Below are 144,179 nucleotides of genomic sequence, written 5' to 3'. Positions count from 1 at the left end.
GATGATGTAATCCGTGCAAACGTTTATGGTTGAATGAATTATTTATATGAGCTTAATTTTGTTTTTCTCTTTCCTGCAAATGATAAATTTCATCAGTTGTTATATATGAATTACGAACTTAGACAGATGAACCGATGAAAGACTAACTTATATAAGTTGACTATGAACTGAAATCAGTTAAGCATTAAGTAATAAATGACAAACTGATATCAGTTGATAATGAACAACTGATAAATAAGAAGCCTGGGTAAATGAGAAAAACGCTTCGGTTGACTTGAGACTCTTTGGTTTCTTCAACATTTAATGTCATTTGTCTATAAATAATACGAGAGAGATAAAATATGAGACAATAACAGTTCAATATGTCGGATTCAAGTAATTCTGATGCATGCAGCAGTACGCATATTTAAGTTACTGAACAGTTAAGTCCTTATTTAGAAGAGTTGAAGAAAACGATGGAGGAATATGTCTTGACGAAAGTGATGTCAACATGGTTCAAAATTCATGATTTGCAGAGGATAAGTAGTAGTGGTGCTGCTCCTTCTCGTGCTCAAACAGCAACAGCAAGAAAATACATTGATCGTTTTGAAGTCAGGCATGTTACAGACCTGGTTGATGACAATGTTCTATTACAAGCAATGCTATGGAAGGAATGGCATGTGATTGAGAAGATTTCTACAACTGCAATCATTTTCTAAAATCCGAATTTATGAGTTTAATAAATCGATTACAGAATGGCAAGATTCAGTTGGTCCTAAGTTATCTTCTGTAAGATGGAATCGATTTTATTCTTAATAAAGTATCATTTCCAATTTGTTGTTGTGTTCTTATTTTCTGCAAAGAATTTTATTAGTAAAACAACATCAATTAATAATTTTAAGACAAGTCAATTAAACCAAGAATATTGTGAAAGTAAGAAAACTTAGTTTCGGGTAATGGTTTGGTGAAGATGTCAGCTGCTTGTTGCTCAGTTGAAATATACTCCAGTCTAATGTTCTTCTTCAAAGCATGATCTCTAATGAAGTGGTGCCTGACATCTATATGCTTGGTCCTTGAGTGAAGAACTGGATTATAGGTGATGGCAATTGTGCTCGTATTGTCACAAAATATGGGCGATTCATTTGTAATTACTCCATAATCTCTCAGTTGTTGCTGGATCTATATCAGTTGTGCACAACAACTACCAGCAGCAATGTATTCTGCTTCAGTTGTTGAGGTAGCTATGGATGTCTGCTTTTTGCTGAACCAAGAGATCAGTCTGTCTCCTAGAAACTAACAAGATCCACTTGTACTTTTACGTTCAAGCTTACATCCTGCATAATCTGCATCTGAATATCCAACTAAATTGAAAGTAGAGTCTTTAGAATACCATAACCCAACATTTTGTGTACCCTTAAGATATTTCAAAATTCTTTTAGCAGTTGAGAAATGTGATTGCTTAGGATTTGCTTGAAATCAAGCACACATACAGACAGCAGATACAATATCAGGATGACTGGCAGTTAAGTACAACAATGAACCTATTAAACCTCGATATAATGTCGCCTCAACTGATATTCTCCCTTGATCAGTGTCCAATTTTACTGATGAGCTCATGGAGTATTTGCAGCCTGAACATGATTCCATGCCAAATTTCTTCAGCAGCTCCTTTGTATATTTAGTTTGACTTATGAATATACCAGTCTCCAGTTGCTTCACTTGCAGTCCAAGAAAGAATGTCAGCTCACCCATCATGCTCATTTCAAACTTATCCTGCATTAGCTTAACAAACTTTTCGCATAATTTGGGATTAGTTGACCCAAATATGATATACATCAATATAAATTTGAACTAATAAAATGTGATCATTCTTAGCAAATTTGAACAAGGTCTTATCAACTGATCCAACAGAAAAATCATGATCAGTTAGAAATTTTGAAAGAGTTTCGTACCAAGCTCTGGGAGCTTGTTTAAGACCATATAAGGCTTTGTTCAAATGATATACATGATCAGAAAATTTGTGATTTACAAAACCTGGGGGTTGTTCAACATATACTTCCTCTTGTAGTTGACCGTTCAGGAAAGAACTCTTTACATCCATCTGATAGACCTTGAAGTTCTTGTGTGATGCATAAGCAAGAAAAATTTTGATTGCTTCCAGTCTTGCAACTGGAGCATACGTCTCATCATAGTCAATTTCTTCTTCTTGCCAATATCCTTGTGCCACTAATCTTCCTTTGTTGCGTCCAAATGAACCATCATCGTTCAGTTTATTTCTGTATACCCATTTTGTACCTATAATAGTTTTTGAAATTGGTCTTGGAACTAAGTTCCAGACATTGTTATAAGTGAACTGATTATAGCTCTTCTTGCATTGCATTTACCCAGTTAGGATCAGCAAGAGCTTCATCAGTTTTCTTCGGTTCTAGTTGTGAAACAAAAGCTGAATAGATAGATAAATTTAGCATTTGATTGCGAGTTCTTACTGGATCAGATTGATTTCCTATTACCAGTTCAGGTGGATGTGATTTTCTCCATCTGTACTCAGTATTTGTTGTATCAGTAATTTCTTCAGTTGGTAACTGAACACAGTTTTCAATCTCAGTTGGTGCTTCATCAACTGGTATATGAATTTATCATTATGCTCTATCAACTGATCATCAGCAACGACTTCCTGCACATCTGATTGGTCCAGTACTTCTGGTTCAGGGGTTTGAAGTATGTTTTGATTGCCATGACTTTCATTTTTGTCATCATCTTCCAAACTGATATCTGTAAATCAATCAACTAGCTCAACTTGATCAGTTGGCTTATCAGTTAGTTCAGTTTCATCGAAATCAACATGAGCAGATTCTTCAACATTAGGGTTTTCTTGTTGAAGACTCTATAAGCTATACTAACTGATGAGTATCCAAGAAATATTCCTTCTGCAGATTTAGCATCAAACGCTTTTAAATAATTTTTATCATTATCAAGAATAAAACATCTGCAGCTAAATATTTTGAAATAAGTAATTATATTTTTTTTTCCATGACAGATCTCATATGGTGTTTTCATATGATTTTTATTAATCATTGATCTGTTCTGAGTGTAACACGCAGTGTTTACTGCCTCTGCCCAAAATCTTTGAGAAATATCAGAATCAGCAAGCATCGTTCTAGCAGCTTCTTTAAGGGTCCGATTTCTCCTCTCAGCTACACCATTTTGCTGAGGAGTTCTGGCTGCTGATAGCTCATGCTTAATTCCAGCATTTTCTAGGATATTTGAAAGAGTTTGATTGATGAATTCAGTTCCTCGATCAGACCTGATTCGATCATTTCCAACTGATTTTTCATTTAAAAGTCTTTTAAAGAGCTTTATTAATTGCGAAGCAGTATGGTCTTTAGATTTGAGAAAAATAAACCAAGTAAATCTTGAAAAATCATCTACGACTACCAAGGTGTATTTCATTCCTCCTAAGCTCATGACTGGTATAGGACCAAAGAGATCCATGTGCAACAGTTCTAAGCATCGGGATGAAGATTTACATCCCTTGTTTTTAAAAGAGGATCGTACTTGTTTACCATACTGACATGCTGAGCAAAGTTTTTCTTTTGAAAAGTCTATTTTGGGCAAACCAGTTACAAGTTCATGTTTACTCAGAGAGGCAATGGTTTTAAAGTTTAAATGATTTAGTCTCTTATGCCACAACCAGTTTTTAGACGATTTGGAAGCAATAAAACAAATTGGTGCATAAGTTTGATCATTCCAACTGACTTTATATGTGTTTCCACAACGTTTGCCAGTTAGTATGATTTCATTAGTTGAAGTTTTGACTGAACATGAGTTTTTGTCAAATTGTACTGAGAATTCATTGTCGCATAACTTACTGATGCTAATCAAGTTATACTTCAGGTTTTCTACTAATAGAACATCTTTAAAAGTAAAGTTACCATGGATAAGCTTACCCTTACCCATAGTTCTACAATTGAAATTGTGCCCGAAACTGATGTTTGGACCACTGTATTTGATCAGTTGAGATAACGCACTTGCATCTCCTGTCATATGTCGATAACATCTACTGTTCAAATACCATAGTGAGTTCTTGTTTGTATCTAATACCTGCAATCACACACATAATATAACTTGGTACCCATATCTATTTGGGTCCTAAACTGATTACTCCCTTAGGAACCCACACTTGGATTAGTCTAACAGACTTTCCAGTAGCTGTATTCCAAATGGTTTTTCTCGGCTTTTGTGTGCTTGGTGTGTAGTGTTCAGATGATACAATATGTGTTTTAGCTTTATTCAATTGATTGTTCAGTCTATATCTCTTCTGAACTGGCTTGCAGTTATAGTAATTGAAATAGCTATTCGAATAGTTCTTGTGAAACCTCTTTGATGACTGACTTTGTGAATCAGTTGAGAATTTTTTATTATAACCAATCCCATATCTTCTAGCCTTGTTCATATTCTCAGTAGGTTGCTCAATCAGTTTACTGGGCTCAATTTGTTTTTGTACCAATGTTTTTTTGACAAATTGAATGTATTTCCCTTTGTCTGTTTTTAGCTTTGGTTGAGTATCATTTGGATACATTTCTCCTTGAGTGTTGAACCCTAAACCAGTTTTATCAGAAACTGATTTTTGTGAATTCTGCATCTCATTCAGTGCAGTAGATTACTTGTTCCAAGACTGAATGAGCTCAGTCTGTTTTGAGTTTTCAAGAATCAACTTCTGGATTAATGACTGATTTTTGTTTCTCTCTACTTTTAACTCAGCAATTTACCTTTTTAGACTCAACCCATCAACTGATTCATCAGTTTTGGTTTTATTGTCTGTGGGATCAGTTTGCTTTGCTTTGATTTTTTCAAATGATGATGCAAGCTTTTGATACTCATTTACCATGTCATGTAGTGTTAGAATGAGTTCTTCTCGTGTGAAATCAGTTGAGCTGAAATCAAATACCTGTTGGCTAGATGATTCTTCTTCTGCATCTTTAGCCATCAAGCACTTGACTTCCTCATCAGTCACTAGAGCTGCATGAGCTTTCTGGTTCTGACTCCTCACTGTCAGTTTCTGGCCATTTAGATTTGTTTTCTTCAGCTAAGAGTACCTCATGTTTCTTTCTGAAGGACTTCTTATCTTCCTTGGGTCTTCTTTTGTGTTCATATGATTTCTTTTTTCTATCAGTTGAGCCTTGACTGTCCTTCTTGGGTTTAGGACAATCAGCAATAAAGTGACCTGATTTGCCACAGTTGTAGCAGGCATTTGATTCATCTTTGGAGCTGTTCTTTTGGTATAGCTTCTGGAAGTTTCCTTGATTCTTTCTCATGAACCTTCCAAATTTTTTGATGAACAATGACATAGCATCACTGCTCAACTGATCAGCAGATTTCTCGACTGAATTCATTGGTTCTGTTCTGACAGCAGCTAGAGCAATTGTGGCTGCAGGGGTAGATGGTTCTCCTTCTCTGGTCTGCAGCTCAAATTCATAAGCCTTTAAATCAGCAAACAGATCATGAAGTTCAATCTGGTTCAGATCTTTGGACTCCCTCATTGCCATGGTCTTGACATCTCATTCCTTGGGAAGACCCCTCATTACCTTCAGTGCAATCTCTTTGTTGGTATACACTTTTCCAAGTGCATTTAACTCATTGATGATACTACTTACTCTTTCATCATACTCGTGCATTGATTCTTCTGCTTTCATTTTGATGTTAACAAACTTTTGAACAGCAACAGAAAGTTTATTTTCTTTGGTTTGATCATTTCATTCACACAGCTAGATCAGCTTTTCCCAAATTTCTTTGGTTGTCTTACACATCTTTATTTTGCTGAAGGTTACTTTGTCCAGCGTTTTGTACAAAATGTCTTTAGCCACATTATCAAGATTTGCTTTTCTTTTATCTTCAGTTGTCCTTTCATCTCTGGGCTTTTCTATTCTTTGTGGTGCCCCTTCTATTATGGCAACTACTGTATTTGTTTTTAGAATCTTCATGGGTCCATCAGTTATGACATACCACATGTCATCATCTTGTGCAGCTAAATGAGCCTGCATTCTGATTTTCCAATCATCAAATTCTTCTCTAGAGAACATAGGAATTTTGTTGAATGAAGTCATGCTAGCAAGTTTATAGATCAAAAGTATTCAAGAACAAGATTCAACCGCTCTGATACCACTTGATATGATTGATTAACGTATCAAGAGTGTTTAGAAGGGGGGTTGAATAAACACTCACAATTAAAACTGATCTTTTCGAATTTTGAGTTCAGTTTGGTGACAAACTTATTCTCGGAATCTTGCTGGTCAATGACAATCAGTAAAACTAAAGTAGTTGCGGAAAGTAATTGACTGAATGATAGAATACAAAACTGAAATAAAATACACAAGGATTGTTTCTGGATGTTCGGAGATTTCAATTACTCCTACGTCACCCCTTCTATCTCAAGGATAGGATTTCCACTAAAACTTTGATCGAATACAATATTTGTACTGACCCACTTCAGTTTGGAATTATCACTGCCAAAAGCTGAAACTCTTAGTATTACAAAATGTTCTCAGTGCGTAACTGATCTTAGCTCTATCGAATTTAACGATTATTACAAAGTGCTAGTGAGCTCAAATTGTAGCCTTGACTCCTACGAATAAACCAAGTAAGAGTGAGATAAGATTTTGGCAGAGTAACAACAAGCTTTGAATAGAGTGATCTTCTTCCTCCTATAGCTGTTCTTCTATCATATTTATAAGCTTCCCTTCCATCGGTAACTTGAGATATATTTGAATCTTCGTATCCGTTGATTGCCACTTCATTATTTCTTGGGCATTGTTTGCTTCATTTATTGTAATGTGGCGTCTTAACTGCTTTAGCCGAAATGCGTTGTTCTAAGCTATATTGATTGAAGTGCGGCGTTTCCTATTCAGTTGCAGTCTTCTATGTCTCTTTGTCGGTTGAATATTCTTTCCCGAGACATGTTCAGTTGAAGGATGCTTAGCTTAAAAGCATACTCTGAATGTATCAACTGATCGGTTTTCTTTATTACATCATCTGATTTCAGTTGTTAAGTCCAGTTGCTGAATATAATTGCGCGTATCAGTTGGTTCATATTTTAGTCAAAAGCCGGAATTTAGTTTCCAACAGTTTACGTGTTGGGTAAACATAGGAACAGTATGCCTCCTAGACGTAGGATTGTACATGGAGCAGGCGATGAGGGTAGAGAGCCTCAGGATGGGGATAGGGCCACTTCTCCTCGCCCACCCCCAGATATGCAAGCTCAGATGCTTACAGGGATGACTCAGTTCTTCGCACAGTTTGCGGGAAACCAAACTACCATGGATACAGGGGCGAGGCCTAGACCAGAGACAGTTTACAAGAGGTTTAGGAGGATGGATCCAAAGAGTTCTCGGGGATTATTGACCCGATGATAACAGAAGGATGAATTAAGTCCATTGAGGTAATCTTTGCGTTTAAGGAGCTTCAGGATGCAGACAGGGTCAAGTGTGCCACATTCATTCTTATAGGAGACGACAAAATTTGGTGTGAAAGCTCGTTAATGTCAATGAACGTACAAACACTGATGTTAAATGGGTTCAAGGAGGTTTTCTACTCCAAGTACTTCACTGAAGAAGTACGCTCCCGCCTGACTAGGGAGTTCATGACACTGCGACAGGGAGACAACAGTGTTGCAGATTTTGTCAGGAAGTTCAAGAGGGGGTGTTACTTTGTTCCCCTAATTGCTAATGATGCTCGGGAGAAGCTGAGGCATTTCATTGATGGGTTACGGCCGATCTTACCCCGTGATGTGAAAGTTGCTGTTCCTACTACCTATACTGTGGCCGTGTCGAGAGCTTCGGCGGCGAAATAGAACCAGAGAGACATTGATTTGGATAGGCAGGACAAGAGGCCCTATCAAGCACCCCAGTAGCAGCAGCAGCCTCAGTTTAAAAGGCCTTTCCAGGGACAGCAAGGGAAGAGGCCATTTCAAGGACCGCCGAGAGGCAAGAGTCCTATGCCACAAAAGAAGGCTCCTCAGAAGCCTGGTGAGCACCCGGTGTGTCCTAAATTCAACCGCCGCCAGCATGTGGGCCTAGTGTTTGTGGGGTTCTGGAAAATTCTTCAAGTATGGAGCTAGTGATCATATGTTGAAAGACTGCCCACAGTGGAGGCAGCTGGCCCAGGGTAGAGTGTTTGCCATGCAGGTAGAGGAGGCGAATCCAAACACGACCCTGTTGACTGGAAATATTTCATAAAAAGAGTTGCCACGAAGACCTTGATAAATTCAGGGGCCACTCACTCTTTTATCTCGTACACGTTCGCTAGTCATTTGGACATCAAGTCTATTGGACTCGACGTGAGCTATTCTGTGACATTCTCATCAGGGGAAGAATTATCAGCTACTAGCATGGTCAGAGTCATCGATCTGGAACTGCAGGACCACCTGGTGTATCCCGATCTAATTGTGTTGCCAATGCCAAAATTTGATATCATCTTGGGAATGGACTGGATGACGAAGAACAAAGTTCTTATTGATTTTCAGAAAAGGTCAGTGTTAGTAAGACCTTTGGGCATGGATCAGTTTCTCTTTGAGCCAGATAGATTGAAGAGTTTCCCTCTCATGATCTCTTGCATACAGACACGAAGACTTAATCATAAGGGGTGTCATGCTTTTTTGGCAAGCATTATTTCTGCACCTAACGTACCCGTTCCATCGTTATCTGATGTGCCAGAAGTCAGAGATTTTCCTAACGTTTTTCTAGATGACGTCACAGGCTTTTCACCAGAGAGAGAGGTGGAGTTTGCTATTGATCTTATGCCAGGCACCATGCCAATCTCGAAGGCACCGTACCGTTTAGCTCCAATGGAGATGTTAGAGCTCAAGCAGCAGATTCAGGAGCTCCTAGATAAAGAGATCATCCGCCCTAGTTTCTCACCATGGGGCGCACCAGTGCGCTTTGTAAAGAAAAAAGACGGGAGCATGAGGCTGTGTATCGATTACCGACAACTGAACAAGGTAACGATCAAGAATAAATACCCACTTCCAAGGATCGAGGACTTGTTTGATCAGTTGCAGGGAGCTACAATGTTCTCTAAGATAGATCTTCGATCAAGGTATCATCAGCTGAAGGTAAAAGATGCAGATGTTAATAAGACAGCCTTCAAGACCAGATATGGGCATTACGAGTTCTTGGTGATGCCGTTTGGACTGACAAATTCTCCAGATATTTATGGACCTCATGAACCGAGTATTTCAAGCCTACTTAGATTAGTTCGTCATAGGGTTCATTGACGACATTCTCATATACTCGAAGAGCCATGAGGAGCACAGTCAGCACTTGGGTATAGTTTTGCAGGTCTTGCAGAGTCGCAAGTTGTTTGCAAAATTCAGTAAGTGTGAATTCTGGTTGGAGAAGGTAGTGTTTTTGGGTCATATAATATCTAGCAGTGGCATCGAGGTGGATCCAGCTAAGGTAGCAGCAGTTAAAGAATGGGTTGAGCCGAAGAATGCGTTAGAGATCCTTAGTTTCTTAGGCCTAGCAGGCTACTATAAGAAATTTATTCAGGGATTTTCTTTGATAGCCGTGCCACTCACTTCATTGACCAAGAAGAATGCCAAATTTGTATGGAGTGATGAATGTTAGAGGAGCTTTGACACTTTGAAGCAAGCTCTTATTTCAGCGCCAGTGTTAGCCATGCCAGCAGGGCAAAGCAATTTTGTGTTGTACATCGATGCTTCTAAGCTAGGTTTAGGCGCAATTTTGATGCAACATGGTTGGGTTATAGCTTATGCTTCCAGGCAGTTGAAGGTACATGAGAAGAACTACCCGACTCATGATCTTAAGTTAGCCATTGTTGTCTTTGCAGTTGAAGATATGGAGACATCACTTGTATGGCGAGAAATGCCAAATATTCACTGATCACAAGAGTCTCAAGTATTTCTTCACGTGGAAAGAGTTGAATATGAGGCAAAGACGATGGTTGGAGTTAGTGAAAGACTACGATTGTGAAATTAGCTACCATCCAGGGAAAGCTAATGTTGTGGCAGATGCTTTGAGCCGAAAAGTTGCAGTCGTAGCACAGTTGTCAGTGCAAAGGTCTCTTAAATTAGAGATTAAGAGTTTTGGGTTAGAGTTTTATCCTAAGAGCAGAGCTCCTAAGATGTCTAATATGTCAGTCCAATCTTCTTTGTTTGACCGAATCCGTAGAGGTCAGCCTTCAGATAAGCAGTTACAAAAAAGGCGACTGAAGGATGAAGCCAAGGGCAGTGTACTAAACACAGTGTCCGATGGTATTGTGAGGTACAGAGGAAGGATGTGGGTGCCTAGTGTTGATTCGATCAGAGAGGATATTCTGAAAGAGGCACATAAATCTCTGTATTCTATACATCCAGGAGGTACAAAGATATACAAAGATTTGGAGATTTTGTATTGGTGGCTAGGGATGAAGAGAGACATCCGCCAATTTTGTGTCTAAATGTCTCACTTGTTAGCAAGTGAAGGCAGAGCATCAGAGGCCAGCAGGAATGCCTAAGCCACTCCCTATCCTCGAGTGGAGATGGAAGAATATCACCATGGACTTGGTTGTTGGTTTGCCGAGGTCAGTCAGATGATCCAATGCCATTCGGGTTATAGTGGATCGACTTACTAAGTCGGAACAGTTCTTGCCAGTGAAGAAGACTTTCTCCATGACGCAGTATGCAGAGCTTTATATCAAGGAGATAGTCAGATTGCACGGGATTACAGTTACTATTGTGTCTGACAGGGACCCGAGGTTTACATCGTCATTTTGGAAGAGTTTACATGCTGCCATGGGGATGAAGTTGCTATTCAGTACAACTTTTCACCCGCAGACAGATGGCTAGTCCTAGGGTGTGATTTAGATTTTGGAAGAATTGCTGCAAGCCTGTATGATTGATTTCCATGGTAATTGGGAATCGAAGCTACCTCTAGTGGAGTTTACCTACAACAACAGTTTCCAATCGTCTATAGGTATGGCTCCCTACGAGGCATTGTATGGGAGGAAGTGCAGGTCGCCGATTCATTGGGATGAAGTCGGTGAGAGATCAAAACTTGGTCAAGAGATTGTTCAGCAGACTGTGGATGTGGTGGTCAAGATCCGAGATAGGATGAAGACCGCCCAGAGTCGTCAAAAGAGTTATGCTGAAAAGAGGAGAAGGGATCTAGAGTTTGCCGTAGGCAATCACATTTTCGTAAAGGTAGCATCTATGAAGGGTGTTATGAGGTTTGGGAAAAGAGGCAAGCCCAGTCCGAGATTTATTGGACCGTTCGAGGTTCTTGACAGAGTTGGGACACTAGCTTATTGTGTAGCCCTACCGCCAAATCTGGCCGGTGTACAAAATGTGTTCCACTTCTCGATGCTGAGGAAGTATCTAGCAAATCTCTCGCATGTTTTGAGCTATGAGCCGTTACAGCTTGCTCCAGATATGTCGTATGAGGACAGACCTGACTAAATCCTAGACCGACAGGAACGGAGACTTCGGAACAAGGTAACCAAGCTTATCAAAGTCCGGTGGCTGAATCAATCATGTGGAGGAAGCCACTTGGGAGACTGAGGCAGAGATGAGAAATCGCTATCCGGAGTTGTTTGGTAAGACTTAATTTCGAGGACGAAATTTATTTAAGTGGGGGAGGAACTGCAGAGCTCAAATTCAGTACACGTAAAACCCATGCATTTAATTAAATTGTTAAATCATTTATTTAAATTTAAAAGGATTTTAGAGATGCATGATTTATTCAAATGCATTATTTTAAATTAATTATGATTTTGTGATGCACGTTAAAATGTTTTCTTGAGTTTCATGTTTCAGGCGATTATTCGATGCGGGATCGAGGAAAGGAGACCGACGATGATTTTGGTAATTTTAAAATGTGGTATTTTATTTTAAGTCAAGAAAGTGTCATTATAAATTATTTATTTAGTTTCTAGCATTTTTAAAGCCTAATTTGATTATTAAGTGATTTTATAAGTTTTTAAACTTTTAAAGATTGTCACTTGTGCGTTTTATTTTAAATTAGAGGTGTTAGAATAGTTAGTATTAGATTAGTATTATTTTATTATTATTTACTCATGCATGATTATCCCATAATTAGGCAATTAATTATTAATTAAGCACAATTTTGTCCCATTATTAATTATTTACACATGCATGATTATTCCATAATTAGACAATTAATTATTAATTAAACTAAATTAATTCCCTTAATTACCTACAAACACACGCGCACACACATTATCACCCACACACAATTCTCCCTTCCATTTCATTTCATTTTTTTAAGAGAAAAGCTTAGGGTTCTAGTGTACCAGCAGCCGTCCCCTTCTCTTCAAATTTTCAAGCAATTCTCGGTGAGTTTTCTTCAAGAAAAATCGTGTCATGTTCGTCCCGATTCAACCCTCGCATCCTTCCCGCTTCGATGTCATCGTTTCGATAACGTTAAATATCAAAAGGCATGTATATTCTTTTGTTACTGCATCGATCTTGTCATAGTAATTATTTTGATTGTAGTGTATGGAAAACATGTGTATGTTATGCAAAAGTTTAATAAAAAAAAAATTGGTGGATCTCTTTTGAAACGATTTTTGGATCTCAAAACACGAATTTTCTGTCATTTTAAATACTACGACTTTTCGGTCGATTTTCTGGAAAAACTTTCCACAAATAAAACGTATTACTTTTTGACACCTTCGATTTGACAGTAAATTCATAATTTTTCGATAAGAAATGACTGAGTTATGATCATTTTTGTGGGACTGCTCAAACTGCACTTTTCTGAAAATGCGTTTTTTTAATGTGTTCTTGAAGTTTTGGTTGCAGGCTTCGTTGGGATCTCCTGAACCCTTGCTGTTGTTATTAGGGCAGCATGTCCAGAATGTTCCAACAAAGCCTTCGACGTTTTTAAGTATGTTCGACGTGCAAAAGAAAATATTTTATGTTTTTGAGGTATGCTAAATGTTTTGTGACCAAATAATGAACGGATTTGGAAGTCATGGAACGTGGCCTAGGACCTCTCCACCCCGATAAAGCATGAACGAGTTTAGATCAGGATTGGAAAGCGGTAAAGCATGACCAGGGACAAATCCACCCGGAAAAGCATGACCGGGGTTCTCATGTATGTGGCAGTAGATTTTCTCTGTCAGCCCAGTACTGTGGTTTAGTCTGATCATGCACATTTATGTATGGGTCACTTGCTTTGAAACATATCTCTACGCAAAGTGATGAAGTTTATGTACGATCAAGTATGTATGAAGGAAGCATATTTATGAAAAGTTTTATAATGATGGCACGTCTACGTTTATGCTACTACGTTCAAGTTTCAAGTATGTTTATGCTATTACGTTCAAATTTCAAGTATGTACGCTCTATTTTAAAGATTCATGTGGTTTTATTATGTTTTACTTGTTACTTTCAGTTTATACATGTTGAGTCTTTAGACTCACTAGACTTGATCGATGCAGGTGATGATGACTTTGAGGAGACGAGGGGTGGGGACCAATGAGCCGGCTTGGACTGAGCAGGAGGCTAAACCCGAGAACCGCCCATGTTTTTAAGAAATTATGCAATGTTTTAAATACTCTGATTTCACGTTATTGTTTAAAATATTTAAACAAGTGTTTTTAGCAAACTTTGCAAAAATTTTGAATTATCAGTTTATTGTTATCGCAATTTGAAGGTTTCTATTTAATTAAGAAAATTTTTATTTTTCCGCAAATTTTAAAGTAGTTTAGAAGTACGGTACGTTACACCTTCTACCGCCTCGGGTATGATCCACTAGAAAACTTTGATTTATACAACTTTTTGTACAAACCCACTCAGCTAGGACTTAACCACTACCTAAACCGAACTCCTAGACTTAGACTGAAGGCAGCACCTTCCAATCAACACTTCTTTAATGTCTATCTGAGAAAAACTACATACACAAGTTTAATGTCTTTGTGCAAGACTGTATTTGAGTGGTTGAGAGTGTTTTTGTGTGTGAGAACTAAACAAGAATGTTCTCACACAATGAGGGAAATACGCTTCTAATCTAAGCTGATATATCTATAAAGAGTTCCCTCGACTGGGCTGAATGCTTCTCTTAAGCTGATATGACTTTGAAGCGTCGCCCTTTTCTTTTCTCTCTTGACTTGTATGTGTATATGTATTTGAGTCTTCACTGATATTCTCTTTATATACGTGGGAAAACTGATCGTACAGTGAGACTCATTTATTGTATCCATTGCATCTCGAATTCATTTCTTGGACTTTGTGTCTCGACTTTTCGACTGCCCTTCTGAAATGTTTTGTCTTTAATGCACTGATGCAATGTCCATTATATCCTTTGACTGGATAATGGCTTTGTACCTTCACATATAGCTGTATTCCACTTGAAAGAGTTTGTCTTCATGTTAGAGTAGGTGTCCGTCGAGCCAAGTGTTGGCCGAGTGTTCACAATGAAACTCTATGTATAAGCAATCTTTATTTTAATAATATTGAAATTATTGTTTTGGCAAATCTTTATCTGTATACCCATGCTAGTTGCATAGATAAAGCCCTTGAATATACATATAGTAGAAAGAATATGAGATGCTCATATGATGAGTATCATGAAACTCATATTTGGAATACTGTATATTCTAAACAGTTCCTAGTCGATTCAGCCGCCGCTAAGAAGGATATAGACCGCTAGAGTTTGAGACTAGTATCTGCGATGTGAGTACCATGTTTCATTGTAGGAGACATTGTGATGTCCGAGCATTCAGATAGGTGCTCCAGGTAGAGTGCACTCAACAACCCTCCATAAAGGACTTTCCAAGTGGTTCTCACTTATCGAGTGGAAAAGTCCTGGTTTATGGTTGTACATCATTAGTCCTTATGACCCGGGACAACATTGAGACTCTATGTGCTAGAATTACACTTTGACTTGTTTACCGACTTTCATGGGGTCATCAGGTGGCAAGGTTGGGTGTTCTGTCGAAACATATAGGAGTCGATGCATTGTAGTCGGGGATTCACCGCTTACCTTTGGGTATGGATATCCTATGTGTTATCATGTGTATGTAGGTTGAAATCTCTGATCAGAGTATGGTGGTAATTATGAAAGGGGTTTCATAGATTACACCATCGATGCAACTACGACATGACACATAGTATCGATTCATTAACAACTCTCGATAAACCAATGGTTGTTGAATCGGTCCGGATATATGAGTTGAAGGGACCGTACTGTACACTAACCATAATTGAATGGTTCTTGCAGGCACTATCATTTGATACCTAGGGAATCGTGTAAGCGATGCTGCTAGGCGTTTAACATGGTTGGTTGGGTACTATCAGACTTGAGTTCTGACATTCTTGTTATCAAGGAGTTGATAAGTAAGAATGGAGCCATTGGGGTATGCTCATATAAGGACATGTTTAGTCCGAATCACATGAAGATGTGAACCCACGGCTAGTTGTATCAATGAACCATTGAGGGCCACACAAGTACTAGCTTTCTAGATCCCGTTGAGAAGAGAAATAGTTCAATGTGTTGAACGGATTATAAAGGAGTTTATAAGCGTGAGGAAAATTAGAAGTATGACTTCTATAAAGGAGAAATTAGTTCAATGTGTTGAAAGGCTTATAAATGAGTTTATAAGCGTAAAGAAAAATAGAAGTATGACTTCTATGAGAGAAAAGTAAATTTTAATTTATGGAAGTGTTCCTAAATTAAAAGTTGGCCAAGTGAATAATGTATTTGAAAATTGTGATTTTCATAAACATTATTATGGACTAAATTTAATTAATTCAAGTGTTGAATTAATTAAACACTAGAGGACCTAGTAGAGTTCAAATAATTAAATTAATTCAAGTGTTGAATTAATTAAATCATATTGAGTCTTGTAGAGCTCAATTTAAATAAATTATTTAACTAGTGGACTTGAGTAAATTCAAGTAGTGTTTAATTAATCTCAAAACTTTTGGAGATAATTAAATTAAGTCAATGGGTTTTTAATTTGTTAAAAACCATATAATATATGCATGCATGGGAGGTGAAGGGTTGGAGACTACTTTTTGGGTTATCAAGGCATGGCATGCAAAAAAGTGTTTTTGCTTTTTTGGCAAGACCAAGACAAGTCTCCCTTCCCCCTCATTCCATCTACTATGGCCGAAATATTGAAGGGAATTCTCCCAAGTTTTCTCTCATTTTTGTGTTCTTCAATTGTTGGAGAAAACACTCACTTCTCAAAGATAAATCCTCTTAGTTTTCTAGTGCAAATTAAGAGAGGATTTACCTAGTTGGTTGTGGGTTTAATAGTTGAGCAAGGAGTGCTCAAAGGAAGCTTGAAGATAGTTTCTACCATTGAAGAGCTAAGGTGTTTACACATTAGTTGGAGCCATACATCAATCCTTGTGATTGATAGGTATCTCTCAAACACCCTATGTATGACATGTGTTTGTTTTTGTATTTTCTACACAAAATGAGGGGTGGCCGAAAATTTCTTGTAAAAATTCGATTTTTAAACTTCCGTTGCGCTTCCGGTCACCGTAACCGATCCCCTTTCAAGTGGTATCAGAGCTATGGTTACGATTTTGTGTAGCATTTACAAGATATTATATTATGATTAATTTCTAACCGCATGAGAACAAAATTTTGCAACAAAATCAAGGCCACCTTGGGGCACATTTCGGCAGCTTGTTGCTGCCCATTTCGGGCAGCCCAAGCTGCCCGAGGGGTTGCCCGAAACCCCACCTTTTAAAATAAAAAAAAAATTTTGTTGCCGGAATCCTGCGACGGAGCTCCGGCGACGGCGATGACGACTATGATGGGCCTTGATGTTGTTGGGCCATTAGATGGTTAACATATTTGTGAATTTTAAATGGGCCAAAATGTTTTTGGTGAAAAATGAGTTTTTGGGCCCTTAAGTTTAAAATTACAAAAGTAGCATGTAGAACCCGTAAATCAGTAGACGTATAAGCCATGCATAATTCTAGATTTTTAAATTTAATTGACTTCATTGCATGATTATTTTAAATGCGTTTGTTTGAAGTTAATTATTTCATTATTTCAGTTCAGTAGATTGATTTTTAGCATTTCAGTATTTTCAGTGAGGCCGGACCGGAGTTGGAGTTTTGAGATAGAATTTAAGATTCGAGAAATATTTCCAGAAGTTAATTTAGCTAGCAAGTAAGTTCATTTAAGTTAGAAAGGGAGGTTTGAGGATGTAATTTAATTATTTTAGGTGATTAAGAAATGAACTCATTTAAGTTATTAAATTAAGGGGTTAGCTCACTAAAATTATTTAAAGGATTAGTAAGGCTTTCAAGGATTATTAGTTGACTAGATAATCAACATTTCCCTTTATTTTATCATGCATTTTTCGGCCACCCTTAGTGCTAGAAGATTCATTTTCCAACTCATCAACTTTGACCAATTCTTTGCATGTAATTAGTAGGATAATTCTAGGATTTTTGGGAGCACAATTTAATTAATTAATGGACATATCCTAGACTAGAAAATAAGCAAAATTTCGGCCACTACCTCCTAGAAGCATCCACCAACTCATTTGATATCAATTCAAAATTTAAAATTCAAAAATGAGAAGACTTGGTCTTGATTCTTTCCTTATATCTTGCACCCACTTCCCTCACCCTCCTAACCATCATTCCCCCTCCCTTAGTCACAAAATTCAGAGTGTTTTTGAGAGAGGAAAACCGTGGGAATTCAGTAGGAAGCAAGGGAAGAAAAATAGAGAGCAAGAAAGGTAAACAAGAGAAGCGCTCCACCTCCTCCGTGCCGCGTCGTCGTCGTTTCGTTCGTTTTCTTTCGAAACGAAACCAGGCATGTCTATTTTTCTTTCAAACCTCAATCAAGTCATATTATCATTTATTTTTCAGTACATGATCATGTTTATTCAAGCAAAAACCGAGATACATGTCAAAACATTTTGGAACAACACATGCAGAATTTTCGATTTCCTTGGCAAGCTTCACGGTTTCTTTTGTTTTGTGAGTTTCAGGTATTGGATCGACTCCAGGCTCCCAAGGCGGCTTATATACATGTAGTAGGATGCATTAGGACCATGTTGGTCCATTCAAACCAGCCCCATGCTTGCTGGAAATTCAGAATGACAGCAAGTCCCCATAGGTGCAGAAAATGTTGTTCGAAAATTCAGTTTCTTGTCATGGAGGAAGGATCTGATCTTGGCTGCCCTAAGGGCTCTTAGCCATGGTTGGATCACTCCCCTAGCATGTCTAAGACGTGACTAAGTTGCCCTTTTGGTGGCTTGGTCCATGGTTCATCGGTTTTTAATCAAAAGATCAAAACAGCCCCTTTCCCCATTCGTCCCCTTCCATTTTTTCAGCATATGGTTTCGTTTCTTTTGTTGCTTGGTATGGATCTTGGTTGGCCTATGGCCCTTAGCCACGGTTCATATCATGCTCCTAGATGTCTAGATCGTGCCATGGTCAATCAAATGGCCACTGGAATGACGCAAGACATCGATCATAACATAAACACTACACACGCATTCAAGATGCTCTCGGTTGGACCCTTCGGTTGAGTTATGGTGTGATGCGGATTGTGGCTGGCCTAGGGCCCTTAGCCATGGTTCAAATCATTCCTTGGGATGTTGGTAAGAGTCTCTGATTGGTGGTTCACTCCCCTAATGGCCGATAGTCTTGAAACTAACTCAAGTCTTGTAGTTGCGCAGCTGCTGGAAATTACAGCATGTTGCTGTGTCGTTTAGAAGGCTCATTTGAGTTCTTGGTTGGCTTTTAGCCCATGGTCTTGGACTGGACAGTGCCTCATTGAGTTAGGAAGGTCATGTTTTTGACCGTTTGTCATTTGGATCATTTTTGAGGTCGTACGAGAATTTACGGTGCAATGTGCCAAATTGACTCTCGAAAGAGCGTTTCGTGTTTTGGCCTCCATTTCACCTAGATTTCGACCCTATCATTTTAGGAGCATTATTTTATGATTTTTCAGCGTATTTTAATCATGACTATACGTCGGTTCAGTGTCGGTTCAGGTTGGCTCGGAGTCATGATTAAATGCGAAGTCATTAGGCGTCATAGTCGCATCTTTTGAACGTAAATTGCATCGTTGGTCAAGTTTAAGCTATTGCATATTTTTCATAGCACAGTTAGGTTGCAGCGAGCCTGGGAACGATCCAATCCAATCCAGTTGGTAAAATTACAGGAATTTTCATTATGCCAGTTAATTATTTTACGTGCATTAAATAGAAAATGATTATTTTTGAGATTTATGCGATATGGCTTGTGGTTCATTCACTATGTGGGAGTGTTATTTTATACGGTCGCCAGTGACCGATCAGTTCAGTATGGTACCACCCGGTCGCCAGTGACCGGCCAGCTCAGTTCAGTTTCAGCCTCCCCGGTAGCCAGTTACCGATCAGTTCAGCTTAGTGCAGTGGCCACAGGCGTAAAACATAATTCCAACAGAAAATTTTACCAGATATTTCAGTACATGCTCCAAGGAGCAAATATTTTTACAGTGATTTTCAGTTCAGTTATGCACGTATTATAATTGCTTAGTACAGATTATTTTCAGTATGCCTCAGGACAGGATATGTTAACTCATGCATATTTTAAATTCAGATTTTTACTCGTTAGATGCGATTTATGCATGCTAAGTCTTTAGGCTCACTAGACTTGATTGTTGTAGGTACGGATGAGGCCAGGGCCGAGGGCGGGGACCAGTGAGCCAGCTTGGGTCGGCAGTAGTGGCACCCGAGGACCTCAGTACAGCAGTTGTTATTTTTTTTTTTTCGCAAACAATTTTATCAATCGTTGGATATTTTTTTAAATCGTTGTTGTTGGCAAAACTTTAATTTTCTTCCGCTGCAATATTTTGAAATATTGATCTTGATTCACCAGTGATTTTATGAATGAGGCCATTTAAGTTCTCTTAAAAAAGAAAATTTTTAATTTTCCGCAAATTTTCAAGAAAGGAGTTTTAGGCTCTTCACAGTTGGTATCAGAGCGGTGGTTCTGTATAGGGTTTCACTACTACTGACCGCGAGAAGCTCACGAAGCCACGCCTTTGGTCTGTAAGTTTTTCAGTTCAGCATTTTGTTCAGCATTTTAGTTAAAGCATGAATTAGTTTGTCAGCATGCTTCCAGATTTTCAGTATTTCAGAGTTCATTTAAAATAAATTAAGGAATTATGCATGTTAGTTACGTATGGGTTATGTTAGAACAGTATGCCCCCTAGACGCATTTTAGAGCGCAACAGAGGGGTGGAGCCTCGCCGAGAGGACAGAGAGGAGCATAGACCGGAGGGAGACCTACCACCTCCTCCACCGCCCCCACCGGACATGAGTGCCCAGATGTTAGCTGGGATGGCACAGTTCTTCGCACAGTTTGCGGGGGGCAATGCCGCAGCCGTAGCCGCAGCCGCAGCCAGGCCGACAGGGCCCGAGGCTGTGTATGAGCGATTCATGAAGATGCGCCCGAAGGAATTCTCTGGGGCATCTGACCCCATGGTTGCCGAGGGATGGATCAAATCCCTCGAGGTTATCTTCGATTTTATGGAGCTAGGGGACGCAGACCGAGTCCGATGTGCCACCTACTTGTTCACTGGAGACGCCCGCTTATGGTGGGAAGGAGCTTCGGTAGCCCTGACATTGGCTACACTTTCTTGGACCCGCTTTACGGAGGTTTTCTACTCCAAGTATTTTGCTGAGGAGGTTCGCACCAGGCTGACCGCTGAGTTCATGAGTCTGAGACAGGGGGATATGTCGGTTACGGAGTTCATCCGTAAGTTCGAGAGAAGCTGTCACTTTGTGCCCCTGATCGCGAATGATGCCAGAGCCAAGCTGATGCACTTCCTGGTGGGTTTACGGCCGATCTTGCGCCGGGATGTTAGGGTATCTGACCCTGCTACTTATGAGGTTGCCGTCTCCAAGGCCTTAGCCGCAGAGCAGGATCTGCGGGATATCGAGAGGGATCGCCAGGGCAAGCGCCCAGTCCAGGCACCGCACCGCCCTCCTCCTCATCAGCATCAGCAGCAGAATAAGAGGCCTTTTCATGGACCGCCCAGGAACCGAGGCCAGCAGCAGCAGCAGCAGCAGCAGCGGGGACGCCCAGCCCCGAGGACTCAGGAGCACCCAGTTTGTCCCAAGTGCTCACGTCGCCATCCTGGAGCATGTAGGGCTGGCTCAGGAAAGTGTTTTAAGTGTGGCAGTCCAGACCACATGTTGCTGCAGTGTCCTCAGAAGAATCTGCCTACCCAAGGCAGAGTTTTTGCTCTCCATGCCGCGGAAACCAACCCGGAGACTATGTTGTTGACAGGGAGAATTTTTATATCTGGTTCCGCTACCAAGGCCTTGATAGATTCAGGGGCCACTCACTCATTTATTTCAGAGGTCTTTGCAAACTTTCTCAAGATCCAGACCATTGGGCTAGATACAGCCTTTTCAGTAGTGTTGCCGTCAGGCGAAGAGATGGCAGCTACCAATGTTATCCGAGATATAGACCTTGAGCTGCACGGTAATCTTGTTTATGCGGATCTGATTGTGCTATCGATGCCGGAATTTGACATCATCCTAGGGATGGACTGGCTATTGAGGAACAGAGTGTTGATAGACTTCCAGCGGAGATCCGTTCTTGTCCGACCGCCTGGAATGGAGCAGTTCTTATTTGAGCCGGACAGGTACTTTTCTTTACCGCGCATTATTCCTTATGTTCAGGCTAGGAAACTCATGCATAGAGGGTGTCGGGCATTTCTAGCGACCTTTTTATCTGTCCCCGAGGAACCCAGCCAGTCAGCCTCAGATGTTCCGATTGTCAGAGATTTCTTAGACGTTTTTCCCGAAGACGTCTCTGGTATGCCACCCGAGAGAGAGGTGGAGTTTTCCATTGAGCTTATGCCAGGTACGGCTCCGATATCCAAAGCGCCATACCGACTAGCACCGACAGAGAGGCAGAGCTTAAGAAGCAGATCCAGGAACTTCTCGACAAGGAGTTCATTCGCCCGAGCTTTTCTCAATGGGGCGCGCCGGTCTTATTTGTGAAAAAGAAGGATGGCTCGATGAGGCTTTGCATTGACTACCGGGAGTTGAACAGGGTTACAGTGAAGAATAAATACCCACTGCCGAGGATTGAGGATCTGTTTGACCAGTTGCAGGGAGCTTCAGTTTTCTCCAAGATAGATCTGCGTTCCGGTTATCACCAGTTGAGGGTGAGAGATGCTGATGTCTCGAAGACAGCTTTCAGGACTCGTTATGGCCACTACGAGTTCCTAGTGATGCCGTTCGGTCTGACGAATGCGCCAGCAATCTTCATGGATCTAATGAATCGCGTATTTCAGCCGTACCTCGACCAGTTTGTGATAGTGTTCATAGATGACATTCTCGTCTACTCCAAGAGTCGGGAGGAGCACAGCAGGCATCTAACCTTAGTGTTGCAGACATTGCAGAAACATAAACTATTCGCAAAGTTCAGTAAGTGCGAATTTTGGTTAGAGAAGGTGGCGTTCTTGGGCCACATTGTTTCTAGCAGTGGCATTGAGGTAGACCCGGCGAAAGTTGCAGCAGTCAGAGATTGGGTTGTGCCTCAGAATGCATCAGAGATCCGCAGTTTTCTTGGGCTAGCAGGATATTACGGGAAGTTCATTCAGGGATTCTCATCCATCGCCGTTTCACTCACAGCACTGACAAAGAAAAATGTGAAGTTTGTGTGGAGCGAGGAGCGTCAGAAGAGCTTCGATACTTTGAAGCAAGCTCTTATCTCAGCACCCGTTTTGGCTGTACCGTCAGGATCTGGTGAGTTTGTCCTTTATACCGATGCTTCGAAGCTTGGTTTAGGTGCAGTTTTGATGCAGCATGGGAGAGTGATAGCGTATGCTTCTCGAAAGCTGAAAATCCACGAGAAGAATTACCCTACCCATGATCTAGAGTTAGCGGCCGTAGTTTTTGCTTTGAAGATTTGGAGGCACTATCTGTATGGAGAGAAGTGTCAGATCTTTACCGACCACAAAAGCCTCAAGTATTTCTTTACGCAGAAGGAGCTGAACATGCGTCAGAGGCGTTGGTTGGAGCTTGTGAAAGACTACGATTGTGACATTAGCTACCACCCGGGTAAAGCTAATGTAGTTGCGGATGCTTTGAGCAGGAAAGTCGCAGTGATGGCTCACTTGACGATTCAGAAACCTCTTCAGATTGAGATGCAGAGGTTTGATCTTGAGACTTACCCTCGAGGTAGAGTTCCTCGTTTATCTACCTTGACTATCCAGTCCTCTCTTATTGACCGTATTCGCAGCGGTCAGGCAGCAGATGAGCAGTTGGCACAGTGGAAAAACAGAGATGAAGCCAAGGGCAGTGTTTTGTATTAAGTCAGCGACGATATTGTGAGATACCGAGATAGGATATGGGTTCCTAGCAGTGATTCTATCCGAGCAGACATCTTATCAGAGGCCCATACGTCCCCGTACTCCATTCACCCTGGGAGTACGAAGATGTACAAAGATCTGCAGCTATTGTATTGGTGGCCAGGAATGAAGAAGGACATCAGGCGTTTTGTATCCGAGTGCCTGACTTGCCAGTTAGTGAAGGCCGAGCATCAGAGACCAGCAGGTTTTCTCAAGCCTCTTCCTATTCCCGAGTGGAAGTGGGAGAACATTACCATGGACTTTGTGACCGGATTGCCGAGGTCAGCCAGAGGATCGAATGCTATCTGGGTGATTGTAGATCGTCTTACCAAATCAGCGCACTTCTTGCCTATTAAGACGACTTTCACCATGGTTCAGTATGCAGAGCTGTATATCCGAGAGATAGTCCGACTCCATGGTATTCCAGTTTCTATCGTATCCGACAGAGATCCCAGATTCACTTCCTCGTTTTGGAAGAGTTTGCATTTGACTTTGGGTACGAAGTTGCTGTTTAGCACAGCTTTCCATCCGCAGACGGATGGGCAGTCAGAGCGTGTTATTCAGATTTTGGAGGATCTTCTCCGTGCTTGCGTCATTGATTTCTCAGGGAGTTGGGAGTCGAACTTGCCATTGGTTGAGTTCACCTATAACAACAGCTATCAGTCGTCTATATGAATGGCTCCATATGAAGCTTTGTATAGTCGCAAGTGCAGATCTCCTGTTCATTGGGATGAAGTAGGAGAGAGAGCAGAGTTGGGTCCAGAGATTATTCAGCAGACTGCCGATGTAGTAGTCAAGATCCGTGATAGGATGAGGACTGCTCAGAGCCGACAGAAGAGTTATGCCGATCAGCGGAGGAGAGACTTAGAGTTTGCAGTGGGCGATCATGTCTTCATGAAACTGGCACCTATGAAGGGTGTCATGAGATTTGGCAAGAAAGGGAAGCTCAGTCCGAGATTCATTGGACCGTTTGAGATCCTTGACAGAGTTGGGACGCTTGCTTATCGTGTGGCTCTTCCGCCGAATCTGGCCGGAGTACACAATGTCTTTCACGTCTCCATGCTGAGGAAGTATATGGCAAATCCTTCGCATGTGCTGAATTTCGAGCCGTTGCAGCTTACTCCGAACTTATCTTATGAGGAGAGACCCGTGCAGATCCTAGACAGACAGGAGAAGAAACTTCGGAACAAGCTCGTTAAGCGAGTCAAAGTCAAATGGCTCAACCATTCAGAGGAGGAAGCTACGTGGGAGTCTGAGCCGGAGATAAGAAGTCGATACCCTGAGTTATTCGGTGAGTTCTAATTTCGAAGACGAAATTTATTTAAGGGGGGGAGGATTGTAGAACCCGTAAATCAGTAGACGTATAAGCCATGCATAATTCTAGATTTTTAAATTTAATTGACTTCATTGCATGATTATTTTAAATGCGTTTGTTTGAAGTTAATTATTTCATTATTTCAGTTCAGTAGATTGATTTTTAGCATTTCAGTATTTTCAGTGAGGCCGGACCGGAGTTGGAGTTTTGAGATAGAATTTAAGATTCGAGAAATATTTCCAGAAGTTAATTTAGCTAGCAAGTAAGTTCATTTAAGTTAGAAAGGGAGGTTTGAGGATGTAATTTAATTATTTTAGGTGATTAAGAAATGAACTCATTTAAGTTATTAAATTAAGGGGTTAGCTCACTAAAATTATTTAAAGGATTAGTAAGGCTTTCAAGGATTATTAGTTGACTAGATAATCAACATTTCCCTTTATTTTATCATGCATTTTTCGGCCACCCTTAGTGCTAGAAGATTCATTTTCCAACTCATCAACTTTGACCAATTCTTTGCATGTAATTAGTAGGATAATTCTAGGATTTTTGGGAGCACAATTTAATTAATTAATGGACATATCCTAGACTAGAAAATAAGCAAAATTTCGGCCACTACCTCCTAGAAGCATCCACCAACTCATTTGATATCAATTCAAAATTTAAAATTCAAAAATGAGAAGACTTGGTCTTGATTCTTTCCTTATATCTTGCACCCACTTCCCTCACCCTCCTAACCATCATTCCCCCTCCCTTAGTCACAAAATTCAGAGTGTTTTTGAGAGAGGAAAACCGTGGGAATTCAGTAGGAAGCAAGGGAAGAAAAATAGAGAGCAAGAAAGGTAAACAAGAGAAGCGCTCCACCTCCTCCGTGCCGCGTCGTCGTCGTTTCGTTCGTTTTCTTTCGAAACGAAACCAGGCATGTCTAGATTTCTTTCAAACCTCAATCAAGTCATATTATCATTTATTTTTCAGTACATGATCATGTTTATTCAAGCAAAAACCGAGATACATGTCAAAACATTTTGGAACAACACATGCAGAATTTTCGATTTCCTTGGCAAGCTTCACGGTTTCTTTTGTTTTGTGAGTTTCAGGTATTGGATCGACTCCAGGCTCCCAAGGCGGCTTATATACATGTAGTAGGATGCATTAGGACCATGTTGGTCCATTCAAACCAGCCCCATGCTTGCTGGAAATTCAGAATGACAGCAAGTCCCCATAGGTGCAGAAAATGTTGTTCGAAAATTCAGTTTCTTGTCATGGAGGAAGGATCTGATCTTGGCTACCCTAAGGGCTCTTAGCCATGGTTGGATCACTCCCCTAGCATGTCTAAGACGTGACTAAGTTGCCCTTTTGGTGGCTTGGTCCATGGTTCATCGGTTTTTAATCAAAAGATCAAAACAGCCCCTTTCCCCATTCGTCCCCTTCCATTTTTTCAGCATATGGTTTCGTTTCTTTTGTTGCTTGGTATGGATCTTGGTTGGCCTATGGCCCTTAGCCATGGTTCATATCATGCTCCTAGATGTCTAGATCGTGCCATGGTCAATCAAATGGCCACTGGAATGACGCAAGACATCGATCATAACATAAACACTACACACGCATTCAAGATTCTCTCGGTTGGACCCTTCGGTTGAGTTATGGTGTGATGCGGATTGTGGCTGGCCTAGGGCCCTTAGCCATGGTTCAAATCATTCCTTGGGATGTTGGTAAGAGTCTCTGATGGGTGGTTCACTCCCCTAATGGCCGATAGTCTTGAAACTAACTCAAGTCTTGTAGTTGCGCAGCTGCTGGAAATTACAGCATGTTGCTGTGTCGTTTAGAAGGCTCATTTGAGTTCTTGGTTGGCTTTTAGCCCATGGCCTTGGACTGGACAGTGCCTCATTGAGTTAGGAAGGTCATGTTTTTGACCGTTTGTCATTTGGATCATTTTTGAGGTCGTACGAGAATTTACGGTGCAATGTGCCAAATTGACTCTCGAAAGAGCGTTTCGTGTTTTGGCCTCCATTTCACCTAGATTTCGACCCTATCATTTTAGGAGCATTATTTTATGATTTTTCAGCGTATTTTAATCATGACTATACGTCGGTTCAGTGTCGGTTCAGGTTGGCTCGGAGTCATGATTAAATGCGAAGTCATTAGGCGTCATAGTCGCATCTTTTGAACGTAAATTGCATCGTTGGTCAAGTTTAAGCTATTGCATATTTTTCATAGCACAGTTAGGTTGCAGCGAGCCTGGGAACGATCCAATCCAATCCAGTTGGTAAAATTACAGGAATTTTCATTATGCCAGTTAATTATTTTACGTGCATTAAATAGAAAATGATTATTTTTGAGATTTATGCGATATGGCTTGTGGTTCATTCACTATGTGGGAGTGTTATTTTATACGGTCGCCAGTGACCGATCAGTTCAGTATGGTACCACCCGGTCGCCAGTGACCGGCCAGCTCAGTTCAGTTTCAGCCTCCCTGGTAGCCAGTTACCGATCAGTTCAGCTTAGTGCAGTGGCCACAGGCGTAAAACATAATTCCAACAGAAAATTTTACCAGATATTTCAGTACATGCTCCAAGGAGCAAATATTTTTACAGTGATTTTCAGTTCAGTTATGCACGTATTATAATTGCTTAGTACAGATTATTTTCAGTATGCCTCAGGACAGGATATGTTAACTCATGCATATTTTAAATTCAGATTTTTACTCGTTAGATGCGATTTATGCATGCTAAGTCTTTAGGCTCACTAGACTTGATTGTTGTAGGTACTGATGAGGCCAGGGCCGAGGGCGGGGACCAGTGAGCCAGCTTGGGTCGGCAGTAGTGGCACCCGAGGACCTCAGTACAGCAGTTGTTATTTTTTTTTTTTTCGCAAACAATTTTATCAATCGTTGGATATTTTTTTAAATCGTTGTTGTTGGCAAAACTTTAATTTTCTTCCGCTGCAATATTTTGAAATATTGATCTTGATTCACCAGTGATTTTATGAATGAGGCCATTTAAGTTCTCTTAAAAAAGAAAATTTTTAATTTTCCGCAAATTTTCAAGAAAGGAGTTTTAGGCTCTTCACATTGCAAATATTTTCTCATGAAATAAATATTTTAAGTATGACTTAAAATATTTATAGTAAATGGTGATTTACAAGAAATTCGGTTATAAATAAATTAATTGGAAAGTAGACAAAGGTGTTTGTATACTTTGTTAATTTAGTTTATAATCGTAGCGGTTAGTGATTGGATCAAGATATATAATATTGGATCAATTAATTATTGTGATATTTAATTGATGGTGTATGATATGTGATATTGTGCATGAAGGATGATCAAAAGCCCAAGCCCAATTTGCTAGGTGTATGCTAGGATATTTTGTGTTGAATGATTGTAATAATTATCAATTTATAAAGTGAGCTTGGTTTATGGCCCGTTCCCACCCCATGAGATGTATCCCTATTTGCCATGGATATTTATTTGTAAATATTAGTATAGTGGATGATCAAGATTGGAAGATGTTGGCCATGATGATTATGAAGATCGAACACATGTAAATATTGGAAGCTTATGTAATAATTGCATTTGCATCCCGTGCATTTCCCTAGGATTGGACCTAAGCCCGTGTTTTGCTCACACGGTCCATTAGTATTGGGGCGATTGATCATCCTTGTTTGTTTACTGTTTATAATATATGCATGATATGTTATAAATAATGAGTATGTGCATTATTATTATGATAATAACAAAGTTGCATGAATCCGGCAAACATACGATCAAACATGGCGAGCTTTTAAAATAAAATTAATGATGAGACCTTTCGAAATTAAAAACCCTCATTCTGAATAAGATTCAAAATTAATATAAAGCCCGAAAAGGGGAATTATAAATTTTTTTATAATATTTTGTCTTCCATCGACAATGGGTGCATGATGAACGCTACCCGTACTCGGGGCTCGGCTCATATTATTGGGGGGGGCCCATGGTGCCGGAAAGCTGTGACATCCATTGACATGGTGATGTGAACTACGTGGAACTCCAATGATTTCGGCTCATATTATTGGGGGAACTCATGGCGACCGTCCATTAAGGTTCAACATCGATGGGTAAGGCTTGACACGTGAAGATGACGACGTCATATTATTGGGTCCTAATCAAACGTGAGACAAAAGTTTACGTAGAGGGTTGCATTGTGATGCAATTGGAAACTACCTTTTAGGAATTGTGATTGGCTGATATTATTCGGGAGCAAAATTCGCTAATTGGACCTTACGTACCTACTGAGGAAAGGAGTTTCCCGTTTTCACTAGATGGTAGTGAAAATGTCAAAACAGTGGCAGCAAATATTTATGAAGTAAATGTCCAAACTTCATATCTTACTAAATATTTTAAAATAGTCATCAACATTTATCTGTTTTTACTTTTCAGTACAAATTGACAATGTTTTCGATTCGCAATCCGATATCCGTAATACTCGACAAACACATATTAACTGAACCTAATTACCTCACTTGGCTAAGAAACCTAAAAATCGTCTTGAATTCGGAAAGGGTAGCATATACACTGACTGAGTCGCCCCCTGGTGAGGCTCCGACTAACTGCACTCCTGAGGAATTGCAGGCTTACAAGGAATGGTGTGACTATGACTTGATAGCCAGGTGTTATATGATGACTTCTATGAATGATGAGCTGCAGAGGCGTTTTGAGGATGCAAAGAGTGCTGCTGACATTCATTTGCATCTCAAGGAGCTCTTTGGTGAGCAAACACGGCCTCTTAGGCATGCTACCGTCAAGGAGCTGATCACTTTGCGCATGCGAGATGGGGCCTCGGTCCATGAGCATGGCCTGAAGTTGATTGGGCTCGTGAACAAGCTCGTTGGCATGGATCTGATCTTGGGGAGTTGGTGAATATGCTTGTTACGTTTGAATCAACCGATGTGTTGCTGTTATCGCTGCCTAGCTCATTTGATCCTTTTGTGGTGAACTTCAACATGAACAAGATGGAGCCGACCCTTGGGGAGTTGGTGAATATGCTTGTTACGTTTGAATCAACCATCAAGAAATAGAAGTTAGTTCTTTATGTGGGTTCCTCATCTGGTACGAAGATTGATCCACATGGGAAGGGAAAGAAACGTTCTTTCCAACGTCCCAAGAAGAACGAGCCCTTGATGAGGCAATCTCCGAATCCCGTTGAGGCAGCCACACCAGTTAAGGCTGACAAGACTGCTGATGTATGTCATCACTGCAAGAAGCCTGAACATTGGAGGCGTAACTGCAGGGAATATCTTGCCCAGAAGAGTTCTGGAAACAGTATGTTCTAAATTGAAATAAACATTTCAATTAACTCTACTTCTTGGGTATTAGATACCGACTATGGTTCACATCTCTGTAATGATTTACAGGTGATGGGAAGAAGTAGGAAGCTTAAGTAAGGTGTGACCTTCTTGAGGATGGGCTGTAATGCCCTAGATTGTATGTGGATAAAATGAAAAGATGAAGTGTTGCTTGAAGAAAGGGACCGCACCCGCGCCTAGAGAAGCACCGCACCCGCGGTGCATGGACAAAAAGTTAGTCATTTTTACAGTAGGGTCACTGCACCCGCGGTCCAAGAACAAGTGCACCCGATGTTGATGGACAGAGAGTTGGAAATTAATTACAGAAATGACACCGCACCCGCGGTTCAAATGTAACCGCACCCGCGTTAATGCCACCGCACCCGCGGTCTTATATGTAGCGCACCTGCGGTCGTCGATTTTGGAAAATGAATGGATTGCCGAAGCTTGAGCGCAGCCGCGGTTCATGAACTACCGCACCCGCGGTCATACGTGTTACTTGGAAAATATAACACTTGCCCTTAACCATGCAATATAATGAGTTGTCCTTGTTCCTTTCCTTCTTCAGCAGATAGAACCGAGAGATTCAGGGGAGAAAGCTTCAACTTCTCTTGTGCTCTTGAGCTTGTGATTTTGAAAGATTCACACATCCAAACTTTAATCCGATTTCGGGTTTGAGCTCCTCTCTTCAAGGGCTAGCAAAGGATGTAAGTTTGGTTATGTTTCAGCATGTTTTGAAGTTACGTGTTGGGGGAAATTCTGTTATGCTTATAATCATATGTTCTTGAGATCATGGACATCGTAGAAACGTAAACGAATCGAGAAAATGAGGGCATATGCAATTGTTATGAATTTCCAGCATATATATGTATGAGTTTATGCAGATTTTGATATATGATACATAGATTGTGCTGATTATGAGTTGAGGATTATGATTTGTTGAGATATGTTGAGATTTGAATGGACCGGTATCGAGAAACTATGCCGTTATACCGTCGAATTGTATCAAGATTTGATGATGAACCATACTAGTAATAGTTTGAGTTGTGATTTGATATTGTGCATCTCAACATTGTCATTTCAGATTTGGATTGACAGATTTGATATCTCTACTGCGAGACTTCGATTTATTCGACGACAAGAAGGTATAATGCATGTTTTGTTAGGGGAAGACACGACTCAAATGAGATTCAATTTGAGTTTCTCAACAAAACCACATACTAGATTAGTTGCTTGTCTTTTGACATGATTATGATTTGTTTATGGATTGTATTTAAATCTTTTGATATGATTATGCATTTATAGATTTATATTCATGTATTTGAGATAGGAGAGTTATTGGCAGATTTTCCAAACTTCTAGACGTTCGGTGTATCGACGCATAGGAGCAGACATCCTCCGATTGTAGACATTCGATACAGATATGACCGAAGTCTAGGAATAAGACGTACAGTTACCCCGATTGGAAGGGTAGGTGACAGACAGTGACGTCTTATTCACACCGGGATCCCTAGAGTAGAGTCGATTCGAGTCAAGACATGATTTGATTTGAGTTGCATGTTTAGATAGATCGGTTTCATAGACTATGGAGCCATTGTTATTGCTTTCATGCATGATTTATGATTTCGTATCAGCATGTATACATGTATTATAGTGGGATTTGTTCTCACCGGAGTTTCCGGCTGTTGTTATGTCTGTATGTGTGCATAACAACAGGTGGGGCAGGATCAGGGTCGCGACAGAGATCAGAGATCAAGATAGCGTGGTGACTACGGGCGCAGAAGATCACTAGTGATGTTGTACTAGATTTGTACTACTCGTAGTTTATGATTTGTATTAAACCCTAGTGATGTGTTGGTAGTAAGACATGACATGTATATTATATGTGTTGTAATTAAATAAAGAAAGATATTATGTTTAGTGTCTACATTTGAATTAATGTTAAAAAGAGAAAATTTGACCCACATTTTGAATAAAGATCCAATTAATCCCAAAAAGAATTGAGTTAGAGCCCGGGTCCCCACAACAGGTGGTATCAGAGCAGTAGGTTCTGTAGACTGAGATAGAATAGAATGAGCGGGGTAGATCGAGTCTTCTTCCTTGCTTTTGATGTGCTAGCATGATTTAATGCTTTCCCTATTATATGTTGTATTGTATCTGAGTTGATTTACAGCATATACTTGTAAAGACTGAATCAGAACCGATTCTGGATCAGAGGTATATGATCAGAGGAGGGCTGAGACAGATTGTATAGATTGTATCTTAATCTGTTTGATAATCAGATATGCCGCCTAGAAGAATACCACAACCAGCTGCAGGTCAAGTGCCGGAACAGGGTAGTACGTCAGGTACTCAGATGGACGTTACTGCGACACCGATGGAGACTTTGTTGAAGAGATTTCAATCATTCCATCCACCTACCTTGAAGGGCACAGAAAATGCAGTGGATTTCGAAAGCTGGTTGGATGATATAGAGATGTTATTTGAATCACTTTCCTATACAGATGAACGTAGAGTGAAGCTGGTGGGACATCAATTGCAAGAAGTGGCCAAGAGTTGGTGGCTAACAGTGAAACGAGCCTTAGAACATCGAGGTATTGATATTACTTGGAAAGTCTTTAAAGATGAATTTTATCAACGTTTCTTTCCAGTGTCGTATCGAAAAGACAAAGGGGCCGAATTCGCCAACTTGAGACAGGGCCAGTGGAACATAGAGGAGTATGTTGCCAAATTCTCGTCCTTACTTCGATTTGCACCTCACGTAGCAGGGAATGATGAGGCAGCGGCCGATCAGTTCATAAATGGTTTGAATCCGGATATCTTTACCCTAGTGAACACGGGGCGACCCAACACTTTTTCTTAGGCGCTGAATCGAGCGAAGGGAGCAGAGGCTGGCTTGATTAGATAGCGAGGAGCTTCCTATAGTGTTCAGGGTCAGAGACCGCCACAGCCTGCCGCACAGTTTCCACCACCTCCTCCTCGATTTGATAGTGGAAGCAGTAGTAGTGGCAAGAAGGATTTTCTGAAAGCAAAGGGCAGACAGTTTAAGAAGTCAGGGAGCAGTTCGTCGAGCTCCAGTTGGTCAAGACAGAGAGGTCCTGGCCAGAGTGCAGAGTATACTGGTGTTTATTGCAGTTCTTGTGGTGGTAGGCATGCCACTGAGCAGTGTCAGGGAGTGATGGGCAGATGCAACCTATGTAGGCAACAGGGACACTTTGCCAGAGTCTGTCCCCAGAGAGTTGCACAGAGATTTCAGGGTGCAGGGTCATCAGCATCAGTGACTCAGCCTGAGAGGCAAGCTTCGTCTGTCCATTCTTTCCAGCCCACGCCTACACATTCCCAACCTAGAGCCAGAGGTGGCCAGACAGTGAGCCAACCTCCCAGACAACAAGCTCAGGTGTTTGCATTAACGGAAGAGCAAGCCCAAGGTGCACCAGACGATGTGATTGCAGGTAACTGTTTTCTTTGCGGTTATCCTGCATATGTATTGATAGATACAGGTGCATCACATACATTCATATCAGAACGTTTTGCATTGACACATGCATTGCCTGTAGAGTCATTGTCTACTGTAGTGTCTATTTCTTCTCCGTTGGGAAGTAGTCTGATATCTGTGACTTCAGTTAGACATTGCTTATTGCAGTTTGAAGGGCATGAGATCGATTTAGAATGTGTTGTACTTGGTTTATCTTATTTTGATTGTATTGTCGGGATTGACATGTTGACTAAGTACAGAGCCACCGTAGACTGTTTTCACAAGATTGTCAGATTCATACCTGAAATGACAGAGGAGTAGAAATTCTATGGTAAGGGTTCAAGATCTCGGATTTCCTTAGTATCTGCTCTGACTATGAGTAGATTGTTGCAGCAAGGAGCAGAAGGATTCCTTATTTATTCAGTAGATTTACTGAAATCGAGCCCGGCATTGGCAGATTTGCCAGTAGTAAGGGAGTTTGCAGATGTATTTCCTGACGAGATTCCAGGGTTACCTCCAGCCCGAGAGGTAGATTTTAGTATTGATCTTATTCCAGGTACCGCTCCTATATCTCGAGCTCCGTATAGGATGGCGCCTATAGAGTTGAACGAATTGAAAGCACAACTAGAAGATCTTCTAGCCAAGGGATATATCAGACCCAGTGTATCTCCTTGGGGTGCACTAGTGCTATTTGTCCGCAAGAAAGACGGTTCTATGAGATTGTGTATAGATTAAAGGCAGCTGAACAAGGCAACGATAAAGAACAAATATCCTTTGCCTCGTATCGACGACTTATTTGATCAGTTGCAGGGATCATCTATCTATTCCAAGATCGATCTGAGATCTGGATATCACCAGCTGCGAGTACGAGATATTGATATACCGAAGACAACATTCCGAACCAGGTATGGACATTACGAATTTATTGTCATGCCTTTTGGGTTAACGAATGCTCCAGCGGTGTTTATGGGACTAATGAACCGTGTCTTTCAGAGGTATTTAGATGAGTTTGTGATTGTTTTTATTGATGATATTTTGGTGTATTCAAAGAATTTGAATGAGCATGCCAATCATTTGAGAATTGTGTTGCAAACACTAAGAAATGAAAGATTATATGCGAAACTGTCAAAGTGTGAGTTTTGGTAGAGACAGGTTGTCTTCTTGGGTCATATCATATCTGAAGACGGTATTTCTTTAGATCCGAGTAAAGTGGAAGCTGTGATCAGTTGGCCGAGACCGACTTCTGTGCCAGAGATACGCAGTTTCATGGGTCTAGCAGGGTACTATAGACGATTCATTAAGGATTTCTCCACTATTGCGAAGCCGATTACCAAGTTGACACAGAAGAATGCACCATTGGTGTTGTCTACGGATTGTGAATCTAGCTTCCTAGAGTTGAAGAAGAGGCTGACCAGTGCACCTGTCTTAATGATTCCTTCGGGTACTGGTGATTTCGTTGTATATTGTGATGCATCTCACAGAGGGCTGGGATGTGTTCTTATGCAGCGTGGTCATGTGATCGCATATGCCTCTAGACAGCTGAAGCCACACGAGATTCGATACCCCATTCATGATCTTGAATTGGCGGCTATTGTTTTTGCCTTGAAGATCTGGCGTCACTATCTTTATGGTGAGAAATTTGAAATTTACTCTGACCATAAAAGCCTGAAGTATCTGTTTTCTCAGTCAGAGTTGAACATGAGACAGCGTAGATGGCTTGATCTACTGAAAGATTTTGATTGCGAGATCAAGTACTATCCAGGGAAGTTAAATGCAGCAGCAGATGCCTTGAGTCGAAAGGTTTGTGCTCTATCCTTATCGACCATAGGTGTGACTAATATGATTGAAGACTGTTGTTTGTCTGGATTAGCATTTGATACAAGTAGTAGACCATTGCTACTTGCTTCGATTCAAGTTGAACCAGATTTGATTTTGCGAATCAAAGAAGCGCAGAGAACTGATCAGAATATTCAGAAGTCGATTCAGATGGTTAGATCAGGACATCAGTCAGAATACCAGGTACATGATTTTGTTCTGTATGTGAATAACCGTCTTGTAGTGCCAGATGTTGCAGAGTTGAAGCAACAGATATTGTCAGCAGCACACTGTAGTCGGTTCAGCGTTCACCCTGGTGGCATAAAGATGTACAACGACTTGAAGACACAGTTCTGGTGGAAACAGATGAAATCAGATATTGCCGAATATGTGTCTAAGTGCTTAAATTTCCAACAGGTGAAGGCCGAAAGAAAGAAGCCCGGAGGTTTAATTCAGAGTTTGTCTATTCCTGAATGGAAATGGGATCACATTTCCATGGATTTCGTGACGAAGTTACCTCGATCATCCCGGGGTTGTGATGCGATTTGGGTTGTGATAGACAGATTAACCAAATCAGCGTGTTTTATTCCGTACCGAATGACGTACAGACATGATCAGATGGCTGAGATATATGTCAGAGAGGTAGTTAGATTACATGGTGTGCCGAAGTCTATCGTATCAGATCGTGATCCACGATTCACTTCTCACTTTTGGCACAGTCTGCAGCAGGCTTTAGGTACGACATTGCACCTAAGTACTGCTTATCATCCCCAGACAGATGGACAGTCAAAGCGGACTATCCAGACTTTAGAGGATATGTTGAGAGCTGTAGTGCTAGACTTTGGCACTAGTTGGCAAGATTCACTACCGTTGTGTGAATTCTCGTACAACAACAGCTATCAAACGAGCATAGAGATGGCACCGTTTGAGGCGTTATATGGCAAGAAGTGTAGATCTCCTTTATATTGGGATGATATATCTGAAGTACCAGAACTTGGGCCTGATATGATTCGGGAAATGACTGAGAAGGTGAAGATCATTCAGAAAAGAATGAAGACGGCACAGGATAGACAGGCCAAGTATGCCAATATCAGACGTAGACCGTTAGTATTTGAACAGGGAGACAGTGTTTTTTGAAGATTTCTCCTTTCAGAGGCGTTGTCAGATTTGGCAAACGCGGGAAACTGTCTCCTAGATACATCGGTCCATACGAGATTCTTGAAAAGATTGGCGATCGAGCATATCGACTGGCTCTTCCTCCTTCTCTATCCGGGATACATGACGTTTTTCATGTATCGATGCTGCGTAGATACATGCCAGATTGTTCTCGTGTCATTCGGCCGGACGAAGCTGAGCTGGATCAGACATTGAGTTATGTTGAACAACCGATACAGATTCTTGATCGGAAAGAGAAACAGTACAGAACGAAGACTATTCCCCTAGTGAAAGTCCAGTGGAGTCGTCATGGCACCGAGGAAGCGACTTGGGAGACAGAAGCAGATATGAGACAGAAATATCCCGAGTTATTCTCATGATGTGAGTATTTATTCAGCTTTTGATTTTACTGCTGTTTTTACATACTTTGATTAATTGATTTCACGTTCGAGGACGAACTAATATCTAAGAGGGGGGGAAATGTAATGCCCTAGATTGTATGTGGATAAAATGAAAAGATGAAGTGTTGCTTGAAGAAAGGGACCGCACCCGCGCCTAGAGAAGCACCGCACCCCCGGTGCATGGACAAAAAGTTAGTCATTTTTACAGTATGGTCACCGCACCCGCGGTCCAAGAACGAGTGCACCCGCGGTTGATGGACAGAGAGTTGGAAATTAATTACAGAAATGACACCGCACCCGCGGTTCAAATGTAACCGCACCCGCGTTGATGTCACCGCACCCGCGGTCTTATATGTAGCGCACCCGCGGTCGTCGATTTTGGAAAATGAATGGATTGCCGAAGCCTGAGCACAGCCGCGGTTCATGAACTACCGCACCCGCGGTCATACGTGTTACTTGGAAAATATAACACTTGCCCTTAACCATGAAATATAATGAGTTGTCCTTGTTCCTTTCCTTCTTCAGCAGATAGAACCGAGAGATTCAGGGGAGAAAGCTTCAACTTCTCTTGTGCTCTTGAGCTTGTGAATTTGAAAGATTCACACATCCAAACTTTAATCCGATTTCGGGTTTGAGCTCCTCTCTTCAAGGGCTAGCAAAGGATGTAAGTTTGGTTATGTTTCAGCATGTTTTGAAGTTACGTGTTGGGGGAAATTCTGTTATGCTTATAATCATATGTTCTTGAGATCATGGACATCGTAGAAACGTAAACGAATCGAGAAAATGAGGGCATATGCAATTGTTATGAATATCCAGCATATATATGCATGAGTTTATGCAGATTTTGAGATATGATACATAGATTGTGCTGATTATGAGTTGAGGATTATGATTTGTTGAGATATGTTGAGATTTGAATGGACCGGTATCGAGAAACTATGCCGTTATACCGTCGAATTGTATCAAGATTTGATTTTGAACCATACTAGTAATAGTTTGAGTTGTGATTTGATATTATGCATCTCAACATTGTCATTTCAGATTTGGATTGACATATTCGATATCCCTACTGCGAGACTTCGATTTATTTGACGACAAGAAGGTATAATGCATGTTTTGTTAGGGGAATACACGACTCAAATGAGATTCAATTTGAGTTTCCCAACAAAACCACATATTAGATTAGTTGCTTGTCTTTTGACATGATTATGATTTGTTTATGGATTGTATTCAAATCTTTTGATATGATTATGCATTTTTAGATTTATATTCATGCATTTGAGATAGGAGAGTCATTGGCAGATTTGCCAAACTTCTAGACGTTCGGTGTATCGACGCATAGGAGCAGACATCCTCCGATTGTAGACATTCGATACAGATATGACCGAAGTCTAGGAATAAGACGTAGAGTTACCCCGATTGGGAGGGTAGGTGACAGACAGTGACGTCTTATTCACACCGGGATCCCTAGAGTAGAGTCGATTCGAGTCAAGACATGATTTGATTTGAGTTGCATGTTTAGATAGATCGGTTTCATAGACTATGGAGCCATTGTTATTGCTTTCATGCATGATTTATGATTTCGTATCAGCATGTATACATGTTTTATACTGGGATTTGTTCTCACCGGAGTTTCCGGCTGTTGTTATGTCTGTATGTGTGCATAACAACAGGTGGGGCAGGATCAGGGTCGCGACAGAGATGAGAGATCAAGATAGCGTGGTGACTACGGGCGCAGAAGATCACTAGTGATGTTGTACTAGATTTGTACTACTCGTAGTTTATGGTTTGTATTAAACCCTAGTGATGTGTTGGTAGTAAGACATGACATGTATATTATATGTGTTGTAATTAAATAAAGAAAGATATTATGTTTAGTGTTTACATTTGAATTAATGTTAAAAAGCTAAAATTTGACCCACATTTTGTATAAAGATCCAATTAATCCCAAAAAGAATTGAGTTAGAGCCCGAGTCCCCACATGGGCAATGGAGCAAGAGTTGCTGCCAAGGCTATTGAAGATGTTTACTTATTGTTGAACAATAGTTTTAAGTTAATTTTATGAGATGTTTTGTTTGTACCCAATTTTGTGAAAAACACTGTTTCCATTTCTATGCTGATAAAAATGGATATTCTTGTTTATTTTGCAAAGGTTTTTGCAACATTTACATGAATGAATGTTTGATTGGTACTGGTGAACTTGAAAACGATCTCTATAACTTAAAATTGAAAGATATTCTATTAAATGTCCATTCAAAGGCAAACACCATATGAGATATGGATGGGTAAGCCTCCCAAATATTCTTATCTTAGAATATGGGGATCCCTGCTTATGTAAAGCAGGTAGTGGGAGATAAATTGGATAGTCGATCCATTTTATGTTACTTTGTGGGATATCCAAGCAATTCTGTTGGATTTTATTTCTATCATCCCCAAGAAACAAAGGTGTTTGTTTCTAGGAATGCAACCTTTTTGGAAAGGGAATTTCTATTAGATAGAAAAGGCGAGATGATAGAACTCGAAGAGGTTCGAGAGACACCCACAGTTGTAGAACCCACACCCGAGGAGCCAAGAGAGGAGATACAAGCTCCTAGAAGATCCGAGAGAGTCTCGAGACCAGATATGATGTATGGTCTGCTTCTTGAAGAGGGCCATGATGAGCATATCCATGGATGTGATCTAAGGACCTTCAAGGAAGCGTTATATAATGCCGATTCATCCAAATGTCTTGAAGCTATGGAATCTGAGATGAATTCCATGCATTCGAACCAAGTGTGGAAACTCGTGGATCCACCTGAGGGAATTGTTCCCATAGGGTGTAAATGGATTTACAAGAGGAAACTTGGGGCGGATGGAAAGGTATTGACATTCAAGGCGCGATTGGTGGCAAAAGGATATACTCAAAGACAAGGAGTTGACTTTGAGGAAACCTTTTCTCCAGTTGCAATGTTCAAGTCCATAAGTATTTTGCTAGCCATAGCTGCATGGTATGACTATGAGATATGGCAGATGGATGTTAAGACAGCCTTTCTTAATGGGGATATTAAAGAAGAGATTTACATGTCTCAACCCGAAGGGTTTACATCTATCGGAAATGAGCATATGGTATGCAAACTTCAAAGATCTATTAATGGTCTAAAGCAGGCATCTAGGAGTTGGAACCTCAGATTCGACAGTACAATCAAAGAGTTTGGTTTTGCTAAGAATCCTGAGGAACCCTGTGTGTATAAGAAGGTCAGTGGGAGTATAGTGACATTCCTGGTGTTTTATGTTGATGAAATTCTAATCATTTGGAATGATGTAGGAATGTTGCAATCAACTAAAATATGGTTAGCAAGTAAGTTCTCGATACAAGACTTGGGTGAAGCATCTTTTGTACTGGGAATACAGATCTATAGAGATAGATCAAAAAGGATTGCTTGGTCTCACCCAGTCCACATACATTGATACCATCGTGAAGCGGTTCTCGATGGATGAGTCCAAGAGAGGACATCTACCAATGTGTCATGGCGTGTCCCTATCCAAGTCTTTCTCCCAAGACTGATGCAGAGATAGCGGCGATGACCAGCATTCCTTATGCATCTGCGATTGGTAGCATCATGTATGGGATGATATCTACACGTCCTGACGTGGCTTTCGCACTAAGTGTAGTGAGTAGATATCAATCGAACCCTGGTCTTCCACACTGGAAAGCTGTGAAAGACATCCTCAAGTAGTTGAGAAGGGCCAATAAATTGTTCTTGGTCTATGGGGTGGAGAACTGAAATTGGAAGGCTATACCGACTCTAGCTTCCAAAGCGATATCGATGACTCGAAGTCAACCTCTGGATTCATATTCATGCTCAATGGTGCTGCTGTTTCTTGGAAGAGTTCCAAGCAAGACAGTACAGCGGATTCCACCACTGAGGCCGAATACATTGCTGCATCAGATGCAGCAAGGGAGGCTGTTTGGTTAAGGAATTTCGTCTAAGAATTGGACGTCATTCCAAATGGAGTTGCTCCTCACCTGGTTTTGTGTGACAACACGGGAGCTTTAGCTCAAGCAAAGGAGCCAAGGTCTCATCAGAAGTCCAAACATGTATTGAGAAAGTACCACATCCTCGGAGAGATTGTGGAAAGAGGAAGAAGTGTCCTTTTGACATAGTCGGCTCCGCAGATAATGTTGCTGATCCACTAGCTAAGCCTTTACCTAGACCATTATTCGAGGTGCATCGCGAATCAATGGGTTTGAAGCATATGGGTAGTTGGCTCTAGTGCAAGTGGGAGATTGTTAGGGTAGGTGCCCGACGAGCCAAGTGTTGGCCGAGTGTTCACAATGAAACTCTATGTATAAGCAATCTTTATTTTAATAATATTTGAAATTATTGTTTTGGCAAATCTTTATCTGTATACCCATGCTAGTTGCATAGATAAAGCCCTTGAATATACATATAGAAGAAAGAATATGAGATGCTCATATGATGAGTATCATGAAACTCATATTTGGAATACTGTATATTCTAAACAGTTCCTAGTCAATTCAGCCGCCGCTAAGAAGGATATAGGCCGCTAGAGTTCGAGACTAGTATCTGCGATGTGAGTACCATGTTTCATTGGTAGGGGACATTGTGATGTCCGAGCATGCAGATAGGTGCTCCTGGTAGAGTGCACTGAACAACCCTCCATAAAGGACTTTCCAAGTGGTTCTCACTTATCGAGTGGAAAAGTCCCGGTTTATGGTTGTACACCATTAGTCCTTATGACCTGGGACAACATTGAGACTCTATGTGCTAGAATTACACTTTGACTTGTTTACCGACTCTCATGGGGTCATCAGGTGGCAAGGTTGGGTGTTCTGTCGAAACATTTAGGAGTCGATGCATTGTAGTCGGGGATTCACCGCTTACCTTCGGGTATGAATATCCTATGTGTTATCATGTGTATGTAGGTTGAAATCTCTGATCAGAGTATGGTGGTAATTATGAAAGGGGTTTTATAGATTACACCATCGATGCAACTACGACATGACACATAGTATCGATTCATTGACAACTCTCGATAAACCAATGGTTGTTGAATCGGTCGGGATATATTAGTTGAAGGGACCGTACTGTACGCTAACCATAATTGAATGGTTCTTGCAGGCACTATCATTTGATACCTAGGGAATCATGTAAGCGATGCTGCTATGCGTTTAACATGGTTGGTTGGGTACTATCAGACTTGAGTTCTGACATTCTTGTTATCAAGGAGTTGATAAGTAAGAATGGAGCAATTGGGGTATGCTCATATGAAGACATGTTTAGTCCGAATCACATGGAGATGTGAACCCACGGCTAGTTGTATCAATGAACCATTGAGGGCCACACAAGTACTAGCTTTCTAGATCCCGTTGAGAAGAGAAATAGTTCAATGTGTTGAACGGCTTATAAAGGATTTTATAAGCGTGAGGAAAATTAGAAGTATGACTTCTATAAAGGAGAAATTAGTTCAATGTGTTGAACGGTTTATAAATGAGTTTATAAGCGTAAAGAAAAATAGAAGAGTGACTTCTATGAGAGAATTGTAAATTTTAATTTATGGAAGTGTTCCTAAATTAAAAGTTGGCCAAGTGAATAATGTATTTGAAAATTGTAATTTTCATAAACATTATTATGGACTAAATTAAATTAATTCAAGTGTTGAATTAATTAAACACTAGAGGACCTAGTATAGTTCAAATAATTAAATTAATTCAAATGTTGAATTAATTAAATCATATTGAGTCTTGTAGAGCTCAATTTAAATAAATTATTTAACTAGTGGACTTGAGTAAATTCAAGTAATATTTAATTAATCTCAAAAATGTTTGAGATAATTAAATTAAGTCCATGGGTTTTTAATTTGTTAAAAACCATATAATATATGCATGAATGGGAGTTGAAGGATTGGAGACTACTTTTTGGGTTATAAAGGCATGGCATGCAAAAAGGCGTTTTTGGTTTTTGCTTTTTGGCAAGACCAAGACAAGTCTCCCTTCCCCCTCATTCCATCTACTATGGCCGAAATATTGAAGGGAATTCTCTCAAGTTTTCTCTCATTTTTGTGTTCTTCAATTGTTGGAGAAAACACTCACTTCTCAAAGATAAATCCCCTTAGTTTTCTAGTGCAAATTAAGAGAGGATCTACCTAGTTGGTGGTGGGCTTAATAGTTGAGCAAAGAGTGCTCAAAGGAAGCTTGAAGATAGTTTCTACCATTGAAGAGATAAGGTGTTTACACCTTAGTTGGAGCCATACATCAATCTTTGTGATTGATAGGTATCTCTCAAACACCCTATGTATGACATGTGTTTGTTTTTGTATTTGCTACAGAAAATGAGGGGTGGCCGAAAATTTCTTGTAAAAATTCGATTTTTAAACTTCCGTTGCGCTTACGGTCACCGTAACCGATCCCCTTTCACTTCATCCATAACTGAAAGATTCTAACTGATGCTTCGAACTGGTCAGTTGAACTGATCTTTCAGTTGGGCTGGTGAAATAAGTTGACTCGTCAGTTGAACTGATTTCACACTAGTTCAGTTGGACTGATTAGCTGGGTTTCTTCATTAGTTGAACACTTCTTTGGCTGGCCAGGCTTCTGAGATTTTCCTGCTGAATCACCTATCAACTGGACAATCAGCTGGACTGCTCAATTGACGTAACCAGTTAGACTGATTCATTTTGTGCTATCAGTTAGGTCTTTAGTTTTGCGATGTAAAACATATCATGAGTGATCCTAGATGCTGAACACTTAGGTAGATCATTAGTAACATAATTAACAAGTTTTGTTGTCATCAAAATCAAGATTGCGAACTTGATAAGTTCCAACATGGTATGCCAAACTACAGAGATCTATTTATGGTCTAAAGCAGGCATCTAGGAGCTGGAATCTTATATTCGACAGTACAATCAAAGAGTTTAGTTTCACTAAGAATCCTGAGGAATCATGTGCGTATAAGAAGTTCAGTGGGAGTACTGTGACATTCCTAGTGCTTTATGTTGATGACATGCTACTCATTGGGAATGATGTAGGGATGTTGCAATCAACTAAAATATTGTTAGCGAGTAAGTTCTCGATGCAGGACTTGGGTAAAACATCTTTTGTATTGTTAATACAAATCTATAGAGATAGATCAAGAAGCTTGCTTGGTCTTACCCAGTCCATAAACATTGATACCATCGTTAAGCAGTTCTCGATGGATGAGTCCAAGAGAGGACATCTATCAATGTGTCATGGCGTGTCCCTATCCAAGTCTATGTCTCCCAAGACTGATGCAAAGATAGCGGCGATGACACGTGTTGGAACTTTTCAAGTTCGCAATCTTGATTTTGATGATAACAAAACTTGTTAATTATTTTACAAATAATCTGCCTTAGTGTGCAGCATCTAGGATCACTCAAGAGCTGTTTACATCGCAAACTGAAGACCCAACTGATCGTACAAACTGAATCAGTCTAACTATTACGTCAATTGAGCAGTCCAGCTGATTGTCCAGTTGATAGGTAGTTCAGCACGAGACCCTCAGAAGCCTGGCCAGCCAAAGGAATGTTCAACTGATGATGAAACCCATCTGATCAGTCCAACTGAACAAGAGTGAAATCAGTTCAACTAACGAGTCACCTGATTTCAACATCCCAACTGAAGATTAGTTCAACTGACCAGTTCGAAGCATCAGTCAGAATCTTTCAGTTTTGGATGAAGATAAAATCTTTCAGTGGAGTCCAGCTGTACGTGAAGGTACAAAGCCATTGTCTAATTTAAGGACAATAGTGGACGTTACATCAGAGCATTAAAGACAAAACTTTTCAAAAGAGCAGTCGAAAAGTCGAGACATAAAGTCCAAGAAACAAATTCAAAATGCAACGGATACAATAAATGAGTCTCACTGTACGTTCAGTTTTCTCGCCTATATAAAGAGAAGATCAATGAAGACTCAAACAATAAGAAATATACACCACAAGAAGAAGCTGAAGAAAAAGAACGAGATTCAATACAAAAAGCTTCTTCAAGAGAGACAAGAAAGGGCACGCACATTGCACATATGATTTCAGAAGCATTCATCCCAGAGAGACACCATAACGTGTTATCTGCTTAGTTTAGAAGCCATTTTCCCTCATTGTGTGAGAACATCCTTCTTGAGTTCTTACACACAAATTCTCTCAACCACTCAAATACAGTCTTGCACAAAGACGTTAAACTTGTGTATGTAGTCTTTGACACATAGACGTTAAAGAAGTGTTGGCTGGAAGGTGCTGCCTTCAGTCGTAGTTAGGAGTTCAGTTTAGGCAGTAGTGTAAGTCCTAGCTGAGTGGGTTTGTACAAAGAGTTGTATAAATCAAAGTCTTCTAGTGGATCCTACTCGAGGCAGTAGAAAGGGTGACATAGGAGCAGTTGAAGTCTCCGAACATCCATAAACATATCTTGTGTATTTAACTGATTAACTATTGTTTTCAAACTGTTTGGATCAGTTAGAGTATCTGTCAGTTCAGCTGTCACCATACCTAAACTAATGAAGGCAAAAACTAATCTACCCTTTTTCGGTTATTCAGTTTACATAAGTTAAAACGTTTTCTAATATAACAGTTTTCTTCACGAAGGATTACTTCGAGTTTCTTCCGCTTGGTTTTTAACCAAACTTGATTTAATTCATTGATGTCAATATTCTTAGAACACGAGCTATTGCTGTTCATTGGAGAATATTTTGTTTGAAGCATCCGAAAGATGCTCAGCAAACGATCCTTCAACACGCATTACGTATGCATTCTGCAATTGGTAGTATCACGTATGAGATGATATCTACACGTCCTGACGTGGCTTATGCACTAAGTGTAGTGAGTAGATATCAATTGAACTCTGGTCTTCCACACTGGAAAACTGTGAAAGACATCCTCAAGTATTTGAGAAGGACCAATAAGTTGTTCTTGGTCTATGGGGGTAGAGAACTGAAATTGGAAGGCTATACCGACTCTAGCTTCCAAAACGATATCTAGGACTCAAAGTCAACCTCTGGGTTTGTATTCATGCCTAATGGTGCTGCTGTCTGTTAAAAGAGTTCCAAGCAAGACAGTACTGTGGATTCCACCACTGCGGCCGATTACATTGCTGCAGCAAAGGAGGCTGTTTGGTTAAGGAATTTCGTCCAAGAGTTGGGCGTTATTCCTAATGGAGTTGCTCCTGTCCCGGTGTTTTCTGAAAACATGGGAGCCATTGTTCAAGCGAAAGAGCCAAGGTCTCATCAGAAATCCAAACATGTATTGATAAAGTACCACATCCTCCGAGAGATTGTGGAAAGAAGAGAAGTGTCGATTGACAAAGTCGGCGCCACAGATAATGTTGTTGATCCGCTAACAAAGCCTTTACCTGGACCATTATTCGAGAAGCATCGCGAATCAATGGGTTTGAAGCATATAGGTAGTTGGCTCTAGTGCAAGTAAGAGATTGTTAGAGTAGGTGCCCGTCGAGCTAAGTGTTGACCGAGGGTTCACGTTGAAACTCTATGTATAAACAATCTTTATTTTAATAATATTTGATTATTGTTTTGGTACATCTTTATCTGTATACCCATGTTAGTTGTATAGATAAAGTCCTTGAATATACAAATAGTAGAAAGAATATGAGTTGCTCATATGATGAGTATCATGAAACGCATATTTGAAATACTGTATATTCTAAACAGTTCCTAGTCGATTCAGCCGCCGCTAAGAAGGATAAAGACCGCTCGAGTTTGAGACTAGTATCTACGATGTGAGTACCATGTTTCATTAGTAGGAGACATTGTGATGTCCGAGCATGCAGATAGGTGCTCCTTGTAGAGTGCACTGAACAACCCTCCATAAAGGACTTTCCAAGTGGTTCTCATTTATCGAGTGGAAACGACCTAGTTTATGGTTGTACACCATTAGTCCTTATGACCCGGGACAACATTGAGACTCTATATGCTAGCATTGCACTTTGACTTGTTTACCGACTCTCAATGAGTCATCAGGTAGCAAGGTTGGGTCTTCTGTCGAAACATATCGGAGTCGATGAATTGTAGTTGGGGATTCACCTATTACCTTCGGGTTTAGATATCATATGTGTATGTAGTTTGAAATCTCTGATCATAGTGTTGGTGGTAATTATGAAAGGGGTTTAATAGATTACACTATCGATTCAACTACGACATGACACATAGTATCGATTCTTTAACAACTCTCGATATACCAATAGTTGTCGAATCGGTCAGGATATATGAGATGAAGAAAACCGTACTGTACGCTAACTATAATAGATTGGTTCTTTCAGACACTATCATTTGATACACAGGGAATCATGTAAGCGATGCTGCAAGACATTTAACATGATTGGTTAGGTATTATCAGATCTGAGTTATGACGTTCTTATTGTAATACTCGAAAAACCAATATGCGTATATATGTTCATAATTTCTATTATTTAATTTTAAATGGTTATTTTTTTAAGAAATGATTGATTTAATTGCATTTAAATCATTTACGTTATTTTTAAGGATTTTAAATCGCGTATTTCAAATTTTAGCTTTTTAGATTTTAAGCGAGACCGGACCGGAGATAGAAAATCGGAGATGAATTTTATGATCCAAAAATATTCCTAAATTTATTCCGAGCTAAGAAATAATTTATTTTGTTGAAATCAAGTGGATTTAAGTCTAATTTAATTAATTAATCACCAATTTAATTATAGGCTTCTTAATTCATATAGATTGTGCTTAATTAACTTTTAATCAAGCTTATCTAACATAGGATTCTACTTAGCAAAACTTAAATAAAATCTTACACTAATTGAGAAGACAAGTCTCGGTCATCTCCAGTCCACACAATTCCAATGAATACCATTTAACTCTCAACATCAAGAAAACAAAGGCCAACCAATCAACATGCATGTTTTTCCCCCCAACTTGGCATCATTTACTCCCCCATGCACACCATATTTGACCACAAGCCTTCACCATCTTCTTCACATCCCCTAGAACGAAATATTAGAGAATTAGAAGCTCCCATTCTTGGCCAAGACAACAACAATAGCAAGGTGTCTTCATTTTCGTTGCCGTGTCTCCCGATCCGACGTATTGTGTTGTTTATTGTAAAAACAACTTAAGGCATGTCTATATTATTTCTTTGCTCTTCAATCAAGTTATATATCTATTTTTAAACCATTACATGTGCTTGATCCGTGACAAAACCGAAATCATGTCAAGAACATTAGAAAAAAATCTGTGCAGAATGTTTTCTCGGCCACCTTCATGCTTCACGGTTGTTGTTGGTTTTGTGATTTCAGGGGTTGGCTCGGTTCTAGGCACTCAAGTCTGCATCTAGACATGTACTAGGGCATGTTAGGGTCATGTTAGTTCATTGGTTCCAGCCCCTACACACTGGAGGAATAGATTTGACAGCAACTTCCCATAGCTGCCATTTCGAGTCTCAATTTCTGATTCTTGTTTGTCTAAGGCAAGGGTTCGGTTCTTGGTTGGCCTAGGGCCTATAACCATGGTTTGAAAACTTCCTTAGCATGTCTAGGACATGACCAAGATAACCTTTCATGGCTTGGTTCATGGTCCCATCGGTTTTAAAAATAAAACAAGAACAGCGCCCCATCGGTATTCATTTTTCATGTTTTGGTTGTGTGTGTTTAGTTTCGAATTTATGGTGTCAAGTGGGTTGTGGTTGGCTTCTAGCCCTTAGCCATGACTCATACAACACCTTAGCATGTCTAGCATGGACCATGGTTAACCTCATAACCTTTGGATCCTTCATTTGACAGCAAAACAAGCAAGACACCCCACGCGTGTGAGGTGTGTTCTCGGTTTGAGCTTAGTATTGTCCTAGGTGTTTGGGTGGATCTTGGTTGGCTTCTAGCCCTTAGCCATGGTTCACACAATACCTCATGATGTTTAGATCATGCCATGGTCGATCATATGGCCACTGGAATGATACATGACAGCAAGAACAAGCAACACTCCCCATGGTACTACATATGTGTTCTCGGGTGAAGCTTTGGATTGTTTTGGGTTGTTGCTTGGATTGTGGTTGGCCTAGGGCACTTAGCCATGGTTCAAGCCACACATTAGGATGATGGTAAGATGCTCTGGTCAGTGGTTCAAGCCCCAATGGCCATTAGCCTTGTAAACGAAGCAACACAAGCAAAGCTGCTGCCGCTGGAATTTTTTAGCAGCTTGGGCTTCGGTTCAGAGGTCATGTACCAGTTCTTGGTTTGATTTTAGCCTATGGACTTGGACTTGACAGTACCTTATTTAGTTAGGAAGGTCATGTTTTTGGCCGTTTGTGATTTGGTTAAGTTTAGAGGTTGTACGAGAATTTACGGTGCAATGTGCCAAAGTGACTCTCGAAAGAGCGTTTCATGATTTCGTCCTCCATGAACAATTTTCTTGTATTACAGCCCTTGGTATATATTTTCCAGTATTTTAGGTGTATTTTAATCATGACTAAATGATGGTTCGATGTTGGTTCGGGTTGGTACGGAGTCATTGTTAAATACTAAGTTTGTTGGGCGTAATTGTCTCGTTTTTAGTTTGAATATGAAGTGTTGGTCAAGTTGAGATTATTTGCATGTGTCTCATGTTAGAATTAGGTCGCAGCGAGCCTGGGAACGATCCAACTCAATTGGTAAATTCAACCAGGATAATAATTATATTAAGTGCATAAAAATAGAAAATGTTTATTTTTGAGATATATGCGATATGTCTTGTGGCCACCTTACGCTTATGGGATTGCTTCACCCGATGACTTACGACCGGTTTACGATTATGTATGGGTACGGATATCCAGTCCAAGGGCTGTGATGATCTCTACCGCGCAGTATACTGTGGTTTAGTCTGATCAGACGTGCATGTTATGTTATGGGCCACTTCAGATATGCACGTATTTATAATTTCTCACGATACAATTTTCACGTTACGCTTTACGATACGATATTTTTACGTTGCAGGAGATTTTATGATATATTTAGTTTTTATACATGATATATGCATGCTGGGTCTTTAGACTCACTAGACTTGATTGATGTAGGTACTGACGATGCAGAGGCTGAGGGCGGGGACCAGTGAGTTAGCTCGGATCGGCGGTAGTACGAACCCGAGGACCTCACGTTTAGTTATTCAGTTTTATGTTCAAACTCTTGTTATAACTTTTATATATTTTAAGTTATTGTTTAAAACATTATTTAGTTTCCGCTGCTATGTTTATGCTAAACCGTTGGGTTATTTTATGAAAGTTTTTATACGTTGCAAGTTGATTTATTTTAAGAGAAAATTTTTAATTATTCCGCAAAATTATGAATACGAAATACGGGTCCTCACAGTTGGTATCAGAGCGATGTTTCTTGTAAAGGGTTGTACTTACTACTGATCTCGAGAAGCTCACGAAGTCACGTCTTCAGTCTGTAAGTCCTACTTTCACGTATTACAATTTTTTTACCATGAAATAGTTTACCAGCATGTTCTCCTAAAATATTTTATCAGTACATTCTCATAAAAAAATTATTTTATGTCAAGATTATGTTTTAGCAAATATATATTTAAATTTCAAGAAAAATAGTAGAATTATGCATGATTGGTTACGTAAGGATTTTACATGGTACAGTATGCCTCCTAGACGAGCTATTGACCGCCCGAGGGGTGCTGAGAGCGAGGCTGATGAGACTCAGAACCGTTATGTGGATAGAGGTCCACCGCCACCTTCTCCACCACCTGATATGCATACCCAGATGATGGCGGGTATGACTCCGTTCTTCGCACAGTTTGCGGGGAACAATGCTGCAGCGGTAGCAAGGCCGCCTAGACCCGAGGCTATATGTGAGCGGTTCATGAGGATGAACCCAAAGGAGTTCACTGGGAGGTCTGATCCCATGGTTGCTGAGGGATGGATTAAGTCCCTAGAGGTTACTTTCAGATTTATGGAGCTAGAAGATGTTGACAGGGTCCGCTGTGCGACCTATCTTTTTGGAGGACACGCCCGTCTATGGTGGGAGGGCGCATCTGTAGCTCTGGATCTAGCTACTCTAAGTTGGACGCGCTTTAGAGAGGTATTCTTCTCTAAGTATTTTACTAATGACGTGCGTTCGAGGTTGACCAGGGAGTTTATGACCCTGAGACAGGGTGACATGACTGTTCCGGAGTTTATCCGTAAGTTCGAGAGGGGTTGTCACTTTGTACCCATGATCGCGAATGACGAGGGTGCCAGACTTAGGCATTTCATGGATGGATTGCGGTTGATCTTGCGCCGTGATGTTAGGGTTGCTGGCCCTACGACATATGAGGTCGCTGTCTCTAGAGCTCTTGCTGCAGAGCAGGATCAGAGAGATATCGAGAATGACCGCCAGGGTAAGCGGCCATTTCAGGCGCCCCACCGCCCTCCTCAGCAGCAGCAGCAGCAGTATAAGAGGCCTTTCCATGGCCCATCAAGGAGCAGAGATCAGCAGCAGCAGCAGAGACGTGTGGTCCCGAGGAGGCAGGAGTACCCGGTCTGTGCCAGATGCACACGCCGCCATACCGGAACTTGAATGTATGGCTCTGGGAAGTGTTTCAAGTGTGGCGGTACTGTCCATTTGCTAAAGGATTGTCCTCAGGGGACATTGCCTACTCAGGGCAGAGTGTTTGAACTCCATGCAGCGGAGGCGAACCCAGGGACTATGCTCTTGACAAGTATCTTAAATCTTTAAGTTTATATTTGGAAAAATTTTAGCATATTTTATTCGGCGTTTTGGGATTAATTGCTTTGAATTATGGGGTTATAAGATTTGAACTTAGAAATTGTGATAAGATTGCATGTTCTATTCGGGTCGTTTTGGGGAATATAAGTTAGAAGAACTTTGACCTTTGCATGTCTATAGGATTATTTCTGGTAAATTATTGGGTTTAGATAGTTGTTCCAACCTTTCATGAAGAATATTTATAGGCGGAGCTTCTACGAACGCCTTGATTGATTCAGGGGCCACTCATTCATTCATATCGGAGACCTTTGCGTATTCCATCGAGGTCAAGACGATTGGATTGGATGTAGCGTATTCTGTGGTTATTCCATCTGGCGAGGAGATGGCAGCGACTAGCGTAGTACGAGACATAGACCTCGAGCTTCATGGAAATCTTGTCTATGCAGATTTGATCATGCTGCCAATGCCAGAGTTCGATATTATCCTTGGGATGGATTGGCCGCACAAGAACAGAGTACTTATTGATTTTCAGCGGAGATCTGTTCTAGTGCGACCGCTTGGAAGGGAGCAATTCCTATTTGAGCCTGACAGGTACTTTAATTCGCCTATCATGATATCTTGTATTCAGGCTAGGAAGCTCATGCATAGGGGTTGTCGAGCATTCATTGCGACCATTATATCTGTTCTCAAGGTCCCCTAGCCAGTTAGTTGCAGATGTTCCAGTTGTCAGGGACTTTTCAGACGTTTTTCCAGATGATGTCTCTGGTAGACCACCGGTACGAGAGGTTGAGTTTTCGATCGATCTTATGCCAGGTACCGCGCCTATCTCTAAGGCGCCATACAGATTAGCACCGTCAGAGATGGTTGAGCTCAAGAAACAGATTCAGGAGCTTCTTGACAAGGAGTTTATTCGCCCGAGTTTCTCTCCATGGGGCGCGCCTGTCTTATTCGTGAAGAAGAAAGACGGATCTATGAGGCTTTGCATTGACTATCGAGAGTTGAACAGGGTTACAGTGAAGAATAAATACCACTTCCGAGGATCGAGGATTTGTTTGATCAGTTGCAGGGAGCCTCAGTATTCTCCAAGATAGATTTGCGTTACGGATATCACCAGTTGAGGGTGAAAGACGCCGATACTTTTAAGACTGCTTTTAGGACTCGTTATGGACAATTCGAGTTCCTTGTGATGCCGTTCGGTCTGACGAATGCGCCGGCGATCTTCATGGATCTCATGAATCGTGTATTTCAACCGTATCTTGATCAGTTCGTTATTGTATTCATAGACGACATTCTCGTCTACTCAAAGAGTCAAGAAGATCACAACAGGCATCTGACCGCAGTATTGTAGACGTTGCAGAGGCACAAGCTGTTCGCTAAGTTCAGCAAGTGCGAGTTCTGGTTAGAGAAAGTGGCGTTCCTAGGCCACATCATATCTAGCAGTGGCATTGAGGTAGACCCAGCGAAGTTTGCGACAGTCAGAGATTGGGAGGTGCCGCAGAGTGCATCAGAGATCCGTAGTTTCCTTGGTCTAGCAGGATACTATCGGAAGTTTATTCATGGTTTCTCCTCTATCGCTAGTTCCACTCACGTCATTGACTAAGAAGAATGCTAAGTACGTGTGGAGCGACTGAGTGCCAGAAGAGCTTCGATTCTTTGAAACAAGCTCTTATTTCAGCGCCGATCTTGGCCATGCCTTCAGGGCCCGGAGATTTTGTATTGTATAACGATGCTTCGAAGCTCGGTCTAGGCGCAGTGTTGATGTAGCATGGGAAAGTAATAGCGTATGATTTTCGTCAATTGAAGATCCACGAGAAGAACTACCCTACTCATGATCTTGAGTTAGCTGATGTAGTATTTGCCTTGAAGATTTGGAGGCATTATCTATACGGAGAGAAGTGTTAGATCTTTATCGACCACAAAAGCCTCAAGTAATTCTTTACGCAGAAAGAGTTGAATATGCGTCAGAGGCGTTGGTTGGAGTTAGTCAAGGATTATGATTGTGACATTAGCTACCATCCTTGTAAAGCTAATGTAGTAGCGGATGCTTTGAGCCGGAAAGTCGAAGTGATGGCTCATTTGACAGTTCAGAGGCCTCTTCAGAGTGAGATTCAGAGGTTTGATCTAGAGATTTATACTCGAGGTAGAGTTCCCCATCTATCTACCTTGACGATTAAGTCTTCTTTATTAGACCGTATTCGCAGCGGTCAGTCATCTGATGAGGAGTTGGCGAAGTGGAGGCAGAGAGATGAGGTGAAGGGCAGTGTTTTGTACACAGTGAGTGATGGCATTGTTCGTTATCGAGATAGGATATGGGTTCCTAGCAGCGATTCTATTCAAGCAGACATATTAGCCGAGGCCCACATGTCCCCATACTCTATTCATCCTGGGAGTACGAAGATGTACATGGATATGCAGATGTTATATTGGTGGCCCGGTATGAAGAGAGAGATCCGGAGATTTGTATCCGAGTGTTTGACTTGTCAACTTGTGAAAGCTGAACATCAGAGACCAGCTGGCTTACTCAAGCCACTTCCCATTCCCGAGTGGAAGTGGGAGAACATTAACATGGATTTCGTGGTTGGTTTACCGAAGTCGGCTAGAGGTTCGAATGCTATATGGGTGATTGTTGATCGTCTTACCAAGTCAGCGCATTTCTTGCCTATTAAGACGACTTTCTCCATGATTCAGTATGCCGAGTTATACATCCGTGAGATAGTCCGATTGCACGGTATCTCAGTCTATATTGTTTCTGACAGAGATCCGAGATTCACTTCCTCATTTTGGAAGAGTCTGCATTCAGCGTTGGGTACGAAGTTGTTGTTTAGCACAGCTTTTCACCCTCAGACAGATGGTCAATCAGAGAGAGTTATTCAGATCTTGGAAGATCTTCTCCGTGCTTGTGTTATCGATTTCTCAGGGATCTGGGAATCGAAGTTGCCATTAGTGGAGTTTACCTATAACAACAGATTTCAGTCGTCTATAGGTATGGCTCCTTATGAAGCACTGTACGGAAGGAAATGTAGATCGCCTATTCATTGGGATGAAGTAGGCGAGAGATCAGAGTTAGGACCAGAGATCGTTCAGCAGACTGCCGATCTCGTAGTCGTAATCCGTGATAGGATGAGGACTGCTTAGAGTCGACAGAAGAGTTGTGCCGACCGGAGGAGGAGAGATCTAGAGTTTGTCGTTGTTGACCATGTTTTCGTGAAGATAGCACCGATGAAGGGTGTCATGAGATTCGGAAAGAAGGGGAAGCTTAGTCCGAGGTTCATCGGACCATTTGAGATCCTCGACAGAGTTGGTACATTAGCATATCATGTTGCTCTTCCGCCGAATCTGGCCGGAGTACACAATGTGTTCCATGTGTCGATGTTGAGGAAGTATTTAGCGAACCCTTCTCATGTGTTGAACTTTGAGCCGTTGCAGTTTTCTCCGAACTTGTCTTATGAAGAGAGACCAGTGCAGATCTTAGACCGTAAAAAGAAGAACCTTCGGAACAAGGTGATCAAATCAGTGAAGGTCAAGTGGCTTAATCATTCCGATGAGGAAGCTACTAGGGAGTTAGAGTCAGAGATGTGTAGCCGCTTTCCAGTGAGTTCTAATTTCGAGGACGAAATTTTATTTAAGGGGGGAGTGTTGTAATACCCGAAAAACCAATATGCGTATATATGTGCATAATTTCTAATATTTAATTTTAAATGGTTATTTTTTTAAGAAATGATTGATTTAATTGCATTTAAATCATTTACGTTATTTTTAAGGATTTTAAATCGCGTATTTCAAATTTTAGCTTTTTAGATTTTAAGCGAGACCGGACCTGGAGATAGAAAATCGGAGATGAATTTTATGATCCAAAAATATTCCTAAATTTATTCCGAGCTAAGAAATAATTTATTTTGTTGAAATCAAGTGTATTTAAGTCTACTTTAATTAATTAATAACCAATTTATTTATAGGCTTCTTAATTCATCTAGATTGTGCTTAATTAACTTTTAATCAAGCTTATCTAACATAGGATTCTACTTAGCAAAACTTAAATAAAATCTTACACTAATTGAGAAGACAAGTCTCTGTCATCTCCACTCCACACAATTCCAATGAATACCATTTAACTCTCAACAACAAGAAAACAAAGGCCAACCAATAAACATGCATGTTTTTCCCCCCAACTTGGCATCATTTACTCCCCCATGCACATCATATTTGACCACAAGCCTTCACCATCTTCTTCACTTCCCCTAGAACAAAATTTTAGAGAATTAGAAGCTCCCATTCTTGGCCAAGACAACAACAATAGCAAGGTGTCTTCATTTTCGTTGCCGTGTCTCCCGATCCGACGTATTGTGTTGTTTATTGTAAAAACAACTTAAGGCATGTCTATATTATTTCTTTGCTCTTCAATCAAGTTATATATCTATTTTTAAACCATTACATGTGCTTGATCCATGACAAAACTGAAATCATGTCAAGAACATTAGAAAAAAATCTGTGCAGAATGTTTTCTCGGCCACCTTCATGCTTCACGGTTGTTGTTGGTTTTGTGATTTCAGGGATTGGACTCGGTTCCAGGCACTCAATGCTGCATCTAGATATGTACTAGGGCATGTAAGGGTCATGTTAGTCCATTGGTTCCAGCTCATACACACAGGAGGAAGAGATTTGACAGCAAATTCCCATAGTTGCCATTTCGAGTCTCAATTTCTGATTCTTGTTTGTCTAAGGCAAGGGATTCGGTTCTTGGTTGGCCTAGGGCCTATAACCATGGTTTGAACACTTACTTAGCATGTCTAGGATGTGACCAAGATGACCTTTCCCGGCTTGGTTCATGGTTCCATCGGTTTTAAAATTAAAACAAGAACAGCGCCCCATCGGTATTCATTTTTCTGGTTTTTGTTGTGTGTGTTGAGTTTCGAATTTATGGTGTCAAGTGGGTTGTGGTTGGCTTCTAGCCCTTAGCCATGACTCATACAACACCTTAGCATGTCTAGCATGGACCATGGTTAACATCATAACCTTTGGATCCTTCATTTGACTAGCAAAACAAGCAAGACACCCCACGCGTGTGAGGTGTGTTCTCGGTTTGAGCTTAGTATTGTCCTAGGTGTTTGGGTGGATCTTGGTTGGCTTCTAGCCCTTAGCCATGGTTCACACAATACCTCATGATGTTTAGATCATGCCATGGTCGATCATATGGCCACTGGAATGATACATGACAGCAAGAACAAGCAACACTCCCCACTGGTACAAGCATATGTGTTCTCGGGTGAAGCTTTGGATTGTTTTGGGTTGTTGCTTGGATTGTGGTTGGCCTAGGGCACTTAGCCATGGTTCAAGCCACACATTAGGATGATGGTAAGATGCTCTGGTCAGTGGTTTCGAGCCCCAATGGCCATTAGCCTTGTAAAAGAAGCAACACAAGCAAAGCTGCTGCCGCTGGAATTTTACAGCAGCTTGGGCTTCGGTTCAGAGGTCATGTACCAGTTCTTGGTTTGCTTTTAGCCTATGGACTTGGACTTGAAAGTACCTTATTGAGTTAGGAAGGTCATGTTTTTGGCCGTTTGTGATTTGGTTAAGTTTAGAGGTCGTACGAGAATTTACGGTGCAATGTGCCAAAATGACTCTCGAAAGAGCGTTTCATGATTTTGTCCTCCATGCACAATTTTCATGTATTACAGCCCTTGGTATATATTTTCCAGTATTTTAGGTTTATTTTAATCATGACTAAATGATGGTTCGATTTTGGTTCGGGTTGGTACGGAGTCATTGTTAAATACTAAGTTTGTTGGGCGTAATTGTCTCGTTTTTAGTTTCAATATGAAGTGTTGGTCAAGTTGAGATTATTTGCATGTGTCTCATGTTAGAATTAGGTCGCAGCGAGCCTGGGAACGATCCAGCTCAATTGGTAAATTCAACCAGGATAATAATTATATTACGTGCATAAAAATAGAAAATGTTTATTTTTGAGATATATGCGATATGTCTTGTGGCCACCTTACGCTTATGGGATTGCTTCACCCGGTGACTTACGACCGGTTTACGATTATGTATGGGTACGGATATCCAGTCCAAGGGCTGTGATGATCTCTACCGCGCAGTATACTGTGGTTTAGTCTGATCAGACGTGCATGTTATGTTATGGGCCACTTGCGTAGAACATTATCCCTACAGAAAAATTACGATATGATATGTTATGACAGAGCTCTATCGAGCAAAAAACTTTTACGTATGATTTTCAGATATGCACGTATTTATAATTTCTCACGATACTATTTTCACGTTACGCTTTACGATACGATATTTTTACGTTGCAGGCGATTTTATGATATATTTACTTTTTATTCATGATATATGCATGCTGGGTCTTTAGACTCACTAGACTTGATTGATGTAGGTACTGACGATGCAGAGGCTGAGGGCGGGGACCAGTGAGTTAGCTCGGATCGGCGGTAGTACGAACCCGAGGACCTCACGTTTAGTTATTCAGTTTTATGTTCAAACTCTTGTTATAACTTTTATATATTTTAAGTTATTGTTTAAAACATTATTCAGTTTCCGCTGCTATGTTTATGTTAAACCGTTGGGTTATTTTATGAAAGTTTTTATACGTTGCAAGTTTATTTATTTAAAGAGAAAATTTTTAATAATTCCGCAAAATTATGAATACGAAATACGGGCCCTCACACTTATATTCAAGGAGTTGATAAGTAAAGATGGAGCAACTGGGGTATGCTCACATAAGGACATTTTTAGTCTCGAATCACATTTAGATGTGAACACACGGCTAGTTGTATCATTAAACCATTGAGGGTCACACAAGTGCTAACTGTTTAGATCCCGTTGAGACGTAAAATTAGTTCAATGTGTTGAATTAATTAAGTACTAGTGGGCCTAGTAGAGTCCAAATAATTAAATTAATTTAAGTGTTGAATTAATTAAATAACATTGGGTCTTGTAGAGTCCAATAAAAATAATTATTCAACTAGTGAGCTTGAATAAAATCAAGTAAAATTTAAATGGTCTCAAATGTGTTTGAGATAGATTTAAATAAAAGTCAATGGGCCTTGTAATTGTTACAAGCCAAAACAAATTGCATACTTGGAAGGTGAAGGGTTGGAGGCTACTTTTTCAATATCCAAGGCATGACATGCACATGCTCACTTTATCTTTTTAAACAACCAAGAAAAAGCTTCCTCCTCTCTTTACTCCAAGGTGGCCGAAATTTTGATGCCCATATTCTCCCAATTTTCTTCTTCGTTTTTGTTGAGGAAAGCCTACACTTCTAAAAAAAATGCTCTAATTTTTCTAGTGCAAAATTAGAGTGGATCTACCTTGTTAGTGGTAGACTTAATTTGAAGGAAAGAAGGAATTTGAGCAAGGAGTGCTCAAGGGAAGCTTGTAGATTGTCTAGCCATTGAAGAGCTAAGTTGTTTAACAAGTTAGTTGGAGCCATCATCAATCCTTTGTGATTGATAGGTAAAAAATTCTTAAACATCCTATGTATGACATTTTGTGTTTTGTGTTATTTGCTACACATCATAGTGAGGAGCTCGATTTTTTGCTCGTAAAATTTTATTTTTGAAACTTTCGTTGCGCATTCGGGCACCGTAACCGATCCACTTTCACCTAGGACCATGACCAAACCCTTAGGACTCCCCCTGGACCAACCCATCGAACCATGCACTAGGGTATCCACGGAAACACCCAACGCGAGCGTGGCATGGCTAGATCGAGCTCTATCCATGCGCAAACCCTCCTGCACTCGACCACACCGTGAGTGGACCACTAGGGCTCACGACTCAAGCCTCTCAAAACCTAGCCCCTCATCTGGACAATCCCAACGTAACATCCCCTCTCAGCCAAAGCTTGACCGAGACCGACAATTCAAAACCCACAATAGATTGCGGCTAATCCCTCACAAACCCTTTTCCAGCCTCTTCCAGACCCGATCACAAGATCTATACGCCACCATTATGATGTGTTTGAGTCCGCTACTACTCAATCCAGGCAGCCCTTACAACACAAGAACAAAACGTGAGTAACATATAAGAAAATCCAATGTTCCATGCATAAACCACTCCGAAAATGAATTAAAACTTTCGATCGAGCCATTATCATGCAAAATAATTAAAAATTACATAGTATGGCATGAAGGATACGAAAACAAAGGTAACGGGATTGCCTTTGCGTATATATGCTCGAAAACTTGGAGGTATTCGCGTAGAACGAGTACTGGAGAGGTGGGGGAAGGACTTCTTTGAAAAACCTTGAAGAATTTCGATGGCTTGCTACTGGAGTTTTTGAAAAGGTGCTGCTTCTATGGGAGTGGGGTGGTCGAATGTATCATTAGGTTTAGGGTTTGCTAAAGTAGGGTTTAAGTCGTAATATAAGGTGCTAATGGGCCTTAATTAAAAAAATTATGGGATTAAAAGGGTTTTGGGCCCATTAAGCAATAAAATAAATTCATCAAGCCCAATACCGCTCCCGAAAAATATATCATTTAGGTGCAATTTTAAAAATATTGCCCGAACCCTCAAAAAATCCCCCAACTCGCAAAAATTTTGTGTACCAGTTTAAAATATGACCCGGCGAGTAAAAATACTCCACCAAGGCCCAACTTCGAAAATCTCCCTTATGTACACCATATATTAAATAATTAAAAATAATCATTTAATAAAAATATTCTTCCTTAATTATCTCTGGACTCCATTCTTCATTCGAGCGCGAAAAACTATTGAAAGGCCTTATGCATGAAAATTTAGTAAACCATTCAATAAAACAAATATTCATGCAATAATCATGCAATAAAATAATAAAGCACATATTTTTTAAAACCCTACATTGGATGCAGTCAGGTTACATAGCTCGAATTTCATAGACCATACATGTATGCCAAAGCTCAACAGAACAATTAGCCTTGGAGGCTATGAAAGAACTTGTAGATGAAGTTCAGTCAGTTGTTATTACTTAACAAAAACAACAAATTGAAGTTGCCTAGTTGCAATCTGAATCAATAGCTGATTTGCAAGTGCCAACTGATGTGCCATCCAACTCAATTGTTGCTCAGCTTACTGTTGGATCTGGGTTTTCTACACGCCCAAACGCAGCGGATGTTTAAAATTTTTTTATTTATTTTGACAATCAAAATATGTTTTGATTTGGGCGCTCGTATGACTTTAACAAAAACATTCATAGGATGTTAGAAAATTATACCTTTGTGAATTAATCACATGGCTCCAACTAATCCGGTATAACGGATCTAGCTCTTGATGAATCCCTACGAACTTTCTTCAAGAGATCTTCCTATCAAGTCTACGACTAGATTGTATGTTCCTCTTCCAAATTGCACTAGTAAATATGGAAGATATTTTGCGTAGAAGAGGAAAAATTGAGAGACGGCTCAATATTTCTATTCAAAACAAGTGGCCGAAATTTTTTTTTCTTTTTGGAAGTGGAATTCTCGTGAGTTGTGGGTTGTGGTGGGCTAGGGTTTGACTTTGCATGTATTATTTATAAGTAAATAATAGCCTAATTACATAATTAACATTAATGGGATTTGATTTAATTAATTGGGCTAGTCCAACTAGTTTAATTAATTTAATCAAAAGCCAATTAAAACTTTATTATTTATTATTTTGGACTTGTACTCCTACAGGCCCATTAAACATACTACCCACCATATTTAATTTATTAATTAATAAACTCAAATTTTGAGCTTAATAAATTAAATACATTATAAATTCAACATTTGAATTTATTATTTAAATTATAAATTCAACTCCTTCAATTTTCATCACCTCAAAAATTTAATATTTAACAAACCCAACATTTGAGTTTAATAAATTAAATTCTCAAATTTTATAAATTTAACTCCTTGAATTTATTCTCTCAAAATTTAATTATCATAAATTCAACTCCTTGAATTTACTATATAATATAAATTAAACTTCTTGAATTTATTCTCTCAACGGGAACAAACCATCCAGTACTTGTGTAACCCTCAATGGTTCAAGGATACAGCTAGCCGTGGGTTACAACTCTTTGTGATTCAGGACATAATCCTTTATTTGGGCTTACCCTAGTTAGCCCCATTCTTTTCATTAATACCTTGATCAAGAATGTCAGAACTCATTTCTGATTGCACCCATCAGATCATGGTAAGAGCGTCTAGTAGCATCGCCCCATGATCCCCTAGGTATCACTGATAGTGCCTGCAAGAACCAGTCGATTATGATTAACGTACAGTACGGTCCCTTCATCTCATATATCCCGATCGAATCTGCAACCATTGGTTCATCGAGGATTGCATATTAATTCGATAACTATGTGATAACTATAATAGTGGCATCGCGTGTACTATTGGAGAACTCTTTCTCCAACGTACATCTCATACTCTGGCCAGAGATTCCATGCACTATTATTACATCAGATCACATAGGATATCCACACCCGTAGGTGAGCGGTGAATCCCCGACTACAATGCACTGGCTCCTATATGTGTCGCAACTGTACCCAACCTCGCCACCTGATGGCTCTCCTGGAGCCGGTAAAAGAGTCAAAGCACAACCCTAGCATATAGAGCCTCAGTGTTGTCTCGGGTCGTAAGGACTAATGGTGTACAATCATAACCACGGACTTATCCTCTCGATGAATGATAACCACTTGGAAAGTCCGAGGGAGGGTTGTTCGGTATAATCATCATATGACTAGCCATCTGCATGTTTGGATATCTCTATGACCTTACCAAGAAACGCAGTACACAACATCACAGATGCTAGTCTCGAGCTCAAGCGGCCTTTATCCCTGTTTTAGGCGGCTGAATCGACTAGGAACGAATTTAGAATATGCAGTGTTTACAAATGAGTTTCAACATCCAATTACGATTCATTTGTATTAAAGCATAATCAAGGAACTTTATCTGTTTGCATGGGTATACAGATAAAGTATAACAAGACCATCAAAAGTTAAATTATATTAAAATAAATATTGTTTATTTCACTTGAGTCAATAAATTCCATAGCCAACCGTTGGTTTGCAGGGCATCTACTCTAACAATCTCCCACTTGCCTTAGAGCCAACTACCCATAATCCCATTGCTTCGCGATGCTTTTCAAACAATGGTCCTGGCAAGGGCGTTGTAAGTGGATCAGCAACATTATCTGCAGAGGGGTCTCTTTCGACAGATATGTCTCCTCTTCCCACAATCTCTCGTATGATGTGGAACTTCCTCAGTACATGTTTGGATCGCTGATGAGACCTTGGTTCCTTTGCTTGCGCAACGACACTAGTGTTGTCCCAGTATAACGGGACTGGATCAACTCCATTAGGAATAACGGCCGACTCTTGGACAAAATTCCTCATCCAAACTATCTCTTTTGCTGCATCAGATGCAAAAATGTATTCAGCTTCAGTAGTGTAATCCGCAACGGTGTCTTGCTTGGAACTTTTTCAAGAGAAAGCCGCACCATTAAGCATGAATATAAAGCCAGAGGTCGATTTTGAATCATCTACGTCACATTGGAAGCTAGAATCAGTGCAGCCTTCCAATTTCAATTCTCCACCCCCATAGACCATGAACAAGTTCTTAGTCCTTCTCAAGTACTTAAGAATATCTTTCACGGCCTTCCAATACATTGGACCAGGGTTCGTCTGATATCTTCTTGTAACACTTAGAGCATAAGCAATATCAGGACGTGTCTATATCATACCATACATGATACTACCAATGGCTGACGCATATGGAATACGTGTCATCATCTCTATCTCTTCATCAGTTTTGGGACACAAAGATTTAGATAGAGTAACACCATGACATATTGGTAAGTATTCTCTCTTGGACTCTTCCATAGAGAATCGTCTTATAATGGCATTGATATAGGTGGCTTGGGTGAGTCCGAGCATCCTCTTTGATCTATCTCTATAGATTTGTATTCCCAATATGTAGGATGCTTCACCCATGTCTTTCATTGAGAATTTACTGGTTAACCATAGTTTAGTTGATTGCAGTAATAATACATCATTCCCAATGAGCAGGATATCATCAACATAAAGTACTAGGACTGTCACTGCACTCCCACTAACTTTCTTGTACACACACGGTTCCTCAAGATTCTTAGCAAAAACCAGACTCCTTGATCGTGCTATCAAATCTGAGGTTCCAACTCCTTGACTCCTGCTTGAGACCATATATTGATCTCTGAAGTTTCCATACCTTATGCTCACTTCCTACTGATGTGTATCCATCAGGTTGAGACATATAAATTTCTTCTTTGATATCTCCATTGAGGAATGCAGTCTTTACATCCATTTGTCATATCTCATAGTCATACCATGATGCTATGGCTAGTAGTATTCTAATGAACTTAAACATCGCAACTGGTGAAAAAATTTCCTCATAGTCAACTCCTTGCCTTTGAGTATAATCTTTTGCAACCAGCCTTTTAAAGGTCACTACCTTCCCATTCGCCCCAAGATTTCTTTTGTAGATCCATTTGCACACTATGGGAACGATTCCCTCAGGTTGATCCACCAATGTCCAGACTTGGTTTGAATACATAGTCCATTTCTGACTGCATGACTTCAAGCCATTTGGTTGAATCAGTATCAGATATTGATTCTTTGAAATTAATTGGATCACATCCAACACAATTCTCATCAGTGGCTTTGTTCATGAAGAAGCGTATATCTTGCAGGCGGTCTAATAACCCTATCAGACCTTCTAGGATCTTGTACTTCAACTACTGTTTGTTGGGGATTAGGTTCAACTATATAGTTGAGGGAGTATCTTGAATTTCTTCAAGTTCTATCATCTTGCCTTTTCTATCTAATAGAAATTTCCTTTCCAAAAAGGTGGCATTTCTTGAAACAAACACTTTTGCTTCATTGGGATGATAGAAATAATATCCAACAAAATTCTTTGGATATCCTACAAAGTAGCACAAAGTGGATCTACTATCCAATTTGTCTCCCACTGTCTGCTTCACGTAAGCAGGACATCCCCATATTCTCATGTAAGAATATTTGGGAGTTTTTCTCATCCATATCCAATATGGTGTTTTATCCACTGCTTTAGTATGGACATTATTCAACAACAGTGCCACAGTTTCAAGCGCAAAGCCCCAAAACGATGTAGGCAATTCAGTAAATCCCATCACAGATCGAACCATGTCCAACAAGGTTTGATTACGACGTTCAAAAACACCATTCAATTGTGGTGTTGATGGTGGTGTCCACTGTGATAGAATCTCATTCTCTTTCAGATAACCCAAAAATTCAGCACTTAAGTATTCATCATCTCGATCAGATCGAAGTGTCTTAATACTCATTTCCAGCTGTTTTCCTACTTCAGATCTGAATTTTTTGAACCTTTCAAATGCTTCAATTTGTGTTTCATAAACATACCCATACCTCGAATGGTCATCAGTATAGGTAACGAAGTAGGATTGCCCATATTTTGTGCTAACACTTAGCGGGCCACAAATGTCTGTGTGGATCAAATCCAATAGACCATGCGTACGTTCCACATTTCCATCGAATGGAGTCTTGGTCATTTTTTCTTTTAGACAGAACTCACAAGTAAGTAGAGAATTTATGTTTGACAAGTCAAACATGCCTTCTCTTACTAGTTTGTGCATCCTTCTTTGGGAAATGTGACATAGTCTAACGTGCCATATTTGTGTGGGATTTGGATCATCTAATTTTCTTTTGTTGAAATCATGTTTACTTGGACATTCATTTATCATTTCCAGAACATTTCTGGCACATATAATTTCTTATGTCCGGACTTCTTGCAGTGAAATAAATATATTCTAACTTATCGGGCTTTGTAGGCCTTTTAAGTGTCTTTCTGAGTTTGCCTTCTTATTGGGATTGTTTTTCTTGTGAGGGGCAGAACATTTCTTTCCCTTACCTTTTGGGTCATTTTTCGTCCGACGAAAGGCCCATTATAAAAACAACAATTTTTCTTATTTTATGGTTATCTCATAAGTCATAAACATATTGACTAGCTCTTCAAGGCTATCAAATATCTTATTAAACTTGAAGTTCACCATAACCCAGTCAAATGAGGAAGAGAAAAAACAACAAATTGATGTTATCAATTAACTCGTTAGGAATCACATATTTCAGGCCCACCACATTCTCAATAAGCACAGTCATATATATACCATGCTCATGGGCTAGAGCCCCATCTTGCATGTGTGCAGTCATGAGCTCCTCGAAAGTAGTGTGCATCATCGTATGAGTTTCATGCACCATGCAACTCTTGCACGTGCATTCGAATGTCAGCAGCATTCAAAATTTCCTCAAACTGTCGCTACAGTTAATTTTGACATAGAAACGAGCACATTACACTTTAGCTTGCACACTATGGTCCCACCATCTTGCATGCATTGTCAGTTCAGCAGGACTGACATTAGTGTGTATATCATTTTCTCTGAATTTAGAACAATTTGCCCAACCAGTCTTGAAAATTAGATTCAATTAGCTTGTTAATAATAAAAATGGATTACGTGAAGAAATCGAAAATATAATGATATGGAAAGAGAATAATGGTTGCTGATTATTTTGAAATATTTTAAGATATAAAATATGGATTTTATTTTATAAATCTCCCTCCCACTATTTTGACATTTTCACCATCCTCTGATGAAAAAGGGAAACCGTATTTCCTTAGTGGCACGTAGAGTCCAATTAGCCAATTATAATCCGAATAATATCAGCCAATTATAATTTCTAAAAGGTAGAATCCAATTGCTTTCCTATGCAACCTCCGCGTGTTTTGCCTCACGTTTAATAAGGACCCAATAATATGACGCCGTTTATTTTCGCGTGTCAAACCGACCCATCAATGTTGAATTGTAGTAGACGGTCGCCATGAGTTCCCCCAATAATATGAGCCGAAGTCATGGGAGTTCCACTCAATTCACATCATATGTCCGGTGGAAGTCACAGCTTTTCGGCGTACAGGCCTCCCCAATAATATGAGCCATACACTATCCGCGGGTAGCGATCAACATGTAACTACGGTTGATGGAAGGCAAGGAAAAATTAAACTCTTTTAATTTTTACTTTTTCGGTTTGATATAAATTTTGAATCTTATTCAAAATGAGGGATTTAAATTTCAAAAATTGTCTCATCATTTTAATTTTAAAATCAAGTGCCACGAGTTTGTATGTTTGCCGGATCCATGCAACTATATTATCTAATAATATACATACATGCATACTACTATATATCACATATATCATAATATGACATTCAACAATAAATCAGGATGATCGATCGCCAACACTATTAGATCCATGTGAGCCAAACATGGATCCAGGTCCAAAACCTAGGTGAATGCAGGGATGCAAATGCAACTATTACAAGTGCTTCCAATATTTTATATTTCTTCATCTCGTCCATCATGCCCACCATCTTCCAGTCTTGATCTCCCACTATTTCTAATATTACATTTAAATAGCCATGGCACATAAGGGATACATCTCATGGGGTGGGAACGGGCCATAAACCAGGCCCACTTTAATAATATCAAATATTAACAAAATGAATGAAAAACAGTAAAATATCCTAACATACACCTAACACATTGGTCAAGGCTCTTGATCATCCTTCAAGAATTTAATATCAAATATTAACATCATTTTAATTAAACAATTTAATTAATTGATAAATCATATATCTAATAATTTTATCACTAACCACCACAATTATTAAAGAATTTAATAAATTAAATAAACTCCTTTATTTAATTTCAATTAAATCAATAATAATTGATTTCTTATAAAACTCATTTTTACCATAAAAAATTAAAATCATATTCTAATTATTTATTTTACAATAAAATTTTTAATTTTCCAAAATAAAAATTAAACCAATTTTCAAAAATATCAATTTTACCCAAAAATTTGAAAAATCGGAAAATTGCACCCTGGACCCAAACAATTCAAGCCCGCCATTCAGCACGTTTCCCGAGACGATCCCGGGCAGTCTCCCTCGCTGCCCGAATGTTGCGCGCACAGGAGCGCGCGGCACTGCGTGCTGGCGTGCAGGAGACGCCGCACGCGCTGCGCGCTACCGTGTGCGCGCGGGCATCCTACGCTGCGCGCTGCCGTGCGCGTCCCTGCGCACACGACTGCCCGGAACAGTTCCGGGCAAATTAAATTTTTTTTTTCATTTTCTGAAAAAAAAAAAATTTAATGGTGCATCAATTTTCTGAAAAATTTTCTTGTATGGTTAGAAATAAATTATTCAATATCAAAACCATATGATCTAGATAAATCTTGGCTCTAATACCACTGTTGGATCTGGGCTTTCTACACGCCCAAACGCAGCGGAAGTTTAAATTTTTTTATTTATTTTGACAATCAAAATATGTTTTGCTTTGGGCGCTCGTATGACTTTAACAAAAACATTCATAGGATGTTAGAAAATTATACCTTTGTGAATTAATCACATGGCTCCAACTAATCCGGTATAACGGATCTAGCTCTTGATAAATCCCTACGAACTTTCTTCAAGAGATCCTCCTATCAAGTCCACGACTAGATTGTATGTTCCTCTTCCAAATAGCACTAGTAAATATGGAAGATATTTTGCGTAGAAGAGCAAAAATTGAGAGACGGCTCAATATTTCTTTTCAAAACAAGTGGCCGAATTTTTTTTTTCTTTTTGGAAGTGGAATTCTCGTGAGTTGTGGGTTGTGGTGGGCTAGGGTTTGACTTTGCATGTATTATTTATAAGTAAATAATAGCCTAATTACATAATTAACATTAATGGGCTTGATTTAATTAATTGGGCTAGTCCAACTAGTTTAATTAATTTAATCAAAGCCCATTAAAACTTTAATTATTTATTATTTTTGACTTGTACTCCTACATGCCCATTTGTGGGGACCAGGACGCTGATCATCTTTTAAATCGTCATTAGGACTAATCTGATCAATTATAATAAACAGGGTCTAAATTTTTTTTTTAAAACGCGGAAGGTAATGGAATCAAACTCCTATACATATTAGTATAAAAGTATAAATCTGTTAAAACATACAAACATACACACTCCGGTTCAACAACTACTATCAAGTGTTTAAACCCTATCTCTAGTCCAAGTCCGTAGTCTCCACTCTAATCTCGATCCTGTCTTCACCTCTGTGACCCTGTACCTGCCCCACCTGTTGTCAAGTACACATACAAACAAGACAACAGCCGGATAACTCCGGTGAGATATAAATATCCCAGTATAAACAATGTATTAAATGCATTCATATAAAACATATATAAAAGCATAACAAATATCAAAACATGTATCTAATCTGACTACATGAATCAATGACTAGTGATGTCATCTTATCTTATCTCAAATCTAGGGATCCCAATCTAATTTAGACTTTGGTATTCTGTATCGAGTGTCTACGATAGACGTCGATCTACATCTAAAGCTTTTCGATACACCGTAAGTCTAGAGTCTTATCGGTTCTGAGAAAGACTTCTGCGGTTCTGCCCTAGCTAGGCTGATCTGCCCTAGACTCGGACTCTGACTTTGTTCTAAGTCAATACATTAACATATCAATCTGATAATCTGCAAATATCAATGCAATAAATAAAGTATGTGATTTAGGGAAACTCAAGTCGAACCTAACTCGAGTTGTGCAATCCCGAATCAACATTTATTTATACCTTTCTTGCTGTCGATCTGATACAATCAAAGTCTGTCATGGTTCAATCTGGCAATGACAATATCAATATTCTGTATCAATATTCTAATCAAATCACAACATCTCTGTTTTATCAAATTCTGACAGTACAACAGTACAATCTTGCGATACTGATAATACTATATCAGTCTATATCAATTCCAAGCATTTACAATCAACCACCGTACAATCTGATATCAATTCTAGTCAATCTCATTCTGAAAATCTTAATAATTCCATATGATATCTGTTTCTCAGTCTGACTTCGATTCTACGCTGTCTAACATGTCAAGAATAGCATATATGACGTGTATTCAATTCTAACATCATCATAATTTCAAAACATGTCAAAACGTAGTAAAACTTACGTCCAGTTGTAGCCTACGTCGATAGGAACACAGTACCGAAGTCAGATTCAAAATCAGACGGACGGATTTCTCGCAAAAGGCGTAAGGATTTTCTGTAGCTTTCTCTCGTCCCTTTTCTTAATTTTCAATTGCTGAAGCTTGTATATATATATATATATATATTGCATGCAACCATAAGATACGTGGCATGATTTTTCATAAACCACGTCTCGCGCTCGGGGGGACATAAAGTTCCGCCCGGGCGCGCAACTCTCGGCCCTCCTGCGTAATTCAGTCGCGCTCGGGCGGACAAGGACTTCCGCCCGGGCGCGAAGTGTTCGACTTTCTTGCTCAATCATTGGCGCTCGGGCGAACAAAGACTTCCGCCCGGGCGCAACACTTCCGGCCTACATCTTAGCTTTTCATATTTCTTTGTCCAATCTGGTCTCGGAATGGCCCGGCTATAATTACATTAAAACATAATTAATAATCTCATATTAATATAATTGAAATCTCGGGCATTACACCATTAAACATACTACCCATCATATTTAATTTATTAATTAATAAACTCAAATTTTGAGCTTAATAAATTAAATACATTATAAATTCAATATTTGAATTTATTATTTAAATTATAAATTCAACTCCTTGAATTTTCATCACCTCCAAAATTTAATATTTAAAAAAACCCAACATTTGAGTTTAATAAATTAAATTCTCAAATTTTATAAATTCAACTCCTTAAATTTATTCTCTCAAAATTTAATTATCATAAATTCAACTCCCTGAATTTACTATATAATATAAATTCAACTTCTTGAATTTATTCTCTCAACAGGGAACAAACCATCCAATACTTGTGTGACCCTCAATGGTTCAGGAAGATAGCTAGCCGTGGGTTCACAACTCTTTGTGATTCAGGACATAATCCTTTATTTGGGCTTACCCTAGTTAGCCCCATTCTTTTCATTAATACCTTGATCAAGAATGTCAGAACTCATTTCTGATTGCACCCATCAGATCATGGTAAGAGCGTCTAGTAGCATCGCCCCATGATCCCCTAGGTATCACTGATAGTGCCTGCAAGAACCACTCGATTAAGATTAACGTACAGTACGGTCCCTTCAATCTCATATATCTCGATCAAATCTGCAACCATTGGTTCATCGAGGGTTACATATTAATTCGATAACTATGTGATAACTATAATAGTGGCATCGCGTGTACTACTGGAGAACTCTTTCTCCAACGTACATCTCATACTCTGGCCAGAGATTCCATGCACTATTATTACATCAGATCACATAGGATATCCACACCCGTAGGTGAGCGGTGAATCCCCGACTACAATGCACTGGCTCCTATATGTGTCGCAACTGTACCCAACCTCGCCACCTGATGACTCTCCTGGAGCCGGTAAAAGAGTCAAAGCACAACCCTAGCATATAGAGCCTCAGTGTTGTCCCGGGTCGTAAGGACTAATGGTGTACAATCATAACCACGGACTTATCCTCTCGATGAATGATAACCACTTGGAAAGTCCGAGGGAGGGTTGTTCGGTATAATCATCATATGACTACCCATCTGCATGTTTGGACATCTCTATGCCTTTACCAAGAAACGCAGTACACAACATCACAGATGCTAGTCTCGAACTCAAGCGGCCTTTATCCCTGTTTTAGGCGGCTGAATCGACTAGGAACGAATTTAGAATATGCAGTGTTTACAAATGAGTTTCAACATCGAATTACGATTCATTTGTATTAAAGCATAATCAAGGACTTTATCTATGCTGTTTGCATGAGTATACAGAGAAAGTATAACAAGACCATAAAAAGTTAAATTATATTAAAATAAAGATTGTTTATTTCACTTGAGTCAATAAATTCCCTAGCCAACCGTTGGCTTGCAGGGCATCTACTCTAACACCTACTACCTCAATTCCAGACACTCAGCAGAAAGCAGTTGAAGAAGTTGTTACAGATTTAGGACAACAAACTGAGACTGAATCACAACATCTAGTCATGGTGATTTTCAGTTGAAAGGACAAGGGCAAAGCACCTGCCACAACTGAAATCTTGTCTCTTGAAATGCTTATAGCTACTGATATCATGATTGAAGAAATTCAGTCCAGTTTGCATAACCTAATTTCAACTGTCTCCGTCATGAAGTCAACTCAGCTGATGCAAAAGCTTAAAATTAATTATATGAAGGAGAATACAATGAAGAACCTCCAGCAGGTTACCAAGGATATCACCTCATTATTTCTCCTTGTAGATCAGCTGAAGAAGGATCGAGTAACAGTTCTAGCTTTCTTCTAGACTCAAGACATGCTTATCAACCGAATTGATTTCGTGCACACAAGTATATCAAAGCGGATGGATTTTGTAACGCCCTTGACTGATTTCAAATAATAGCGGAATTTTTAAAATTTGCTTAGAGGAAAGAAGGATTTACAATTTCTTGACATGAATATAATTTCAGTATATATATACAATCAAAAGTAATACGGGATCCATAGAGTGTTGTATCAAAATACAAAATATCATTTTAATCAAGTCAAAATGCTAACAAAATATCTTTCTTCCTTCCATCTCTTTGTACATATGACCTCGGCTCCAATCAACGTCCCGTCTCGTCACTCTTATCTGCATCACATGAAATAACTGAAATGAGTATAAAAACTCAGCAATTGGAAATCTTACATAACAATCTATACATATCATACTCTGTAAAACATGACTTTGAAATCATTAAATACCATCTAACTCTTAAAACATGAATAACATAGTATAACATGACTATAACGATGGTATTTCTCTTTTCTCTGGTGGATTGATATCTAAATAGTATCTCTGTCTCTGTACCTATATCACATCGATATAAATCAATTACTCTGTTGGGATATAAGCCTATGGTCGTTGATTTGTGGAAGTGTTCCTAGATTAAAAGTTGGCCAAATAAATAATGTATTTGAAAATTGTGATTTTCATAAACTTTATTATGGACTAAATTAAATTAATTCAACTGTTGAATTAATTAAACACTAGTGGACCTAGTAGAGTCCAAATAATTAAATTAATTCAAATGTTGGATTAGTTAAACAATATTGGGCCTTGTAGAGCCCAATTAGAAATAATTATTCAACTAGTGACTTGAGTGAATTCAAGTAATGTTTAATTAGTCTCAAATATGTTTGAGATAATTAAAATAAGTCCATGGATTTTTAATTGTTAAAAATCAAATAAGACTTGCATGCATGGGAGGTGAAAAGTTGGGAGACAAGTTGGGAGACAACTTTTGCATGCATTTGGAATTCACACATTTTCCCACAACCAAGACTAGTCTTCTCTCCTCCTATTTTTGAAGGGCATGGCCGAAACTTGATAGAGGATTCTCCAATTTTTCTCTCATTTTTCTTCTTCAATAGTTGAGGAAAGAAAACACTTCTCAAAGAAAAATGCTCTAATTTTTCTAGTGCAAAATTAGAGTGGTTCTAGCTTGTTGGTGGTGGGCTTAATATTTGAGCAAGGTGGGCTCAAAGGGAAGCTTGAAGATTGTCTTGCCATTCAAGAGCTAAGGTGTTTACACCTTAGTTGGAGCCATCATCAATCTTTTAAGATTGATAGGTAACTATTTCTGAACATTCTATGTATGACATTTTGGTGTTTTATTGTATTTGCTACACACAATGCAAGGTGGCCGAAATTTTCTTGTAAAATTTAAAATTTTTAACTTCCGTTGCGCATACGGTCACCGTAACCGATCCCCTTTCAAAGAGAGATCAGCTGAAAGCCAGAGGGAAACAGTTTGAGAGATCTGGAAGCAGTTCATCTAGTTCTAGCGGCTCACGACAGACTGCCCAGAGCCAGAGTTATTCAGGAGTTTATTGCAGGACTTGTGGAGGGAGACATCCCACAGAGCAATGCCAGGGAGTGTTTGGTGTTTGCAATATTTGTAAATAGCCAGGACATTTTGCCAGAGTCTGTCCACAAAGAGATTCTCAGAGATCCCAGGATGCAGAATCATCTGGATCAGTAGCTCAGACTGGTAGACGACCATCTGTTGTTCACTCTTTCCAGCCAGCACCATCTAACCAGTCACAGCCGAGGCCTGGAGGAAGCCAGACTGTTAGGCAGCATCCTAGACAGCAGGCCAGAGTTTTTGCTTTGCCTGAAGAACAGGCCCAGGACGCACCTGATGATGTTGTTGCAGGTAATTGTTCTCTTTATGGTTATCCTGCTTATGTATTGATAGATACTGGTGCATCTCATACATTCATATCTGAGCGATTTGCATTGATTCATTCATTGCCTGTTGAGTCATTATCTACTGTAGTATCTGTCTCTTCGCCTTTAGGGACAGGTCTTATATCAGTGACATCTGTTAGATCTTGTATACTGCGGTATGATGAGCATGAGATTGAGTTAGATTGTATTGTACTTGGGTTGTCTGGTTTTGATTGCATTATCGGTATTGATATGCTAACCAAGTACAGAGCTATCGTTGATTGTTTCCATAAGATTGTGAGATTCAGACCTGACATGGCTGATGAGTGTAAATTCTACGGTAAGGGTTCTAGAGCTAGAATTCCTTTGATATCTACGTTATCTATGACTCGATTGTTACAGAAAGGAGCAGAGGGATTCCTTGTGTATTCAGTAGACGTACTGAAATCAAGCCCAGCATTGGCAGATTTGCCAGTGGTATGTGAGTTTGCTGACGTCTTCCCAGATGAGATTCCGGGCTTGCCTCCAGTCAGAGAGATAGACTTCAGCATAGAATTGGTACCAGGTACCGTTCTGATTTCTAGAGCTCCATACATAATGGCACCGATAGAATTGAAAGAGTTGAAAGATCAGTTGGAAGATTTATTGGCCAAGGGTTACATCAGACCGAGTATTTCTCCTCGGGATGCTCCAGTACTGTTTGTGAGAAAGAAAGACGGTTCAATGAGACTTTGCATTGACAACCGGCAACTGAACAAGGCTACGGTAAAGAACAAATATCCCTTGCCTGGCATTGATGATTTGTTTGATCAGTTACAGGGTTCTTCTGTATATTCCAAGATCGATCTGAGATCTGGATATTATCAGCTGAGAGTCAGAGACTCTGATATCTCGAAGACAGTTTTCAGAACCAGGTATGGACACTATGAGTTTATTGTCATGCCATTTGGTCTTACAAATGCTCCAGCTATATTTATGGGATTGATGAACCGTGTGTTTCAGAAATATCTTGATGAGTTTGTGATTATTTTCATTGATGATATTCTGATATATTCGAAGAATATGATTGACCATGCTGAACATTTGAGAATTGTTTTGAGAACATTGAGGGCTGAGAAATTATATGCCATACTGTCCAAACGTGAGTTTTGGTTGAGACAGGTTGTATTTCTGGGTCACATCATATCTGGTGATGGGATTTTTGTTGATCCTAGCAAAGTCGAGGCCGTGATCAGTTGGCTGAGACCGACATCTGTGCCAGAGATACGCAGCTTTATGGGTTTAGCAGGATATTATCGACAATTCATTAAAGATTTCTCCAGCATTGCTAAACCTATTACGCAGCTGACTCAAAAGAATGCTCTGTTTGTTTGGTCAGAGGCTTGTGAATCTAGTTTTCTAGAGCTGAAGAAGAGATTGACCAGTGCTCCGGTGTTGACTATTCCTTCAGGTACTGATGATTTCCTTGTTTATTGTGATGCTTCTCATAGAGGATTGGGTTGTGTTTTGATGCAGCGAGGGCATGTTATTGCATATGCTTCGAGACAGTTGAAGCAACATGAGACTCGATACCCGATTCATGATCTTGAATTGGCTGCTATCGTGTTTGCATTGAAGATATGGCGACACTATCTATACGGTGAGAAGTTTGAGATATATTCTGATCATAAGAGTTTGAAATATCTGTTTTCACAGTTTGAATTGAATATGAGACAAAGAAGATGGCTTGATTTATTGAAAGACTTTGATTGTGAAATCGAATATTATCCTGCAAAGTCGAATGCAGCAGCTGATGCACTGAGTCGAAAGGTATGTTCTTTATCCTTATCAACTATTGGTGTTTCAAATTTGATTGATGATTGTTGTCTTTCTGGATTATTATTTGAGATAGATTGTCAATCTTGAGATTGTATGGTATTCAAGCTGAGCCAGAACTGATTGTTAGAATCAAAGAAGCACAGAAAGTGGATCAGAATGTTCAGAACTCGATGTTGATGGTCAGATCAGGTCATCAATCAGAATATCAGGTTCGTGATGATGTACTGTATGTGAATAATCGTATTGTTGTGTCGGATGTTTCAGAGTTGAGACAGCAGATATTGACAGAAGCGCACAACAATCGATTTAGCATTCATCCTGGTGGTAGAAAAATGTATAATGATTTGAAAAGACAGTTTGGTGGAAACAGATGAAATCAGATGTCACAGATTTTGTATCTAAATGTTTGAATTGCCAACAGGTGAAAGCAGAGAGAAAGAAACCAGGAGGTCTACTACATAGCTTATCGATTCCAGAATGGAAATGGGATCACATTTTCAAGGATTTTGTGACGCAGTTACCGCGATCCTTCCGAGGTTGTGATGCGATTTGGGTCGTTATTGACAGATTGACCAAATCAGCATGTTTTATTCCGTACAGAATGACGTACAGATATGACTAGATGACAGAGATTTATGTCAGAGAAGTGGTCAGATTGCATGGTGTGCCGAAGTCGATTGTATCAGATCATGATCCTCGATTCACTTCCCACTTTTGACACAGTTTGTAGTAGGCTCTGGGTACTACATTGCATTTGAGTACTGCATATCTTCCACAGACAGACGGTCAGTCAGAGAGCACTATCCAGACATTGGAGGATATGCTTAGAGCTGTAGTGCTAGATTTTGGCACTAGTTGGCAAGATTCTTTGCCACTATGTGAGTTTTCTTATAACAACAGCTATCTGATGAGTATAGAGATGGCACCGTTTGAAGCATTGTATGGCAAGAAGTGCAGATCCCCTCTCTATTGGGATGATATCTCTGAGGTACCTGAGTTTGGACCCGATATGATTGGAGATATGACTGAAAAAGTGATGCTGATTCAGAAGAGAATGAAGACAACTCAGGACAGACAGGCCAAATATGCGATTATTTGACGCCGACCTCTAGAGTTTGAGCAAGGAGATAGAGTATTTTTGAATATTTTCCTTTCAGAGGCGTTATCAGATTTGGCAAACGAGGGAAGTTGTCTCCTCGTTACATTGGTCCTTATGAGATTCTGGAGAAGATTGGTACTCGTGCTTATCGACTTGCTCTTCCGCCTTCTCTATCTGTAATACATGATGTCTTACATGTATCTATGCTACGGAAATATATCCCTGATGATTCTCATATTATTCAGCCAGACGAGGCCTAACTTGATGAAAGTCTGAGTTATGTTGAGAAACCTTTCAGATTCTTGATCGTAAAGAAAAGCAGCTTAGAACGAAGACTATTCCGCTTGTGAAAGTCCAGTGGAGTCGTCATGGCAATGAGGAAGCTTCCTGGGAGACTGAATCAGATATGAGACAAGAATTCCCCGAGTTATTTCGCTGATGTGAGTCTTTTATTTTAGCTTCTGTTATATCTTTTTATCTTATGTGAGTTGATTGCCTATGATTTCAAGGACGAAATCATGTCTCAGAGGGGGAGAATTGTAAGGCCCGAGATTTTATCATTTTAATCCGAGATTATTTAATTTATGAATTTTGGAATGTTGAGTTATATTCCATGGTTTTACAATTCCATAGGATTGAAAATGAATTAAAAAGAGTTGTGAGGACCAAATTACAAATAGTGAAGATTTCAGGGGCTAAAGTGCAATTAGGGATTTGAGTGGGACACTTGTCACACCTTGCATGAGATATATATATATTGTAATTCCTCAACGTTTTCAGATGGAGGAAATTGAAAACATTCTCTGAAGAAATCCCTCAAACTTCATTTTGGTTTTGAATTATGATTTCACAAGATCCGTCTATCAGAATTTGAATCCGGACACAGTACCGTGCTCCTCTCAATGACAGCTACAACAGCACGTAAGTTTTATTATGTTTTATTATGATTTGAAAATATGATATTTGAGGAATCGGATATGATTGATATATGGTGTTGTTGAGATATTAGACATCGTAGAATCGAAACCGGATTGAAGAACAGATTGTCTATGGAATTGTTATGATTTTTCAGATATTGGATTGAGATTATTCAAATTTTTGAGATTATGGATTGTATTGGCTATTAGTTATGATTTGTAATTGATATCTATTGTTGTCTGAGTTGACGGGGATATCGAGATTGTACCGTTATTCCGTCGATATTAAATTAGATTGAGTATTGATCATATCAGACTTGAGTCGAGTTGAATATTGATATTGTACCTGTTGAATATGTCATTTCAGATTGTATTGACAACTTTGAATTCAGACTTCCACTTCGTCAGACCGAGACTACAAAAGAAGGGTATAAATCAATGTTGAACCGGGAGAATGACTCGAGTGAGATAGAACTTGAGTTTCCCAAAACCACATACTTATTTGCTATTGTTTTCAGATATTTGAATTCATTGCATTTATATATGCTTGTTCTATTGATTTATAGAAAACATGGATTAGACGATTGATTTGAGATAGAGAGTCTTTGGCAGATGTGCCAAGTCGTGACAGAGTTATTGGCAGAGGTTCCAGGGCACTGGACGTTTGGTCTATATCGATGTTGCTTAGAATGCAGATCAGCTTCTATTGCAGATATTCGATATAGTGTACCAAAGTCTGGGAATAAGAACGTACCACCATCTAACTGGGAAAGTAGGTGAGTTGTTGCGTTCTTATTCAACCGGGATCCCTAGACTAGGCCAGATCGAGTCGAGTCAAAGAATAAGAGTCAGAGCTTGATTTACATGTTTACATCGATTTATGTTTCAGATTATGATTCATGCTTTTAATAAATGTGTATGATTTTATACATTGCATGTATACATTGTTTATACTGAGAATTCTATTCTCACCGGAGTTATCCGGCTGTTGTGTTTGTATGTGTACATGACAACAGATGGGACAGGATCAGGGTCAAGAAGAGAATGAGAGATGGTGATTAAAGTGGTGATTCCGGACTTAGATGTAGAACTAGTAGTTTATCACTGGTTATGTGATTGAGATGACACTAGTTTGTTTATGATTGTACTTTGAACAGATTTTGTACTTTAGATCATGATGCAGATATTGCACGGATCGTGTACTTAAATAAAATGGAATATAACTTGTTGTATAGACTTGTACACTTGTTTATACATGGCCCTAATAAAAAAAAATTATACCCAGTTTAATTAAATGATCCAATTATTCCCAAAGAACGATTAAAAAAATGATTAGCGTTCGGGTCCCCACAAATACACAACAAAGTGTATCCATACATAACATGAATCAAGTGGAAGGGAATAGCATGTTAAAACCATTAAAATACCATACATATACTTCATGTGAGCACAAGAAATGAATTCCACTTACTACCAATGGAAAGCTTGATTCTAATCTCTTGGTACAAATCCTACAACAATAAACCATGTATTGAACCATCAACAACTTAATAATCAAATAACCATACCATAAAACCCATAAAACCAACACAATCATAAATCCCATAATTTCCCCCAACACCATAATCCAAAAATAACTAAAACCACAAGATTACCTTAGCTCCTTAAATCCAAAATGATCTTGCTCTCACTTCAATAACCCAACTAGAAGCTTGAATTAAAGGAACAAAAGAAATAAATGAGAACCCTAGCTCTCCCTTGAGCTGAAGAACCGAGAAGAGTGGAGTAGAATGAGGGAAAAATGAGCAAACACTTGTATTTAATCACTTAAAACTTCAAAACACGACTTCACTGTTCACGCACAGCAGGTGCGCTAGTCCTTTCACCACGGGTGCGCTACGTAGATTGAACCACATCCAAAAATTCGAAAGAAACGACCGCGGGTGCGATAGCCATTCTGTCCAAACACTGCGGGTGCGGTAGCTTTCCTGGCGCGGGTGCAGTGTCCCCTAAAGCCAACAATATACTTTGCAACTAGAATCAAATCGCAACGTCGCTTCTCCTCATATTTTGGCAACACTCTCAACACGAAAGTTGCACCTCTACATCTTATCTAACAACTCCGATTGGCCTCATACCAATTGGCTCAACATACAAATTATCATGAATTTAATCGTAACGTCAGCTACAATATAATTACACCTCATCTAAAATCAACAATACTATAAATCATAAATCGAAATTCTTAACATCTAAACTATACTTAAACTTGATCTAATAGTCCATAAACATAAGAAATCTTAAACCGTACCGTTCACCAAGCTTGGATATTACAGATTTGATACAGGAACATATGTTGAATGCTATATCTCAAGTCGGATAAGAAGTTCGTATTCTGTGCGAACCCAGATTTTTCGAAGCAAAGCACCTCAAAAAGCTCGGAAAGTAGCTCAAAAAGAAGCCGAGGCAATGCAAAACCTTGAGAATTAAGGGTACGTCGCTCGGAAGAGGAAACCCTCAGCTCACAAGCTAAAACCCTCAGCTCAAGGAAGCTCCAAGATTCTTGGAAAAAAAACTCTCAGCTCAAAAGCTAAAACCCTCAGCTCAAGGAAGTTCATTCATTCTTGAGAAAAAAAACCCCTAGCTCATGAGCTCGATCTTTCAGCTCAAAGAAGCTCAACCATGCTTGTCCTAAAAAGGCAAAAAAGAGAGCTAAAGGAGGAGTTAAAGGTTTGGACAAACTTAGTATGCAAGAAATGACCAATTAGATAACCAATGAAGGAGCTAAGGGAGGAGCTTAGAGGCTAGGACAAATTTATGGTGCAAGGAATGACTCATGGTGCTTGGCATATCTTTGACCACCATTATGATCATCATTACTCCATTCTTGGAGGCCAAGAAATCAGCCAAATGGCTAGGTGGAAAGCCTTTCTTTCTCCTATAAATACTACCTCAAGGTTGGAAGAAAAACACACCAAAAAGCACTCTCAAATTTCGGCCAAAGGAGAGCAAGAAAGAGAAGGAAAGTTCGTGCAGTCCAGTACAATAACCCCGTACCTGATGTTTTCCCCGATCGAAGACAAAATTTGTGAAGTTGCGCCGAAATGCTGCCAAAATTTCAAGAAAGAGCTTTGTATAAAAATTTATGTAAGTGGGTTTTTGATATGTATATTCGTTTGTATTTTTAAATCTTGAATATATAAGTTATGACATGCATGAATGTGTGTCCTCATTTTCGAAAACAGCATGATGTCCGTCTTTTAAAATTTCGATCGATTATGTGTTTTCTTCTATGTTTCGGAATTCTTTGATTCCGCTGAATCCGTTGAAACTCTGATATCTGAAACTTCTGATAAGTTCTGTCTGATAAGTTCTGTCTGTTAATTCTGAGATCTTTGTTACACTGTTACGATCAACTTGAAATGGGACGAGAATTGTGATTCTGTCTGGCCCCCAATGGTGGGTATAAAACCATTTCCGTTTGGCCCCCAATGGTGGGTATAAAACCATTTCTGTCTGGCCCCCAACGGTGGGTATAAAACCGAGTTCTGACCTCACACCTTAGAGGACTAACATATTGGGGACAATTTGACCATGGAAATGAGATGAGTAACAGTGTTCTGTCTGTTCCGATCTGTTCTGTTCTGAATTGTTCTGATCTGTTTTTGAACTGCTCTGAATCGTCTGATAACCTCTGTCTCATATTTGTTTCGTTTCTGTTATGATGAGTTAAAAGTAATAAGATTTGAAAGTTTGTTAAAGAAATTTTTTAAAGATTAAGTTTTATATGTATCTTGGAATTGATCGACCCCCACTTGCAGAATGTTTTCCAAAACACTCACCCCTTACAATTTCAGATAAAAATGAAGAGCAAATGAATGAGGAGGAACAAGAAGCCTTCTGGGGATGGTAGCCGATGAGCAAGATACAAGAAATCAAGACTTTATTTTCCTTTTGTCTAGTTTCCGCATTTACAACTCTGATGTAATTTTCATTTCATTGTCGTTGTAAAGACAATATTGTTTTATGAAAAAGACTGGTTTTTGGCATTTCGATACGAGGCTTAATTGTTTTCAAGTAATTGTTAAACAATGCCAGATGTCACATACTCTTCGGACAAGGGGCGTGACATTTAAGTGGTATCAGAGCCGCCAGGTTCATAATCCCGCTGGGATTTTGACAAACAAAATTTGAAGAAGTCAAATTTTGGCAAAAGCCTAGTATATTCTGAAACAAACTCACATTCTTTCCAAAATTCTTTGAGAAATTCAAAAACTATTTCCTTCAATCGTTCTGCAAACTCTTAGTATCGAAAATCTCACGGCAACATTGTTTGCGCCTTTCTATTCTTTATTCGATTATGAAATTTTACCTCAACGGATGCCTTCGTGCTCGTGCTCAGTCTGTCCTTCGCAAGCATCAACATACCATTGAAAACCAAACACGAGAGATTGCAATCCCTAAAGGATCAACTCGCTATAGAAAAACAAGAGAACAAGAACTCGTAAAGATTAAGAACCTACTTCAAACTGATATACGTCTCACCTATCGCCTTGATAGATCAAAGAGTCAGCTCGCCCTAACACTACGTAACCCATCTCATGTGATACGACCCCTAATCGAAAGTTGATAGTAAAGATTGAAACTGAGAAGGATCTTGCTCACCGCTCTCTTTATCAACATGAAAACCTTTCTAGCAAGAAAGAACGTTACATCTCCAAGCTTCGTGGTGATATGGATAGAATGCAAGAATAATATAACTATATGCACCTTGTCATGGAAAACATGGAAGAAGAAGAAGAAGAAGAAGAAAAGAAGAAGAAGCACCTATGGAAGTAGTGGAAAAAGAACAGAGATGATGAAGAGATGATAAGGTAGGCTGGACTGGTATTATGGTTAAATGATATGAAAGAAAGAAGTGTAACATTTCATTGAGAATGTACAGAGATAAGTTGAATTATATTTTTGGGAACATACCTATCAGATATAATTTGACTTATAGTTTTGGGAATACAAATACTCTGATATAAGTTGACTTACATTTAGGAATTTACTTATCGAAGATAAGCTTCGGACTTAAGATGAAATGTTTGATTCGGGAATAATAAATTATTTATGAAAATATGAGATAAGAATTATATAAGTTTTGATATTCAGATATAAAAGTTGATTTTTATGTCAATAATTAAAGGTATGGACATTTAAATTTGGAATATTAAGCGATAAATTTAAATATGTAAGATTTTGGAATATTTAATAGAGGTAAGAAACAATAACTTAAGTTAAGAAATTAAGGTCATTACCTTAGGTAAATAAAGAGAGTTATGAGATATTAGTGGACATCGAGGGAAATGTAGCATGCATAATAGGTTCTGACTCTTCTTATAAAAAAAATAGGGGAAAGATTTGTGGAGAAAGACATCCAACGAAACTGTTTGTATTAAAGCATGTTAGGCTCATAGTTTTGATTAAAGACAGATTTAGTAAAAGAAGAATTGTTTGAGGAATTAGTTTCTTCCGTACAAGGTTGAAAGAAATTTTAACTAGGTTATTGGGACTTAAGTCAATAGGCTGATAAGGAGTTACGTTTTAAAATTCTATATTGGTTTTAAGTTTTGAGATATTAATCGTGATAATTTTAAGATAGAATAAAATAAGTATATTCAGTGCCAATTTTATTTAGTATACAATGGTAAATTTCAACGTCATTCTGAGAATTGGTTGGTGGGACAAGAATCATACAATGGTAGATGGTCGGGGTAAGAATGCCAAACTCCAATCCAAGAATAAATCATATTTTATGACAAGGATAAGGAACAGAAATCCTTCCTTTCTGCTTCTCAGATCTAGAAAGGCACGGAGTATGGCAAAGAAGTCTAACTAACAATAATGAGAGAAGCAAAAGAAGGAATTAAGTTTAAGATATAAAATATTCCTGTGGTAGAGAGCTTCGGAAAGGTTACTTTGAATTATCTCAGACTGTGAAATAGAATCCGAAAGTAACTTGATAGCTCGTGCTACACTAAAATCTAAGGAACCCTAGCAAATGGTTTCCGTTGAACTCAAGAAGCTAAAAGATCAATTCCAAGATTTGTTGGTCAAAAACAAATCAGACTAAGTGCCTCTCCTTGGGGAGCTTCCGTCTTATTGACACAAAAGAATGGTGAAAGCACAAGATAGTGTGTCGATCTACAAAGAACTCAATAAGATCAAGAACAAATGTCATTTTTCAAGAATAGTTGACCTTTTCTATCAATTAAAAGGAGCTAAGATCTTTTCAAAGCTCTATCTAAGGTCAGACTACCACAATTGAAGGCCAAGGCAGAGAATATTCCTAAAACAGCCTTAAAAAGAAAAGGGTATGGACACTATGAGTTCACGATAATGCCTTTTGGCCTGACCAATGCTCCAGCAACATTCATAGAACTCATGAACAGAGTGTTAAAGAAAATTCCTCGACAAGTTTGTGGTAGCATTTATTGATGACATTCTTGCATATTCAACAAGTGAGTAAGACCGCAAGGAAGATCTACGTCTTGCTCTACTGATGCTCAGAGAAAAATAACTAAATACTAAATTTAAGAAATGTGAATTTTGAAAAAAAAATGTCACATTCTTCGGTCATATAATCTCTGAAATGGGCATATCAGTGGATCACCAATAAGGTGGAGGCAATCATAGACTGGCCTTGATCGAATACTGGAATAGAAATTTAAAGTTTTTGGGATTAGTTGGCTATTAAGAAAATGTGTTGAAGGATTTTCTTCCGCTCACCAAGCTCACTCAGAAGAACTCTAAATTCAATTAGAGTGAAGAATGTGAGAAGAGTTTTTAGATCTTGAAAAAGAAACTCGTTTCTACGCTAGTATTAGTACTTCCCGAAGAAGGCAAGAAATTCACAATTCATAATGATGCATCAAAAGAGGATTGTGATGTGTTCTCATTCAAGAGGGCAAGTAATTGCCTATGCAACGATGAAATTAAAATCATGTGAGCAAAATTATCCAACACATGATAGTGAATTAGCCACAATTATATTGAGCCAAAGATCCAGAGAATCAATTTCTTTGGTGGCAAATGTGTGAAATTTAACGATCATCAAAGCCTCAAATACTGTTCACACAAAAGGAATTAAACATGAGGCAAATATGGTAGATCGAACTATTGAAGATATTTTAGGGCGTGTGCCATGGACCTCGGAGGAATAAATAAACACCCCCCTTGATTGAATTTGCCGATAACAATAATTATCATGGAAGTATTGAAATCAAATATAAAGCTATCATGGTACTTGAATTGTTGATAAAGTAGCTATTATCAAGGAAAAACGCAAGGCAGCTCATGATCGACAAGAGAGCTGGGCTGATTTAAAGTGAAAATCGTTGGAGTTTGAAAACAGTGAGAAAGCTTACGATAAAGTTTCCCCTATGAAAAGAGTGGTTCGATTCAGCAAGTCTAGAAAGCTAACTCCAAGGTATGTCAACCCTTCAAAATACTGGGAAAAGTGGGAAACCTAGCTTATCGGCTGGCTTTACCACCAGGCATGTCAAGGATTGACAACGTCTTCCACGTCTCACAGCTAAGGAAGTATGTCTCAGATCCAAGTCAAAATTTTAAAGTTGCATCGCTACTAAACGAAGGAAAGAAGTCTATATTCGAATATTGGACACCAAAGACCAAGTGCTGAGACGCTAAACAATTCCATATGTCAAGATACAATGGTCAAATCATATGGAATGACAAGCAACTTGGGAATTTGAAGAAAGTATGTGCAATCGGCACCCTCATCACTTTATTGATCTAGCTAACTAAAGTTTCGAGGGCGAAACTTCCAATAAGGAGGGTGGGATGTGAGAACCCGGATTTTTCAAAGCAAATCACCTCAAAAAGCTCGGAAAATAGCTCAAAAAGAAGCCGAGACAATGCAAAACCTTGAGAATTAAGGGTACGTCGCTCGGAAGAGGAAACCCTCAGCTCACAAGCTAAAACCCTCCGCTCAAGGAAGCTCCAAGATTCTTGGAAAAGAAACTCTCAGCTCAAAAGCTAAAACCCTCAGCTCAAGGATGTTCATTCATTCTTGGGACAAAAAACCCCTAGCTCATGAGCTCGATCTTTCAGCTCAAAAAAGCTCAACCATGCTTGTCCTAAAAAGGACAAAAAGAGAGCTAAAGGAGGAGTTAAAGGTTTGGACAAACTTAGTATGCAAGAAATGACCATTGAGATAACCAATGAAGGAGCTAAGGGAGGAGCTAAGAGGCTAGGACAAATTTATGGTGCAAGGAATGACTCATGGTGCTTGGCATATCTTTGACCACCATTATGATCATCATTACTCCATTCTTGGAGGCCAAGAAATCAGCCAAATGGCTAGGTGGAAAGCCTTTCTTTCTCCTATAAATACCACCTCAAGGTTGGAAGAAAAGCGCAGCAAAAAGCACTCTCAAATTTCGGCCAAAGGAGAGCAAGGAAGAGAAGGAAAGTTCGTGCAGTACAGTACAATAACCCCGTACCAAAGTGTTCCCCGATCGAAGACAGTATTTGTGAAGTTGCGCCGAAGTGCTGCCAAAATTTCAAGAAAGAGCTTTGTACAAAAATTCATGTAAGTGGGTTTTTGATATGTATATTCGTTTGTATTTTTAAATCTTGAATATATAAGTTATGACATGCATGAATGTGTGTCCTCATTTTCGAAAACAGTATGATGTCCGTCTTTTAAAATTTCGATCGATTATGAGTTTACTTCTATGTTTCGAAATTTTTTGATTCCGCTGAATCCGTTGAAACTCTGATATCTAAAACTTCTGATAAGTTCTGTCTGATAAGTTCTGTCTGTTAATTCTGAAATCTTTGTTACACTGTTACGATTCAATTTGAAATAGGACGAGAATTGTGATTCTGTCTGGCCCCCAATGGTGGGTATAAAACAATTTCCGTTTGGCCCCCATTGGTGGGTATAAAACTATTTCTGTCTGGCCCCCACCGGTGGGTATAAAACCAAGTTCTGGCCTCACCCCTTAGAGGACTAACATATTGGGGACAATTTGACCATGGAAATGAGATGAGTAACAGTGTTCTGTCTGTTCTGATCTGTTCTGTTCTGAATTGTTCTGATCTGTTTTTGAACTGCTCTGAATCGTCTGATAACCTTTGTCTCATATTTGTTTGTTTCTGTTATGATGAGTTAAAAGTAATAAGATTTGAAAGTTTGTTAAAGAAATTTTTTAAAGATTAAGTTCTATATGTATCTTGGAATCGATCGACCCCCACTTGCTGAGTGTATCCCAAAACACTCACCCCTTACAAATTTCAGATAAAAATGAAGAGCAAATGAATGAGGAGGAACAAGAAGCCTTCTGGGGATGGTAGCCGATGAGCAAGATACAAGAAATCAAGACTTTATTTTCTTTTTGTCTAGTTTCCGCATTTACAACTCTGATGTAATTTTCATTTCATTGTCGTTGTAAAGACAATATTGTTTTATGAAAAAGACTGGTTTTTGGCATTTCGATACGAGGCTTAATTGTTTTCGAGTAATTGTTAAACAATGCCGGATGTCACATACGCTTCGGACACGGGGCGTGACATATTCTCTCTAACCTTGCTGGTGTTGAAAACAAAAGGGAAGAAAAGCAGCAAGAGTCAAAGAAAAGATCTAGTCAACCAACTGATGAAGAACCTGCTGACAAAAGAGCAAAGAAGTGAAGAGCAGTAAGTTCAGTTAGATGACAGTCTTTCATTCTTAGTATGTACGAATCTGTACATTGGGAGATTATTTTATCTACAACAGTTCAGTTTATTTTATCTACGATAGAGTTTATCAGCTCTTAAATTCTATGTTTTGTCAAATACCAAAAAGGGGAAATTGTTAGAATCAAAATTTCGGAGTTTGACAAATAAAGCTTTTGAGGATTGTTGAACTGATCGGCTCAACTGAATTAATTCGATCTTAAACTGAAGTTGCCTGAACTGATAATTAATAAGTTAAATAATCGAAGGCAATCTAAATGCTCGAAGCTAACTAAATCTGCAAAGATATAACTGAACTATCAGTTGAACAGATCAATTATACAGTCAGCTCAACTGATCGGCTATATAGTCAACTAATAATCAGTTTGACACGTCATTAGTTAAATCATAGCTATCGACCGACAAATGGTACAAAGCAGACTACCGAAAAATTGTACAAAGCAGACTGTAACTCATAGTGGGAGCGCCGCATATCATACTGCCACAACGTACTATTGTCAGAAGAATGTTGGCACATTCATAAAAGACAAATCAACGGTTATGAGTCATTTAATGCATTCAATGTTACCGTTTGAAGCAAATCCTATAAATAGTCGTGAAGTTCAGTTGAGACAATATCTATCTTTGAATCGTTACTGTGATTGATTTTTGAATATACAAAGTTTAGCTACGATATTCTACAGAAAATGTGGGGACCCGGACGCTAATTCATTCCTTAATCGTCTTTAGGAACAATTCAAACAATTATAATAAACAGGGTCTAAAATTTTTTTTAAAATATAAAGCGGAAACGTAATGTAATTTAATTCATATTACATATTAAATATAACATACAATCCTTGTATTATCTACAAGAATTCAACTAGGTTCAACTATATATCAGTGTTGAATCATAAGTTGCTTCGAAGCCCGGATCTCCACGCTATCTAGTCCAGCCTCTTCCTTTTCTTGACCCTGATCCTATCCCACCTGTTGCCATGCACACATACAAACAAGACAACAGTCGGATAACTCCGGTGAGAATTATATTCTCGGTATAAATCATGTATACATGCAATCATAAAAACAATATAAAAATATATAACAGATATGTCTAACATGTATTCAAATCAGAATATAAATCCATATCAAGAATAAATCCTATACTAAACATGTACCATCATCAGGAACATAAATCGATATGTACCATATTCAGGAACATAATCAACGTAACTCAAAATAAACTGTCAATTAGACTCATGGCTCCACATTTAAGACTAGACTCAATCCTAGTCTAGGGATCCCGGTTTCCAGAAGTCGGCATTAACATATCGACCAACAGTAATAGAAAAGACTCCAGTTCTATCCACGTCGATAGGGTATCGATCACCAGTAATAGAAGAAATACCAATTCTATCCACATCGATATGGTATCGATCACCAGTAATAGAAGAAGCTCGTATTCTATCCACATCGGTATAGTATCGATCACCAGTAATAGAAAGAACTCCGATTCTATCCACATCGATATGATATCGACCATCAGTAATAGAAGAAGTTATGATTCTATCCACATCGATACGATACCGATCACCAGTAATAGAAGAAGCTCCGATTCTATCCACAACGATATAATATCGATCATAAGTAATAGAAAAAGTTATAATTCTATCCACATCGATAGCCAAAAATCCGGTGACAGACTTTGGCACTATCGCCAATACACTATCTTGTGACATCGTGCAATGTGCCCGTGGCAATCCCACCACTATCAGGCGCTTCTTTCACAAGATTACTGGTCTAATACCTGCTGTCTATAAATCAAGAGAACAAGTACATCAATCAAATCAATACAATAAGGTAAAGTATGTGATTTAGGAAAACTCGAGCCAACCTCACTCGAGTTGTGCAATCCCAACTCAACATTAATTTATACATTTATCTTCTCGGTCCGACGAAGACGAAGTATTGAAGTCAACTCTGTCCATACCAAATCTGATAATGACAATCGAATAGATACAATATCAGTACATGACTCAGTTCAAAACCTGTTCTGATTAATACTTAAATCAAAACATAATCTGATCAATGCCAATCGACATATGATACCACATACAATCTCAACCAATACCGATTCTGATCAATATCAATTTACGGATGTTTCGACGGTATAACAATACAGTCTCGATAACCCCGTCAAGTCCAACACCACAGATATAATACCAGAACTCATAATCAATATTGGTGCAACTCATAATTTCAATAACAATACAAATCTGATTTCGAATCTCAATTAATCAATTCCAAAAATCATAACAATTACATAACCAGTCTGTTCTTTAATCTGATTTCGATTATACGATGTCCACTGTATCCGAAACACCATATATGATTCCTATTCAATTCTGATGACATCATAATTTCAAACGACATCAAAACGTAACAAAACTTACGCCCAGTTGTAGCTGTCGTCGCTAGGAACACGTTACTGTCCTTGGATTCAAAATCAGACGAACGGATTTCTCGTAAATCGAATTCTAAAATCAAGAAGTAAAACTTCCCCTCAATTCTCGATTTTTCCTTATTAACGTTTGTATGTGTATATATATACATAACTCGTGCATGATAGAAACGTGTCATGTTCTTGTTCTGCATGACTCGCGCATATGCGCCGGAAGCCTTATCCAGCTACTGGACTACTCGCGCATATGCGCGCACATTAGTCGCGCATATGCGCGAGACCTACTGTCTCGTGCCTCCCCTAACTCGCGCATATGCGCGCCTTCTGCCGCGCATGTGCGCCAACCTTTGTGTCCTGCTCGCGCATATGCGCCGTTCACGTCGCGCATATGCGCCAGGGTCTTCTGTCCACTCCGCGCATGGCTCGCGCATCACGTCGCGCATGTGCGCGAGCACACCTTCTTACACATATATTTCGCGTCTTTTCTCACCTTTTCCGGTCTAATACTTTTCGTCTATAATTACCTTGATTAATCAAGAAATCATCCCAGATTAATCTCAGATTACGGTAATCAAATCCTTGGGCCTTACATTTCTCCCCCTCTAAGATATGATTTCGTCCTCGAAATCACAGGCAATCAACTCAGATAAAGAAAGAAATGTATAACGAAATCAATCAGAACTTATCTCAGTGACATTAATTCTGAACATCGCTACTTCATCAGACTCTGTCTTCCAAATAATCTTTTTGATGCTTTGTCAGCTCTATTGTAGTTCCAATAGCAGTATAGCCTCCATTCGAGACTATCTTTCTTTCCCGGATCGTGACTTCAAACAGGAATAATCGTTCAAGAAGTATAATATCATAATACAACTTTATTCTGATAGAATCAATCACAAACTATTGGCTATACAACATCCGTATATACCAATCAACAGCTCATACCCAATCAATATCATCAGCTATTATCAAATTCAATCTCAGATATCACCGTAATATCATTCCTATTTAGCGGAAATCTGCAGTACTCACTGTACAATACCTCGAATAAAACTATTTTGATATTCATCTAATAGCTATTATTGTACAATAATTCATAAAGTGACAAGACATCAGGTCACTAGTGCTAAAATCCAGCACTACAGTTCCTGGATATCCTCCAGTATCGAGATAGTTCGCTCCGACTATCCGTCAATCTATAAACCATAGATATAACATCATGTTATACATTCTGTCAAAAGTTTAAAATCAACCAAAAATCACGGTATGATATAATTAACTTTGGCATTCAATACCATCTGACCCCCTTTTCTGACTTACCTCTCAGTCATCTTGTCATATCTGTATGTCATCCTGTACAATATACATATGCCGATTTGAACAATCGTTCAATCATAACCACATCCTGGTACATTCTTGGCACGATTTCGGTAAGTCTATCACCAGATCCATAGAATTGTACTCCTATTTCTATTCAGAAATCGATAATCTGTATAACCAATCTTCTGGTTTCTATCTTTCTGTCCTCATCTGTCAGCGATTTAGACATTTCAATACAAATTCTGACATAACTGATTTCGTTTGTTTACATCAAAACTGTCCGTTTGAATTATCACACATTTCTTGTTACCAGAATAATACTGAATCTACTACTGTGTGCCTCTGACAATACCTGTCATTTCAAATTCGAAATATCTGGCACAAACAAATCAGCTAATTATATAAAATAAAGCATTACCTACCTGGTATTCTGATTAACATACTGTTCTGACTATCGAAATCAAGTTCTGAACAATCTGATAACTGTCTCAACTGTGCTACAATCAATCAGTATACTATCTTAAGATATCACAGACTCTGAATGCAATCTGTTGCAATCTGGATTCAAAGCCGAACAATTCTGTATACAATAATCTCAGTTCCCAGAATATTCAATACAAATTTCAATTGTTCGATTCAATCAATCATACGCTGCGAATATATCAAAATATCATAGATAAAACGAGCATAAGGTCATCAGAACACTTCGGAACACAGGATTTATCAACCCATACACAGAACTGAAGTATTCCCCAGAGAAACACATAATCAAATGTAACTCTAACTCTCAGGCAGTAAATCTTCTAGCTGACATTTCAGTTCTTTCAATTCAATCAATATCATTCTGTATAGAAGTCTAAAATGAAATTCATAGCTGATATCCAATCAAGGCTGAAGTCGCTCTCACTGATATAAGACAAATCCGGAATTTCATCTGGAACGACTATAACAACTCTCCTGCTACTGACAAATCATTCCCAGACAGGCTCAACTTCAGTAATCAACTGAATACATAAGGAATTACTCCACTCTTTTCGATAATCATCGAATCATACATAATACGGATATCAAGGAATTCAAAATCGAGAATTCTTACCGTATATCATTCGTTCATCGGCCATTTCAGGTCCGAATCTTACCATCTCTTGGCAAGAATCTATAATAGTTCTGTACTTGTTAGCATATTGATATCAATAATGTAGTCAGAATCAGATAACACAAGTACAACATAGTCTAACTCGATTTCATTCTCATCTTACTGCAGTACACAATATATTACAGAATTCACTGATATCAATTCCTCTCCCCAAAAGGTACAAAGATCAATACTACTGTAATACAGACCCAACAGGTACAACATATATCAATACAACTCAGTCAAAGATAATCGTAGGGAATGCATTAGTATATATCAATACGTATGCAACATAATCATAAAAGATTATTACCTGCCACTATATCATCACGTGTGTCCTGGGTCTGTTCCTCGATCACTACCACCAGATGATTCTGCTCCCCTGAAATCTTCGGGAACCTCCCTGTGGACAGACTCTAGCAAAGTGTCCTTGTTGTTTACAGATATTGCACCTACCAGTCACTCCCTGGCACTGCTCCATGGGATGTCTCCCTCCGCAAGTCCTGCAATAAAATCCAGTATAACTCGGGCAAGAACCACTGGAGCTAGATGAACCGCTCCCTAACTTCTTGAACTGTTTCTTTCGAGCTTTCTGCAAATCTTGCTTCCCACTCGTACTGCCACTATCCAATCGGAGAGGGAATTGTTGTGTCTGGGGTTGCATTGCACACAACCTTTCTTGTTGTCTAATCAGACTCGCCTCAGCTCTTTTTGCTTTATTCAAAGTATCAGCAAGATGGTAAGGTCGCTGCATATTTATCAATGCAACTATCTTTGAATTCAATCCTTTGATGAACTGCTCGGCTACAGCTTCATCATTCCCAGCTATCTGAGGAACAAAATGCAGTAGAGTAGAGAATTTAGCAACATATTCTTCAATATTCAGTTGGCCTTGTCTCAAATTCTCAAACTCTGCTCTATTGTCCTCTCGGTACGATCCTGAGGAGAATCTTCGATAAAATTCAGCTTTAAAGACTTCCCACGTAATCACCGTACCCTGCTGTTCTAATACTCTTTTGGTTGTAATCCACCAACTCCTAGCGACCTCGTGTAACTGGTTGAGCACCAATTTAATTCTCTGTTCGATTGGAAAATCAAGTGAATCAAACAGTATCTCTATATCATCTAACCAATTCTCACACTCCACTGGTGTCTCATTACCCTGCAAAATCGGCGGTTGAAACGATTGAAACCTCTTCATCTGTGTTTCCATCAAAGTTTCTGTCTCATCCATCTGATCAGTCGAAGTACTACCCAATTCTCTAATTCTTCTGGGAGGTATATCTGATTACCACAAGGGTTAGTACCACATGAGATAAATCAATCTCAGTCCCTTCCTGAATCAGCTTACCTTCTGATCAAGAATTGGTTCTGATTCATTTTCAAATCAGACATATTACCAAATCAACGCAGGTATTCAGGTAACATGTATTTAAAAGCAGTAAACATAATATCATGCTAGCATACATAATGTAAGTCAACATTATAAGTAAATCACATGCTAGCAATCACATGCAGGAAGGATAATTCAATCTACCCCTGCTCACTCTCTTCTATCTCAATCTCAAAGACCTACAGTTCTAGAACCTACGGTTCTGGAACCTAATGCTCTGATACCACCTGTTGTGGGGACCCGGACTGCTAATTCATTCCTTAATCGTCTTTAGGAACAATTCAAACAATTATAATAAACAGGGTCTAAAATTTTTTTTTAAAATATAAAGCGGAAACGTAATGTAATTCAATTCAAATTACATATTAAATATAACATATAATCCTTGTATTATCTACAAGAATTCAACTAGGTTCAACTATATATCAGTGCTGAATCCTAAGTTGCTTCGAAGCCCAGATCTCCACGCTATCTAGTCCAACCTCTTCCTTTTGTTGACCCTGATCATATCCCACCTGTTGCCATGCACACATACAAACAAGACAACAGCAGGATAACTCCGGTGAGAATTATATTCTCAGTATAAATCATGTATACATGCAATCATAAAAACAATATAAAAACATATAACAGATATGTCTAACATGTATTCAAATCAGAATATAAATCCATATCAAGAATAAATCCTATTCTAAACATGTATCATCATCAGGAACATAAATCGATATGTACCATATTCAGAAACATAATCAACGTAACTCAAAATAAACTGTCAATTAGACTCATGACTCCACATTTAAGACTAGACTCAATCCTAGTCTAGGGATCCCGGTTTTCAGAAGTCGGCATTCCCATATCGACCAACAGTAATAGAAAAGACTCAAGTTCTACCCACGTCGATAGGGTATCGATCACCAGTAATAGTAAGAAATACCAATTCTATCCACATCGATATGGTATCGATCACCAGTAATAGAAGAAGCTCGTATTCTATCCACATCGGTATAGTATCGATCACCAGTAATAGAAAGAACTCCGATTCTATCCACGATTCTATCCACATCGATATGATATCGACCATTCAGTAATAGAAGAAGTTATGATTCTATCCACATCGATACGGTACCGATCACCAGTAATAGAAGAAGCTCCGATTCTATCCACATCGATATAATATCGATCATCAGTAATAGAAGAAGTTATAATTCTATCCACATCGATAGCCGAACATCCGGTGACAGACTTTGGCACTATCGCCAATACACTATCTTGTGACATCGTGCAATGTGCCCGTGGCGATCCCACCACTATCAGACGCTTCTGTCACAAGATATCTAGTCTAATACCTGCTGTCTATAAATCAAGAGAACAAGTACATCAATCAAATCAATACAATAAGGTAAAGTATGTGATTTAGGGAAACTCGAGCCAACCTCACTCGAGTTGTGCAATCCCAACTCAACATTAATTTATACCTTTATCTTCTCTGTCCGACGAAGACGAAGTATTGAAGTCAACTCTGTCCATACCCAATCTGATAATGACAATCGAATAGATACAATATCAGTACATGACTCAGTTCAAAACCTGTTCTGATTAATACTCAAATCAAAACATAATCTGATCAATGCCAATCGACATATGATACCACATACAATCTCAACCAATACCGAGTCTGATCAATATCAATTTACGGATGTTTCGACGGTTTAATAATACAGTCTCGATAACCCCGTCAAGTCCAACACCACAGATATAATACCAGAACTCATAATCAATATCGGTGCAACTCATAATTTCAATAACAATACAAATCTGATATCGAATCTCAATTAATCAATTCAAAAATCAGTAACAATTACATAACCAGTCTGTTCTTTAATCTGATTTCGATTATACGATGTCCACTGTATCCGAAACACCATATATGATTCCTATTCAATTCTGATAACATCATAATTTCAAACGACATCAAAACTGTAACAAAACTTACGCCCAGTTGTAGCTGTCGTCGCTAGGAACACGTTACTGTCCTTGGATTCAAAATCAGACGAACGGATTTCTCGTAAATCGAATTCTAAAATCAAGAAGTAAAACTTCCCCTCAATTCTCGATTTTTCCTTATTAACGTTTGTATGTATATATATACATAACTCGTGCATGATAGAAATGTGGCATGTTCTTGTTCTGCATGACTCGAGCATATGCGCGCTCAAAGTTCGCGCATAAGCGCCGGAAGCCTTATCCAGCTACTGGACTAGTCGCGCATATGCGCGCACATAAGTCGCGCATATGCGCGAGACCTACTGTCTCGTGCCTCCCCTTACTAGCGCATATGCGCGCCTTCTGCCGTGCATGTGCGCCAACCTTTCTGCCCTGCTCGCGCATATGCGCCATTCACGTCGCGCATATGCGTCGGGGTCTTCTGTCCACTCCGCGCATGGCTCGCGCATCACGTTGCGCATGTGCGCGAGCACACCTTCTTACACATATATTTCGCATCTTTTCTCACCTTTTCCAGTTTAATACTTTTCGTCTATAATTACCTTGATTAATCAAGAAATCATCCCAAATTAATCTCAGATTACGGTAATCAAATCCTTGGGCCTTACAGAAAAACTCACACATAACAGAAATATTTATAGCTTTCAGGCTATTATTTGAGAAAAAGTACTAGCACATTTGTAGGACCGAGTGCTTACCGCTTTACGAAAAACTATGGCTAGTGGTAATGGTACAACTCAAATCTTTTTAAACCGCACAGCAGCTCAAGCACCACGGTTCGATCGCTCTACCAAGCAAGGACAATTATTGCACCCAACAATCTCCCTCCCAATAATTGCACTCCTTGCAATCAATGAGAATCGAACCCGTGACCTTGGCTCTGATACCAATTGTAGGATCGAGTCCTTACCGCTTTACCAAAAGCTATAGCTAATGGTTATGGTGCAACTCAAATCTTTTTAAACAGCACAGCATCTCAAGCACCACGGTTCGATCGCTCTACCAAGCAAGGACAATTATTGCACCCAACAACATTATACTGCTATATTCGATCTCTTAAGATTAGTTGTGCTAAGAAAGAAAATCAATTGTATACTGACAAAGTGAAGGAACTAAGAGTTTCAGTTTTGGCAGTGTCTAAGTCCAAACTGAAATGAGTTATTACAGCTTCTATATGTAATCAAAGTCTTTTAGTGAAAATCATATCTTTGTGATAGAAGGGATGACATATGAGCATTTGAAGTCTCCAAACATCCATAAAATCTTTGTGTTCTTTGCTTCAGTTATTCGTTGAAGTATTCAATCTATCAGTTAGTTTATTTCTACACTTAAACTAGTTAAATGACTGATATCGACAACATGATTCCTGAATTCAGTTTATCACTAAACTGATTCATCTTTATAAAAAAAGAGTCAAATATCTTATAGTGTTTATTCAACCATTCTCTTCTAAACACTTCGACCCTTCAAACCGATCCTAACACTTGAAGAAATTATTCAAAGTATTTTTGCTAGAGTTGTTGATGGATGAACTGTGTGTCAATTGTCTTCTAATGATTATGTCTCATTTTGTATGCATTTCTCCAAGTAGTTTGGCTCATATTCTACGATCATTGGTCGCAGATCAGGTCTCAACTGTCATCTTCCACGATCACTTCTTCTTAGCTTAAATTCCTCGACATGCAATGGAGGCCAGTTTGTCCAATTTCCCAACCACGGTTGCTTCTATTTTCTCCTTGATGTTGTATGTGGCATTGTGAGCAGTTATGGATCTATGAATCATGCTATCCTTTTCCTACCTACAATTCAACCGATGAAGTTAATGGGCCATAATTCACTTTTTTATTTTTGGGATTTCCCTTCATTTACTTTATAGGCTGAAATTATATTTTAGGGCTAACAAATGCCCCCAAGACAATTGGCCAACATGCCATTTTGCCTATATATTGATACATCAATCCACACCTTTATTCGGAATCTGATAGACCTATTAATTTTCCGATTTTAGAGAGAATGAGTTGCTAATTGTAACGTACCGTACTTTTTACTACTTAAAATTTGCGGAAAAATTAAAAAAATTTCTTAAATAAGAAGTAAACTTTCAAAATTTTGATAAAGTAAACCGTTCATCCCACAACCATTGTAACCAAATATCACAAAATAAAGTTCACCAAAATATTTTCTTAAAATCTCATAACCAGTAATGTAACTCAAAATATTTTAAACATTCATAAAACTTAAAACATGGCGGTCCTCGGGTTTAGCCTCCCGCTCAGTCCAAGCCAGCTCCTTGGTCCCCACCCCTAGTCTCCTCGAAATCATCCTCACCTACATCGATCAAGTCTAGTGAGTCTAAAGACTCAACACGTATAAACTGGGAAGTAACGAATAGTACGTAATAAAATCACATGCAACTCCAAAACAGAGAGTACATACTTGAGACTTGAACTTGCAACTAAACCTGAACATGCATACATAGCATAGACGTAACATAACATGAAAACTTTCATAAACATGCTTGCATACTTGTACATACATAACTTCATCATTTTGCGTAGAGGCATGTTTCAAAGCAAGTGACCCATAACATAAATCGCCTAATCAGACTAAACCACAATAATGGGCTGACAGGGACGAATCCACTGCCACATACATGAGATCCTCCTTCATGATTTAACGGGTGGATTGGTCCCCGTTCATACTTTAACACTTTCCAATCCTCATCTGAACCCATTCATGATTTAACGGGGTGGATTGGTCACTATTCATGCTTTACCACTTTCCAATCACATACATAATTTGCTCACAAGACATTTAGCATACCTCAAAAACTTAAAATATTTTCTTTGCACGTCGAACATACTTACTTGGCATTGAGGGATTCGTTGGATCTCGCTTGGGGCCGCTGCTGCAACATACTAACCTGAATTCACACTCTTAATTTGCATAACTTAGACGTAGGTATTCGTACTCGCCCCGAATCAAGTAAATAGCTTAAGACATTCTAAAATACTCGGGACTTGACCTCATTCAATCAATGTACTAAACCATGACATGAAACCCCAAAGCAAACATTAAAATTTTCCCAAAAAACTGAAGTACACGGACCCCGTGCCCAGGTCCGGCTCCGGGTCCGTGCAGGTACTGTAAAGTGTATCGTATAGAAAAAAGAAGGCATGGACCCCGTGCCTAGGTCCGTGTAGGGTCCGTGTAGACTCTGTTTGTTGACACTTCGGAGGAAACAAAGGCACGGACCCCGTGTAAGGGTTCGTGTGGGGGTCCGTGTAGCCGCAGTAGGAGAAAACCCATGAAACTTCTGTACATGTGCTGCTAACGCTCTAAACTCGATTGTACGGACTATGAACCGACACCTCGAGACCCATCCTAGGTTACTAATACATTGACACCACTTGTACAAACACGCCGAAACGACGCTATCCAACCTAGGAAAAAATTACAACTCAAAACATGGAATTTGACACCAAATTGTTTCCTACGACTTCTAATGATTTCAATTGCCTATCGACACTAACCGGAATACCAAATATCAACCCAACATCATACTAAACATACCTATATGCAGCAACGCTCACCCGTCGATTCCTAACGAAGCTTGCAACAATAAAACTTCAAGAACACATCAATAACATAATTTTTCAGAAACGCAGTTTGAGCAGTCTCACGAAAAACGTCATAACTCACTCAATTGTTATCCAAATATTTTGAATTTTATATCAAATCGAAGGTATCAAAAAGTTCTACGATTCATATGTTGAAAGTTTTCTCAAAATCACGAACGAAAAATCGCAGTTTTTAAAGTACAATGAAAAATGAAATTTCAGATCTAAAAGTTATTTCAAAACTTATCTAAACACTTTTCTGCTCAAACAATGAACGTCATACATGAATTTTTACGCATAATAAACAACACAACGCATAATATGACGAGGTCAATGCATAAACGAAAGAATATACGTGTCTTTAAATCCTTAACGTTACCGAACGACGACACTGAAGCGGGAAGGATGCGAGAGACGATCCGAGACGAATGTGGCACTATTTTCCTTGAAGAAAAGGGACGAAAATCCCTGAAATTCTTGAAGAGGGAGGGGCGGCTGCTACTAAGGCTAAGAACCCTAACTTTTCTCTCCTCTCAAATAATAAAAATCTGAAAGTATGTGTGTGTGTGTGTGTGTTTGTGTCGTGTGCTTGTGTGTGTGAGTGTGTGTGTGCATGTGTTTGGGTAGTGGGGAGGGGATTAGGGATGTTAATTAAGAAAATAAATTGCTTAATTAGTAATTAACAACTAATAAAAATGCTAATCCACCTCTAACTTTAACAAAATCCCTTAATTTAAAATAAGGTGCACAAGAAATAAATCTTTAAAAATTTTAAAACTCCAAAATTCCTAAATAAATAATTTAGGCTTTAAAGATGCTGAAACTTAACAAATTATTTAGAATGTCCCAACCTCAACTTAAAATAAAATACCGCATAAAAAAAATTGCCAAACTCGTCACCGGTCTCTTTTCTTCGATCCCGCCTCGAATAATCGCCTGAAACATGAAACTCGAAACACATTTTAACGTGCATCACATAAACGTAAATAATTTAAAATAATGCATTTAAATAAATCATGCACCACTAAGACTCATTTTAAAATTAAATAAATTCTTTAATAATTAAATAAATGCATGGGTTATACGTGTACTGAATTTGGGCTCTACAGTTCCTCCCCCACCTTTATAAATTTCATCCTCGAAATTAAACCTTACCGAACAACTCCGGGTAGCGAATCCTCATGTCCGCCTCTGACTCCCAAGTGGCTTCCTCCACTGATTGATTTAGCCACCGGACTTTGACCAACTTGGTCACTTTGTTCCGAAGCCTACTGTTGCAACTTTGATTGTTGCACTCCCAAAAGCAGGTTGTCAACAAGTAGTATAATTCGGTGAAGTCCGAATATCGTATCCACAGGGAAGTTAAGGTAATTACAAGTCCACTACAATGTCTTTTTGTTTTTGTTTTTGTTTTTTTTTTTCTTTAATGGTTTAAATCTTTAATTGGTAATTTTTAATTGTTCAGATTTTAATTTAAGTAGTTGAGATTAAATGATCCACTTTTGGTATTTTAATAAAGTTAACATTAATGAACATTATTGAAATCCACTTAATAAAATTGTTCCAATATATATTAAATAATCATATTTTTATTATGTTATATATTATTATCTTATAAGTATGTAATATATACCAAAACTTGTAAATGTTGTCAAGTATTTATTGTGCTATATATATTTGTAAACACTAAATCAAGGTTCTCACTTTAAATGGTTGGTAAAACCAAACAAACATTTAAATGGTACCAAGAAATTAATATTATGATATTAATAAATAATAAATCAAGGCATCCACCTTAAATGGTTGGTAAAACCAAACAAACATTTAAATGGTGCCAAGAAATTAATATTATGATATAATCATATAATAAATCAAGACATCCACTTTAAATGGTTGGTAATATCAAACTAACATTTAAATGGTTCCAAGAATTTAGTGTAACATATAGCAACAATAAATCAAAACTCCCACTTATAAGTAGGGTATAATAATACTTAAAGAAATAAATATAACATAAACAATAAATAATGATTAAATAATATAAAACATAGATTCTTACCTTTTAATAACCTTATTATCATGCCAAGAGTTCCACCTTTTCATCTCAACTTTGGGAAGTTAGCTACTCATTATTCATTGTGTAAAACTTTGAATATGAATTTAACGTGCTAATTATATTTAAATAAAGAAATAAAGGAAAAACAAAGAGAGAAATATTATGAACTCAAAGGTTTGTTCATAAAATGAGGGATATCTCAATACATTACAATGCACCCCTATTTATAGCCAAATTTGGGGAGACAACCACAAATAAAATATTATTTTTTACACATAAGTCTTCATTGGTGTTCCAAGAAATTAATATTTTAATACACATCACTTTTGAAAATCTTCTCATCTGAATTTTCTTCTCCACATAAAATAAAACATGTAGATATCTGAGTTGTTTGAATTGTGGTATTTTTTTAACCATTTAACCAAGTAATTTGAGAGATATGGTCAAAATACTAGAGCACGGTAAAATTGCCACTTCTTTGCTAACTTTAATTGTTGCTTAATTTGATCCCACTTGTGAGATGATTTTTATCTCATGCTTGCCACCAATATTGTAGATATTAATATTAGCTTTCTACAGGTCCAAGAATCATCTTAATCCCATTTGCAACGCCAAGTTTATTCTTGTTTTATCGAACCTGTAAAAAATAGTAAAAACTTATAATTACACAACAACTTATATTTTATACAATTTATTATAAAACATATAATATTTAAACATTTAATAAAACAAAAACTATATATTTATATTATAAAACATTTAATTAATATACAATTTTTTATCTTTATCACACTCCCCAACAAGTTTATTGCTACTCCCTAGCAATTTAAGCGTTAATAGCAACAAAAAACATATTGATTAATTTAAATAGAAATGTAATCAGAACTATCCAAGTATTTAAATTAAATTTGAAAACTGTCAAACTAATATCAAGATCATCATAATTATAATTTATGAAATAATATGAACTGATCAATTCAAAGCTTATTTTCAGGTAGTTAAATGTACATGGCTTTCAGAAATTCCTACTAAGAGTCTCAACTCCATATCCTCACAGGTTAATAAGTGTTTCAATTTATGGGAATGATTTCTCTCATGGAGTTGGAATATAGATAAATGCTCAGGAAAATGGTTTACAGAATGCAGACAGACAAACGAGCCAAACTAATCAAAAGATAGGAAATCCATAGATTCAAAATCCAGTTGTTCTTATTATATATTTTTTCCTGATTTTTTTTTTACATCATGGAATCAGACTAAGTTTATGCTTCTTGACCACATATTTATTTAATTTGTACAATGTATTTCTCTCTTTCTTTCTTTTTTTTCCTTTTTTATTTGTATTTTTATGAGAGATAAATAGGTCGCAGCATATACTTAGAAATTACATAAATCTTCAACATTTTTTTTTTTATTTTTTTTCAGGAAATATCAATTTTTTTTCAAAATAAAAACACAAGATCTAAACAATAGATAGCCTCTTTGATGATCAATAAAGGCTAGCAAGCTATTTTCTCAATACTCTCCACTCACTCACAAAATATGTGTGAGTTTAAAAAAATTTAGGCACTCTTATCAGGTATATCTTGGGCCATATACTTTAATAACTGATTTTATCACAATGGTTAATATTCAAAAAGATTTCATAAATCATATTTTTATAGTGATCAAAATATTAAAATTGACTTTTTTTTTCAAATAAAAATTTAAACATCCTTAGATAGATTATTACAATTTCTAATCTAAACCTTTCAAACATGTAATGTATGATATTTTTGCAAAAATTACTAAGATACAAACAATAAACATGTTTTTATTTTAAAATAATTTTACATGTTTTTATTTTAAAATAATTTTTTTTAATTTTTAAGTTTGTTCTCCCCCCAATCAGAATATGACATTGTCCCTATTGTCAAAATAATTATTAATAAAGAGTACATAATGAAAGAGATATCACCTGGAATTTTATTGAAGATAACAAACTGAAACAAACGCAGACCAATCCACGATTTTTGAATCAATGATCCAACTTTCTTTTCTTACTGCTTGATTGCGACCAATTGATATTTGTTATCATCGGATCAGGCTTATGAACAAAAGCTTCCAAATCATAAATTAATTGGTCGGCAGTCGAAGCACAGATGAGCATCCGTCGTGAATTTTCTGAAATGAAATTCTGTTCCACAGCTTTATCAAGAAATGTCAACAAACTATCATAATAATTATTGATATTCAACAAGCCCACATGTTTATTATAGATATTAAGTTGTGCCCAAGAAACAATGTGAAAAATTTCTTCTAATGTACCAAAACCACCTGGTAGTGCGATAAAAGCATCAGAATTTTCAATCATTTTGGTGATTCTTTCATACATAGAAGAAACTTTTAATTCCTCCCCAATAGTAACACCTGTAATATTTCCTTCAGCTAAAGCTGTAGGAATAATACCTAAAACCTGACTACCTCCAAGATGAGCAGATGTTGAAACAGATCCCATTAACCCAATATTACCTCCCCCATATACCAAGTGAATTTTTCTCTCAGCCAATATCTTTCCAAGATTAATCGCTGCTTTTACTAATACTTCATTTTTTCCAGAACTCGACCCACAAAATACACAAATATTTTTCAATGTTTGTGCAGAGGACCCACGATGTTTTTACTTTCTTTTTGGTCTGCAAAAATAGAGAAAAAGTTGAGATATTTTATAGGGGTAATATATTATCATGACAAAACTATGGGTCATAGATGTAAGCAGAATAATCAGAATAAACAGTAAAAATAATAATGACACACATGCATATAAACAGTAGTGTGATTGTGGCTCACAATTTTCCTCTAGTTTTACGTCCAGAAACGGCTTCAACGCCTTCTATGAGTCGAGGATATGCTTCCCATCCAATTTTCTTATAAATTGGCAAACAGGGTCTTTTTTAGTCGGATTCCCAAGACTATGACGCTCATCTTGAAATAGTTTCCATAAACGGAGAAGTTCAATTTGCACATGTCTACTAGAATGCGTCTCAAGAATCAATAAGATGTTATCTAAAGACTCCTTACTCAGCTCATTCTTAATGAAACCAATTTTATCTTCTCTGTTATAGGAAACACATCCCAAAGATCTGCATCGTTTGTCACAAGTCCATCTTGCACACTTATGACAAACCCCTAACCTTTTGGCCCTTCGTTTTTTCGCATAAGTGCTTTTTCCTAATCCAGACAAATACCGAATGAGCAATGATTGTGGAACTTCTCCTCCTAATCGGACCTTAGCTTCTATTACAAGACGAATATCTTTTGGAATTACTTTTTGCATTAACAATCTCAATCTTTCACACCTACCTGCATAAATTTTCTCAGAACATTTTCAGGAAAATATATACAAATTTTTGAGAGATTTTCATCCATTTTGAAAAGAAAATAAATGATTTTTTTTATTTTTGTATCAGCAATTGTGGGAAACTGATTTAACCGACTATGAGAGTCACGGAGTACCGTTATCCGCCATTTAACCAGGAAAATAAAAAGATTAAGGAAACCTGAAATAAAAACAAACAAAATTAAATGCAACATAAAAATTTAAGGATCATGTTAGATCTAAATTTATTGTGGCGATGAAAATCAAAACCAGTAGATCACTCGTTAAAACAGTAGATAACTAAAAAGCAGAATCAGTAGCGTAGAAAAGTAGAAGAAGTACCTAAACGGATATAGAATCAGAAGCAGAAGAAAGGACTTTATTAGACTCGACATCTTAACGTTATCAGCTTTAAATGTTAGCGGTACCTTTTTCTAGTACAAGTATTAATTGCAGCTTAATCACTGTACAAAGTCATTTAATTCACTTTGCCGATTTTAGTATAAAACAGGACTGATTGTTTTATAGCTTTTCTGCAGGAACCTATTTCGGTAATAAAGCTGATTCTATCAGAAGTCAGAAGACGGTTTCTGATTAAAGACGTTGAACTCAGTCACCTATATATATGGAACAAACCCTATATAGAAGACAGTGTGAAATATCTCTAAAAATCAATCTGTATTTCACGAAACGAGAAAAATCACGAATCCTTGATATCTTCGAGTTCAACATAAAGAAAAGTAGCACACGCTTCATAGCAGATATCTGATCTATTGAGATCATTTTGTGCTACTATTTCTTACACTCTTCACAATTATTCACTGCACTCATATTTTATCAAGAAGAGTTTGTAATCTGAAAAGAGTCTTTTCAGAACTTTGTTGTATCGTATTTTCACTGTGTTGAGCAACTAAGAGTTTCAGTAGGCAAAGGGTAAGCCCTGCTAAAGTGGGTGTGTACAAGAGTTGTACTGTAAAATCCAAAGTCTTTTAGTGATACCTTCTGGAAACAGAAGAAGGGAAGACGTAGAAGACTTTATATTCGAACTTCCATAAACAACTGTTATCTACTGATATTACTATTTTCATTCACTCCATCAGATTGTTTCCGCACTTAATATTGTAATATGTTGGAAGTATTCACGACAAGATAAGCTACTATCTCTAACAGGATTTTAGCACCTTCTTTATCAGAGAAAGAAAAGAAGAAATTGGAGAAGAGTCTTTTCCCTGAAAATACATACAGATGGCACACTTCAGCAAGGTTCCCATGTTCTCGAAAGAAGATTTTTGTAACACCCTCGACCGGTTTTAATAAAATAGCAGCGGAATATAAAATTTTCTAAAAAGAAAGAAGGATTTAAAATACATGTCAATGTATAATCAAAAGTATATACATGATCAATCAAATGATACAACAAAATACAAAATATCATTTTTGTGATCATGTCAAAAATGCTATCAAAATAGTTTTCTTCCTTCCTTCTCTATATGCATATGACTCCGGCCCACAATCAACGTCTCGGCCCGTCGCTCTTATCTGTATCACATGAAATAACTGAAATGAGTATAAAACTCAGCAAGTGGAACTCTTACATAGCAATGGATACATATATCATACTCTGTAAAACATGGCTTTGAAATCATTAAATACCATCAACTCTTGAAACATGAATAACATAGCATAATATAACAATAAGATGGTATTTCTATTTTCTCTATTGGATTGATATCTATAAAGTATCTCTGTCTCTGTACCTATATCCCATCGATATACATCGATAACTCTGAGGGATATAAGCCTATGGTCGTTGATCAACTAATTGCATGCAATCTATGACTATCTATCTATCAATCCAATAAATCATTTAAACTCTCTCTTTGGCATTAAATCAAACATTTTGAAGACTCTTTTCTCTTGTATTCCATTTTTCACAATTGAGACATTCAATTGCCCCTATTATACAATCAAGTATATCAATACATAATATGAATCAAATGGAAGGGAATAACACATTAAAACCATTGAAACACCATACATATATTATCATGTGAGCACAAGGAATGAAATTCCACTTACAACCACTTGGAACCTTGGTTCTAAACCTTTGGTTGAATTCCTACAACAATAAACCATAAATTACACCATCAACATCTCAATAATCATAAACCCATAACAATTAATCCATAAAACCAACACAATCACCAAACCCATGATTTCTCCCAACACCAAAACCAAGAATAAACTAAACTAAAAGCTTACCTTAGCTTCCTTGAACCCAAGTAAACCTTGCTCTCAACACAAAATTCCAACAAGATGCAAGAATCAAGGAGATGAAGTGAAAGAAAATGGAACCCTAGCCTTCACTTGAGGAGAAGAATCGAGAATGAGGGGAAAAGAATGAGGAAAAGTGAACAAATCTATGCCTTATATCATTAAAATCTCGAAAACATGCTTCCACTATTCATCGACCGTAGGTGGGCTCCAACATGCACCGCGGGTGCGGTGTACCTACGGCAATACAACCAAAATTCTGAAACTGACGACCGCGGGTGCGGTACAAAACTTACCGCGGGTGCGGTGCCTCCACCGTGGGTGCGGTAACTATCACACCGCGGGTGCGGTGTCTGTTCGGCAATCCACCAAAAATGCTGCAATAAAGACCGCGGGGGCGCTGCTCAAATTATCGCGGGTGCGGTCTGGTCTCGGCCAAAACAAACTCTTATGCAACTAAAATCGAATCGCAACGCTGATACAATACAACTACCATCGACTAATATCAACAATGCCACAAAACAATAATAACCAACAATACTATGACCCATAATCACAACTCTTAACATCTAAACCAAATAATCCATAAACATACGAAAACTTAAACCATACCGTTCACCAGGCTTGGCTATTACAATTTTGATGATTGGAAGATCCGTATGCAAGCTCACCTTGCAGTGCAGGATGATGACATGTGGTATGTCATCACAGACGGATCATTAAAGATCTTAAAGCCAAATACAGCTATTGCTGTTACTGAAGGTGCACCTCAAATGGTTGATAAACCACGAAACGAATGGACTGGCGAAGATAAGAAGAAAGCCAATCTTGATAATGTCGCTAAGGACATTCTTTACAAAACTCTTGATAAGAACACATTCAGCAAAATCAAAATGTGTTCTACTGCTAAAGAGATCTGGGAAATGATCATTCAGATATGTGAAGGAGATGAGCAAACAAAAGAAAATAAACTGTCTGTAGCAATGCAGAAGTTTGACAATTTAAAGATGAAGGCTGGTGAAACTCTAAATGAGTTTGATGAACGTTTTAGTAGCCTAGTCAATGAGCTAGCAGCTCTGGGCAAAGAGCACGGCAATCGAGAAATAGCGCTCAAAGTAATGAGAGCATTACCCAGAGAATGGGACGTAAAAACAATGGTTATGAGAGTCTCTAAAGATCTAAACAATTTGGAATTACATGACTTGTTTGCTGACTTAAAAGCCTACGAGTTCGAACTAGAAGTAAGAGGTGGAGAAGAGTCCTCAACAAATCTGCCAACCAAGGCCCTTGCTGCTACTACTGCTATTACTTCTACTGCTGCTGCTGCAGTCATTCCACAAGCAGTACCTGTTACCCTTATTGAAAGTACTTCTGAAAAGACTGCTGAAAAAATCAGCAATGAAGCTATATCCTTATTTGTGAAAAAGGTCTCTAGATTCATGAGAAAGAATCACCGAGCCTACCAAAACCCTAATCGCAACATCAAGAAAGATCCATCATCTGGTGATATGGCATGCTTCAGCTGTGGAAAGATTGGTCACTTTATTGCTGACTGTCCAAAGCCCAAGAAAGATGACCAGAAGAAGAAAGAGTACAAAAGAATGACAAAAAGTTCAGAAAAGACTGCAAAGCAATGATTGCTGAAGAAAGCAAATCTAAATGGGCGGATTCCAGCTCTGAGTCATCTGACTCAGAAAGTCATTCTAGTGAATGTGATCCAGAAGAGATTAAATGTCTTATGGTAGATGTTGAATCAAACTCAACATCTGAAGAGGTATCGACTTCGACTCTGACGAATTTACACAAACTGATTTAATTAAGGCATTACATGACATGGTAAGTGAGTACTCAAGACTTTCTCAATCATTCGAGGAAGTTAAGATTGAAAATCTAAACTTAAGAAATCAAGTCAGTAAGTTCACTTGCTTGCAAGTGAATAGCTGCGATGATTTGAAAGTGGAGATGATTAAGTTGAACACCGAGAATGAGAAAGTAAAAGCATATTTACCAGACAATGAAATCTGAAAATCAGAAGCTGTCTGTTCTTGGAAATGCTTGGAATAAGTCTTCTATTTCATTGGAAAAATGCAAGAATTGCATAAGCAATCTGGAGATAGAAGTGGTCTCGGATTCAGCAATTATGAAAGCACTTCTGAAATCAGTACTCAGCCAGAACTGGATACAAGCAAAACAAAATACATTTGATTTGTTAAATCCAGTGTGGCATATGAACCGGAAGTACCGACTGTTCAAACTGAAAGAAATATAAATCAGATGAACAGAAGAAAGAATTATGGTCTTGGTTATATTGAACCTAAGGGAAGAATTGACCAAAGTTCTGGATCCAGTAGAGGATTCAACTCAGGAAGACAACCCCCCATGAAGGTTAAAAACTACCAGTACTATAATTCTAGACTTGTTCAGAAGAGATACAGGCTAGACAATAGGAACAGAAGGGAAGAACAACATTCTGAGATGCATAGAAATAATAGACCCTGTACTGCACACACCTCCTTGGATACCCGAAGTACAAAATCACCAAAAATTGTGCAAATGTGGGTTCCTAAGGGACTAATAAGGTTGGACCTAAGTAGATTGGGTACCAGACACTAAAATTTGTGTTTGCAGAAACAGGAAAAGAAAGCTAAAGTAAGCAGCTCCACGTGGTATCTGGACAGTGGATGTTCCAGACACATGACTGGACAGAAAAATCTACTTTCAGAAGTAATGAGTTGTACTGGACCAAAAATGACATTCGGGGATAACTCAAAAGGTAAAACCGTGGGTAAGGATAAGATTATCCATGGTAACATAACTATCAATGACGTACTACTGGTTGAGAATCTCTGTTATAATAATCAGCATTAGTCAACTATGTGATAATGATTATTCTGTAATTTTTCAGAAGCACACATGCATAGTTAAAGATTCTGTTGAATCTATTGTATTAACTGGAAAGAGAGAGGGCAACACCTACAGAGTTTCTTGGAAATTAGATCATGTTAATGCTCCTACATGTTTAGTTGCCTCTCTTAGTGAGAAACATTGGCTCTGGCACAAGAGATTGAATCATCTGAATTTCAAATCTATCAATAATCTCAAAAAGCATAACATAATCGACGGCTTACCTGATATTAATTTTGTTAAGAATCATGTTTGTTCTGCTTGTCAGCTTGGGAAACAGATAAGATCCAGCTTCAAGAACAAAGGCAGCAAATCGACTTCAAGATGTTTGGAATTGCTGCACATGGGCTTATTTGGTCCAATCCCTATCATGAGTTTAGGGGGAATGAAATATACCCTTGTTGTTATTGATGATTTTTCTAGATTTACTTGGGTAATATTTCTTGCTGGAAAAGATCAAACCAGTAGCCTCCTGATCAAGCTTCTGAAAAAGATTCAAAATGAAAAATCCTCTTCCATAATTAAAATCAGAAGTGATCGGGGTACTAAGTTCACTAACAGAATTCTTGAGTTGTACTTAGATGAACAGGGGATTCATCATGAATATTCAGCTGCCAGAACACCTCAACAAAACGGAGTAGCTGAGAGGAGAAACAGAACCCTCAAGGAAGCTGCTAGAGCAATGCTAGCAGATGCAGACATTTCTCAGCGCTTCTGGGCAGAAGCAATCAACACTGCATGCTATACGCAAAACAGAACAATGATCAACAAAAGGCATAACCAGACTTCTTATGAGATATGGAAATGGAGTAAGCCTAATATATCTTATTTTCATGTTTTCGGCTGCAAATGCTTTGTGCTCAATAATGGCAAAAACTATTTAACTGCATTTGATTCAAAATCAGATGCTGAACTTTTCCTTGGTTACTCTGCTGTGAGCAAATCCTTCAGAATCTTCAATAACAGAACTCTTACTGGTGAAGAATTGATTCATGTTGTCTTTGACGAGGACAGCAGTGCTCCTAAAATATCTAATATGTCAAATTTGAGTAACAGGTTAGACAAAATTCACTTGGAACTGGATAGTTAATATGATACAGAAGCTAGTATAAAGATGTTCAAAATCCAGAACCAGACATTCCATTAGCAGAACCAGAAGTACAAATATTAGACATACCAGTACCAGCAGCTGATAATCCAGAACCTGCTACTGGTTCAGATGAGATCAATCCAAATATATCAAATCAGGAAGAAATTCCTTTAAACCCTTTTATTTGGAGAAAATCTCATCCTCCCTCTTTGGTTATTGGAAATCCAGCAGCGCCTTTGAGAACCAGAAGGCAAATGATTAATGAATATATGCACGCTGCTTTCATTTCTCAGGATGAACCAAAGAAAATTGAAGAAGCCCTTCTGGATCCTAGTTGGATTGAAGCTATGCAAGAAGAGCTGAATCAATTCAAAAGAAACGAAGTTTGGTTTCTAGTACCTAGACCATCTCACCAAGCTGTCATTGGAACCCGGTGGGTATTCAGAAACAAACTAAATGAAGAAAGCACAATGATCAGAAATAAAGCAAGACTGGTGGCTCAAGGCTTTAGACAAGAAGAAGGAATAGACTATGATGAAACCTACGCACCAGTAGCAAGGCTTGAAGCTATTAGAATATTTTTGGCCTTTGCTGCTTTCAAAAATTTCAAAGTCTATCAAATGGACGTGAAGAGTGTTTTTCTAAATGGTGTATTACAAGAAGAGGTCTACGTCGAACAACCTCCAGGTTTTATTGATCATTTCTTACCTCATCATGTATTCAAATTACACAAAGCCTTGTATGGTCTAAAACAGGCACCTAGAGCATGGTATGATACTCTATCACAATTTCTTGTCAATCATGATTTTACAATTGGGACAATAGACAAAACTCTGTTCACTCTAATCAAGAATAAACATATCCTATTAGTACAGATTTACGTTGACGATATTATTTTTGGGTCAAATAACCCCAAACTATGTGCAAAGTTTGCTAAGTTGATGCAGGATCAATTCGAAATGAGCATGATGGGAGAATTAACATTCCTCCTAGGATAACAGATCAAACAACTTTATACTGGAATTTTCATAAATCAAGCCAAGTATACTAAGGAACTTCTGAAAAAGTTTGGTATGGAAGCATGCTCTGCTGCTTCCACTCCAATGAGCTCATCTATCAAACTTGATAAAGATAAAAGTGGAATTCCAGTAGAGGTAACTCAGTATCGTGGTCTTATTGGCTCATTGTTATATCTTACTGCCAGTATACCAGATATTATGTTTGCTGTTTGTATTAGTGCGAGATTTCAATCTAACCCTAAACAATCTCATTATATTGCTGCTAAACGTATTTTGAAGTACTTGAAAGGAACTCAAAATGTCGATTTATGGTATCCTAATGATTCATAGTTCAATCTTATTGGATATTTAGATGCTGATTATGCAGGTTGCAAATTAGACAGGAAAAGCACAAGTGGTTTCTGTCAATTCCTTGGCGATAGGATGATCTCCTGGTTTAGTAAAAAGCAGACTTCTATAGCCACATCTACTGCAGAAGCAGAATATCTGGTTACTGGAAGCTGCTGTTCTCAAATACTATGGATACAACAACAATTAAAAGACTACGGAATTCAGGCCTCCGAATCACCTATCTTCTGTGACAATACCAGTGCTATTGCAATTACACAAAATCCAGTACTTCATTCCAGAACAAAGCACATAGATATCAGACATCATTTCATCAGAGATCACGTGCAGAAGAAGGACATTCGTCTTGAATATGTCCCTACTGATCAACAAACAGCAGACATCTTTACGAAACATTTGCCTGAGAATAAGTTTTCTTATTTTCGAAATACACTTGGATTGATAGACTTAAATTAATTGTTTGTTATCTTCATTCCATTGATATATTGTGACTTATTCTTCTCTCGTGATTGTTCAGTTTGCAGAAAATAAAAGCTGAGCGAAAGAGACAATCAGTAAACAAAATATAAAAACTTCATTAATGATAGAAGTGGGGGCATAAAATCTTTATTTCTTTTTTAACGTACTCTCTCAAGATTGCCAACTAGGTGGTCAGCTCTCCGGTGGAGGTACGCAGAAACTCCTCTGAAAAAGCAATCTTTTTCAGAGTCCTCTGCTCCTTTAAGAGCATGAGGAGGTAGACACCATCTTCAGAGAAGACGTCTGCGCTATCAGCACTATGGAGACGTCGATAATACTTCTCCATTGCTGACAGCTCCTTGGAAGAAGATACCAGCCCACCTTCAAAGGCGGACTGAAGCTCCTGGACCTTAGTCCAGGTAGCAAGTGCCTTCTCCAGCACCTTGTCTTCTATTGCCTCCTTCCTTGCAGCTATCACTTCCTTCATGAACTCCTCAGCCAAATCAGGACTATTCTTTCCTTCCATATTCTTTTTGTTTAAAATTGACTATATGGCTAACCTCTATGCCTGTATTTATAGATGAAAAACCAGGTACCAAAGATCGAGGTAATCATGAATGCAGTAAAGAATGTGAAGCGTTATGTGTCAAGCTATCGACGGTTCATTTACCAAGAATTATCATTTAATAATTGCATTAATTTAGGGGGAACTTTATTCTGATTATACTTGATTTTATGTCAGATGCAGAAGGCGATTTGTCTTTTTGATAAAACAAGGCATTCTTTATCTTCCAGTAGAAGCTATCATAAGACGACAAACTCCCTTCTGAATCTCTTTTATCATTTATCAGTTATTTATATTATTCAGTTGACATTGAGTTATTTGCAGAAAAATAAAGAAACACCAAGTACTTCAACTGAAATTTTATTAAGGAACCATTTCAGTACATTAAACGATGAAGAAGTGGAAAAGTCTCAAGTCAACCGAAACGTCTTCTGATTTACCAGACTAAGCTTTTCTTACTCAAACTATTTTATTATTCAATAAAAGCAGTAGATAAACAATGTCAAAATATTCTTTAACCAGAAGCTTTACATTGAGTTTGTCTACTATATTTGTTGATATCAGCAGCTTGAAGTACTTTCCTTGTTGCAAAGTACTTCAGCAAGAAAAGGATGGTCTTCTCCGAAAAGATTCCAGCAAGCTTGGGTCTTGTAAGACTCTGGCAAGCTTGGGTCTTGTCAGCACTAATGTATTAGAAAAAGATGTCTTCAAACATCTGCTTACGAGAGACTGAAAATTGTCTTTGGAATTCCTCTGCTGATTCTGACTCTGGAGAAGACTCCGAGATATCATTTGCACTTATCATGTGTATTGGTTTGATAAAAGAACTCTTGAATGAATTAGTTTGTAAACTTACATGCACTTATATAGAGTCTCAGGAAGCTGAAGAGACGGCAATTTGGTTACACGAATACCAAGATTCATCCCTCTTGTCCTCAGATATCACATCTCTGCATTTATCGAGGAGGAACAGTCTTTTAGTCAGACTAAGATTTTCGTATCTTTTTCCGAAAACAGACAGAATGTCTGTCCTTTTGATAAAACAACAAGTCTACTGGTTTTATCAAAGTGCTCAATTTTTCAGTACTTTAAAACTTCCAGTAGACGTTATCATAAAACGACAACTTCTCTTCTGATTATTTCAAAAGTAACCGCTTGGACAGCCCGCTCTTATCACTAAATTTCAACTTTTAAAATCATTGGTCTATCTGACACGTTCTGAATTTTTTTAACTCAACCGTAAACATATTGACACGTGTCCTTGTGTTTACAATGACGGCTGTAAATTTTCTTTTGAATATTAACTGCCTTTGTTTCTTCTATTCATTTTTTACGTTTCCAGAATCTTATTCTCTAACTACTGTTTTCTTTTGAAATCGTGCTTACTCAATCTCTTTGAAGTTACTTTCTTTACAGGAAACAAATGGCCGGAGCTTACACCCTGAATGCTTACCAGGTTAACTTTTCCTCTGTCCTCACCATCAAGGATGAGAATCTTCTGAAGATGTTTCAAGCCCTAGAAAAATCAGGACTCCGAAAATTCTTGGAAGCACCTGCTACGATATACAAAACTGCTCTTCTGGATTTCTATGCTAGGGCAACTATTCAAGAAGGAAAGATCATTCACTCTCAAGGAGACGCATCCATCTCCATTGATGCAGCACTATTGGGATCAACCTTCTTCCTCCCCTGTTCAGGTATTTCTGAACTCTCCGATATTTCTAAGCAAGAGATGTCTACTGCTCTCAGCACCTTCTCAGCTTCTGGAGAAGAATTGTCTCCATCTTGCTTCAAGAAGCTTCTCAAAATAGAGTATCAAGTCCTTGCTGACATTGTGGCAAAGGCCTTATTGGTCAAAGTTGGCACGTTTGATAAACTAACTAAGGAGAAAGTCCAAGTGATGGTTGCCATCACTTCAGTAATTAAAATGGATTGGAGTCATTTCTTATTTCGAATAATGAAAGATATGGTTACAAGGAAAAGTTCTGGATTTGCTGTTCAGATCAGCACAATGCTAAAAGATGCTGGTTTTGCCCTCAATTCTTAATTGGACGCATCATATGTCACTATGACAGACGCTACCAACGTGCTTGCTCTTCGACCTAAGCCAACTGTGGCTGAGTTTATTTCTATGAAAAAGGAAGAAGACGATGCTTAAACTAAGGCTGTGGCACTTCAGAAGAAAGATAAAAGAATGAGAGTGGTCATCTCTACTGATTCTGACAAAATAGTATCCGAGGAGTCTGCTGCTCCTACCAATCCCTCTCAGCCACCCACTCCCCTCAAAAAAAAGCTCGAACAGTTCTTCGTATCAAGAAGACAACAGCCCTCTCTGATCTGGAAACTGTTCCTTTGAGGCAAGTGTTCCCAAAAGCTGTTCCCTCTGCTCGACCAACTGTCTCTGCCTTTACACCAACCACTACTGTTGTTATTCCAACAACATCTACTGCGTCAACTTTTAGACCCGTGTCTGGAATTGTCTTTCGAGAATCTACTGCAGGGTCTTCTGCGTTTCGACCGGTGCCGACTGTATCTATTTCAGAAAAGGGAAAAGAGAAACTTGTGGAACAACCAAATTTTCAAACTAACCAATCATCTGTCTCGACTGGTGTTGCTCTTCATCTCGAAGAAATCGAAAATTTTGCAAATGGGGAAATGGAGTTCTTTGATGAATGGCACAAGGTCAGGGTATTTCATCCCCTCACCTTTTTCAAAACTAAGGGTTCGTTTGGACGACTAGTAAGGCATGAGTTAAAGGTCTTTGATCTTGCAAAGAAAGAGAATATGATTGAAGCGATGCGCCGTCGGAGCTTCATTGTTGAGCAGATTAAACGAAACAAACTGGACTCAATCTTAAAGACTCTTAAATCCAATTTTGATGCATTAATCCCAACTGCTGCTCACGATCAAGAAGTGATCCTTGTACTGACAGAACGTCTGAGAATAATGGATGAGCAACTCAGTGCTCAAGAACAAAAGTTTGGAGAGACTGAACCGTATTCAATAGGCCTTATTCTGGATCTTGCTCAGATTCAGTCAGTTGAGGAACAATCTATAGCTATTCTAGAAGCTATAATTTTCAGTACTCTTGCATTTTCCAAGATGCCTATTCCGTCCTCTTCACTTGTATCTGTTCGTGAATTGGCTTCAGTAGAGGAAGTCATTCAATCTATCACTCGGGACTCCCCTGCGATATCGGATACCGTTCCAGCTGATGATTCCGGCCACCCAACAGTCCAACCAACAGAACCAACTCAGGAAAAATCGCATGCTGACCAGTCTCCTTCCTTGCCGAATTTGGCGATTTTCTCTACTGAACATCAAGAGGAGATGGTCCTGATTTTGAATTATTCGATTCAACCCGATCAACAATTGAACGCCATGGCAGTAGTTCAACCAGCAGAAAGCACACTTCCTACACCTTCTACTGTTTTTGAACCTGCTGCTGTTGAACTCGTGGCTGCTGAACAATCTGCTGGTCAGAAAGGCCTCACTACTGCATTATCTACTGCTCTCGTTCCCACTTTTTCTGCTCAAGCAGAAGCTCAACCCTCTACTGCTTTGGCTTTATCCACAATTACCCAAACTGCTCGTGATGATCGAATTGAAGAAATGAGGCGTCGTATGCGTGAAAGAACTCCGTCACCAGAACCATTCGATATCGAACATGAGATAGATATTTTACAGAAAAATCTCAACAATCTCTCCGATATAGTTCGGAAGCTATCTCATGAACATGCTGCAGAAGTCAGTGGTTCTAAGTTCTTTCAAGACCGCATTACAAGGGAAATCTTCAACACGGCAGAATCTATGAGCAGGATGCATGCTGAAACCATTGTCTTCAGACAAACAATTTCCAAAGGATACGGTACCTTAGTGCTTGGTCAGAATTATATTTTGCAACGTCTCACTGATCATGATGCACTTATCCGTTCGTTCGCTAACACCATGGAATCTTTGGATACCAAGATTGATTCCCAATCTCAATCTCTCACTATTCTTCATGACCGAGTTTCTACTCAGGCTCCTTATCTGGAAATGGTTACAAATTGGCTTCAAAACTTGTCTGGACGCATGGATGACTTAATTGCTCGGGTCATTGCCAATGATGGAAAAAAGGGGGAAGAAGAACAAAGAGAAAGAGTTCTAACAGAAGAAGAACAAAGGAGAAACAGAGATAACGCAGAATCCTCAGTCAGACAAAGAGACCAAGATGACCAGAATGAAGAAATCATTTACAGGGATATTGAAACAAATTCGTGTTAAAACTCTTACTGCTTTCTTATATTTATGTTTTGCATTTATCTTATCTTTATTGTCGTTCTAACATTATCTAGGTTTTGGCATCACCACAAAGGGGGAAATTGTTAGATCTAAATTTATTGTGCGGATGAAAATCAAGACCAGTAGATCACTCGTTAAAACAGTAGATAACTAAAAAGCAGAATCAGTAGCGTACAAAAGCAGAAGAATTACCTAAATAGAAGAAAGGACTTTATTAGACATGACATCTTAATGTTATCAGCTTTAAATGTTACCGTTACCTTTTTCTAGTACAAGTATTAATTGCAGCATTAATCACTGTACGAAGTCATTTAATTCACTTTGCCGATTTTAGTATAAAACAGGACTGATTGTTTTATAGCTTTTCTACAGGAACCTATTTCGGTAATAAAGCTGATTCTATCAGAAGTTAGAAGACAGTTTCTGATTAAAGACGTTGAACTCAGTCACCTATATATATGGAAAAAACCCATATTGAAGACAGTGTGAAATATCTCTAAAAATCAATATGTATTTCACGAAACGAGAAAAATCACGAATCCTTGATATCTTTGAGTTCAACATAAAGAAAAGTAGCACACGCTTCATAGTAGATATCTAATATATTGAGATCATTTTGTGCTACTGTTTCTTACACTCTTCACAATTATTCACTGCACTCATATTTTATCAAGAAGAGTTTGTAATCTGAAAAGATTCTTTTCAGAACTTTGTTGTATCGTATTTTCACTGTGTTGAGCAACTAAGAGTTTCAGTAGGCAAAGGGTAAGCCCTGCTGAAGTGGGTGTATACAAGAGTTGTACTGTAAAATCCAAAGTCTTTTAGTGATACCTTCTGAAAACAGAAGAAAGGGAGACGTAGAAGACTTTATCTTCGAACTTCCATAAACAACTGTTGTCTACTGATATTACTATTTTCATTCACTCCATCAGATTGTTTCCGCACTTAATATTGTAATCTGTTGGAAGTATTCACGACAAAATAAGCTACTATCCCTAACAGGATTTTAGCACCTTCTTTATCCAAGAAAGAAAAGAAGAAATTGGAGAAGAGTTCATTTTGTGCTACTGTTTCTTACACTCTTCACAATTATTCACTGCACTCATATTTTATCAAGAAGAGTTTGTAATCTGAAAAGATTCTTTTCAGAACTTTGTTGTATCGTATTTTCACTGTGTTGAGCAACTAAGAGTTTCAGTAGGCAAAGGGTAAGCCCTGCTGAAGTGGGTGTATACAAGAGTTGTACTGTAAAATCCAAAGTCTTTTAGTGATACCTTCTGAAAACAGAAGAAAGGGAGACGTAGAAGACTTTATCTTCGAACTTCCATAAACAACTGTTGTCTACTGATATTACTATTTTCATTCACTCCATCAGATTGTTTCCGCACTTAATATTGTAATCTGTTGGAAGTATTCACGACAAAATAAGCTACTATCCCTAACAGGATTTTAGCACCTTCTTTATCCAAGAAAGAAAAGAAGAAATTGGAGAAGAGTTCATTTACCCCCCCCCCCCCCCCCCCCCCCTCAAAACTCTTCCTCGATCCCCAACAGATCAAAAAGGGAAATAAACTCTTCCTGAAAGATTTCATTTTCCAAAAATGGTTTAAGCCTTTGTCCATTCACTTTAAAAATATCACCATTTTTAAGATTTTCAATATCCATAGCTCCATAAGGATACACATGCTTTACAACATATGGGCCTGTCCATCTTGATCGTAATTTTCCTGGGAATATGTGAAGTCGAGAATTATAAAGCAAAACTTTTTTACCAATCTCAAAAGATTTTCTAAGAATTGTTTTATCATGAAATTATTTAATTTTTGCTTTATAAATCCTTGAATTCTCATACGCATCATTTCTGAGTTCATCAAGTTCATTAAGTTGCAATTTGAGCAATTTGTTGCAATCATCCATGCTTGAATTAAAAGTTTTGATCCCCCAATAAGCTTTATGTTCCAATTCCACAGGCAAATGACAATGTTTTCCGTAAACCAACTTATAGAGAGACATATTCAATGATGTTTTAAAAGCTGTTCGATATGCCCAAAGTGCATCATTAAGTCGCAGAGACCAATCTTTTCTATTTGAGTTAACAGTTTTTTCCAAAATTTTCTTTATCTCCCTATTAGCTAATTCAACTTGTCGATTTGTTTGAGTATGATAAGGAGTAGTTACTTTGTGAGTAATACCATATTTTTTCATTAATGAAGCAAATGGTTTATTAACAAAGTGAGTTCCCCCATCACTTATCATAGCTCGAGGAATTCCAAATCTACTAAAAATATTTTCTTTCAAAAATTTTATGACGATTTTATGATCATTTGTTCGACATGGAATTGCCTCTATCCATTTGGAAACATAATCAACTGCAACTAAAATATACAAGTATCCAAACGACGGTGAAAAAGGTCCTATAAAATCAATTCCCCAACAGTCAAAGATTTCAATTTCAATGATAGGATTCAAAGGCATCATATTTCTTTTTGAAATCGCACCCAATTTTTGACAATTTTCACAGATCTTGCAGATTTCGTGGGTGTCTTTAAACAAAGTGGGCCAATAAATCCACACTGCAAGATTTTTGCAGCCGTTTTCTTTGAAGAAAAATGTCCTCCGCATGCTTCTGAATGACAAAATTTAATGACACTACTTACCTCATTGTCGGGTATGCAACGTCGAAAAATTTGATCTGGACAATACTTGAACAGATACGGATCATCCCAATAAATCCTTTTACCTCATTCAAAAATTTTCTTTTATCTTGGGAATTCCATTGCGGTGGCATTTTTCCTGTCACAAGAAAATTTACTATGTTAGCAAACCAAGGTGTAGTAGTATTTGAAAATAGATGTTCATCAGGAAAATTATCGTTAATTGGTGTCATTTCACAAGATGATCCTGTTACTAGTCTCGATAAATGATCGGCTACGACATTCTCGGTTCCTTTTTTATCTTTGATCACAATGTCAAATTTTTGGAGCAACAAAATCCATCGTATCAGTCTTGGCTTTGCATCCTGTTTGGTCAACAAATATCTAATAGCAGAATGATCAGTAAACACAATAGTCGTTGACCCAATCAAATAAGAACGAAATTTATCTAATGCAAATATTATAGCAAGTAGTTCTTTTTCAGTTGTGGAGTAATTCATTTGAGTATTGTGTAAAGTTCTACTTTCATAATATATCACGTAAGGCTTACCGTTTCATCTTTGACCCAGTACTGCACCTACTGCATAATCACTCGCATCACACATGATTTCAAATGGTAAAGACCAATCAGGAGATTGCATGATAGGAGCTGATGTTAAATGTCGAATGATTTTATCAAAAGCATTTTGATAGTCTTGAGTCCACTCAAATGCAGTGTCTTTTGTTAAGAGGTTACAAATGGGTTTAGAGATTGAACTAAAGTCCTTTATAAACCTCCTATAAAATTCAGCATGTCCCAAAAATGAGCGAATTTCTTTAATGGTTTTTGGAGGGGGTAAATTGGCAATGACATCAACTTTGGCTTTATCAACTTCAATTCCATGAGATGACACGACATGTCCCAAAACAATCCCAGAAGTAATAATGTAATGACATTTTTCCCAATTTAAAATAAGACCTTTTTCCTCGCATCTTTTTAAAACTTTTCCAAATTTTCAAGACATTTATCAAATGTATTCCCAAAAACAGTTAAATCATCCATGAAAATCTCCAAACAATTTTCAACCTTGTCGCTAAAAATGCTTAGCATACATCTTTGAAATGTTGTTGAAGCATTGCATAATCCAAATGGCATCCTTCTAAATGCAAATGTTCCAAAAGGACATGTGAATGTAGTTTTATCTTGATCTTCGAGTGCAATGGGAATTTGATAATAACCTGAATATCCATCAAGAAAACAGTAGTATGGATGACCTGCTAGTCTTTCTAAAATTTGATCCAAAAATGGTAATGAAAAATGATCTTTTCTAGTGGCGTCATTTAATTTTCTATAATCAATACACATCCACCAACTAGATGGGACTCGACTTGTTAACAATTCACCTTTTTTCATTTTTTATCACTGTGATGCCAGATATTTTTGGAACTACTTGTGTTGGGCTTACCCACTTACTATCAGAAATAGGGTAGATAATCTCAACATCAAGTAGTTTGAGAACTTCAGTTTTCACAACATCTTTTATGTGTGGATTTAATCTCCTTTGGGGTTGTTGAGATGTTTTTGCATTTTCTTCTAAGTGAATTTTGTGAGTGCAAATTAGTGGATTAATGCCCTTGAGATCTTTTAGTGTCCAACCAATTGCATTTTTATGTCTTTTAAGCATATCAACTAATTTATCTTCTTGATCACTTGCTAGTTTGGAAGAAATTACCACCGGATATGTTTCATCTTCTCCAAGAAATGCATACTTCAATTCTTCTGGCAAGGGTTTTAACTCCAATATGGGTGGTTCGTCTGTGTTCTCATATTTTGCCTCAAATTCTTTCTCTGATCCTGGTAACGAGTGATACCCGATAAAATCATCAAGATCAATTTCAATATTTTCTTTAACAGTTTCAATTGAACAAATATCTAATTGATCAAGAGTACTCCCTTCTTGAATGTTTTCTTCCACAAGAGTTTCAATAAGATTTTCATCTTCACTTTCATCTCCTTTGTCATGTGGTTGCTTACAAAGATTAAAAACATTGAGCTCCAAGGTCATGTTACCAAATGAAAACTTCATTATTCCATTCCTGCAATTTATAAGAGCATTAGAAGTTGCTAAAAATGGACGACCCAGAATTACAGGAATTGCATTACAAGCTTCGATAGGCTATGTATCTAAAACTATGAAATCGACAGGATATACAAAGTTATCAACTTGGACCAACACGTCTTCTACAATACCTCTTAGCACTTTAACAGATCTATCGGCAAGTAAAAGTGTTACCGAAGTAGATTTTAACTCGCCTAGATTGAGTTCTTGATAAACTGAATAAGGAAGTAAATTCACACTAGCTCCAAGATCAAGCAAGGCTTTTTTAATCTTTCGTTCTCCAATAATACATGAAATATTAGGACAACCAGGGTCTTTGTATTTCAAAGTATTATTATTTTGAATGATTGCACTTACTTGTTCGGCTAAAAATGCTTTCTTTTTCACACTCAATTTTCTTTTCACAGTGCACAAGTCTTTCAAAAATTTGGCATATGATGGTACCTGTTTTATTGCATCTAATAAAGGTATATTAACTTTTACTTATTTAAAAATATCATATATATGAGAATTCAAATTTGATTTTTTTTGTATTTTTCAATGCATGAGGGAATGGTGGTGACACTGTCTGTTGAACCTCATCTTCGCAAGTTATGGGGTCCACATCCTTACCCTTTGGAGTTGATTTATCATCATCTTCACAAGGTTCAGGAATGGATTTTTCCACAACCTTACCACTTCAAAGGGTAATAACAGATTTTACCTGATCCATCGGTTGAGTTCCAGAAGTTCCAGTTTGTGAATGATGATCCTTGGGATTAGGCTGTGGTTGTGAAGGAAATTTACCTTTTTCATGAACATTAAGTGCAAATGCAAATTTAGCAAGAGTATCTTTCAAATCTGTCATGGTTTGAGCAGTTTGAGTATTGATAGACTCTTGCTTTGCAATGAAAGAATTCACTAAATCTTCCAAATTTCTTTTAGGTGGAGGAACATAAGGTGCAAAATTTTGAAAATTTTGTTGAGTTTGAAAATGTGGTTGCAGAAATTGTGCAGCATTATCATTTCTCCAACTAAAATTTGGATGATTTCGCCAACCTAGATTGTAATTTTGAGAAAATGGTTCAAAATTTGGCCTTTTGAAATTGTTCAAAACATGGATTTGTTCATGGAGACATTCTTTAAAAGAGGGCAAAGTGGGACAATCTTTTGTAGAATGATCACTTGTATCACAGATGTGACACGCAATTTCTTGAATAGCTTTTAATTGACCATTTTTTTTCAATTCAAGTGCCTCAACTTTTCTTGCCAAAGAAGTAAATCTAGCTTGGAGATCATGTGCATCTTTGAGGGTGTACATACCTCCACCAGATGTGGGAGATTGAATCTTGTTTGATGGTTCGATTGTACCTATAGTGTCCCAATTTTGAGCATTTTCAGCTAATGAATCGAGATACTCAATTGCCTCATTTGGATCTTTATCTTCAAATGTTCCATTACACATAAATTCAACCATTTGCCTATCTTTAGGTGTTAAGCCTTCATAAAATTGAGAAACAACTCTCCAAATTTCAAAACCATGATGTGGACAAAGATTAAGCAATTCTTTGTATCTATCCCAACACTGATAAAAAGTTTCTCCTTGTTTTTGAGTGAAAGTGATGATTTCCCTTTTGAAAGAATTTGTTCTATGAGATGGAAAAAGCTTTTTCAAAAATTGTTGTTGCAATTCATCCCAAGTTCGAAAGGATCTCGATCTAAGATATTGTAGCCAAGTTTTAGCTTTATCTTTTAAAGAAAAAGGAAAAAGCTTAAGTCGAATGGTGTTCATGCTACAATTTAGATCATTATATGTGTTGCACACTTCTTCAAACTCTCGTAAATGCATGTATGGATTTTCAGAATCTAAGCCATGAAAATTGGGTAAAAGTTGGATGATACCAGGCTTAAAATTGAAATGAGATGCATAAGGGGGAAAAACTAGACATGAAGGTGCACTAGTACGTGTAGGATTCGTGTGATCTCTAAGTGTTCTTCATCTATCATGATCATGTTGAGATTGAATTTCATCTTCATTTTCTTGGATGGGTTATTCCGCCATGTTTTGTAAAAATAAAGGGTTATTTCGAATGAGTCGACCACTAAGTGTACGTGACCAAATTCTCATGCAAATGCAAATGCAAAAGAATAAAACACACAAAAGCAATAAAATTTTAAATAAAGAAAAATAAACTATAAACAAAATTAAATAAACTTGAAATTAAATTCTACTTCCCCGGCAACTGCGCCAAACTTGGTGTACGGTACGGTTTAAGTTTTCGTATGTTTATTGACTACTTGGTGTACGGTACGGTTTAAGTTTTCGTATGTTTATTGACTACTTGGTCAAGTTTAAGTATAGTTTGGATGTTCAGAGTTTCGATTTAGGATTTATAGTATGGTTGGTTATAGATGATGTGTAGTGCTATTGTAGCGGCGTTACGATTAAATTCATGATAATTCATATGTTGAGCCAATTGGTATGAGGCCAATTGGAGTGATTAGATAAGACATAGAGGTGTAACTTTCTTATTTTGAGTTTTGTTCAAATCATTGTGGAAGGTAAGGCAAAAGAGCCCCGAAGTGTGTCGTGCGTTTCGTCGTTCCTCCAGTGGCACATGTTGGGAGATTTAGCATAACGTTTTACTCAGACCTTTAAATGATCTGAAATTTGGAGAGCTTCAAGGAAAGACATAGGGCTACAACTTTGTAGTTTACAACGTTTTCTAATTCGGAAGGGAAGAGGCGTTTCTGAAGCAATCTTTAGCGTGGCGGTGCGCAGAGCGGCGCCCGAGCTGTAATTTATGACCGCCCGAGCGCCCAGCACAGTATAAGCGTGTTTTGGGTGGATTTAGGCATAAAAACCGATTGAAACTCTCATTTCTATCATTTTCCTTCTCTTCTTTTCTCTTCTCCAATGATTCCAAGTAGGGTTCTTCATTTTCTTTTTATCCTTTCTTTCAATCAAGCAATTAATCTTCAATCCGGAGTTAGAACAAAGTTATTTTGGGTTCAAGAAGCTAAGGTAAGCTTGTGGCTTTGGTTATTTCTTGGTTTTTGGTGTTGGGGGTTATATGGGATTATTGATTGTGTTGATTTTATGGGTTTATTGGTATTGTTGTTGGATTATTGAGATGTTGACGGTGTTATACATGGTTTATTGTGTAGGTTGTGTACCAAGGGTTATGTTGAAGGTGTTCTTGTTGGTTGTAAGTGGAATCTCATTCTTGTGCTCACACGATAGTATATGTATTGTGTTTCAATGGTTTTAACATGCTATTCCCTTCCATTTGATCCATATTAGGTATTGAATTACTTGATTGTATATTTGAGACAATTGAATGTCTCAATTGTGAAAAGGGGAATACAAGAGAAAAGAGTTTACAAAGTGTTTGATTAAATGCCCCAAAGAGAGTTTAAAATGATTTATGGATTGATAGATACATAGTCATAGATTGCATGCAATTAGTTGATCAACGACCATAGGCTTATATCCCTCAGAGTTATCGATTTATATCGATGGGATATAGGTACAGAGACAGAGATACTATATAGATATCAATCCAACAAAGAAAAGAGAAATACCATCTTATTGTTATATTATTGCTATGTTATTCATGCTTCAAGATTTGATGGTATTTATTGATTTCAAAGCCATGTTTTCAGAGTATGCTATGTACCCATTGCTATGTAAGAGTTCCACTTGCTGAGTTTTATACTCATTTCAGTTATTTCATGTGATATAGATAAGAGCGATGGGCCGGGACGTTGATTGTGGGCCGGAGTCATATGAATGTAGAGAAGGAAGGAAGAAGATATTTTGATGGCATTTTTGGACATGATCATACAAATGATATTTTGTATTTTGGTTGTATCATTTCCTTGATCATGTATATACATTTGTTTGTAAAGATTTTATGTCAAGAACTTTTTATCCTTCCTCCTTCAAGAAAATTTTTAATTCCGCTGTTATTTTATTAAAACCGGTCAAAGGTGTCACATTTAGTGGTATCAGAGCACCGTTCTTCGGACCAATGCATATGACTTCGTCTACTTTCAACGGTCCGGGTATGTCTTCTTCTACATCTATTCATTATTATCTATGAATATGTATTGTGTGAGCACATTGTAGGAATAGATGCCTCCTAAGAGAAAGGCTGCAGAGGGTGAGGATAGCCAAGGTCCATAGTGAGCAGATCCAACTGTTGCTACGTAAGCAAAGTACAGGTCAAGGTAGAGGATAGGGTAGAGGCCAAGTGGCTCAGGCAGTGGGAACCGATGGGATCTTTACTGCTTTCAAGAGGATGGATCCGCCTGAATTCGCAGGAATCACTGATCCGTTAGTGGCCGTAGAGTGGATCAAGGCACTTGAGGCGATTTTCGATCATCTCAACTACGAAGACAAAGACAGAATTAGTTGTGCAGTGTTCATGTTGGTCAAGGCTGCACGCATTTGGTGGAATGCCACCAAGGTTAGTGTGGATATTTCGACATTGAAGTGGCAAGAGTTCACTGATCTTTTCTATGACAAGTACTTCCCAGACGCACTTCGAGCTAGGAAGGTGACAGAGTTCTTGGAGCTTCGACAGGGAGGTTTGAATGTCGATGAGTATATTCTAAAGTTCGAGGAGGGCTGTCTGTTTGCCCCATACATTGCCTCCAATGACAAAGACAAGGGTGCTCATTTCATTAGAGGCCTTCGAGCAGAGATCAGAAGGGACATCAATATGTCCAAAGCTGTGACATTCAAGGAGATTGTAGCTAAGGCCTTGTTGGCCGAACAAGATGAGAAAGACATTGCCAGGGAAAGATAGGCGAGGCAGCAGGCCATTGCTCAGAGAGGCCAGGGTTCGAATCAAAGAGGAAGGGATCGTTTCAAGGGGAAAGCCAAGTTAGAGCCGAGTCCTAAACCACCGACAGTTCCATCTGATCCTGAGAAGCCATTGTGTCCCAGGTGCAGTAGACATCATCGGGGAGAGTGCAGATTTGGTACACACACTTGTTATCGATGTGGCACTGCAGGCCACATTGCCAAAGATTGTCCTAGAGGAACAAGTAAAGAGAAGGTTCAGGGTCGCATCTTTACCATGACGAAGGAAGGTATAAACCATAATTCTTCTGTGATATCTAGCACTATTTTAATTTCAAGCAGAGTAGCTACGACATTGATTGATACAGGTGCTACTCATTCTTTTATGTCTGAACTATTTTTGAGATCTTTGGATATAGTTCTTTCTGTTATTCCCCTTCAGTTTAATGTTGTATTGCCTTCGGGGGATGTGTTGTGCCCGACATCTATTGTGTATGCGTGCTCTGTTCAAATTGATGAGCGAGTGATTTATGCCGACTTGATTGTTATCCCGATGGTTGCGTTTGATATTATACTTGGCATGGATTGGCTATCAACCTATCGTGCAGTGATTGATTGCGTTGCTAAGACGGTGAAATTTGCAGATGATGGCAATAAGGAAGGTATGCTCGCCAGTGCAGGTACTTCGCTGGTCCTTCCTTTTATTTCGTGTCTTGAGGCTAAGAAGTTGTTGTTTAGAGGTTGTGATGGGTTTTTAGCTTCGATTGTTGATGTGGATAAAATTGTGAAGTTTAATATTGATGATATTGATGTTGTGAGAGAGTTCTCTGATGTTTTTGAGGATGATGTGCCGGGTTTACCGCCGGACAGAGATGTGGAGTTTGTGATTGATCTAGTTCCAGGTACGGTTCCTTTTTCCAAGGCTCCGTACAGAATGGCCCCTACAGAGATGAAGGAGTTGAAGACGCAGTTGCGGGATCTTTTTGATAAAGGTTTCATTCCGCCGAGTTCTTCGCCTTGGGGAGCTCCGGTTCTATTTGTCAAGAAGAAAGATGGGACTTTGCGGCTGTGTATTGATTATAGAGAGATCAACAAGGTGACTATCAAGAATAAATATCTGTTACCACGAATAGATGACTTGTTTGATTAGCTGCAAGGAGCTACCGTGTTTTCGAAGATTGATCTGCGATCTGGCTATTATCAGTTGAAGGTTAGGGAGTCTGATATCCCTAAGACGACGTTTCGGACCAGGTACGATCATTATGAGTTCCTTGTGATGTCTTTTGGTCTGACTAATGCTCCTTCAGTCTTCATGGATCTTATGAACCGAGTGTTCAAGCCTTATTTGGATAGCTTTGTCATTGTTTTCATCGATGACATATTGATCTATTCCAAGACCAGAGAGCTTCATGCAGAGCACCTCAGAGTTGTTCTTCAGTTGTTGAGAGAGAAGAGGTTGTATGCTAAGCTGAAGAAATGTGAATTTTGGTTGGAGCAGATTTCTTTCTTAGGCCATGTTGTTTCGAAGGATGGTATAGCTGTTGATCCAGTGAAGATAGAGGCAGTTCAGAAATGGCCTATTCCTACCACTGTATCAGAGGTATGCAGTTTTCTCGGTTTGGTGGGTTATTACCGTCGTTTCATTTCAGACTTCTCCAAGATTGCTCTGCCGTTAACCAATCTGACGAGGAAGACTGTGAAGTTTGAGTGGTCCAATGAATGCCAGAGTGGATTCCAAGAGCTGAAAGATAAATTGACGACAGCTCCTGTTCTTGCATTGCCCAGTGGTTCAGAGGATTTTGTTGTTTATACTGACGCGTCGAAGAAGGGTCTTGGTGCAGTGCTTATGCAACGTGGAAAAGTTATATCCTATGCTTCTCGCCAGTTGAAGGGCTACGAAAAAAATTATCCTACGCATGATTTGGAGCTGGCAGCTGTGGTTTTCGCCCTGAAGATTTGGAGACATTATTTATATGGCGAAAAGTGTGAAATCTTCACGGACCACAAGAGTTTGAAGTATTTGTTTTCTCAGAAAGAACTCAATATGCGACAGAAACGGTGGTTAGAGCTTGTCAAAGACTATGATGTGACTATTAGTTACCACCCAGGAAAAGCGAATGTTGTAGCGGATGCTTTGAGCCGTAAGTCGAGTTCTTCTTTGAGTTCGATGATTCAGCAACCGTTGTTGTTAGAATTGCAGAGAGAGGAGATAGCTTTGGTGATTCCAGGGACCATTGCTCGTTTGTCAGCGTTGGTTATTCGGGCTACATTGACGGACAATGATTTACAGTTGACAGAGTTGAGAGTCAGAGCAGAGGAGAGAGGTAATTCAGAGTTTGGGTTGAATGGAGATGGTTTAGTGACTTTTAGAGGCCGTATTTGTGTTCCTACAGGTGATGATGCTCATACCGCGCCATATTCGATACATTCAGGTGGTACCAAGATGTATCAGGATCTTCGTAGACTCTATTGGTCGCCAGGTATGAAGAAAGATATTGTCATGTTTATTTCTCAGTGCCTAACTTGTCAGCAGGTGAAGATCGAGCACCAGAGACCTGCTGGGACATTGCTATCATTGTCGATTCCTCAATGGAAATGGGAGCATATTACGATGGACTTCGTGACTGGTCTTCCCAGAACGCAGAAAGGTTTTAACTCTGTTTGGGTTATTGTTGATTGTTTGACCAAGTCAGTGCATTTTCTTCCAGTCAAGACGAAGTATTCCATGAACCAGTATGCCGAAGAGTACATAGCAGAGATTGTTAGACTTCATGGTGTTCCTGTGTCGATCGTGTCTGATCGTGACCCTAGATTTACTTCAGAGTTTTGGAAGAGTTTGCACAGAGCTATGGGTTCACGGTTAGCATTTAGTACAGCATATCACCCCCAGAGTGACGGTCAATCAGAGAGAGTTATTCAGATTCTAGAGGATATGCTCAGAGCTTGTACTATTGATTATTCAGGTAGCTGGGATTCCAAATTGCCTCTGGTTGAGTTCACGTACAATAATAGCTACCAAGCGACGATTGGCATGGCACCGTATGAAGCACTTTATGGCAGGAAGTGTAGATCTCCCTTGTATTGGGATGAGATTGGTGAGAGGAAGATGTTGGGTCCAGAGTTGGTCCAACAGACAGCTGATGTTGTTGCTGTTATTCGAGAGAGGATGAAGACAGCGCAGTCGAGACAGAAGAGTTATGCTGATGTGCGTCGTAGACCGTTGCAGTTTGAGATTGGCGACCATGTGTTCTTGAAGATAGCACCTCTCAAGGGTGTGATGCGGTTTGGCAAGAAGGGAAAGTTGAGTCCGAGATTTATTGGCCCATTTGAAATCTTGGATAGAGTTGGTGATCGAGCTTACAGGTTAGCCCTACCGCCAGATCTTGACAGAGTTTATAATGTTTTTCATGTTTCGATGCTCAGGAAGTATATTGCGAATCCTTCCCATGTTCTTCGTCACGAGCCATTGGATTTGACGCCGAATTTGACATACCAAGAGATTCCGGTCCAGATTCTGGATCGCAAAGTTAAAGTGTTGAGAAACAAAGAGATCGGCATTGTTAAAGTCCTTTGGATGAATCATTTGATCGAAGAAGCCACGTGGGAACCAGAGGATGAGATGAAAGAGAAGTATCCCGAGTTGTTTCCGAAGTGACGTTAATTTCGGGGACGAAATTCCTTTAAGGAGGGGAGATTGTAATAGCCAAACTTGGTGTACGGTACGGTTTAAGTTTTCGTATGTTTATTGACTACTTGGTCAAGTTTAAGTATAGTTTGGATGTTCAGAGTTTCGATTTAGGATTTATAGTATGGTTGGTTATAGATGATGTGTAGTGCTATTGTAGCGGCGTTACAATTAAATTCATGTTAATTCGTATGTTGAGCCAATTGGTATGAGGCCAATTGGAGTGATTAGATAAGACATAGAGGTGTAACTTTCTTATTTTGAGTTTTGTTCAAATCATTGTAGAAGGTAAGCCAAAAGAGCCCCGAAGTGTGTCGTGCGTTTCGTCGTTCCTCCAGTGGCACATGTTGGGAGATTTAGCATAACGTTTTACTCAGACCTCCAAATGATCTAAAATTTGGAGAGATTCAAGGAAAGACATAGGGCTACAACTTAGTAGTTTACAACTTTTTCTAATTCAGAAATTAAGAGGCGTTTCTGAAGAAATCTTTAGCGTGACGTTGCGCAGAGCGGCGCCCGAGCGGTAATTTATGACCGCCCGAGCGCCACTACTTTTGGAACTTTGGGTTTTGGGCAGAATCGTCGGTGCCCGAGCGGTAATTTATGACCGCCCGAGCGCCCAGCACAGTATAAGCGTGTTTTGGGTGGATTTAGGCATAAAAACCGATTGAAACTCTCATTTCTATCATTTCCCTTCTCTTCTTTTCTCTCCTCCAACGATTCCAAGTAGGGTTCTTCATTTTCTTTTTATCCTTTCTTTCAATCAAGCAATTAATCTTTAATCCGGAGTTAGAACAAGGTTATTTTGGGTTCAAGAAGCTAAGGTAAGCTTGTGGCTTTGGTTATTTCTTGGTTTTTGGTGTTGGGGGTTATATGGGATTATTGATTGTGTTGATTTTATGGGTTTATTGGTATTGTTGTTTGATTATTGAGATGTTGACGGTGTTATACATGGTTTATTGTGTAGGTTGTGTACCAAGGGTTATGTTGAAGGTGTTCTTGTTGGTTGTAAGTGGAATCTCATTCTTGTGCTCACACGATAGTATATGTATTGTGTTTCAATGGTTTTAACATGTTATTCCCTTCCATTTGATCCATATTAGGTATTGAATTACTTGATTGTATATTTGAGACAATTGAATGTCTCAATTGGGAAAAAAGGAATACAAGAGAAAAGAGTTTACAAAGTGTTTGATTAAATGCCCCAAAGAGAGTTTAAAATGATTTATGGATTGATAGATACATAGTCATAGATTGCATGCAATTAATTGATCAACGACCATAGACTTATATCCCTCAGAGTTATCGATTTATATCGATGGGATATAGGTACAGAGACAGAGATACTATATAGATATCAATCCAACAAAGAAAAGAGAAATACCATCTTATTGTTATATTATTGCTATGTTATTCATGATTCAGAGTTGATGGTATTTAATGTTTTGAAAGCCATGTTTTACAGAGTATGCTATGTACATTGCTATGTAAGAGTTCCACTTGCTGAGTTTTATAAGCATTTCAGTTATTTCATGTGATGCGGATAAGAGCGATGGGCCGGGACGTTGATTGTGGGCCGGAGTCATATGCATGTAGAGAAGGAAGGAATAAGATATTTTGATGGCATTTTTGGACATGATCATACAAATGATATTTTGTATTTTGGTTGTATCATTTCCTTGATCATGTATATACATTTGTTTGTAAAGATTTTATGTCAAGAACTTTTTATCCTTCCTCCTTCAAAAAAATTTTTAATTTCGCTGTTATTTTATTAAAACCGATCAGAGGTGTCACATTAATTGTTGCTTAATTTGATCCCACTTGTGAGAAGATTTTTATCTCATGTTTGCCACCAATATTGTAGATATTAACATCAACTTTCTACAGGTCCAAGAATCATCTTATTCCCATTTGCAACGCCAAGTTTATTCTTATTTTATCGAACCTGTAAAAAATAGTAAAAACTTATAATTACACAACAACTTATATTTTATACAATTTATTATAAAACATATAATATTTAAACATTTAATAAAATAAAAACTATATATTTATATTATAAAACATTTAATTAATATACAATTTTTTATCTTTATCACCTACGCTCCTGTCTATCTAGGATTTAGACAGGTCTTTCCTCATACGACAGGTCTGGAGCCAACTGTAACGGTTCATAGCTCAGCACGTGCGAAGGATTAGCTAGGTACTTTGTAATATCCAAGCTTGGTGAACGGTACGGTTTAAGATTTTGTATAGTTTATGAACTATTTGGTTAAGTTTAAGTATAGTTTTGATGTTAAGAGTAGTGATCTATGATTTATGGTGTTGTGACTATAGATGATGTGTGGTTATAGTGTAGCAGTCGTTGCGATTTAATTCATGATAATTTGTATGTTGAGCCAATTGGTATGAGGCCAATTGGAGTAGTTAGATAAGACATAGAGTTGCAACTTTCATGTTGAGAGTGTTGCTGAATCATAAGGAGAAGCGACGTTGCGATTCGATTTTTAGATGCAAAGCTTGTTGTTTGCTTCAGGGGAGACGGCACTAGCGCTGGAGAAGACACCGCACCCGCGGTGTTTGGGCAGAGACCAGAGCGCACCCGCGGTAAGAACTCAGCACACCCGCAGGTCGACTGTGGATTTTTGGATGTTGTCCAGTACACACAGCGCATCCGCGGTCCAAGGCTTAGCGCACCCGCGGTGCCTGTACAGTAAAGTCATGTTTTCGGTTTTAAGTGATTAAATACAAGAGTTGGCTCATTATTTCCTCATTTCTCTCCTCACTTCTCGAAATTCAGCTTAAGGGAGAGCTAGGGTTCTTATTCCCTTCTTTGATTTCTTTGATTCAAGCTTATTGTTGGATTATTGAAGTGAGAACAAGGTTCTTTTGGGTTCAAGGAGCTAAGGTAAGCTTATGGTTTAGTTATTCTTTGGATTTTAGCGTTGGGGAGAAATCTTGGGTTTGTTGATTGTGTTGGTTTTATGGGTTTGATGGTATGGTTAATTGATTATTAAGTTGTTGATGGTTCAATACATGGTTTATTGTTGTAGGATTTGTACCAAGAGATTAGAATCAAGCTTTCCATTGGTTGTAAGTGGAATTCATTCCTTGTGCTCACATGATAATATATGTATGGTGTTTCAATGGTTTAAACATGCTATTCCCTTCCATTTGATTCATATTATGTATAAATACACTTTGTTGTATATTAGAGGCTTTTATATGTCTCAATTGTGTAAAAGGGAATACAAAAGAAAAGAGTATGCAAAGTGTATGATTTAATGCCCAAAATAGAGTTCAAATGATTTATTGGATTGATAGATACATAGTCAGAGATTGCAGGCAATTAGTTGATCAACGACCATAGGCTTATATCCCAACGGAGTATCGATTTATATCGATGGGATATAGGTACAGAGACAGAGATACTATTTAAATGTCAATCCACCAGAGAAAAGAGAAATATCATCGTTATTGATATGCTATACCATGTTATTCATGTTTCAAGAGTTGGATGGTATTTAATGATTTCAAAGTCATGTTTTACAGAGTATGATATGTATCCATTATTATGTAAGAGTTCCACTTGCTGAGTTTTATACTCATTTCAGTTATTCATGTGATGCAGATAAGAACGGCGAGCCAGGACGTTGATTGGAGCCGGGGTAATATGCATACAAGAGATGGAAGGAAGAAGATATTTTGCTAGCATTTTGATATGATCAAAAATGATATTTTCTATTTTGATGCAACACTTGATTGATCATGTATCTACTTTTGATTGTAAATATTTTATGTCGAGAAAATTTTAAATCCTTCTTCCCTCTAAATAAATTTTTAATTTTCCGCTGTGTTATTTTATAAAATCGATCAGAGGTGTTACATACTTCCTCAGCATCGAGACGTGAAACACATTGTGTACCCCGGCCAGATTCGGCGGGAGGGCAACACGATAGACTAGTGTCCCAACTCTGTCCAGAATCTCGAAAGGTCCAATGAACCTCGGACTCAGCTTGCCTCTTTTCCCAAATCTCATAACACCCTTCATGGTTGCTATCTTTACAAAAACGTGATCACCTACGGCAAACTTGAGATCTCTCCTTCTCTTATCAGCATAAATTTTCTGACGACTCTGGGCAGTCTTCATCCTATCTCGGATCTTGACCACCACATCTGCTCTCTCACCGACCTCATTCCAGTGAATCGGCGATCTGCACTTCCTCCCATACAATGCCTCGTAGGGAGCCATACCAATGGATGATTGAAAACTGTTGTTGTAGATAAACTCCACTATAGGTAGCTTAGATTCCCAAGTCCCATGGAAATCGATCATACAGGCTCGTAATTAATCCTCCAGAATCCGAATCACTCGCTCAGACTGGCCATCCGTCTGCGGGTGAAAAACTGTACTGAATAGCAACTTCGTCCCCATGGTTGCATGTAAGCTCTTCCAAAAGGACGATGTAAACCTCGGGTCCCTGTCGTACACAATAGTAACTGGAATCCCATGCAATCGAACTATATCCCTTATATAAAGCTCCGCATACTGCGTCATGGAGAAAGTCGTCTTCACTGGCAGGAAATAAGCCTGACTTGGTAAGTCAATCCACTATAACCCAAATGTCATTGAATCCTCTTATTGAATTTGGTAAACCAACAACGAAGTCCATGGTGATATTCTACAATTTCCACTCTGGGATAGGGAGTGGCTTAAGCATTCCTGCTGTCCTCTGATGTTCCGCTTTCACTTGCTAACAAGTGAGACATTCCGATACGTATCGATGGATGTCTCTCTTCACACCTGGCCACCAATACAGGATTTGCAAATCTTTGTACATTTTGGTCCCTCCTGGGTGAATGGCATACGGAGATGCATGTGCCTCTGTCAGAATATCCTCTCTGATTGAATCAACACTAGGCACCCACATTCTACCTCTGTATCTCGCCATACAATCAGACATTGTGTAGAGTACATTGCCCTTGGCTTCATCCTTCAGTCTCCATTTCTGCAACTATTCGTCTGAAGGCTGGCCCGCACGAATACGGTCTAGCAAAGAAGATTGGACTGTCAGATTAGACAGCCTCGGAGCTCTGCCCTTGCGATAAACTTCTATACCAAACATCTGAATCTCAGACTAAAGAGGTCTCTGCACTGACAACTGTACTACAACGGCGAATTTTCTTCTCAAAGCGTCTGCGACAACATTAGCTTTCCCCGGGTGGTAGCTAATTTTGCAGTCGTAGTCTTTCACTAAATCCAACCACCGTCTCTGTCTCATATTCAATTCTTTCTACATGAAGAAATACTTGACACTCTTGTGATCAGTGAATATCTGACACTTCTCGCCATACAAGTAGTTTCTCCAAATCTTCAACTCAAAGACAACAGCGGCTAATTCCAGATTGTGAGTCGGGTAGTTCTTCTCATGCATCTTCAACTACCTGGAAGCATAAGCTATTACCCGACCCTGCTGCATCAAGACTGCGCCTAAACCGAGCTTAGATGCATCGGTGTATAACACAAAATCTCCTTGCCCTGATGGCATGGCTAGCACCGGCGCTGAAATAAAAGCTTGCTTCAAAGTATCAAAGCTCTTCTGACATTCATCACTCCAAATGAATTTAGCATTCTTCTTGGTCAGTGAAGTGAGTGGCACTGCTATTGAACAAAACCCCTGAATAAACTTACGGTAGTGTAGTGCCCAAGAATCAATACACGTACAACCCATGCATCTATTTAATTAATTTTAAATGAGTTTTAGCCATGCATAATTTATGAAAATGCATTATTTTAAATTATTCATGTTTATGGTGATGCCCGTTAAAATGTTTTTCAAGTTTCATGTTTCAGGCGATTATTCGATGCGGGACCAAGGAAAAGAGATCGGTGACGAGTTTGGCAAATTTTAAATGCGGTATTTTATTTTAAGTTGAGGATGGGGTGTTTTAAATAATTTATTAAGTTGTTAGTATCTTTAAAGCCTAATTTATGTATTTAGTGATTTTAGAATTTAAAACTTTTAAAATTAGCATGTTGTGTGTGTTATTTCAATTAAAGGAGAACGTTATAAAAATTTATGTGTATTTTACTTTAATTAGGGGAGAGTTAGTGTTTTAACTGATGAATAATTATTTAATTAAGCATAATTTACTCCCTAATTACTAAAACACGCACACACACACACTTTTTCACACACTTGTACACGACTAAACATACACACTCACTTCACATTGAGATTTTTATTATTTAGTGAGAGAAAACCTAGGGTCCCTCAAGCTAGAGCTGCCGCCCCTTCCCTCTTCGAAATCCAGCAACTTTTCGTGTGTTTTCTTTGAGGATTTTAGTGCCTCGTTCGTCCCGGATCAAGCCTCGCTCCATTCCCGCGTCGGTATCGCTGTTTCGGTAAAGTTTATCATCAAAAGGCACGTATAATCTCTCCTCTGCTGCGTCGATCATGTCATATTTTGTGTTGCGTTATTTTTATGCGTAAAATCATGTGTATGATGTTCGTAGTTTGAGCGATTAATTGATTGGATCGACTTTGAAGGAAAAGTTTTAGATCTAAATCACGTTTTTACTGTTTTTGAGAAAACTTTCAACGCAAAAAACGTAGAGCTTTTCGATACCTTTGATTTGATATATAATTCGAAATTTTTGGACAAAAATTGAGTGAGTTATGGAGTTCTTCGTGGGACTGCTCAAACTGCATTTTCAGAAATTTTATGATATTGAGGTGTTCTTGAAGTTTTTGTGTTGCAGGCTTCGTTGGAGATCGACGATTGTTGCTGCGTATAGATATATTGGTAATGATGTTTGGAGTATTTTTGAGGTTACGTTTCATGTCGTTAGACACTTGAACTAGTGGGAAGTCGTAGGAAATTGATTTGATGTCAATTGCCGTATTTTGTGTTGCATTGGGTAGTAGAGAGGACGTCGTGTTTTGAGGCGTTTGTACGAGTTTTGGTGCAATGTTATGGTGTCTTAAGAAGAGTCTTAAGGTGTTGAATCACATCCTTTAAGTGTCAATTTGGGTGAATAGACATTGCATAAGTTTTCTCGCAGGTGTAGAAAAATCGAGGACACACGGACCTGCACACGGACCATGACACGGGGTCCGTGCCTTTGTTTCCTCCTTAGTGCCAAGAAACCGAGAGTACAAGGACCTTGACACGGACCCGGACCCGGACCCGGACCCGGGGTCCGTGCCCTTCTTTTTCTTCACGACACATTTTACAGTATGTTACGGACCTCTACACGGAGGCAGGCACGGGGTCCGTGCCTTCCCTTTTTCCTTCGCACACATCTTACCGAACCTACCCGGACCCGGGCACGGGGTCCGTGTACTGCTTATGTTGGGAAAAATATTGATGTATGCTTTGAGGTTTGATGTCTTGGTTTAGTGCACTGATTGACATGGTCGAGTCATGGGAATTTTAGCATGCCCTAATTAAGCGATTGAGCTTAGGTATAGGCATGATGATTACGTCTAAGTCACGCAAGTTAAACTTTTGAGCTCATGTTAGCATGTTGCAGCAACGGCCCCAAACGAGATCCAACGAATCCCTCAACGCCAAGTAAGTATGATGACATGCAAAAGAAAAAATTTTAAAGTTTTGAGGTATGCTAATTACTTTGTGACCAAATGTATGAATGGGTTTGGAAGTCGGTGAACGTGGCCGAGGACCTCTCCGCCCCGTTAAACTTATGAACGGGGTCAGATCGGGATTGGAAAGCGTTAAACTTATGAACAGGGACCAATCCACCCGTTAAACTTATGAACGGGGATCTTATGTATGCGGCAGTGGATACGTCCCTGTCAGCCCAGTACTGTGGTGTGTCTGATCAGGCCTTATTATGTTATGGGTCACTTACTTTGAAACATGCCTCTACGCAAAATTATGCTTTATACGCTCAAGTTTATGTTACGAGAATGTTTAAGAAAAGCTCATGTTGATGGCACGTCTAAGTTAAGCTCACGATGTTCAAGTTTCAAGCATGTTAAATTCAAGTTCAAGTATGTATGTTCTATTTTTAAAGTTGCATGCGGTTTTATTATGTAGTACTCGCTATTTCCCAGTTTATACGTGTTGAGTCTTTAGACTAACTAGACTTGATCGATGCAGGGGAGTATGTTGATGAGGAGTCAGGAGGTGGCGACCAAGGGGCGGGCTTGGACTGAGCGGGAGGCTAATCCGAGGACCGCAATGTTTATGTTTTTATGCAAATGTTAATCTACTCTGATTTCATGTTTTGAGGGAAACACTTTGAGCAAATCTTTTGTGAGCAAATTTTATTGAAGTTAATTTGAGCAATCATGTCTTATGGGGGACTTGGTTGAGATATTTTATGGCAAATTTTGAAGGTTATGTTATGTTTAAGAAAATTTTAAATTTTTCCGCAAATTTTGAACGGTAAAAGTACGGTACGCTGCAGTTGGTATCAGAGCGGTGTTCCTGTAAAGGGTTATGCCTACTGCCAGTCGCAAGAAGCTCTCGAAGTCACACCTCAAGTCTGTAAGTTTTAATTTTTGCATTATGTATGTAGTAAGCATTGAATCATGAATGCAGCATATCCATGTTTTGAGTTTAGATTTCGTGCGTCCTATGTCATTGATATCATGTTCATGTATAGTGGGTTTACGTGTTGGGTAATTGATGGAACAGAATGCCTCCTAGACGTGTGGTTGACCGAGAAGCAAGGGAAGAGGATCGAGAGACCCGAAATGAGGAGAGAGCCAATCCTCCACCTCCACCGCCAGATATGCAAGCGCAGATGCTGGCAGGAATGACTCAATTCTTCGCACAGTTTGCGAGGAACCAGACTGCTGTAGGCCCCGAGGAGAGTCCTAGACCAGAGGCAGTATATGAGAGGTTCAGGAGGATGAGTCCGAAGGAGTTTTCGGGTACTACTGACCCGATGGTAGCTGAGGGATGGATCAAGTCCATCGAAGTAATATTTGACTTTATTGAGCTGACTGACGCTGACAGGGTTAGATGTGCTATATTCTTGCTGTTAGGAGATGCTAGATTATGGTGGGAGAGTGCATCAGTGGCAGTAAACTTGCAGACTCTGTCGTGGAACGGATTCAAAGAGGTGTTCTACGCCGAGTACTTCACTGAAGAAGTACGCTCTCGTCTGACCAGGGAATTTATGACGCTGAGACAGGGAGACAGTAGTGTGGCAGATTTTGTCAGAAAGTTTGAGAGGGGGTGTTACTTCGTACCCCTCATTGCGAATGATGCCCAAGCAAAGCTGAGGCATTTCATGGATGGACTGTGGCCGATCTTGCGCCGTGATGTGAGGGTAGCTGTGTTAGAGTAGGTGCCCGTCGAGCCAACTGTTGGCCGAGTGTTCACAATGAAACTCTATGTATAAACAATATTTGTTTTAATAATATTTGAAATTATTATTGGCACATCTTTATCTGAATACTCATGCTAGTTGCATAGATAAAGCCCTTGAATATACAAATAGTAGAAAGAATATGAGATGCTCATATGATGAGTATCATGAAACTCATATTTAGAATACTGTATATTCTAAACAGTTCCTAGTCGACTCATCCGCCGCTAAGAAGGATATAGGCCGCTCGAGTTAGAGACTAGTATCTGCGATGTGAGTTCCATGTTTCATTGGTAGGGGACATTGTGATGTCCGAGCATGCAGATAGGTGCTCCTAGTAGAATGCACTGAACAACCCTCCATAAAGGACTTTCCAAGTGGTTCTCACTTATCGAGTGGAAACGTCCTAGTTTATGGTTGTACACCATTAGTCCTTATGACACGGGACAACATTGAGACTCTATGTGCTAGAATTACACTTTGACTTGTTTACCGACTCTCATGGGGTCATCAGGTGGCAAGGTTGGGTGTTCTGTCGAAACATATAGGAGTCGATGCATTGTAGTCGGGGATTCACCGCTTACCTTCGGGTATGGATATCCTATGTGTTCTCATGTGTATGTAGGTTGAAATCTCTAATCAGAGTATGGTGGTAATTATGAAAGGGGTTTCATAGATTACACCATCGATGCAACTACAACATGACACATAATATCGATTCATTGACACCTCTCGATAAACCAATGGTTGTCGAATCGGTCGGGATATATGAGTTGAAGGGACCGTACTGTACGCTAACCATAATGAATGGTTCTTGCAGGCACTATCATTTGATACCTAAGGAATCATGTAAGCGATGCTGCTAGGCGTTTAACATGATTCGTTTGGTACTATCAGACTTGAGTTCTTACGTTCTTATTATCAAAGAGTTGATAATTAAGAATGGAGAAATTGGGGTATGCTCATATAAGGACATGTTTAGTCCGAATCACATGAGATGTGAACTCACGGCTAGTTGTATCAATGAACCATTGAGGGCCACACAAGTACTAGCTTTCTAGATCCCGTTGAGAAGTAAAATTGTTCAATGTGTTGAACAGCTTGTAAATGAGTTCATAAGCATAAATAAAATAGAAGTATGACTTCTATGAGAGAAATGTGACTTTTAATTTGTGGAAGTGTTCCTAGATTAAAAGTTGGCAAAATAAATAATGTATTTTAAAATTGTGATTTTCATAAACATTATTTTGGACTAAATTAAATTAATTCAAGTGTTGAATTAATTAAACACTAGTGGACCTAGTAGAGTTCAAATAATTAAATTAATTCAAGTGTTGGATTTGTTAAACAATATTGGGCCTTGTAGAGCCCAATTAGAAATAATTATTCAACTAGTGACTTGAGTGAATTCAAGTAATGTTTAATTAGTCTCAAATATGTTTGAGATAATTAAAATAAGTCCATGGATTTTTAATTTTTAAAAATCAAATAACACTTGCATGCATGGGAGGTGAAAAGTTGGGAGACAACTTTTGCAACATCCAAGGCATGGCATGCCTTTGGAATTCACACCTTTTTTCCCACAACCAAGACTAGTCTTCTCTCCTCCTATTTTTGAAGTGGCATGGCCGAAACTTGCATAGGGGATTCTCCAAGTTTTTCTCTAATTTTTCTTCTTCAATAGTTGAGAAAAGAAAACACTTCTCAAAGAAAAATGCTCTAATATTTCTAGTGCAAAATTAGAGTGGTTCTAGCTTGTTGGTGGTGGGCTTAATATTTGAGCAAGATGGGCTCAAAGGGAAGCTTGAAGATTGTCTTGCCATTCAAGAGCTAAGGTGTTTACACCTTAGTTGGAGCCATCATCAATCTTTTAAGATTGATAGGTAAGATTTCTAAACTCACTATGAATGTCATATGCTTGTTTTTTGTATTTGCTACACATCTAGTATGAGGTGTTCGAATTTTTCATCTTGAAAAACAAATTTTGAAACTTCCGTTGCGCATTAGAACACCTAAAACCGATCCCCTTTCAAGTGGTATCAAGAGCTATGGATACTATTTTGTGTAGCATTTACATGATATTATATTGAGGTCAATTTCTAACCGCATGAGATGATTTGTTGCAACGATTCAAGGCCAGATTTGAGGAGGCTTTTTGGCAGCAAGTTGCTGCCCGAGGGGCTGCCCGAAACTGGGCAGCAAGGGCAGCCCAAGGGGCTGCCCGAACAGCCCTTGATTTTAATAAAAAAAAAAATTTTTGCAAAGTTGGCCGGAATCCGGCGATGGAGCTCCGGCGACTGGTGATGACGACTAGGGTTTTCAAAAGGTGTTTTGAAATATTAAAGTGTCATGGACCTTGAGTTGTTGGGTCATTGGATGGCTAACATATTTGTGAATTTTAAATGGGCCAAAATGTTTTTGGTGAAAAATGATTTTTTGGGCCCTTAAGTTTAAATTTACAAAAGTTGCAAATATTTTCTCATAAAATAAATAATTGAAGTTGGACTTTAGTTATTTATAGTAAATGGTGATTTACAAGAAATTCGGTTATAAATAAATTAATTGGAAAGTAGAAAAAGGTGTTTGTATACTTTGTTAATTTAGTTTATAATCGTGGCGGTTAGTGATTGGTTCAAGATATATAATATTGGATCAATTAATTATTGTGATAATTAATTGATGGTGTATGATATGTGATATTATGCATGAAGGATGATCAAAAGCCCAAGCCCAATTTGCTAGGTGTATGCTAGGATATTTTGTGTTGAATGATTGTAATAATTATCAAATTTAAAGTGAGCTTGGTTTATGGCCCGTTCCCACCCCATGAGATGTATCCCTATTTGCCATGGATATTTATTTGTAAATATTAGTATAGTGGATGATCAAGATTGGAAGATGGTGGCCATGATGATTATGAAGATCGAAGACATGTAAATATTGGAAGCTAATGTAATAGTTGCATTTGCATCTCTTGCATTACCCTAGGATTGGACCTAGGCCCGTGTTTAGCTCACACGGGCCATTAGTATTGGGGCGATTGATCATCCTTGTTTGTTTACTGTTTATAATATATGCATGATATGTTATAAATAATGAGTATGTGCGTTATTATTATAATAATAACAAAGTTGCATGAATCCGACAAACATACGATCAAACATGGCGAGCTTTTAAATAAAATTAATGATGAGACCTTTCAAAATTAAAAAACCCTCATTTTGAATAAGATTCAAAATTAATATCAAGCCCGAAAAGGGGAATTATAAATTTGTTTATAATTTCCATGTCTTCCATCGACAATGGGTGCATGATGAACGCTACCCGTGCTCGGGGCTCGGCTCATATTATTGGGGGGGCCCTGGGTGCCGGAAAGCTGTGACATCCATTGACATGGTGATGTGAACTACGTGGAACTCCCATGATTTCGGCTCATATTATTGGGGGAACTCATGGCGACCGTCCATTAAGGTTCAACATCGATGGGTAAGGCTTGACACGTGAAGATGAACGACGTCATATTATTGGGTCCTAATCAAACGTGAGACAAAATTTTACGTAGAGGGTTACATTGTGATGCAATTGAAAACTACCTTTTAGGAATTGTGATTGGCTGATATTATTCGGGATCATGATTTCGCTAATTGGACCTTGCGTACCTACTGAGGAAAGAAGTTTCTCGTTTTCACTAGAGGGTAGTGAAAGATGTCAAAACAGTGGGAGTAAACATTTATAAAGTAAAAGTCCATACTTTATATATTACTAAATATTTTAAAATAGTCATTAACATTTATCTGTTATACTTTTCAGTACAATTTTTGACAATGTCTTTGATTCGCAATCCGCTATCTGCAATACTCGAAAAACACGTATTAACCGGACCTAATTACCTAACTTGGCTAAGAAACCTAAAAATCAGTCTTGAACTTGGAAAAGATTGCATATACACTGACTGAGTCGCCCCCTGCTGAGGCTCCGACTAGCTGCACTC

At 38.6% G+C, this 144,179-nt stretch overlaps 1 protein-coding gene and 1 non-coding gene across 2 annotated transcripts; both read left to right on the top strand.

The window, feature by feature from the left end:
- Positions 1 to 50,422: 50,422 nt before the first annotated feature.
- Positions 50,423 to 108,386, top strand: LOC142532303 (uncharacterized). The gene is made up of 7 exons (XM_075638623.1): positions 50,423 to 51,027; positions 51,112 to 51,301; positions 51,395 to 51,482; positions 51,736 to 52,081; positions 52,182 to 52,303; positions 108,165 to 108,308; positions 108,379 to 108,386. The coding sequence occupies exons 1-7, from the start codon at positions 50,423 to 50,425 to the stop codon at positions 108,384 to 108,386; spliced, it is 1,503 nt and encodes a 500-aa protein (XP_075494738.1).
- Positions 108,387 to 123,879: 15,493 nt separating this feature from the next.
- Positions 123,880 to 123,988, top strand: LOC142534012 (small nucleolar RNA R71). Its single transcript, XR_012816884.1, has one exon. It is a non-coding gene; the product is annotated as a small nucleolar RNA R71 (small nucleolar RNA).
- The last annotated feature ends 20,191 nt before the right edge of the window (positions 123,989 to 144,179 follow it).

Source organism: Primulina tabacum, chromosome 18 (genome assembly GCF_025594145.1).
Source record: "Primulina tabacum isolate GXHZ01 chromosome 18, ASM2559414v2, whole genome shotgun sequence".
NCBI classification, from domain to species: Eukaryota; Viridiplantae; Streptophyta; class Magnoliopsida; order Lamiales; family Gesneriaceae; genus Primulina; species Primulina tabacum.
The sequence above is the reverse complement of the archived record's forward strand: the minus strand, read 5'-3'. Positions and strand labels throughout refer to the sequence as shown.

What these genes read in the sequence shown, in the direction of transcription:
- LOC142532303 (XM_075638623.1), top strand. Translation starts at nt 50,423, where the DNA reads ATGCCTCCTAGACGAGCTATTGACCGCCCGAGGGGTGCTGAGAGCGAG. An exon ending in AGGGACTATGCTCTTGACAA is followed by an intron (nt 51,483 to 51,735) that starts GTATCTTAAATC and finishes GAATATTTATAG; the next exon opens with GCGGAGCTTCTACGAACGCC. An exon ending in TTCCTATTTGAGCCTGACAG is followed by an intron (nt 52,082 to 52,181) that starts GTACTTTAATTC and finishes TCTGTTCTCAAG; the next exon opens with GTCCCCTAGCCAGTTAGTTG.